The sequence below is a fragment of the Carex rostrata genome, chromosome 32, assembly GCF_964058835.1.
Source record: "Carex rostrata chromosome 32, lpCarRost1.2, whole genome shotgun sequence".
Taxonomy (NCBI): Eukaryota; Viridiplantae; Streptophyta; class Magnoliopsida; order Poales; family Cyperaceae; genus Carex; species Carex rostrata.
In genome coordinates, this window is record NC_135949.1 from 3,176,734 (window position 1) to 3,320,912 (window position 144,179).

Genomic DNA, 144,179 nt, shown 5'->3' on the forward strand with positions numbered 1-144,179 from the left:
AAAATGAGGCATATACAGATTCATTAGTTTTTATAGATGGCAGGGAAATGAAACAGAGAAATAAGGAAATAATTTAATTGGCAAAATAGAAGATAGCTGTAAGGAGAAATAAGGAAACGAATTGCTAAGGATTTATTCAATTTTAATGTGATAAACCATGTAGCAGTCTGTGTGGCGAGCATGTTTTTAACTAAATTTAAATTTCTACACATAAAATAGATATATATAATCAAAAGAAGACAAATTATGTGATTGGAGGGTTGATATTCAATTGGAAAAATCATCTTTCAATCTCGGCCGTTGAAGGATCAGGACAACTACGTGCATAATATAAGAATGGAGATATAAAAAAAGAGATATATATATATATATATATCAAATGATTAAAATATATGGGTTCAAATATAAATTTTGAGTTTTTCGATTTTATTTCCAATAGACTAGATATAGCAATAAATCAACAAAAATATTCAAAAATCGTCTGGAAAACAATATGAATTTATTAAAGAAATCAAGTGAAAATATTTTCACTTGGACTGTACCAGCTGTGAGCAGGAGAAATTGTGCTCTTTAAATACTTGCTTAAAAATTAAAAAGTCAGCAATGAGTTGGCTACAAAGCAATATTCAATGCTTCCACTGTATCATGGATCCGTATCCTCCCAGGTACCTGACTCAACACAATTGAAATGGACGGTCCAGAAATAGTTTCAGCCGGTGCGTGTTTAATTGGGATGGCGTTTGGGGGCAATATTATTTGTGCTTTGTGATTCGTGCCAAGTTTAAAATTTCAATTTCAGACCGTCCGATTCAATTGTACTCGGTCAGGTAACCCGAGGGGATGTGAATTCCTGTATCATATCATATCTGCTACTTTTTTGCTGGTAGTATATCTTATATTTAAATAATAATAATACAAAAAGATCACACATTCAAGTCAAAGTCACAAACTCAACACTATCAGTCTATCATTATCATACATATTTCATTCATACCTCTTCCCTTTGCCAATACTTCTCTTGTTACATCTCAAGGCCTGCTCTGTACAAATTAACATGGCAAAGGAAGGAGAGCGCATTGAAAGGCGCAGCCATGTGCTGCTGCTGCCATACCCAAGCCAAGGAATTGATGTGATTGAACAATGATCGAGTAGAAGTCAAATCTGCAAAGCCTCACAACCAAATTATTACAAGGAATTCTAAATTGCTTGACATACAATTTAATTCATGTGTTTTGCTTCACAAAAACAATGTCATGTATAATTTCAGGAAGCACAGTACATGGAGTCAAATTGGCGCGGTAAAACAATTGGGCCAACCGTACCGTCTTCGTACCTCGATAACCACCTCCCGTCTGACACATCTTATGGTTTCCACCTCTACACGCCAACCACAACCCCTTGCATTGCATGGCTCAACTCAAAACCCCTTGCATTACACGGGTCAAACTGGAGAGTGGCGGGTTGGTTAAGAGAGAAGAGATTGTAATTAAGGTGCATAAGTGAGGTGATGGAAGGAGAGAGATGTGAGGAGTATAGGAGAAATGCAAAGAAATGGAGAGAGAAGGCTCAAGAGGCAATGAGAGAAGATGGAAGCTCCTATAGAAATATTGTGGAATTTGCGGCTAAGTACAGGGCCAACTGATACTACATTACATGTGCACAGTACAGACTGGAATTTACTGGTACCGAGTCATGCCTCGATCATTTACTCTCATTCCTCACCTATTTATGTTATTGCTTTCATGTTTGTATCTTGTTCATATTTGGTGTTTAATCAGCTTTTCAATGTGTGTGAAGAGAATGGCCAAGGACAAACAAGCATTTCTCAATATATAAAGCATATATTTCATCAAAAAAAGTGTTGCCTATTTTGTGATTGTGGCTAGACTGATTTAAAGTTGTTCAATTAAGGTTACCGTCAATAACACTATCAGGAGTATTTTATGAGAATAATCACAAAAAACATGTATTCAACCAAGAAAACCTAACCTCCTTTTCAAAATATTTTGTAAAATGTTCTTCGCTGCCAGTGACAGAAGCAAATATGTAATTTACAAATCCAATATGCTCTCTAATCAAGGGAAATTTAATTCATTAATTCTACCTAGTCAAAGAGGAAGGAAATGTAGGAGGGGTATAATCGAAAATATAAATTTTAATGTGGGCGAGCTAAGTGCAAGGACAAACAAAAAAAGTATTGAAATAGTTATGGGTAAACATAATTGTATTGAAGTCTTGAGGGTACACAAGAAATTGATCCATTTTCAAAATATTAATTAGCTAAAAAAAGAGGTTGCACATATATCACTTAATTAGATAAAAAAAAGAGGGCATTTGAACCCTCCTCCACAAAGAATAGGAATAAATTTTGCTGGCTAGCAAACGAAGATTATTTTACTATTTTATCAGTGTAATATAAAAAAAATATAATTATTGTGAAAATATGTTCTTTCCTATAATATGATGGAATATTATAGCACAAAAACATGTATTCTTTTTTTATATTCAATATAACACAATTACATGTATTTTAAGGGTCTAATTCACAAAAAAATATTTGACTACTGAAATAGTTGAATGAAACATATCTCATATTCTAAAGAAAATTTATCTCAAATCGATATATGCATGTGTAATGAAATATACACCTTTAAAATATAGATATATATACTGCGCTACTTAAATACTACTACAAGTTATATAATTTCAAGGGCTTTGTGAAGAAGTGCATACCTTTAAGCATTTAAAACTTTATTGCAACTATTTTGCTATTAAAGCTGCATTATTATTATGCTGCGGATGAATAATCAACTAAATATCAACTTCAACACGAATAGTTGTTGAAATGTAGCCACAAACTGATCCCCGTTGATGTAGGAGTGCAGAAACTACATGGGACCCACTAGTCCTCGCTCCTCAATTTTTAGTTTCCTATGACACTATCGTACAAGATCTATGTAGTCATTAACTTTTTGACCCGGTTTCTCTCTACATTTCACCCGCAACATATTTCTTTTGTAAAGATTAAATCACAGAAGATCTGTGCTCCAAAATCACAATGAGTAAATTTAGAAAGCATGTTGATGGACTGGGCTCAAGAGATCGTGTAGCAGGTATACATTAATACGGTATTTTTATTTATAAATAATATAAAAATTAATACAGGGTAATGGATTAATTGTATAGAAAATTTGCTTTAACAGAAGGAACAAAAAATACCTCATACTACAAAAAATTTTCCCCAAGGGAAGATGCTGGGCTCACAATGATTTTGTCACCCAATAGAAACTTAATGTTGTAGCAATATTTTCTTAGAATATTTGGCGAACAAATTTTAATTTGAAATAATTTAATAATTTTTATTTGAAAGAAAGCTAGATAGACATGTCGTAAAAGATGAAAAAAATGGTTTTATGTGGAATCAAATGTTTTATTGGAAATTTTTTTTGAAATAATTTTATTTGAAAATGTTTTTATATGGAAACAAATGTAATTTGGTAAAGCACCAGCTATTTCAATATATAACACTAATATATATATATATATATATATTTTTTTGAAATAATTTTATTTGAAAATGTTTTTATATGGAAACAAATGTAATTTGGTAAAGCACCAGCTATTTCAATATATAACACTAATATATATATATTTTTATAGCTGAAGGTAAATGTCGTCAACAGATATATTGATAAAAGTATCTAACACTAATATAGGGCACATCTTGGAAAAAATTGGAAAAAATCATAACCAAAACAGACAATCTCATTTGATTAGCATTAATTGTTAGTCTGAAAGATATTTGAGGAGACTCCTTACCATATGTAGGATTACATTATTTTCCTTTTCTTTTCCAATTTGATTGTTGTGATTGGCCTATATATGTTGCCAGTGTAACCTTATTCTAAATTGTGTAATATCTTTCGTGGCAAGGGTTGTTATGCAAAAATGTAGAAATGGTACAGCCAAAAGTACAAACATGAGAAGTCATTATGACTGAGATCGACAATGCTATAGATAAAATGCGAAAATTTTGGAGTGCGATAACAAAAACAGGACCAAAGATTGTTTTCCTTCTGGATCGGCTTAGTTGGTTTTGTTCTTTCAAAAGGTTTGTTTTAATTAATACTGCCAATTACCCTACACAACACAAATATATTGGCTAAAGAAAAAAAAAATAGTAAAGATAAGAATAACGACAAAAAAATAGGTAATACACAAATTGACTATTGGCTTGCTTAATCGTTCTTTAAGAGGTGAATATTTGAAGAAAAAATTAAGTATAGAAAAAAAAACAATGAAAATGAATCCCCATGAGAAAAGGAAATTCGATTCTTTTTGTGTATTACAAAACATATAATAAATAAAATATAGTAAATTTATTTCTATCGAGAGTCTTCGAGAGGGCTCCTAAATGTTCCTTATTGTGGGCCAAACGAAGACATCTATTTGCTACAAAAAGAGTTAGACAAGACCTTAATTTTGGGGAAATTTTACAAAATGCCCATTCTTTAAAAAAGATCAAATAAAATAACCCTTACAAATTTTTTTGACAAAATGCCCTTGTGGGACTAAACTAACCTTTCCTTCCTCTCCCCCTCTCTCTCCATGTTACTCTCTCTCCACGTTGATTACTTTGTCTTTTAATTTGGAAACTTTTTTTTTTTGGAAAGTGTCAAATAAATAAGACTCCATTATTGTTATTTTCTTTTTTCATACCACATTAAATTCCCTAGATATCATGCATTTTTAATAACTTCAAATATTTGCGTTTGACTTACTGATCATAAGTTATGTTTCATTTTATTTTTATGTTTTGTTTGGATTTTAATTTATTTCAATCTCTGTCTTCTCTTGATTCGATGATCCGTCGTAATTTAAACTATTTCAAATATCATCAAATATCTCATGTACAGATTTATAAAATTTTATATATTTAATGTAAAATTTATTATGTCAAATATTTTTAACATCCTAATTTTTTTTAACATCATTGTACTAGAGTATTAATTTATTCTATAAAATATTTTGGATTAACATGTGTGATGAATCTTTATAATATAGACATTCTACATATAGTTTATTCAGTACAAAAAACATAACATATGAATATAAATATACATTCTACATATAATTTATTAAGTAAAAAAAAATGAGAATGTGGCTTATACAACTATAAAAAATATATCACATCACATACTAAGAACAATTAAGTGAGATACTCATGTTTAAAAAAAGTACTAATCATGTACATTTTTCTTAAAGAAATTAAGAAAAAAAATAAAATTAGTCATTTTAATAAACATACAACATCAAAAGTCTAACAAAATATGCTAAGATTTATAGTTCAACTTCTATCTCCTCTCATCAACATTATCATCAGAATCAGAGCATTCTTCCTCTTCAGAATATTCGCTTGCATCACTGGACCATTCGAATGACAATGCATCAGCCATGATCTGTGCAAAAAAATATTAAAACAGTGCATTATCATTTCACATATTCATTATAATTTTGGTAATTAAACTTATACATATAATTTTCTCTCCATTACCACGAATTTAAGTTTTTGATATTTTGGCTCCTTATACACAGAGTTATACATTAAAGAGATTCACAAAATATAGATTTGAGTATATTGAATATTAACTATTAATTTAATCAAGTACTTATTACTATAGAATTTATCCATTTAATTGGACCTGGAGCAGCATGCAGCAATAAACTGCCACACAATAGAAGTAAGCTCTCAGCAAATTAACATTTGAATTTCATGCATATATACTATTTTCTGCCATACTAAATAGTTAGGAATACAGTTTATTTATTTCATTTATCATTAATTTTTTTTTAACCCTAAAATTAAGAATAACTATATGTTAAGAACAGGTACGCACAACAGATGGCATGTGAAACAGTAAAATAAAAAATAGTTGAGGCTTATTTCAGTGTCTCTTTTCTTAAATTATGTTAAATAATATATTTGCAATTAAGAAACTAAAAAATCATCCAAAAGTCAAGTTAAAATTATCTACTTAATCAAACTCAACTAAATAATTCTGATTAAAATAAAATACAAGTTTAATTCAAAAAGCCTCTTATCAGCAGTTCACAACAAATAAGGCATACAAAATATATAACCGGCTTCTTCTGAATTGTTGCGGTGAACTTTAGCCAATTGAAAAAAAAAATCAACATTTTCTATTAAAAAAGAGGACTTATGCCATGTGATGCACACATATAATGCTCTGATCTAAGCCTAAGTAGAAGTTATTCAACAAATTGGTTTTATCGGCTCTTTTTCATAACTTGAACCCAAATACAGGCCTATGACATATAATAATTTCCAAAATATATTTTTAATGTTTATAATATTCATTCAGCAATATATTCTCACTAGACTCATATGTGATAGGTATAACAATGTTTAAGAAGAGGAAAACAAATATAACAACGGTTGGGCTAAATCAGAGAGGAACTGGAACAGAGGCAAATCAGGGGGGGGTGAAAAGCAAGTGCGGAGGAGAACAATGCGGCGGTGTGAAGGAAAGACAGTGGCCTAGTGCGGAGGAGAGAGGAGGAGAGTCAAGCTGTGTAGAGAAGAGCGTGATGAGAAAAGGAGATGAAGAGTTTGAAAAAACAAACAGAGCATTGAGGAGGCGAACAGACGAAAAGGAATTTTTTTTTTTTATTCTACGGAGAGGCAATTTGGAAATAGTGAAGGTAACTAGAAGAAAGAGAAAAAGTTTACATTAGTGGGTACCAGAAGGGCATTTTGACAAACAATTTAAGAGGAGGACATTTTGTTTGATCTTTTTTAAAGGGAGGGCAGTTCATAAAATTTCCCCTTAATTTTGTAGCAGCAACAAGGAGTTGCCTACGGTGCTACGCATAGCATAGAGGACCTCCGTGCAACGGCTCAATATTTGAGTTTCCAAAATCCTAACGGTCGATTCGAACTGTTCAACATGTTCTCCATATGAATATCTACTTGCAAACCAAATTTTTTATTTTTTAGAATATTTTTACTATTTTTTTTATAGGTAGAAAATCACTTGATCTGAAAATTCAGTACCATTCAGATCAAGTAATATAAATATGAAATGTTTATTTGTCGAAACAGGTAATTTTGCAGCTTGATTAGTCAACAAATCCTACCATGGCTTATGGTTAAATAAAAGAAAAAAAGTTCTATGGTCTAAAATCTAAATATTAAAATAATAATTATTATAATAATAGGAAAATTTATGAACCTGATTTGATTTATGTAGATCCCCAATTTCAATATCAGTACCACCGCAGTGAAGAACACGGACATAAGTGATGAATGGCTCCGTCAGGGCAGTCTCAATTGATGGAATCAATCCATCTGGCAGAACACAAAGCAATTTACAGTTTTTGATTTCCAACCTTGAAAGTGTTGAAATACTCTGTCGGCCGATATGTGGCTTTCCATGAGAGGAATCACCAATTGGCTCAGTAGATTCCACCAACTGTAGTCCATCCATTGTTATTGATTTCAGGACTTTACACCGGGAAATTTTCAATGCATCCAACATATGATTCCCTAGTCCAGTAATCAACTCAAGGCAGCGACAATGAGAAATCTCCAATTTCTCAAGCTGGGAGGACAGCTGCTCTAGCTGTAGAACTCGGAAACCATGACAATTACGAACGACGAGGTGCTTGAGAGTGTGAAGATTGTTGAATGGAAGAGATTGAATCTCGTCACAGTCATCTAACAAGATTTCCAACCCTGTAAGTGTTGAAATGCTCTGTCGGCCGATATGTGGCTTTCCATGAGAGGAATCACCAATTGGCTCAGTAGGTTCCACCAACTGTAGTCCATCCATTGTTATTGATTTCAGGACTGCACACCAGGAAATTTTTAGTGTAGCCAACATATCCAGATTCCCTAGTCCAGTAATCAACTCAAGGCAGCAACAACCACAAATCTTCAATTTCTCAAGTTGGGAGGACAACTGCTCTAGCTGTAGAACTCGCAAACCATGACAATTACGAACGATGAGGTGCTTGAGAGTGTGAAGATTGTTGAATGGAAGAGATTGAATCTTGTCACAGCTATATAACAAGATTTTCAACCTTGTAAGTGTTGAAATGCTATGTCGGCCGATATGTGGCTTTCCATGAGAGGAATCACCAATTGGCTCAGTAGATTCCACCAACTGTAGTCCATCCATTGTTATTGATTTTAGGATTTCACACCAGTAAATTTTCAGTGTAGCCAACATATCCAGATTCCCTAGTCCAGTAATCAACTCAAGGCAGCGACAACTAGAAATCTCCAATTTCTCAAGCTGGGAGGACAGCTGCTCTAGCTGTAGAACTCGGAAACCATCACAATAACGAACGATGAGGTAATTGAGAGTGTGAAGATTGTTTAATGGAAGAGATTGAATCTTGTGACACTTATCTAGCAATATTTTCAACCTTGTAAGTGTTGAAATGCTCTGTCGGCCGATATGTGGCTTTCCATGAGAGGAATCACCAATTGGCTCAGTAGATTCCACCAACTGTAGTCCATCCATTGTTATTGATTTCAGGACTTCACATTCGGAAATTTTTAGTGTAGCCAACATATCCAGATTCCCTAGTCCAGTAATCAACTCAAGGCAGCAACAACCATAAATCTTCAATTTCTCAAGCTGGGAGGACAGCTGCTCTAGCTGTAGAACTCGGAAACCATCACAATTACAAACAACGAGGTGCTTGAGAGTGTGAAGATTGTTGAATGGAAGAGATTGAATCTTGTCACAGCTATCTAATAAGATTTCTTGAATTGATTGCAAGGAACATGGATCACACATCCATCCCGGCACTGTGGCAGAAGAATACAATCCTACTCCAAGTTTTTTGAGCTTAGGATGTGGCTGGAGGGATTCTAACCAAGAAAAATCGGCAACATGGACACTTATTTCTGGTTCGAGCATTATTTTGAGCATTGATTTCGCAGGGTCAACCCACCAACCCTTGTAATCATGAGGATCACAGTTTATATGCAAAGCTTCAAGTTTGCACTTATTGCTCATGTTAGCACGCTGGACATCTTTTAAATTACTCACTCCATAAATAGTGAGATTTCCTTCAAGGTCCGTCATATCCTTTAACCAAGCTATATTTCTAACTTCCACACATGCTTTCATTGTCTTTATTGCTGGAAAATTAACAACCCCATGCGGGAGATAATTTATTGGATTATCTGCTTCAATAATTAATCTCCGTAAGTTACCAAGTGAACCAATACTTCCAGGTAGATATTTAAGGTTGCAATCAACAATTAAAGTCTGTAGATTGTAAAGGAGGCCAATGGATAATGGCAATGTTTTAAGATATGGAGACTTAATATCAAGATGGGCTAGAAGTTTCAACTCGGAAATGGAATCAGAAATTCTTGTCAAAAAATCCCCTTTCAATTCCAATACCCTGAGTGCTTTAAATTTTGTGAGGTTACAATACTCGCACTCTAGATCTCCATAGCATCCTCTCATATCAATAGAAAGAGTTCTTAAACCCATCAGATTTTGTAGGAGAACTTGATTTACATTTCCAGAGAAACCACCTACATATAAATGACATGCTTCTTGCGGAACGTTTTTCTTTTGAATATCAAGTGGTTGATTGATCTCCACCGAATAATGTTCATTCTCAGAATTAAGTCGAGCAAGATCATGGATTATATCGTGCAACTTACAACGTTCTAGAGCTCCAATTGAAAAATCATCAACAAAGGACCTCTGTTTTAACTCCTCATAATATTCAACACCAATTTCTGTGATTCTTCTTTTGCCCTTGGACTCAATGTAACCATGAGAGATCCATAACTCTATCAAATGCATCTTTTCTAATATGTAATCTTTTGGGTACATAGAGCAAAACAAAAAACACGGCTTAAGGTGGGGAGGTAAATGATCATAGCTGATCTGAAGTGCTGGGTATATATCATTTGATGAATTTGATTCCCAAAGATCACTTTCTAAAATCTCTATCCACCTTTCTTCATCTGTTTCATACCTAAGAAGGCTTGCAATCGACTTCACTGCCAATGGCAACCCACCACACTTCCTCATAATATCCTTTCCCATATTTACCAAGTGTGGTGGCATAGTGTCACTTGTACCATTAAATGCATAATGCTGAAACAACTGCCAGCATGAATCTTCAGGCAAGTTAGTAGGACTAAAATAGGTCGTTGTTTGCATGACCTTTGCAACTTTTTTATTTCTTGTTGTAATGAGAATACTTACAACCTTTGCTTCTTTAAAAGGAACCCAGAACAACTCCCAAAGGCTTTGATTCTCGTTCCACAGGTCATCTAAAACAAGGAGTATTCTTTTTCCCTTAACAGTTTCTGCAAGCTTCTCCTGTAATGAACTCAACTCACTCAAACCGCAATTTTTTTTGGTGACTGATTCAATTATTAAGTTAGTGAGTCTTCTAACATCAAATTCTTCAGAGACACATACCCACCCAAATAAATCAAAGCACGGGGTTACCCTCTCATCTTTGTAGACCAGTTGGGCAATGGTGGTTTTTCCGAGACCACCTTTTCCAATAATTGAAATGACCGAAAAGGGCTTTTCTTTTTCAGATAGTAACAAATTGATTACCTCCTCTATTTCAGCATCTCTCCCAAAAATGCTTGCCTCATCTACCATGTGACCCGTTGGGGGTCGTAAAAGTTTATTGTTCGGATACCTCGCCCCATCACTCTCCCTTAATTGAAGAGCCTCACGATCCTTTGCTATTTCATCAAATCGACTTCTTATTTCGTTAAGCCGATCAACCATGCCATCAGGAATTTGAACAATGTACTCAATGTCCTGTCCAAAATGAAATGTATATATTATACAAGTATGCCAAAATTCAAAATTTGTTAACTTAAAAATTATAATTAGATTGGAAATGTATTATATTATGTGACCACTCCGATGTTAGATTGGAAAAGCTGATAATATAATAAGTGGCCATACATTTTGGTGGATACCAATCTAGCTGAAAAATAAATAAAAAATTGAAGCATCCTCTGTTAAGTTTTAGTACCACACAAGAAGAAAAATAACACTTGCACAAGTAAGATAATTTTTAATATCTATATGCACGAGGTAGTAACCTCCATCTTCTTTGTCTTGTGAGAACCTGAAGGTTCAGAAGCCTTTCTTGCCTCTAGTTGGACACGGGTGACCTCATACCGGTACTCGCTGAGCACATCCTCGGCATCATAAGCAACCTTCTTCAGCTCCTTGAGCCATAGCTTTACAGAACGGTCTCTGATCTCCCTCTCCTCAGCATCGTACAGTGTGGCCTTGATCCGCTCCAGAGTTCGCATCAGCCTCTTCAGATCCTTCTCAAAAGCTCGAGCACGCCCCCTTTTGGAGTTATTAGAATTTGAGGAAGAGGAAGAAGGAGCCTGCACAGAGGCTCTAATTGAGGGGAGCAAATTGGTGGCTAGAGAGAGCACAGAGGTTATCAAATTCCCTGCCATCTTGCTCTGTAGATTTCTTTGAAGAGGTTATTAGGAAAGAACCTTAGATCTGAGTGATGAATGTGAGAAATGTGTGTAGAGTAAAGAGCACCAGAGTGTTGAGATCTAAAGAGAAGTGGTGTGGAGGAGACTTGGTACAGTAGTCAATGTTTCTTTTTTATTTAACGAGAGTGGGAAACTGGGAATGAATATTTTAGGTGGAGTGGGGTCACTAATTAATACCTTTACGAAAGCTCCCTTCTTTTTCTTTGAGAAAAGCTATGTTAGTTGTGATAAAGGAATTTCCGAGTCGGTTCGATGGACATAGCGTTTTTTTCATTTTTTTGGACCCGTGTCAGTCTCTTCGCTCCTTCTTACTAATTTCCGAGTAGGTCGTGACATCTTAAGCGTATTTCATTTCAATTGTACAAGATTTGAAAATTCAATCAAGATAATTCGGTATTATCGCTTATTAGTCGCGACCAGAGAAATAATTGACAGCGAACCAAGGGGAAGCCTGGAAGAGTTAATCGCCTTCTGTTAGAATTAAAATTGGTTATATACATTCAATTGGATGAGGTTTTTAATTGGAGAGGTCATGTGGCCTTTGGCTTAATTATTTATTTTATTATTATTTTTTAATCTAATAGGTGTACAATGTGTTAAAACTCGAAAGAAAAATGGAACTAAAAAATAGAAATAATATTTTTCGTTTGAGCCCTTAAGTTCACAAGTATTATAAATAGATATAAAAAAGAGATATATATCAAATGATTGAAACAAATGGGTTCAAATAGAAATTTTGAGTTTTTCGTTTATTAAAGAAACCAAGTGAAACATATCTTTACTTGACTGTACCACGGAAATTTTTATTAATACCCTAAAAAAAAAGGTGGTGAATGTGAGAATGTGTAGAGTTCTGAGGAGAAGTGTGGATAAGACTTTGTAGAGTTCTGAGGAGAAGTGGCATGGAGAAGACTTTGTACAGTAGTCAATGTTTATTTTTTATTTAACAACAGTGGGAATTAATATTTTAGGTGGAGTGGGGTCACTAATTAATACCTTCATGAAAGCTCTCTTTTTTTTTCTTTGAGAAAAGCTCCGTGTAGTTGTGATAGGTGTTCAATAAGTACCTTTTATGTCTAAAATATTATATGAAACCTGCTTCTTTTGCTGATTATACTTCTTTTCCTGCTGAACAAAATAGGTTGAGGATTTGGAATGGTATTGTTTGGCATTTTTCTACTAATTTTGGTATAGAGTAGATTTTTGGTTTAACTGTTTTGGTTTAGAGCTGGTTTTACATTTTTGTTCATAGTAATGCTTTGATGATACGAGATACTTTTCTTGAGTGTAATTTATTTTTGTTCACAGTGATGCTTTGATGATATGAGATACTTTTCTTGAGATACTATTGTAATGTAATAAAGAGTGAATTTGATCAGTGGTAAAACTTTATTTACAATTTGAGTATAGTTCATGCTTATCCAGATTTGATTTTTTTTTAAATAATGTCTACTATTTATATGCAGTTATATTATCTGTGCATGGGAAATCTCATATCATATGCTTTGTTACAAGCAAGTTTAAATATGGATATAAATAAATATAGACGCAATTCATTTATATAATGATACAAACCACAATTTGGTACAAGCAAATATCAATCAACATTTATGTTCAAAAAATTAAATCATATGTTTTTTCTCTCGCAAAAAGTGTCTACTTTGTTGTAGTGATTTTATGTTCTAATCCTAAATCATATACTCTGGTCATAACTAAACAAGTTGGCATTTAATGGTGGCTTCTTATCAACAAAATGGTAGTTGGCATTTAATGGTGGCTTCTTGTCAGTTCTTGCTTATGTAGCAGAAATCTCCTCATTTTTCTTTATAGGAACGTCATTGCAAATTTAACAACAAAACCAAATTAGGGATATCTCAGGTGACTTTCCTCAAATCTTACAAATTTTGTTCAAACTCCAACTAACATTTCTCAAATTAATTAGAGAAAGATCCAGATGCATAGAACCTTTATCATCCAATTGATAATACATTATACATATTCTAAGAGAAATGAAATTGTTTATTGGTAACTAAAATACACTAATAATTTCATGAACTTTATGGAAAATCTTTTCAAATAAGGGAGATTAATGACTAATGAGCAAAGAGATAAATTCTTTTAGCTGCTACAAAAGAAAAATACAAATTTTCGTTCTCATTATTTTTGTATTTTGGGCGAATTAAAATAGGACTTGGAAGTAGCATTTCCTGCCAGCTTGATTCTGTATGCCATATTTGTTTTTAACGCCTCATCATTTAAACCTACAGTTTAAATTAAGCATCCAATAATTAAAAAGTTAGAAAAAGGGCTGACTGGCCTATATATGACTAACAATTAATTGTAAAGTTTGACAGAAAGTTTCCTGCAAGACCTAATTAACCATAATGACAACAAATCCTTTCATCCCAACTAACATGCTCCATAAAACATTTAGTTCTCGTACCAACTAATAGCACTGAGCTGAGCTGCTGCTTTCTGCATTATTGTTCCAGTAGGAGATTTATTGGTGCTCTTTTCAACTCAAATTAATATTAATCCTCATAGCATGCTAAAGTTGTTAGATGCTGCAATTAGGAGCAAATATGACTTGGAGAAACTTGAAACTAAATGTCCTTTATTATTTATTTTTTTGGAAAAAAAAGTGGCGTATTACACCTCTCCGGTTCCCTTTTCCATCAAAGAAATATTTTTACATTGATTTTTCAAAGCCGTAACTGGTCATGTGCTACTGGCCAGCTATAAGCTAATGTGGTGTTTTTTTAAGCCTAAATATATATTCTGGTACTGTAATACACTATACCAGAAACATACTGGTACAATCCCAGAAACTTGGCCCAACTATTTCAGTAGGTCAATGATATTCACTTCAAGCTTGGATAAAATCAACCAGAAGATATCGTTTGACATTGTTCAATGGGAAATAGTAATTCATGATTAATATTATACGGATTGATCATACGAACACCTATTTCTAGCTGAGATAGAGAGCTGCCACCTATTCTCTTTCCTCTCTTAATGGCAAAAAAGAAAAAGAAAATGGCAAATATATGAAAAAAATTTAACTAAAGAGTTGAGGAAAATGAACTGACTGTTGAACATTGTACTGCTGATGCAGAGTCACAGATGAAAGACACAACAACTGATGGCTGCTTTTATTGATCCCGATAAAGTTCCTGCTGAGAATAAAAAAGTGAGTATTTAGATCAGATTTACAATGAACTAAGAAAATAATATAGACAATAAGATAAATGCAGATGAAGATAGATACATTAAAATGCAAGAACACGATATTGATTGAGAAATTAGGATATAATAGGGGTTTTAAGATTTCAATTTTTTTTTACAAGAGATAGATAAGAATCAATAAAGGGAAATATAGCAGTGGAACTACTTTGTTAACAAATCAAAACAAAATGTATAAGCAACCATATAATTTTAATGAAAAAAAGGAAAAATGCAGTAATAGATGTTAAAAATCTCACCGAGATAATAGAGGGGCGTAGAGGCCAACGACAGCGTAGTAGTAGTTCCTATTATTTAAAATCATTTCAATCATTAAAACTGAATTCAGAATCATCTTTATATTCAAATAAATTAAAAACACATATTCAACTCCCATTCCTATCATAGCATCAAAATCAGTTTCACTTTCCACCCCAGCTTACCAGAATAAATAATTAACATTTTTTTTTAAGGTTGTCGACAATTGTCAACAACAAATATATTAAAAGGTAAAAGGTAAGTATTTACAAGTGACCTAATTAACACAAAAGTAATCTATTAAAACTGAATTATTTATTCTATTAAGCAGGGGGTGAAAGTGAAACCAATTTTTAATATGTCTCGAAATTATTTTTTTTATTTAAAATCATTTCAATCATTAAAACTGAATTCATAATCATCTTTATATTCAAATAAAATAAAAACACATGTTCAACTCCCATTCCTACCCGAGCATCAAAATCAGTTTTACTTTCACCCCTACCAGAATAAATAATTAGCAACCTTTTATATTCACATATTGCAAAGAATATTCTTTATGCTGTTCCTTTTAGAATCCTCCTTTTTTGGATAAAACAAGGAAACCCAACGAACTTCAAATTTGTACTTTTGTGGATCTATCAACATCTTCCTTTAAAGTCAATGTGAAGCAATTATTGAGAAATATTGAAACAATATTTATTCGGATCGTGTCAAATATTGTTCTTAAGTGTATTTTATTTCAATTGTACAAGATTTGAAAATTCAGTTAAGATAATTCGGAATTATATATTGCTTATTATTCGTGACCATAGAAATAATTGACAATATCTCCACAACATTAAGCAGTTTATTAATTGGGGAATTAATTAAAATAATTTAATGGGGAGTGAGAGTAGCGAATTAAGGGGAAGAGGTCATGCGGCTTATGGCTTAATTATTTATTTTATTATTATTTTTAAATCTAATAGATGGGAATATGCTAGCATGTTATGAATAGCATAGAGCCCCTCCATGCAACGGCTCGGATTTCGAGTTTTCAAAATCCTAACGGTCGATCCAAACCGTTCATCTTATTTTCCATATTAATATGTGTTTGGATACCAAATTTTACATTTTTTGGAATTTTTTTACTATTTCTTTAGATTTATTGAAAATCCCTGTTTTCAGCAAATCTGGACCATAAAAAAACAGCGATTTTTAATAAATCTAAAAAAATAGTAAACAAATTCCAAAAAATGTAAAATTTGGTCCCCAAACACATATTAATATGGAGAACAAGATGAACGATTCGGATCGACTGTTAGAATTTTGAAAACTCAAAATCTGAGCCGTTGCATGGAGGGGCTCTATGCTATGCATAGCATGCTAGCATATTCCCTAATAGATGTACTATTATGTGTTAAAACTTGAAAGGAAAAAGGAACTGAAAAATAGAAATAATAATTTTCGTTTGAGCCCTCAAGTTCACAAGTATTATAAATAGATATAAAAAAGAGATATATATGAAATGATTAAAACAAATGGGTTCAAATAGAAATTTTGAGTTTTTCATTTATTAAAGAAATCAAGTGAAAAATATCTTTACTTGACTATACCAGCTGTGAGGAGGAGAAATTGTGCTCTTTAAATAATTGCTTAAAAATTGAGAAGTCTTGGCTGCAAAGCAATATTGAATGCTGCCCGCCTGCCCCTATAGGTTCCTGTGATTCTCAAGAATGCTACTTTTTTGTTGGCAGTATATCTTATATTTAAATAATAATAATACAACAAGATTATACATTCAAGTCAAAGTCAAAAACTCAACACTATCCCTATCAGAGGCCTACTCAGAATTTTTATCATGATACAAAAAAAAAATCGAATTGAATTTAAATAACTTATCAGATTTAAACACATTAACTAATTACGTACTCTATAAAAAATAATGCTCTAACTTATATTTTTCAATGCTCTGACTTGTAATTCTAATTATCAATCATAATTCAAAAAATTTATTTTGATTTTAATACTAAATTTAATCCGAATTACAAATTAAACATTCAGAGAGGGTAAAAAAGTTTCCAGGAAAAGTAAAGTCAATCAATATCAATAGATCACCCCCCGACTGCCCCAACTGTTCTACTTTGGATCCGCCCCAACTAATCACTATCATATATATATCATACCTCGTCTCCTTGACAATACTTCTCTTGTTACATCTCAAGGTCTGCTCTATACAAATTAACATGGCAAAGGAAGGAGAAAGCATTGAAAGGCGCAGCCATGTGCTGCTGCTGCCATACCCAAGCCAAGGCCACATCCATCCTATGCTTGATTTTGGCAAGCGCCTCGCATTTCACGGCCTCCAACCAACTCTCGCCACCACCCGCTACATTCTCTCCTCCACCAATCCCGACCCCGGTCCTGTTCGTATCGCTCCGATCTCTGACGGATTCGACCGTGGTGGTTACTATGAGGTTTTATAATTTCTGAGAATATATTACTGATCAAGTCAATTAGTTAATTTGTTCTCTTGGATTTTCTAGTTGTGTGTATTACAAGGAACATATGATATAATCAATACTGAATAAGTCATGCCCTGCTAAGGCTAATTAACTATTTCTACTTTTCTAGTGCTTTTGTTTTTACTGTTTGTTTTTTATTATTTTTTATCTTTTTTTCTTAACCAGAATCTGCACTTGCTGCCATTATTTTTCTTTTGGTTGTATAAGATTTTACTTCCCTGAATTGTATGCCACTAGCAAATTCATTTTTATAGGGTCTTTTCTGAAAAAAAAACATATTGTAACTAATTTTTTGAAATTCATGAACTGTTTGCAGCTAGTTGTTGCAAAATTATTTCACAGGTGCTTTTTGCAAAGATTTTCTTCTTTTATTTTCCTGCTACCATATTGTATTACAGCTTTGAGATATAAATTAGCTCCAAATCAATATGATAATAATTTAAGTCAACAAAAATTAACAAGAAGATATGAATATCACAGATCAACTCTGTCACGGATTACTTGGCCCGGCTCGAGATCACTGGCTCAGAGACACTAGACAACTTACTCCGGTCTGAGTCGACCGAGGGTCGGCCGGTCAGGGTTTTAGTGTATGATGCATTCCTTCCTTGGGCAGGTGAAGTGGCAAGGCGGCACGGAGTATCATCTGCCGCATTCTTCACACAACCATGTGCCGTGAACGTGGTGTATGGACACACATGGGAGGATCAGGTCAAGGTGCCGGTCAAGACGAGCCCGTTTGTGGTGCCCGGATTGCCCGTTCTTGAACCCGAGGATTTGCCATCATTTATGCTCGGGGCCGGGCCGTACCCGGCTTATTTGGAGATGGTTGTGGCACAATTCAAGTGGCTAAATAAGGCAGATGATGTGCTTGTTAACTCTTTCTATGAACTTGAACCTGAGGTTTGCCTACTTCATAAAATATACTATTTCCCCTTTATTTTAGGGAAAACAACATTTTTTTACATTTGTTTCCATTGAGGAAAAAGTGGGTAATTAAGTAAAAAAAAAAGATGTATCAATAACTACCAGTGTTTTAAATAGCTAGCTATAGTGGCGCTATAGCTACACTATAGCTTTTCCGGACTATAAACACTAAGCTATGAGATAAAATTGCGCTAACTCAGCTACGACCGCTATAGCTATAATAGCTGACCGCTATTACCGCTATATGAGACCCGCTATAGCTACATGGATTTTTTTTTACAATTTATATGGACTTCTATACTTCTATTCTTATTTCTAATGCTACATGGTCTTCTACGATAAGTATATTAAACCAAACTATATGCTTCTATTTTTATTTGTGATTTATTATATCATTATATATCGAGAAATATTCAAATACTAATTCTTCATTTTGATTGCTCTTTGCATAGTAATCATTTGTAAAATTATTATCGTTCATTTCAATTGAAAGCTAATTTTGATTATTATTATAATATATAAAATGTTTAAATATGTATATTGACTTCATTTATCTTAAAAAATTAATTGCTCTTTGTCTGTTATAATATATAATACTATGAAGTATAAACTATTAAATAATGTTACTTTTTATATTTTTTTTTCTTCTTATTTGCGTAATTGATAAAAAGTATAGACTTAGATTAGTTGTCATTTAGTTGTTACATCAATTCTCTAATATTGATTATGTTAATAATTAGTAGAAATATATAATATAAAGTTTGAAAAGGGAAAATCGCTATGTATGATAGCTTCCGCTATAGCTACGCTATTCGCAATAACTTTTTTTTTTGGTCTCCCCGTTATGCCGCTATAATCGCTATTTAAAATCTTGATAACTACTCTTGGTATTTGGCAACTTGTCTTTAGCTCCTAAATATATATATCCGCATTACTTATATGATGACAGTAGTGTTGACGGCTTCATTATAAAGATCTTTCAAAAGTCAACAAACACTACAATAAAGTAGACACTTTTTGCGAGGGAAAAAGCGCATTTATGACTGTCGTCAGTCGCAAAAAAAAACTGAACAATGAGAGTAGTTCGTCGCAAAAAGTCATTTTTTTATCCTCGCGAAAAGTGTCTCATTCTTGTTGTGAAAACCAAAAGTTATTCAAAGAAAAATAAAATAAAACCATAATAGTACAAGGACTACTATCATCAATTGTTATAAGATTGAGTAGAAGTCAAATCTGCAAAGCCTCAATCAATTTTATTAGAAAGAATTCTAAATTGCTTGACATACAATTTAATTGCTTCATTTTATTTTACTTAACAAAAGCAAGGTTGCGCGTGTGTGTGTGTATTCAGGAAGCAAAGTACATGGAGTCTAAATGGCGCGGTAAAACAATCGGGCCAACCGTACCGTCTTCGTACCTCGACAACCACCTCCTATCTGACACATCGTATGGTTTCCACCTCTACACGCCAACCACAACCCCTTGCATTGCATGGCTCGACTCAAAACCACCGCAATCGGTTGTGTATACCTCCTTCGGCAGCATGTCCTGCCTAGACCCGGCCCAGATGGAGGAACTGGCATATGGACTCCACGACTGTGGCAAGCCGTTTTTGTGGGTCGTCAGATCAGTAGAAGCCGACAAAATACCCGAAAATTTTGCTGAGAAAGTGAAAGATAGAGGGGTTATAGTCTCTTGGAGCCCGCAACTAGAGGTGTTGGCGCATCAAGCAGTGGGGTGCTTCTTTTCACATTGCGGTTGGAATTCAACTGTAGAGGCACTCGTGCTAGGCGTGCCAATGGTGGGGATGCCTCTGTGGACAGATCAACCGATGAATGCGAAATATGTTGAAGGGGTTTGGGAGGTTGGAAAACGGGTTAAACCGGAGAGTGGCGGGTTGGTGAAGAGAGAAGAGATTGTAAGGTGCTTAAGTGAGGTCATGGAAGGAGAGAGGTGTGAGGAGTATAGGAGGAATGCAAAGAAATGGAGAGAGAAGGCTCAAGAGGCAATGAGAGAAGACGGAAGCTCTTATAAAAATATTGTTGAATTTGTGGCTAAGTACAGGGCCAACTGATACTACATTACATGGGAACATTATAGACTGGAATTTACTGGTATCGAGCCATGCCTCGATCATTTACTCTCATTCCTCACCTATTTATGTTATTGTTTTCATGTTTGTATCTTGTTCATATTTGGTGTTGAATCAGCTTTTCAATGTCCGTGAAGAAAATGGCCAAGGACAAACAAGCATTTCTCAATATATAAAGCATATATTTCATAAAAAAAAGTGTTTCCTATTTTGTGATTGTGGCTAGACTGATTTAAAATTGTTCAATTAAGGTTACCGTCAGTAACACTATCAGGAGTATTTTATGAGAATAATCACAAAAAACATGTATTCAACCAGGAATACCTAACCTCCTTTTCAAAATATTTTGTAAAATTAATGTTCTTCGCTGCCAGTGACAGAAGCAAATATATAAATTACAAATCCAATTCCCTAAACAAGGGAAATTTAATTTATTAATTCTACCACGTAAAAGAAGGCAAAACAAAGTTGGGATAGGCATCAAACTTGGTACATAGAGAATGCACGGCATCAGGTCTGGCCGTTTCACCGAAAGAACCAAGACCCAATTCGTCAGCATGTATGCCTCCAGTGATAAATGCTGATTGAATGTTTGCTCTATTTGATCCTTTTATGTCATGGTGCAGAGAATCACCTACTGTTATGCATTCCTTCGGGTCAATACCCGTTAACCCTATTGCTGATTCATATATCACCTAAAATGAAACAAAAGATATGTATGAGAACCCAAAATGAAACACGGGTAGAACATGAGTATAATACCTTATCAGGCTTTCCCATCCATCTCACTTCTCCGCCCAGTTTCTCATACTTAGCCCCTAGAGTACCTGACCAATGCCAATCACCTTATTTGTTAGTACGAGTGAGGCTACGGTACTATGCATAGTGCACACCAGCCTGTACTATGGCTCCATATCTCCATTTTCAAAGTCCAAACAGTTGATCCGAACCGCTCAGCATGACCTCTATATGAAAATGAACTTGAGGACCAAATTTTACATTTTTCAGAAACTTTTTTTACAACTTTTTTAGATAGCTAGGAAATCACTTGATCTAAAGATTCTAGAATTCATATGCCTAAGGTAATAGAAATTTCGATTTTAGATTCAGACCGTCCGATCTGCTTTATTTAAGGGGCCCGTGCATTCCACCTTGGGCCAGATTGACCCGGATTCTGATTAGACGGTCCAGATCTAAACTCAAATATTCTGCTACCTCAGAGGATTCGGACTCAAGATTCTTGACCATTAAAATTTAATGATTTTCTACCTATCTAAAAAAATAGTATAAAAAATCTAAAAAAAATATAAATTTAATCACCAGGTACATTTTCATATGGAGATCATGTTGAGCAGTTTCGATCAACCGTTTGAAATCAAAAAACAGATATATGGAGCAATAGTACGGATTGTTGTGCGCTATGCATAGTACTGTTGCCTCACCTTGGTTAGTATTATACTATTTTATATGTCATAGCCAAAAGAAATAATAGAATAATAGTAAAGTACCAGGCATCACACGCAAGTTACGTGCTTCGACCGTGACATAATCTGGATTAGCAACAACCATAGGTATCGGTTTTGTTCTTTTTGCACATAGTTCTAAAATCTGCTCAAGACCCTCCAAATCCATAGGTTCTGAACCACCAGATGGTAAACCTAGTGCTTCAGTGCCATGCGCCAGTATAAACTCAGCATCATCCACTCTACTCACCACCTCTAAACCTAATCCCTATGAATAATTAACACATGAAAGCATTTGCAAAAATTCACATTATTACATATGTTAAGCTAAAATAGGAAGATTATCTTCCTATAGAATACAACCAACTTAGTTTACCTCAAGAGATATTGCCCCTCGATCATTCCATGTCATGTGGATGCATCTTCTTCCCAGAGAAGAAAACCAGGGATCATCTCTCCTAATTTTTTTTAATGTTATAATTATACAGTAAGAACTAGATCTAACAAATGGTAAATTTTCTTGCTGAACTGTATGAAATAAGATATTATTATACCTCGAAAGAAATTGGTGGGTTAGTTCTCCACTGGTAATAGCACCAAGGAATAAAGACGGGTCAAACCCGAGAGATTTAAGCTTATCATCTGTAACAACTGCTCTTCTTGATGAATTGCTTATAATTACCATTTTAGCCCCTGTTGCTGCTAGCTTCTCTACTACCAAGTCAATATCAGCAAGCGAAATTATCAGATAAATGTTTGGGGCAAAATTCATAAAATATTAAGTTAGCTCTCTCAGGATGTGTGAGAAAAATTCAGCAAGTGAAGTTACTACATCATGAGGTAGGAAAAACCATTACTGTCTAAATTAAAAATTCAAGATATTAGATTGTATATTTTTTACTAAAAACTGAAAAGCGAAAACCGAAATGTCAAGTTAACCCTTCTTAACTTTTTGGAACAATTTACCCCTTTATCAGTCTATATCGAAACTTCTATTTGCATAACTCATTGCTGTTTATGTAGGGTATTTCAGAAATTACTTGGAAAGAAAAAACATAATGAGCTAAATTAACATACATGTAGAAATGGCACCAGGATATGGTTTCTTCCCATCATGAAGTACCCCATATTGATCTAAGAACCATGCCTGTCATGAGAGGCAATAAAATAGATCAGAAATTTAAAGGGGGGAATTAGAATTGAATTAGTTTCAGTCAAGGTTTATGGTTACCTTGTTGCCACATACATTCAAATTTTGCATAATTTTTACAGTGTGCCTCGAAACCCTTCTTTCTATGCTACTGCCGCATATATGATTAAAACGATTGCCTGATAAAAGAATCTGAAGGTCTAAAATTTTCACCGATTTCGGCAATTCGGTTTCACAAAAATCTCTCTTTTCTATCCTCCCTAAATTCTCCCAAATCACCAAAATTAACCCAATTTCTCTCAATATATCATAACAGTCTGCGAATTAAATCAATTATAATGTCAAAGAGACCTTAAATCGTCCGGATTCAGCAAGAGTACGGATCCCATCCAAGCAATTGAAAGCACGAGAAGCCTCTCCACTATCAGTTGAAGTGGTTTCCCGCGAAACGGAGCATTGGCTGGAGCTGGAGCTGGACATGGTCTTGCTCGTGACAGAGAGGAGAGATGGCTGGAAACGAGTATATAGACCTCTAGTGCTTGAAATGGAGAGAAATCTACTGGGCGTTATCGGAGAGGCGCAGTAGAAGCGTGCAATGTTAATTTTTGATCGGAGAGTAGGAGAAGGAAAGGACAAGTGAGAGAAGGAGAGCGCTTTCATTTTTTTATTATGTTTTCTACCTTTTTTTCTCTTGGCGAGGAGACGCTGAGCAATGGTGCCTAGAAGGCGGAGTTTAGGTCCCTGAGGTAACTCAAATTTTGAGTTTGGATAGGGACCGTCTGATCAGAATTTAGATCAATCCCGGCCGAGTTGGAATGCACGGGTCCTATAGTATCGGGCCAAGAACATATTGAACGGTCCGGATTTAAACTCAAAAATTGAGTTACCTTAGGTAAAATTAATAGTTACAAGCATAGTGATAAATGAATTATTTGGATTCGGTTCGGCGAGGTCAAAAGTTTGTAATTCGGATATAATTCGGAAATGGTTCAGAATTATTCGGACCAGAGATCTCAATCCCGCAAGATAGCAAAAAATAAAAAATAAAATAAAAACAAAATGTTATGGAAAAAATTCGAGAGAAATTCGCGAATAATTCACAAATTTCACGAATTATTCAGATTTAATTCGGTTAAAGTTCGATCAACCAAATAATTCGACATTCAGTTTATCATCTCAAAAAAAAAAAAATTATTCATATTTAATTTACGAATCTTGTGACTATAGCTACAAGGCCAAAACCAAACAAAGGTATAACATGGTTTTTTAACATATTGATTACTATTTTATTGATTCAATGCAATAAAAATAATATTAACATTTAACCTTAACAATATGAATGATCGATTTATATAAAGTTACAAAAAAACAGTCAACTTTTCCTGCCAATTTTCCCATGTCGAGTAACATTTAATTGCCTTTACAAATATGGGGACAAAGAACCGACTTTTACTAAAAAATAAAAAGAGTGAGTCTATGTTACATTGCAATCCGCGAATCAATTTATATTTATATTTTTAAAGTCTAAATAATCGATGTAAAATGTAGTCATTTCAATATGTGCAAGTAATAAAATTCTTAACTTACTAGTATGAAAATACCCTCCTTATTTAATTATCTATTTGTATTATTACTACTATTATTACTGAAATAAGGGTTTTAATTATCTATTTGCATCTCTCTTCCAAACATTTCAATTTCTTTAATCAAGATTAATACTGAAATAAGGGTTTTTCTTTCATTCTATTAAAGTACAACATAGAAAACTGTAGCCATTAGAAAAGGATTTTTTTTTTAAAACAAGTAGAATCAAATTTAATATTTTTAACGAAACAAGTACCATTAATTTAGATTTTACAAAAAAATGACTCCACCATCATATGGATCGATGGAGGCACAAAGATGTTGCTCCACTGATCTGCTGGATCAGTGGAGCCATTTTATGACCTATATATACAATCTGACCATTAATTACCACAAAAATCAATAGTAAATAGCTTCACTGATCGGTGGAGTTGTTTTTTGTAAAAACAAAATCAATGGTGCTTGTTCTGTTAAAATATTTAAAATTGGTTCTATTAAAAAATAAAATATCTTAGAAAGTTTGTAATTGTATATTCTTTTTTCTAGTTTGTATAGTTTTAATATCATATAAATATTTTTTTTCTGTCAATTATAGAAAGCTAATTTACATTTTGCATAAAAGATGTACGATGCATTCTTTTATAATTATTCAGATTCCCACAACCTAAGACTACATGTTCTGATTATTTCAAAATTAAAAAAATTATATTTTATTTTGTTTTGATATTCAACCTGATTGTATCTGACATCTCAACATTTTGAGTATCTGTTGTTATCCATTTGCATCATCTAACCGATGTTAAGCCATTTAGTTCCAAACAAGATTAAAAAAAAAAAAAAAAACTATCACTTAAAATGGATTTTTTTTTTAAATAGAATTGCTTTTTAAAAAATTTAACAGAACAATCACTATACATGGAGAAGCTATAAAACAAGACTCGACCGATCCTAGGATCAATTAAAAAGATTAAAATCAGTTCTATTTTAAAAAAAAAATCTTAAAATGTGTACATACAAGTTATGTTAAATATAACACAAGTACAATTTTATTTACAATTCGACTCAAAATTATTCGATGCACCATTTTTTTTAAGACTTGAAAGATGACCTCTACTCCACTTCTTTTCTTGCTCCTTTCGTTGGCTTACTTCGATTTTCTTGATACTGTCGTATAAAGACTTGCGATTTTTCGGGGTGTAGCATCTTCGTCTACCTCCTAAAAAGAAAATTTGATTTGCATAGTTAAGTAAAGAGAACAGTAAACCAGATATTCTTTAGAATAAATTTCTTTTTATCTTATGGAAGTTCCATCTAGTTAAGTACAGATTTAATATAATACTTCTTGCACTATGAAAACTGACATTCAACACATTACTTGGTTAAAGCAAATTTGTTCTGGAATTATCTGGTACAGAAATCCTTGATGTGGACCAACTCGGTTAAAGCAAATTTGTTCTGGTATTATCTGGTACAGAAATCCTTGATGTGGACCAACTCGGTTAAAGCAAATTTGTTCTGGTATTATTTGGTACAGAAATCCTTGATGTGGACCAACTCGATTAAAGCAAATTTGTTCTGGTATTATCTGGTACAGAAATCCTTGATGTGGACCAACTCAGTTAAAGCAAATTTGTTCTGGTATTATCTAGTACAGAAATCCTTGATGTGGACCAAACAGTGCAAGATAATACTAAAAAGTTACCAGTATCACCTCTAATAGTTCCCAAACCTCATCCTTCAAGAAAATTGGAACTCAAAATCGCCACCATCATAACCTAGTATAAGAAATGTGTGGAAAAAAAAATATATTAGTAACATAAGATGAAACAAATTGATCAAAAATTTCAGAATAGGAAGTGGTGGCATTTACTTTTGTGCCAGACAGTTTCAGAAAAGATTGTGGAAATATTTCCACAGAAAATATTCAGAGAAAGAGCTACATTACCTAGTACGTCTTCTCAGAATGGTAGCACTTCTGAATAAAACCATCGTAGTACCTATAGCAGAGAACATCATTCAGCTCATTAACAACAAACTTAACCAAACCCAACAAATACTTGCAACCCCAAAGAGAAAAATGAATAGCTTCATAATTTGAAACTTACGATTTGTCAATAGGCCACCATACTTTGATTCTCTTACTGACAATCTGCTCAGGATGCCAGTTCCCTTTTGATCCAGTTGCATGGCCCACATGTGCTGCCTGTTTAGGAAGTGATTTCACAATCAGTTTTTCAGAAACCATATACTATTTAGCCCACAATTACTTGATAGCTGTTAGCTACCTGTTTTATTACTGGAACGAGAATTACATGATGCACGACAAGATTAAGAGACTTCTTACATATATTTAGATATCTTCAATTATGATTTTATTTGAAATTGTAGGCTCCACTTATACAGGTCTGAGACTGACAGTACCCACCAAAATGCCCTGATGGACTATTGGGGTCGAATCCGAGACTGACACTCTTAAAGAATACATACTTTTAAAAATATGAGCCGGCTCGCGAGCTCCAAGTGTTTACATGAGTTGAGCCGAGCCGAGCTTTTTCTTTCAAAATCTAGCCGAGTTAGAGCTGAATCATTTTGCTTCTCTCATTGAGCCGAGTCGAGTTTGAGCCGAACCTTAATTATTAGCAGCCCTATTCTTATACTTGACAGTGTATAATTGTTTGTTTTCTTCTTTGAAAATGATCGTCTTCATAGGTTTTCTTCCTTGAAAAGGCTCAAAACAAAAATATTGCAATCATTTTTTCCCAAGGAAAGATGTTGGACTCACAATGATTTTGTCACCCAATAGAAACCTAAGGTTGTAGCAATATTTTCTTAGAATATTTGGCGAACAAATTTTAATTTGAAATAATTCCATAATCTTTATTTGAAAGAAAGCTAGACAGACATCTCGTAAAAGATGGAAAAAATGGTTTTATGTGAAATCAAATGTTTTTATTGGAAAAAAAATGAAATAATTTTATTTGAAAATGTTTTTATATGGAAACAAATGTAATTTGGTAAAGCATCAGCCATTGATAAAAGTATATATATTGTTGTGATTGGCCTATATATGTTGCCACTGTAGGATAGGCAACCTTGGTCTAAATTGTGTAATATCTTTCGTGGCAGGGATTGTTCTGCAAAAATGTAGAAATGGTACAGCCAAAACAACAAACTTGAGAAGTCATTATGACTGAGATTGACAATACTATAGATAAGATGTGAAAATTTTGGAGTGCGATAACAAAAACGGGACCAAAGATTTGTTTTCCACTCAAAAGGATCGGCTTAGTAGGTTTTGTTCCTTCAAAAGGTTCGTTTTAATTAATACTGCCAATTACCATACACAACACAAATCTATTGGCTATCAAAAAAAAAAAAATAGTAGAGATAAGGATAACGACAAAAAATTGACTGTTGGCTTGCTTAATCGTTCTTTAAGAGGTGAATATTTGAAGAAAAAAATAAGTATAAAAAAAAAATCAATGAAAATGAATCCCCACGAGAAAAGTATATATTATTTCTGTGTATTACAAAACATGTAATAAATCAAATAGTAAATTTATTTTTATCGAGGGTTTTCGAGGGGACTCCTAAATGTTCCTTGTGGGCCAAAGAAAGACATCATCGAATAGAACGCTGCTAAAAAAGCTGGACAAGAGCTTAATTTTGTAGCAGCAACAAACAAGTAATATAAATATGGAGTAGAACTAGGGTGTTCTTAAGCTCACCAAAGTGTTTGGTGAGCTTGACTTCAAAACCCGTCAAATCGGTTTCAAATGACGAATCTGAACTGTTGGAACCCGTCTATTTTACGTGTGATGCGTCTACATGTGAAATTTTTAAACTTTCGAATTAGTTTAGTATAAAGTCAAGCGGTCAAAACATGTTCAAAAAATGAATGCACTAAAATTAATTTATTAACCTTCTAATTTTGACCAATTGACTTTATACTAAACTAATTCGAAAGTTAAAAAAATTCACATGTAGACGCATCACACGTAAAATAGACGGGTTCCAACGGTTCGGATTCGTCATTTGAAACCGATTTGACGGGTTTTGGAGTCAAGCTCACCAAACACTTTGGTGAGCTTAAGAACACCCTAGTTCTACTCATAAATATGAAGTGTTTATTTGTCGAAACAGGTAATTTTGTAGCTTGATTAGTCAACAAATCCTACCAATGCTTATGGTTACATAAAAGCAAAAAAGTTCAATGGTCTAAAATCTTAATATTAAAATAATAATAATAACTATTATAATAGGAAAATTTATGAACCTGATATGATTTATGGGGAATTTCACTGTTAGTCGAAACCGCAGTGAAGAACACGGACATAAGTGATGAATGGCTCTGTCAGTGCGCAGTCTCAATTGATGGAATCAATCCATCTGGCAGAACACAAAGCAATTTACAGTATTTGAGTTCAGTGGTCTAAAATCTTAATATTAAAATAATAATAATAACTATTATAATAGGAAAATTTATGAACCTGATATGATTTATGGGGAATTTCACTGTTAGTCGAAACCGCAGTGAAGAACACGGACATAAGTGATGAATGGCTCTGTCAATGCGCAGTCTCAATTGATGGAATCAATCCATCTGGCAGAACACAAAGCAATTTACAGTATTTGATTACCAACCTTGTAAGTGTTGAAATGCTCTGTCGGCCAATACGTGGCTTTCCATGAGAGGAATCTCCAATTGGCTCAGTAGATTCCACCAACTGTAGTCCATCCATTGTTATTGATTTCAGGACTTCACACCTGGAAATTTCCAGTGTAGCCAACATATCCAGATTCCCTAGTCCAGTTATCAACTCAAGGCAGGGACAACCAGAAATCTCCAATTTCTCAAGCTGGGACGACAGCTGCTCTAGCTGTAGAACTCTGAAACCATAACAATTACTAACAATGAGGCGCTTGAGAGTGTGAAGATTGTTGAATGGAAGAGATTGAATCTTGTCACAGTTATTTAACAAGATTTCCAACCTTGTATGTGTTGAAATGCTCTGTCGGCCAATACGTGGCTTTCCATGAGAGGAATCACCAATTGACTCAGTAGATTCCACCAACTGTAGTCCATCCATTGTTATTGATTTCAGGACTTCACACCTGGAAATTTCCAGTGTAGCCGAAATATCCATATTCCCTAGTCCAGTAATCAACTCAAGGCAGAAACAACCTTCTATCTTTAATTTCTCAAGCTGGGAGGATAGCTGCTCTAGCTGTAGAACTCGGAAACCATGACAATCACGAATGACGAGGTGCTTGAGAGTGTGAAGATTGTTGAATGGAAGAGATTGAATCTTGTCACAGTTATATAACAAGATTTCCAACCTTGTAAGTGTTGAAATGCTCTGTCGGCCAATACGTGGCTTTCCATGAGAGGAATCACCAATTGACTCAGTAGATTCCACCAACTGTAGTCCATCCATTGTTATTGATTTCAGGACTTCACACCTTGAAATTTCCAGTGTAGCCGACATATCCAGATTACCTAATCCGGTAATCAACTCAAGGCAGTAACAACCAGAAATCTCCAATTTCTCAAGCTGGGAGGACAGCTGCTCTAGTTGTAGAACTCGGAAACCATCACAATATTCAATGACGAGGTGCTTGAGAGTGTGAAGATTGTTGAATGGAAGAGATTGAATCTTGTGACATTTATATAACAAGATTTCTTGAATTGATTGCAAGGAACATGGATCACACATCCATACCGGCACTGTGGCAGAAGAATATGATCCTACTCCAAGTTTTTTGAGGTTAGGATGTGGCTGGAGGGATTCTAACCAAGAAAAATTGGCATCAGGGACACTTATTCCTGATTCGAGGGCTATTCTCAGCATTGATTTCGCAGGGTCAACCCACCCATTCTCATAATTAGGATGACAGTTTATATAAAAAGCTTCAACTTTGCACTTATTTCTCATGTTAGCATGCTGGGCATCTTTTAAATTACTCACTCCTTTAATAGTGAGATTTCCTTCAAGGTCCGTCATATCCTTTAACCAAGCTACATTTGTAACTTTCAACCATGCTTTCATTGTCTTTATTGCTGGAAAATTAACAAGCGCATGCGGGAGATAATTTAATGAAAAAACTGCTTCAATAATTAATCTCCGTAAGTTACTAAGTGAACCAATACTTTCAGGTAGATATTCAAGGAAATTGCAATCAAGAATTAAAGTCTGTAGGTTGTAAAGGAGGCCAATGGATAATGGCAATGTTTTAAGATCTGGACACTTAATATCAAGATGAGCTAGATGTTTCAACTCGGTAATAGAATCAGGAATTTCAAGAATTCTTGTCAAATCATTCCCTTTCAATTCCAATACCCTGAGTGCTTCAAATTTTGTGAAGTTACATATTTGAAAATCTCTCACACATGCTTCATAACATTCCAACATGCTTGAATTTAGATCCAGTGCCTCAGTATTGTTTATACAACACTCGTGCTCTAAATCTCCATAGCATTCTCTCATATCGATAGAAAGAGTTCTTAAACCCATCAGATTTTGTTGGAGAACTGGATTTAAATATCCAAGGAAACCACCTACATATAAATGACATGCTTCTTGCGGAACGTTTTCCTTTTGAATATCAAGTGGTTGATTGATCTCCATCGAATAATGTTCATTCTCAGAATTAAGTCGAGCAAGATCATGGATTATATCGTGCAACTTACAGCGTTCTTGAAATCGAGTTGAAAAATCATCAACAAAGGACCTCTGTTTTAACTCCTCGTAATATTCAACACCAATTTCTGTGATTCTTCTTTTGCCCTTGGGCTCAATGTAGCCATGAGAAATCCATAACTCTATCAAATGCATCTTTTCTAATAAGTAATCTTTTGGGTACATTGAGCACAATAAAAAACACGGCTTAAGGTGGGCAGGTAGATGAGAATAACTGATCTGAAGTGCTGGGAATATATCATTTGATGGATAGGACTCCCAAAGATCATTTTCTAGAATCTCTATCCACCTTTCTTCATCTGTTTCATGCCTAAGAAGGCTTGCAATAGACTTCACGGCCAATGGCAACCCACCACACTTCCTCATAATATCCTTTCCCATATTTACCAAGTGTGGTGGCATAGTGTCACTTGTACCACAAAATGCATAATGCTGAAACAACTGCCAGCACGAATCTTCAGGCATGTTAGTTGGCGTAAAATAGGTCGTTTGCATGACATCTGCAACCTTTTTATTTCTAGTTGTCACTAGAATTCTGACCAGCTTTGCTTCTTTGAAAGGAACCCTTAACGAGTCCCAAAGACTTTGATTCTCGTTCCACACGTCATCTAAAACAAGCACTATTGTTTTTCCCTTCACAGATTCTGCAAGCTTCTCTTGTAATGAACTCAACTCACTCAAACCGTAATTGATTTTGGTGACTGATTCAATGATTGCTTTAGTGAGTCTCCCAACATCAAATTCTTCAGAGACACATACCCACCCAAATAAATCAAAGCACCGAGTTACCCTCTCATCTTTGTAGACTAGTTGGGCAATGGTGGTTTTTCCGAGACCACCTTTTCCAATAATTGAAATGACCGAAAAGGGCTTTTCTTTTTCAAATAGTAACAAATTGATTACCTCCTCTATTTCAGCATCTCTCCCAAAAATGCTTGCCTCATCTACCATGTGACCCGTTGGGGGTCGTAAAAGTTTATTGTTCGGACGCCTCGCCCCATCACTCTCCCTTAATTGCAGAGCCTCACGATCCTTTGCTATTTCATCAAATCGACTTCTTATTTTGTTGAGCCGATCAACCATGTCATCAGGAATTGGAACAATGTACTGTCCAAAAAGAAATGTATTATTTAAGTATGCCAAATTTAATAATTTGTTAACTTAAAAATGATAAATAGATTGGAAATGTATTATATTATGTGACCACTCTGATGTTAGATTGGAAAAGCTGATAATATAACAAGTGACCATACATTCCGGTGGATACCTGTAACACCGTGAAAAAAAAATAATAATAAATAATAAAATTTTTAAATGCAAATTGAATTAAAAGCCTAATTGTTAAATTAAATTGTATATATATATGTATATTCTTCTTTTAGTAATATCAAACAAGTGGAGGGTCTATTTTGAAAAATGTCCAAAATGCATGTAAACAATTCAATCCCCTCTCTCCCTTCGTTGCTCCCTTGTGTGTTTGCTGCCAAAAGAAAGAGAAGGAGAGATCATCTCTTCTCTCTCAAAAATCCACCAAGAAACCTTGAGAAATTGAAGAAAAGAATGGAAATTGTTGAGAATCTCTCCTTCTAGTGGCCATCTAGCTTCCCCATTGGTACTCCCTTTCTCTCCTCTCTCATCAAAAATCTGAATTTTATCTCCATTGCTAGGGTTTTGCTCAAATCTGAAATGTTTGTATAAATGATGAGTAATCTATCTCCATTATGCTTCTAGGTTGTTAATTTAGTGATTCTCTTCTCAATTCTATCTTAATCTTGATTTTCTATCTAGGGTTTGGTTCAAATCCGAAAATTAGATAAATATTTTGATTTGTCTAGTCTAATCCAACAAACAAAGGTGTTGATTGGTAAGTTCTTCTCTCACTCTCTTAAAATCTGAAATTATTTTGATTATGATTGATTTAGGGTTTGTGTAGTTGGAAAAATTGATAAATCTGAATTTTATGTGACATTGTCGATTTATGCAATGTTCTTGACTTCATGAAGTTAATTAGTGTTGTTGTGCTTGATTCAAACCGGCCCTCGCAAATTTTATAGTTACTACTAAGGCTTGAGTGTTTTGATCAGTTGAAACTCTCGTGTTAAATTAAGTTTGCCTATTGAAATTTAAAATGGATTGAATCAGTTTTGATGACCTCTTCTCTCAACCTACGTATGTCATTGATTAATTAAATTTCCTTTGCTTGAATGACTTGTCAACAATTGCTTGATTTTCCTTCTAAAATTCTGAATTAGTCATGATTACCCTTGAAGGGTTGATTAACCTATTTATACAACTTTGAATAACCAAAATTACCCTCCTCTCTATGCTGGTATTGATTTCCAGTTTAATAGTATTCCGTTTCAGCATTTTCTGGTATACTGGTATGCTATTCTGAGTTGCCCAAGGTCATTTCTGTAATTTTTCAGCATTCTGCATAGTTTTGCGTTATTCTGCAACATTTCAGGGTCTGTTCTCTAAATTTCCAGTATTCTGAACAGCTCTAGGTCAATTCTGGTAAATGACAGGGTTTGTAGTGTAAAAATTCGGATCTGACAAGGTTTAGGGACTGATTGGTGACAGAAAATAAAATTGTTTAGAAAACAGTCCCTGGCTAGGGACCTCTTTGTAACAGGATGTAAAAAGTTGTAGGATAAGTCTTGTCTAATGGGAATTTCATAGAAATACTAGTTGCAAAATGTATTAAACTTAAGTAATGTTTTCAAAATAAATTTGAATAGAAGAAATTATTATTTTGAAGTTAATTTAATAATTTGTGAGCACAGATAGCTACTCAAGAATAAATAAATAGGAGACCAAGTTGGTATAAGTTGATCTCTTTTCTTTGTTCCCTCTTTTGTGCATGTTGTTGTTCAATTGGAATTCTAAAAGGTGAACTTTGCATATTCTATGATGTCCAACGTATTGAATCAAAATAGCAAGTGTTGATGAACAAACTTGATTTACCATTAAATTCGTGACTGCACAGTGGGCAGATTTTTAGGCTGATTAAGGAGCTAATTTGAATGGGCAATTCTAAATCATTCTGGACAAATGAAGAGTCTATTTGATGCGTCTCGGAGTCTAGTTTCTAGCAGTTCAAGTTTCAAGTTGTTTGGAGTTTCCTATAAAAAGTTATTGCAATTTTAGTAACCAAGTGTCAGAATTTAGGGCTGCTGTCTATAATTCTGTTTTCATTTATTTTGTGTTCTTGTTTACTCTTTCTCAAATAGCGCTCTCTATTTTTAACACCAAGAAGGTGGATACAAAGTTATATGGATTATGTTAAGGAAAGTATATAGAAAATAATATCACTCAAGTAAGCATATCAATCGTCGAACAAATATTGAATTAAGTATATATGTTAATATAGGTGTAGGCTTGGTTGAGCAAGATTTTGCGGGATCTTTCGAGACGTCCGAACCATAAGTGCGAGATACGCTCTTCATAATCAGGTGCGGGGGTTCACGGGATCTGTTTTGATTTGTATTTCTTTGAACTAAATAACTGTGCATATATATATATATATATCTATTGGATTTCTAATTGAACCATTGTGCATACTAACATGTTGAATCTCTGCTTGAAAGCATTATTCGCCGCATTGCATAAGGAAAAGTAATAGTATAATTGGATTGATATGATTGTGATGATCTAGCATGTTGGTATGGTTTTATCGATTTCTGTTCTATCGTTTCTGATAATTGAATGGAACCACAGTACTTAATTGAATTGAATTGAATGAATGAATTGTAATTGCAAAGTCTAGAGTCGACGCTAGACTTTGATTCAGGACCCATATGCGCATACGGAGAATGACCCTAATTGACCCAGTACCGGTTGGGTGAGGGAATTGAATTGTGATTGTAGGAGTAGTGAAACTGTGGTAAATTGAATGTTTATTTGGTCACTCTTTGATAAGAGTGATGATCCGTTGCATAATCACGAGATATGCGACCATAAATCGGAATTGATGAATTGATATGAATGTACGACTATAAACCAGAGAATAGAATGGTTAAGCCCGATACGATAGATAGTTGATATCTATCATTTATAACCGGACTTGGTAAGTTATCAGTTAAGCCCAGAAAATTCTGAGAATTTATCGATTGCTTTTGAATGTGATATGAGTTGGATTTCATTTGATTCTATTCTTGGTGCATGTGCATTCATTATTATTGCATAATTGAATTGATACTCAAATGCGGTGTGTGTTTAGTTCTGGTAATGAATTTCTTACAAATCCAGTAGCCCTAATTAAATTCCGCACTGAGGAAACGGATGACAAGTTTTCTCACCCCCCCCATCCCCCTCGGGGAATTTTATTTGATTGAATGTGTTTCAGGTAAACGCGAGTAAAAGGGACTCGAGCTCGACAAGTGAGGCATAATCCGGATAGATTTAGGGTATGCCAACTCAATGTGTCCATTTTGGTGTTTGATTAAACCATCGCATGGTATTTTGTTGTATAGCCTCTTATCAGACCATGTCATGTTGATTGTAACCCTAAATACGACATAAATATACATACTTTATGTTAATATAGATTATTATGTTTTAAATGTGCTTGAAATGGTATTGGAAATGGGTATTATATGTTTGTGAGTATATGTCGAAAATATATAAATCATATTTGTATAAATATGATTTTTGACTACTTAAATGGTAAGTTAGATTGGTTGTAAACCGTTATTATGTTAGGTTTACATCGTACTTGCCTTGTGAGTATATAGGAGACTATATATTCATGGCGGGACTGCACGACCCCATGTTTCGGGGTGTGACAATACCAATCTAGCTAAAAAATAAATAAAATATTCAAGCATCCTCTATTAAGTTTTAGTACCACACAAGAAGAAAAATAACACTTGCACAAGTAAGATAATTTTTAATATCTATATGCACGAGGTACTAACCTCCATCTTCTTTCTCTTGTGAGAACCTGAACCTTCAGAAGCCTTTCTTGCCTCTAGTTGGACATGGGTGACCTCATACCGGTACTTGCCGAGCACATCCTCGGCATCATAAGCGACCTTCTTCAGCTCCTTGAGCCATAGCTTTACAGAACGGTCTCTGATCTCCCTCTCCTCAGCATCGTACAGTGTGGCCTTGATCCGCTCCAGAGTTCGCATCAGCCTCTCCAGATCCTCCCCAAAAGCTCGAGCACGCCTGCTTTTGGAGTTATTAGAAGAAGCCTGCGCAGAGGCTCTAATTGAGGGGAGCAAATTGGTGGCTAGAGAGAGAACAGAGGTTATCAAACATCCTGCCATTTTGCTCTGTAGATTTCTTTGAAAGAACCTTAGAGCTGAGTGGTGAATGTGAGAAATGTGTGTAGAGTAAAGAGCACCAGAGTGTTGAGATCTGAGGAGAAGTGGTGTGGAGAAGACTTTGTACATTAGTTAATGTTTATTTTTTATTTAATACCAGAGTGTTGAGATCTGAGTAGAAATGAATATTTTAGGTGGAAAAACTCCGTGTCAGTCTCTTCGCTCCTTCTTACTAATTGCCCGTCTTTAATCTTCTTGTCTTTAGTTCCAACGACCATTCACAATTCAACCTCATCTCTTACTGATCACGACCCGGGTCGTGACATCTTAATTCGGTATTATCGCTTATTAGTCGCGACCACAGAAATAATTGATAGCGAACCAAGGGGAAGTTAATCGCCTTCTGTTAGAATTAAAATTGGTTATATACATTCAATCGGATGAGGTTTTTAATTGAAGAGGTCATGCGGCCTTTGGCTTAATTATTTATTTTATTATTATTTTTTAATCTAATAGGTGTACTATTACGTGTTGAAACTTGAAAGAAAAAAGGAACTGAAAAATAGAAATAATAATTTTCGTTTGAGCCCTGAAGTTCAAAAGTATTATAAATAGATATAAAAAAGGAGATATATACATCTAGAGGAGGGTTCAAATGCCTCCATTTTTTGTGCCTCCATCACGCCTTCATTTTCGAAAACTTTAATAACTCAAAAATTAAATCTTAAAATTCAAAATAAAACTATTGGATATGAACTATATCATTTTATCTATGCACCTGTAAAAATTTATGGCATTTCAACTTTGTTTTGATTGTCATCTTGAGCTTGTAAAAATGTATACAAATGTGGATAATTTCTAGACGTTGATTTTTCAACTTATTGATTCATATAAAAGCAAAATCAAAATGTGATATTTTTTTATGGGCACATAGAAAAAATAATATAGATTGTATCTAATGGTTTTATTTTGAATTTTAAGATTTAAATTTTGAGTTATTAAAGTTTTTAAAAATGGAGGCATTTGAACCCTCCTCATATATCTAATGATTAAAATAATGGGTTGAAATAGAAATTTTGAGTTTTTCGATTTTATTTCCAACTGATTAGATATAGCAATAAATCAACAAAAATATTCAGAAATCGTCGGCAACACAATATGAATTTATTAAAGAAATCAAGTGAAAATATCTTTACTTGGACTGTACCAGCTGTGAGGAGGAGGAAGTGTGTTCTTTAAATAATTGCTTAAAAATTGAAAAGTCAGCAATGAATGCTGCCCCTGTATCATATCATATCTGTTACTTTTTTCTGGTAGTATATCTTATATTTAAATAATAATAATACAACAAGATCATACATTGAAGTCAAAGTCATAAAGTCAACACTATCAGTCTATCACTATCATACATGGATCTAAATCTGCTGTTATTCTCCTGCATGAACCTATTTTATGCTTTTTCAAATCCAGTCATCAAATTATTTTAAGTTGCATGCACAGAAAAGTTTTGAAAAATGTTGATTTGAGATCTGTTTCCGAAAAAAAAATTAAATGGCTAGATTCGGAAAAACAGGTATAGCACGATTACTGTTCACGAAAAGAGAATAGCAGCAGATTTGAATCCATCATACATATATCATACCTCTTTCCCTTGCCAATACTTCTCTTGTTACATCTCAAGGCCTGCTCTGTACAAATTAACATGGCAGAGGAAGGAGAAGGCGTTGAAAGGTGCAGCCATGTGCTGCTGCTGCCTCACATTTGACGGCCTCCAACCAACTCTCACCACCACCAGCTACATTCTCTCCTCCACCAATCCTGACCCCGGTCCTGTTCGTATCGCCCCGATCTCTGACGGATTTGACCGTGGTGGTTACTATGAGGTTTTATAATTTCTGAGAATATATTACTGAACAATTCAATTATTTAATTTGTTCTCTTGGATTTTCTAGTTTTTGTGTTTTACAAGGAACATATGATATAATCAATACCGAATAAGTCATGCTCTGCAAAGTCTTTTGTTTTTACTGTTTGTTTTTTATTATTTGTATCTTTTTTTCTTAACCAGAATCTGCACTTACTGTCATTATTTTTCTTTTGGTTGTATAAGATTTTACTTCCCTGAATTGTATGCAACTAGCAAATTCATTTTTATAGGGTCTTTTCTAAAAAAAACATATTGTAACTACTTGTTTGAAATTCATGAACTGCAGTTTGCAACTAGCTGTTGCAAAATTGTTTCAGAGGTGCTTTTTGCAACGATTCTCTTCTTTTCTTTTCCTGCAACCATATTGTATTACAGCTTTGAGATATAAATTAGCTCCAAATCAATATGATAATTAATTTAATCCAAGAAAAATTAACAAGAAGATATTGATATCACAGATAAACTCTGTCACAGATTACTTGGCCCGGCTTGAGATCACCGGCTCAGAGACACTAGACAACCTACTACGGTCTGAGTCGACCGAGGGTCGGCCGGTCAGGGTTTTAGTGTATGATGCATTCCTTCCTTGGGCAGGTGAAGTGGCAAGGCGGCATAGAGTATCCTCTGCCGCATTCTTCACACAACCATGTGCCGTGAACGTGGTGTATGGACACACATGGGAGGATCAGGTCAAGGTGCCGGTCAAGACGAGCCCGTTAGTGGTGCCCGGATTGCCCGTTCTTGAACCCGAGGATTTGCCGTCATTTATGCTTGGGGCCGGGCCGTACCCGGCTTATTTGGAGATGGTTGTGGCACAATTCAAGTGGCTAAATAAGGCAGATGATGTGCTTGTTAACTCTTTCTATGAACTTGAACCTGAGGTTTGCCTACTTCATAAAAAAAAAATACTATATTTTTCTCCTTTTTTCGGTAATTAAGTAAAAAATATTGTTTTTTTGGCAACTTATCTTTAGCTCCTAAATCTATAAACAAAAAATATCCACATTAGTTATGATATTAGGTACTTGTATGATGACAGTAGTGCTGACGGTTTCATGATAAGGATCTTTCAAAAGTCAACAAAACCAAAAGTTATTCAAAGAAAAATAAAATAAAACCATAATAGTACAAGGACTATACTATCAATTGATGTGATTGAACAATGATCGAGTAGAAGTCAAATCTGCAGAGTCTCAATCAAATTATTACAAGGAATTCTAAATTGCTTGACTTATTACTTAATTGCTTCATCTGTTTTACTTCACAAAAGAAATGTTATGTATATATATTCAGGAGGCAAAGTACATGGAGTCTAAATGGCGCGGTAAAACAATCGGGCCAACCGTACCGTCTTCGTACCTCGACAACCAACTCCCGTCTGACACATCGTATGGTTTCCACCTCTACACGCCAACCACAACCCCTTGCATTGCATGGCTCGACTCAAAACCACCGCAATCGGTTGTGTATACCTCCTTTGGCAGCATGGCCTGCAGATGGAGGAACTGGCATATGGACTCCACGACTGTGGCAAGCCGTTTTTGTGGGTCGTCAGGTCAGTAGAAGCCTACAAAATACCCGAAAATTTTTCTGAGAAAGTGAAAGACAGAGGGGTTATAGTCTCTTGGAGCCCGCAACTAGAGGTGTTGGCGCATCAAGCAGTGGGGTGCTTCTTTTCACATTGCGGTTGGAATTCAACTGTAGAGGCACTCGTGCTAGGTGTGCCAATGGTGGGGATGCCTCAGTGGACAGATCAACCGATGAATGCAAAATATGTTGAAGGGGTTTGGGAGGTTGGAAAACGGGTTAAACCAGAGAGCGGCGGGTTGGTGAAGAGAGAAGAGATTGTAAGGTGCATAAGTGAGGTGATGGAAGGAGAGAGGTGTGAGGAGTACAGGAGGAAAGCAAAGAAATGGAGAGAGAAGGCTCAAGAGGCAATGAGAGAAGACGGAAGCTCGTATAAAAATATTGTTGAATTTGTGGCTAAGTACAGGGCCAACTGATACTACATTACATGTGCACATTATAGACAGGAGTTTACTGGTATCGAGCCATGCCTCGATCATTTACTCTCATTCCTCACCTATTTATGTTATTGTTTTCATGTTTGTATCTTGTTCATATTTGGTGTTGAATCAGCTTTTCAATGTCTGTGAAGAAAATGGCCAAGGACAAACAAGCATTTCTCAATATATAAAGCATATATTTCATCAAAAAAAGTGTTGCCTATTTTGTGATTGTGGCTAGACTGATTTAAAATTGTTCAATTAAGGTTACCGTCAGTAACACTATCAGGAGTATTTTATGAGAATAATCACAAAAAACATGTATTCAACCAGGAATACCTAACCTCCTTTTCAAAATATTTTGTAAAATTAATGTTCTTCGCTGCCCAGTGACAGAAGCAAATATATAAATTACAAATCCAATTCCCTAAACAAGGGAAATTTAATTTATTAATTCTACCACGTAAAAGAAGGCAAAAAAAAGTTGGGATAGGCATCAAACTTGGTACATAGAGAATGCACGGCATCAGGTCTGGCCGTTTCACCGAAAGAACCAAGACCCAATTCGTCAGCATGTATGCCTCCAGTGATAAATGCTGATTGAATGTTTGCTCTATTTGATCCTTTTATGTCATGGTGCAGAGAATCACCTACTGTTATGCATTCCTTCGGGTCAATACCCGTTAACCCTATTGCTGATTCATATATCACCTAAAATGAAACAAAAGATATGTATGAGAACCCAAACTGAAACACGGGTAGAACACAAGTATAATACCTCATCAGGCTTTCCCATCCATCTCACATCTCCGCCCAGTTTCTCGTACTTAGCCCCTAGAGTACCTGACCAATGCCAATCACCTTATTTGTTAGTACGAGTGAGGCTACGATATTATGCATAGCGCACACCAGTCTGTACTATGGCTCCATATCTCCATTTTCAAAGTCCAAACGGTCGATCCGAACTGCTCAGCATGACCTCTATATGAAAATGAACTTGAGGACCAAATTTTACATTTTTAAGAAACTTTTTTTACAATTTTTTTTAGATAGCTAGGAAATCACTTGATCTAAAGATTCTAGAATTTATATGCATGAGGTAATAGAAATTTTGATTTTAGATTCAGACCGTCCGATCCGCTTTATTAAAGGGGCCCGTGCATTCCACCTTGGGCCAGATTGACCCGGATTCTGATTAGAGATCTAAACTCAAATATTATGCTACCTCAGAGGATTCGGACTCAAGATTCTTGACCATTAAAATTTAGTGATTTTCTACCTATCTAAAAAAATAGTATAAAAAATCTAAAAAAAATCTAAATTTAATAACCAGGTACATTTTCATATGGAGATCGTGTTGAGCAGTTTCGATCGACCGTTTGAAATAAAAAAACAGATATATGCACGCATATGACATATCACTTGAACTACAAACAAAAGAAATAAGCTTCTAATTTTTTTAATTAGTATCAAATACTCTATGTATCAATAAATTTTGTTCAAATCTAATAAAAATAATAAAGCATAGCTATGTACAAAATTATGTAGGTAAAACAAAGAATAAGAATAAATTTTGCTGGCTAGCAAATGAAGATTATTTTACTATTTTATAAGTGTAATATAAAAAAAATTGTAATTATTGTGAAAATATGTTCTTTCCTATAATATGATGGAATATCATAGCACAAAAATATGTATTACTTTTTTCTATTCAATATAACACAATTACATGTAATAGTTGAATGAAACATATCTCATACTCTAAAGAAAATGTATCTCAAATCGGTATATGCATGTCTAATGAAATATACACCTTTAAAATATAGATATACTAATGAATGCGCTACTTAAATACTAGAAGTTATATAATTTCAAGGACTTTGTGAAGAAGTGCATACCTTTTAGCATTTAAAATTTTATTGCAAGCTGCATTATTATTATGCTGCGGATGAGTAATCAACTAAATATCAACTTCAACGCGAATAGTTGTAGAAATGCAGCCACAAACTGATCCCAGTTGCTGTAGGAGTGCAGAAACTACATGGGACCCACTAGTTCTCGCTTCTCAATTTTTAGTTTCCCATGACGGTATCGTACAAGATTTATGTAGTGATGAACTTTTTGACCCGGTTTCTCTCTACATTTCACCCGCAACATATTTCTTGTGTAAAGATTAAATCACAGAAGATCTTTGCTCCAAAATCACAATGAGTAAATTCAGAAAGCGTGTTGATGGACTGGGTTCAAGAGTTTATATAGCAGGTATACATAAATAGAGTACTTTTATTTATAAATAATATAAAAATTAATACAGGGTAATGGATTAATTGTATAGAAAATTTGCTTTAACAGAAGGAACCAAAAATACCTCAAACTACAAATATATATATATTCCCTAACTAAAAAAGCCGAAAATAATTTCCAGTCGTTTAGAAGAACCGATAAAATTTTAGGTTTTGACTACATAATTAAAATCTCATTGTCCTGTCTATATTAAGTTGTAGTGTTCATTAATTGGTGTATATAAGGTCAGTTTAGTCCCTTTTTTTGCAAATTTAAAATGTTTGTTTTCAATTGACAGAAAGCTCCCATGCATTCAAATGTGAAAGGATTTGTCACTTGGGTTTATCGAAAATCCCATATAGGTAAAGCCCAAATGAATGATTTAACTTTGTCAACTTTGTATTCTTAAACTTGACAGTGTATAATTTTTTGTTTTCTTCATTGAAAATGATCGTCTTCATAGGTTTTCTTCCTTGAAAAGGCTCATGTTAATATTAATTGACAATTATAAAGCACAAAACAAAAGTATTGCAATCATTTTTCCCCAAGGGAAGATGTTGGACTCACAATGATTTTGTCACCCAATAGAAACCGAAGATTGTAGCAATATTTTCTTAAAATATTTGGCGAACAAATTTTAAGTTGAAATAATTTCATAATCTTTATTTGAAAGAAAGCTAGACAGACATCTAGTAAAATATGAAAAAAATTGTTTTATGTGGAATCAAATGTTTTCATTGGAAAAAAAAAATGAAATAATTTTATTTGAAAATGTTTTTATATGGAAGTAAATGTAATTTGGTAAAGCATCAGCTATTTCAATATATAACACTAATATATATATATATATATTTTTTATAGCTGAAGGTAAATGTCGTCAACCGATATATTGATAAAAGTATCTAACACTAATATAGGGCACATCTTGGAAAAGATGGAAAAAATCATAGCCAAAACAGACAATCTCATTTGATTAGCACTAATTGTTAGTGTCAAAGATATTATTTTCCTTTTATTTTCCAATTTGATTGTTGCGATTGGCCTATATATGTTGCCACTGTAGGATAGGAAACCTTGTTCTAAATTGTGTAATATATTTTATTTCAGGGGTTGTTCTGCAATAATGCAGAAATGGTACAGCCAAAACTACAAACTTGAGAAGTCATTATGACTGAGATCGACAATGCTATAGATAAGATGCGAAAATTTTGCAGTGTGATAACAAAAAGGGGGACCAAAGATTTGTTTTCCACTCAAAAGGATCGGCTTAGTAGGTTTTTGTTCCTTCAAAAGGTCCGTTTTAATTAATACTTCCAATTACCATGCACAACACAGATATATTGGCTAATGAAAAAGAAAATAGTAGAGATAAGGATAACTACAAAAAATTGACTGTTGACTTGCTTAATCGTTTTTTAAGAGGTGAATATTTGAAGAAAAAAATATGTTAATTTTTCATATACCCTCATCAAAAACTTCTTAAATTTCTTATCTACCTCGTACTCTTTGTTATATTTAATATATCCCTTGACTCTCTTTACTTTTTTTCTATTTACCCATATATATAAAAATCAATAGTTAAGTCTTGTCAAAAAAAATATTTTCCCATTATACCCTTCTCTTTTATCTTGATCCTTTGACAAACTAAAAAATTGGTACAGCAACAAAGAGAAAAGAAAGGTTGAATTGTTGTGCGACCTCTCCAGTGCAATGGACACATAATAAGCGTCATAAATATTAGCGGATGAAATACGAGATTTCAAGTGCAATGTGAGAAAAATACATTTTTGTTGGTATCTGCGAGAAAGGCAACAAAGGCAATGAGAAAGCAGAGTAGTTACTCTGCTTGCCTGGATAAGTGGTAATTGTTATTTTCAAAGCCAGATTTCAAAAAATTAAAGAAGTCTATTTGGATCTGAGAATAAAGCAAGCGTTTGGGTTTGATACGGATCCATAATCGTACACATAGTAGGAATTATCGGTATCGGGATCAGGATCGGTCCCGGCCGATACCGATATAGGATCAGGGTATCGGATTGGTATCGGCTCAGGATCAGGGTTTTTATTTTATTTTTTCTTTATGATTTGCTACGTGAGGATCGGCTCAGGATCGGATCGGGGTACGCCGATACCGATATGTATCGGCCGATCCGTATCAGTATCGGCCGATATTTTCTACTATGATCGTACATCCACTTCTGTGAAGCGTACAAAGTTCCAACTGTAGAGTGTCGCACAACAGTTTGGCATATCTCTTCTATGTTGTTTTAATGATGTAAAAAAAGAAGGGCGCTAAGGAGAGAGGAGTATATTATTAAGCTTGGAGCTAATTAAGAACCCATTTGAGTTTTCATCTAATTTTCCAGACCAAGTAAAAACATTTTACATATTGCTTCCTGGTGCATCGTCTGGTGCTGACCAGATAATGAGCTTAGTTTACATTCATTGAGAAGTGAGCTATTGGTAACAATCTAATCAAATATTCATCCAATAAACTTTTTTATTTTTGTTCTTTTAATGATATATGTATAAAGATGAAGGCAAAATCACGTGCACGTGCATGCAGAGACACACACACACAAGTTCTCCGGTACGTGTTTGATGAAATGCCTATGAGAAATATGAATGTGTATTACTCCTTGGTTGAACTGGTACATTTCTAGCACATTCTTTTGCATAGTTTAGTTTATTCAATTAACTTGATGTTGAAACAATAAGAGAATTAGTTTACTCATCTAATAGCTTGTGTCAGTAAATCTATTACTTAGAAATTCAACAGAGAACATTTTGGACCATCACACTTACACAAGTAACAGTGGCTAACTTGAGGTGGAAATAAAAATCCATATTACCAGACGGTAGAACAACTCAAACCTTTCTTCTCTCATGGTGTGGAACTGGTAAGCCACTTTGGCATCACACCCAACACCTGATAGATACTAGTTACTCACGAAGAATGTAACTCAGTAAAAAAAATGAAAAATGCAAGCACACGACACCGACACTAACCAAGATAAATTCATCATGAACTTTACCTTCTCAAATCCTGAAGCTGACCGCCAACATGATTCAGTGAGCATTTTTAAGCTTGTCAGTATAAAAGAGATGAAATAAAAGAGAAGGATATAATAGGAAAATAAAAATTATGACAAGGTTTAACTATAGATTTTTAGCTATATGGGTAAATGGAAAAATGTCAAGATAGTTGAGGGATATACTAAATATTATAAAGATTGTAGGGGTAAATAAGAAACTGAAGAAGTCTTTAAGGATAAATAGAAAATTAACCCAAAAAAAAAATAAGTATAGAAAAAAAATCAATTAAAATGAATCCCCATGAGAAAAGGAAATTCTTTCTGTGTATTACAAAACATGTAATAAATCAAATAGTAAATTTATTTCTATCGAGGGTCTTCGAGGGGACTCCTAAATGTTCCTTGTGGGCCAAAGGAAGACATCATCGAATAGAACGCTGCAAAAAAAGTTGGACAAGAGCTTAATTTTGTAGCAGCAACAAACAACTGAACAAGTAATATAAATATGAAATGTTTATTTGTCTAAACAGGTAATTTTGCAGCTTGATTAGTCAACAAAAATCCTACCAATGCTTATGGTTACATAAAAGCAAAAAAGTTCAGTGGTCTTAATTCTAAATATTAAAATAATAATAATTATAATAATAGGAAAATTTATGAACCTGATTTGATTTATATTGTAGATTCCCAATTTCAATGTCAGTGCAACCGCAGTGATGAACACGAACATAAGTGATGAATGGATCTGTCAGGGCAGCCTCAATTGATGGAATCAATCCATTTGGTAGAACACAAAGCAATTTACAGTTTTCGATTTCCAACTTTGTAAGTGTTGAAATGCTATGTCGGCCGATATGTGGCTTTTCATGAGAGGAATCACCAATTGGCTCAGTAGATTCCACCAAATGTAGTCCATCCATTGTTATTGATTTCAGGACATTACACCTGGAAATTTTCAGTGTCGCCAACTTATCCAGATTCCCTAGTCCAGTAATCAACTCAAGGAAGCGACAACCAGAAATCTCCAATTTCTCAAGCTGTGAGGACAGCTGCTCTAGCTGTAGAACTTGGAAACCATGACAATAACGAACGATGAGGTGCTTGAGAGTGTGAAGATTGTTGAATGGAAGAGATTGAATCTTGTCACATTCATCTAACAAGATTTTTTTAATTGATTGCAAGGAACATGGATCACACATCCATCTCGGCACTGTGGCAGAAGAATAACATCCTACTGCAAGTTTTTTGAGGTTAGGATGTGGCTGGAGGGATTCTAACCAAGAAAAATCAGCATTTATTTCTGGTCCGAGGATTATTTCCAGGTTTGATTTCGCAGGGTCAAGACACCAACCGATGAAATCAGGATCACAGTTTATATTAAAAGCTTCAAGTTTGCACTTATTTCTCATGTTAGCACGCTGGGCATCTTTTAAATTACTCACTCCACAAATAGTGAGATTTCCTTCAAGGTCCGTCATATCGTTTAACCAAGCTACATTTGTAACTGTCAACAATGCTTGCATTGTCTTTATTGCTGGAAAATTAACAAGCCCATGCGGGAGATAATCCAAAAAACGACCGTCTTCCATAATTAATCTCCGCAAGTTACTAAGTGAACCAATACTTTCAGGTAGATATTCAAGGGAATTGCAATCAAGAATTAAAGTCTGTAGATTGTAAAGGAGGCCAATAGATAATGGCAATGTTTTAAGATATCGACACTTAATATCAAGATGAACTAGATGTTTCAACTCGGAAATGGAATCAACAATTCTTGTCAAATTAAACCCTTTCAATTCCAATACCCTGAGTGCTTCAAATTTTGTGAGGTTACATATTTGAAAATCTCCCAAACATTTTTTATAACATTCCGACAAGCTTGAATTTAGGTCCATTGCCTCGGTATTGTTTATACAATACTCGTGCTCTAAATCTCCATTGCATTTTCTCATTTTGATAGAAAGAGTTCTTAAACCCACCAGATTTTGTTGGAGAACTTGATTTACATATCCAGAGAAACCACCTACATATAAATGACATGCTTCTTGAGGAACGTTTTCCTTTTGAATATCAAGTGGTTGATTGATCTCTACCGAATAATGTTCATTCTCAGAATTAAGTCGAGCAAGATCATGGATTATATCGTGCAACTTGGACTCCTCACAAAATTGATCAACAAAGGACCTCTGTTTTAACTCCTCATAATATTCAACACCAATTTCTGTGATTCTTCTTTTGCCCTTGGACTCAATGTAGCCATGAGAGATCCATAATTCTATCAAATCCATCTTTTGTAATATGTAATCTTTTGGGTACATAGAGAAAAACAAAAAACACGGCTTAAGGTGGGGAGGTAAATGATCATAGCTGATCTGAAGTGCTGGGAATATATCATTCGATGAATTTAATTCCCAAATATCACTTTCTAAAATCTCTCTCCAATCCTCTTCATTTGTTTCATGCCTAAGGAGACTTGCAATCAACTTCACAGCCAATGGCAACCCGTCGCACTTTCTCAATATCTCCCTTCCCATTTTTCTCTTCAAGAAGAGTGTTTGCCCAGTGTAATTTGTACCACTAAATGCATAATGCTGAAACAACTGCCAGCATGAATCTTCAGGCAAGTTAGTAGGACTAAAATAGGTCGTTGTTTGCATGACCTTTGCAACCTTTTTATTTCTTGTTGTAACAAGAATACTAACAACCTTTGCTTCTTTAAAAGGAACCCGGAACAACTCCCGAAGACTTTGATTCTCGTTCCACAGGTCATCTAAAACAAGGAGTATTCTTTTTCCCTTCACAGTTTCTGCAAGCTTCCCTTGTAATGAAAACTCACTCAAATTGTAATTGATTTTGGGGACTGATTCAATGGTTGCTTTAGTGAGTCTCCCAACATCAAATTCTTCAGAGACACATACCCACCCACATAAATCAAAGCACCGGGTTACCCTCTCATCTTTGTAGACCAGTTGGGCAATGGTGGTTTTTCCGAGACCACCTTTTCCAATAATCGAAATGACCGAAAAGGGCTTTTCTTTTTCAGATAGTAACAAATTGATTACCTCCTCTATTTCGGCATCTCTCCCAAAAATGCTTGCCTCATCTACCATGTGACCCGTTGGGGGTCGTAAAAGTTTATTGTTCAGACGCCTCGCCCCATCACTCTCCCTTAATTGGAGAGCCTCACGATCCTTCGCAATTTCATCAAATCGACTTCTTATTTTGTTAAGCCGATCAACCATGTCATCCGGAATTTGAACAATGTACTCAATGTACTGTCCAAAAAGAAATGTATATATTATAAAGTATGCCAAATTTCATTATTTGTTAACTTAAAAATGATAATTAGATTGGAACTATATTATATTATATTATGTGATCACTCTGATGTTAGATTGGAAAGGCTGATAATATAACAAGTGACCATACATTCCGGTGAATACTAATCTAGCTAAAAAATAAATAAAAAATTCAAGCATCCTCTATTAAGTTTTAGTACCACACGAGAAGAAAAATAACATTTGCACAAGTAAGATAATTTTTAATATCTATATGCACGAGGTACTAACCTCCATCTTCTTACTCTTGTGAGAATCTGAGACTTCAGAAGCCTTTCTTGCCTCTAGTTGGACACGGGTGACCTCATATCGGTACTCGCTGAGCACATCCTCGGCATCATAAGCGACCTTCTTCAGCTCCTTAAGCCATAGCTTTACAGAACGGTCTCTGATCTCCCTCTCCTCAGCATCGTACAGTGTAGTCTTGATCCGCTCCAGAGTTTGCATCAACCTCTCCAGATCCTCCTCAAAAGCTCGAGCACGCCCCCTTTCGGAGTTATTAGAATTTGAGGAAGAGGAAGAAGGAGCCTGCACAGAGGCTCTAATTGAGGGGAGCATATTGGTGGCTAGAGAGAGCAGAGAGGTTATCAAATTCCCTGCCATTTTGCTCTGTAGATTTCTTTGAAGAGGCTATTAGGAAAGAACCTTAGATCTGAGTGGTGAATGTGAGAAATGTGTGCAGAGTAAAGAGCACCAGAGAGGGTTGAGATCTGAGGAGAAGTGGTGTGGAGAAGACGTTGCACAGTAGTCGATGTTTCTTTTTTATTTAGCGAGAGTGGGAAACTGGGAATGAATATTTTAAGGAAGGATTGCAGAGTAGGTAACCAAATGACATAAAATAAAAGGACAAGGGAAACTGGGAATGAATATTTTAAGGAAGGATTGCAGAGTGGGAAACTGGGAATGAATATTTTTACAACAAGAATTGGACAACACTCTATATGATTTAGGATTAGAACTTAAATATTGTGGACTGTAAATATATTTTTGTCATGCACACATAAATGTAATTGATGTTGGTTGTACCAAATTGCGGTTGGTACAACTGTACCAATATATTTTATTTCTATTTATTTATATTCAAATTCAAACTTTATTGTACCATTGTATATCAATCAATAATGTTCATGGTTGGTAGACTAATATTTTGAGAAGACAATTTGCAAGTTCAATTTTGTGTGTTTCTATTCAATTTATAGAAATAACAAATTATCTGATATGTAATTTTCCATGCACACACAGCTGCACAAACAATACATATTATTACAAAAACAATTTGAATCATGATAAGCAGGATATTCACAAATTGAGAAGTGAAGTAATCAAAAGATTAAAAAAAAATAACACTAATCAAATCCACACTCTTTATTACATTACAAAATTTATTACTGAATTACATATTATAAAGAAAAATCCCCAAATTACCCTAATAAAAAGTATCCCTCACCAATTGACAAATATTTTGCAACATTTAATAGCATAAACTTGATAAAATTCTAAATCCATCATGAATAAATATCGCCTTAAATGAAACATATCCAAACAACCATAAGCTCTAAATTACAACCTACCCAAACCTACAAAACTAAACCTAATTGTTATACATATAGATACATTAGAATTTTATATAAAAAAAAAAAAGCTCCATCAATAACACAGCTAAGATGAAGTCCAATACATCCCTTGCTCATTTCATTATTCTGTTCTCATATTATTTGCTCAGCTTTGCTTGCGTATGAGATCAATCAACTTGAAATTGATGTCATCACTTCTGCCTTAAAGCCCTTAACATTGTACCAACAATCAATAAAAAATATATATAAACCTCATACGAACAAAATCAATCCTGAAATAAACAAGAAAGGATATTTTGTAAAATCTTTGACTGCAATTTAGAAATTAGCTAGCCCTGATAAAATAAATAGTATTTGTCAAAACACTTCTACCAGTTTTTGTTTCAATCCCTATATCAGTTTTCATAACCCTTATGTCATCTTACAGTTCTTTTTTCTTGGAGTTGAGCCCATTTTTTTTAAAGGGGATTGAACAATTTCTTAGCCGGTTTAAGTGTTGTACTAAAAACCAAACAAGTTGGGTGTCCAATCCGTCAACTGCTACAATTAAAAAATGAAACTTCGGATTTGATCTCAGCCCTCCAATTACATAATTTGGCTTCTTTTGATTAAATGCATATGTTTTATGTATAGAAGTCTAAATTTAGTTAAAAACATACTCATTACATGTGCTGCCACATGATACGTTACAATTAAAATTGAACAAATTCTGAAATTTAGCGATATATTTATCCGTTTTCTTATTTCTTTGTTTCCATATATCTCTTCTTCAATTGAGAAGACTACACATTCCATTTTCTTATTTCTTTGTTTCCTTACTTCTTCTTCGTTTCTATACAGATCACAATGGAAATCATTTTTTTTTTCTTATTTCTCTTTCGTTGTTTCTATACATATTGGTGTCGGCAATTTAGAATATATTTTCAATATATAATATATCAATGTATGTGTGTGTATATATTCTAAATTGGAAACAAAGAAGGAGAATAATATAAATTGGAAACAAAAAAGAATATAAATTGGAACGTGTGTGTGAATATATATTTCTCTTATAATATGTGTGTGTGTGTATATATCATATACATACACACGATAACACTTTTTATTTATATTTTTTGATATCATATTATATGTCGATATTGAATTGTTTGTATGATATTTGATATTAGATTCAAATCGAGCTATTATTTGATATCATTGGTACTTAAAAATAAAGAATCATCACATCATCAAATTGTTTTAAAATTTCACGATTAAAGTTAATTAAAAATACAGAATCATATAATTTTTTTATTAACATGTGTCTTGATTTTTAGTAATTATTATTTTTTATTGATATATTTGTTTCTTATAATATGTCTCCGTTGCAACGCACGGGTATGATACTTGTATATATATATAGAGAGAGAGAGATGAGCTACGATGAGTTGCGAAGTAAAGCAACTATTTTACTTCACACTCATATTTTGCGATTTAAAAATTCAAACAACCGATCCGAACCGCTCAACATGATCTCCATATTGAAATGTCCTTGGAGACCAAATTTTATATTTTTTTGAAATTGTTTTATTATTTATTAAGCAATTTTGAAAATCGCTGATCCGATGGTCCAGAAATTTTTACTGTTTTTTACTGTTTACAACAAAACAGCAGTTTTCAAAATTGCTTAATAAATAGTAAAAAAATTTCAAAAAATGTAAAATTTGGTCTCCAAGCACATTTCAATATGGAGATCACATCTAACGGTTCGGATTGGTCGTTTGAACTTTCAAAATGAAAATACGGCGTAAAGTAGAAACGCGTTTTACTTCGTAACTCACCGTAGCTCATCTCTCTCTCTCTCTCTCTATATATATATATAGGAGTTGGCTACGGTACTATGCATAGCATAGAGGGCCTCCGTACAATGGCTTAATATTTGAGTTCAATATGATCTCCATATGAGTATGTACTTGCGAACCAAATTTACTTTTTTTTAGAATTTTTTTACTATTTTTTTAGAATTTTTTTACTATTTTTTTAGAATTTTTTTACTATTTTTTTAGATAGGTAAAAAATCACTTAATCTGAATGATACATAATAATCAAGTAATTTGTGCCATGTCAATGCCATCTACGTTGGTTTGCATGCAGTAACAAGGAGAGAGGTCAACCAGTCCCAATTGACCTTAATTATATTATCTTTAAGTAATTATGTTGGTTGAAATAAATAATTGTGATGACCTCTGTGAATGATTATCTTCAACACACAGAATTTTGAAATAATATAGATTTGTTTAAACTAATTATTTAATAGGGCCCTACCCCCTCTTTACTCGATTTATGATTTAGAAACATATATAATATAACTATACTACGTACAATTCCTTAAATTGTAAAATATTATTTTCTAGCTAGATCCAATTTTTTCCCAATTAAGTTGACCTCATATCTACTAATTTACTGATCAACTGAGCCATGACATATAATTTAGGAAATAAATGAACGTAGATCAATTCTTTTGTTGGAGAGAGACCAACGACTTGAGTCAACTAATCCAACAAAAGAAATTAAATCTCTATGTTAAGCTTAAAAACATCCAAATAAACTTGTTGATATATTGACAAAAGAACAATTTTACTGAAAATCTCGCACAGAAATTAAATTCTATATTATTTCAAAATTCTGTGTATTGATAAAAAGTTTGTTTACGCTGGTCATTAAGTTTTGTTAATGAGACATGTATTTGTAATGTCATAACAAGATGAGAAAAATATTATTTCTTACTATAATAATTGAATGTCCGAATTATACATCTTTCTTAAGTTATTTTTACTTTTTAATAATAAATAACTATTCATGACTAACATGTTAATTTTATCATAATGTCTAAATTAGATATCCGAATTATATATGTAGCAGTTTAATTTCCGATTTATTAATATAAGTTTAATATCCGACTCATATATCCTCATCCAAAAAATAAAAACAAATATGAATATGATATTACCACTATCCAATCTGACCGTATCTGATCCGGATGGACCCCCATTGTTTCTAAGAATTAAACCACCTAAATACATATGGAGCCTTGAATTAAAGCCAATTCAATGTATGGCATTTAAATTTTTTTTTGTATTGGACTGGTACAAATAGGTACGTAATTTGAAATGATTGATCTTACTGCAAATTTTGAAATGGTCTAGCCTTGGTCTTAAGTGGACAGGTACAACGTGGTACAGATATAATAAGTGAATCTTCTTAATTTAAGCTTTGTGATATAATAATAAGGGAATCTTCTTAATTTAAGCTTTGTCCTCACGCTCATAATTATAAAATATTTTTATCTAGATACTTTCGGCTTTGAGATGTAAGCGTCGTTAGTGGATTTAATTACTTGATTAATCTCAACATTTTTACATAGAATCTCGAAATTAGTATTCAAAGGAAAAAACGTCATGTAATTTTAGTTACGTATGATATAATTGAAAATTTTATTTTTAAAAATAAGTAATTATGTAACGCCACATTAAATCTAAATACTATATTAAGGTACGATTAAAATAATTTAAATTTCTTTCTTCTTTCCTTAATCAAACCGCTTAATTAAATAAGAACACAAAATAGACACCTTGAATAGAATTTGTGTAGTCTGAAATTCATCAGAGATTAGAATATATACCATATAATTTCCAATTATAGGTCATCTAAATATGCAAAGCTCCAAATTAAAATAATGATTTCGGCTGCTCAAAAACTGAAATTGTCGATTCTTAGAATTGAATGATATCTCTGTAAAAATAACTACTTGAAATTAACCGCCTTTAATTGACAACCCTATAACGCCAGATAATTTGAGATGTAATGAAATTGAAAATTTTATTTTATATGAATAAAATTGATTAAAAGACAACAACAAAATCAATTAAAAATATTCTGTTCAATTATTTGTTATCGATTTCCTTTTCAAAAATTCAGTATGTTTGAAAACATTCAATAAGAGTTCCTGTTAAATGACAGCAGTTCATATATTATTTTCCTCAAAATAAACTAACTAGAAATTTTATAATTATAACCACCTCTCTTAACCGCTTTCAATCAAGCGTCGCTCCCATGGCAGGCTATCTATTGTTCTGCCTATATATTAAGTTGTAGTATTTTGAGTTAAAAACGGTTGGCGTCCAAGAAATCACATGTTCATTAATTGGTATTATATAAGGTCAGTTTAGTCAATTTTTTGCAAATTTAAAATGTTTGTTTTTAATTGACAGAAAGCTCCCATGCATTCAAATGTCAAAGGATTTGTCACTTGGGTTTATCAAAAATCCCATATAGCTAGGTAAAGCCCAAAACAATGATTTAACTTTGTTAATTTTGTGTTCTTATACTTGACAGTGTATAATTTTTTGTTTTCTTCATTGAAAATGATTGTCTTCATAGGTTTTCTTCCTTGAAAAGGCTCATGTTAATATTAATTGACAATTGTAAAGCACAAAACAAAAATATTGCAATTATTTTTCCCCAAGGGAAAGATGTTGGACTCACAATGATTTTGTCACCCAATAGAAACCTAAGGTTGTAGCAATATTTTCTTAGAATATTTGGCGAACAAATTTTAATTTGAAATAATTTGATAATCTTTATTTGAAAGAAAACTAGACAGACATCTCGTAAAAGATGAAAAAAAATGGTTTTATGTGGAATCAAATGTTTTTTATTGGAAAAATAAATTGAAATAATTGTTAGTACTAATTAGGGGTGCACAAAAAATTCGAGATTCGTGATTTGATTTGAGTTCGATTCGAAAAAGTTTGAAAAAAATTCGATTTCGAAATCAGTTCGATTCGAAATTAATTCATTTTCGAATTTGAACCTGCCCTGGTTCAATTCGATATAGTTCGCGAATTTTGAAGATTCGATATAGTATTACTAATTGTTAGTCTGAAAGATATTTGAGGAGACTCCTTACCATATGTAGGATTATATTATTTTCCTTTTCTTTTCCAATTTGATTGTTGTGATTGGCCTATATATGTTGCCAGTGTAACCTTGTTCTAAATTGTGTAATATCTTTCATGGCAGGGGTTATTCTGCAAAAATGTAGAAATGGTACAGCCAAAACAACAAACTTGAGAAGTCATTATGACTGAGATTGACAATGCTATAAATAAGATGCGAAAATTTTGGAGTGCGATAACAAAAACGGGACCAAAGATTGTTTTCCTTTTGGATCGGCTTAGTTGGTTTTGTTCTTTCAAAAGGTTTGTTTTAATTAATACTGCCAATTACCCTACACAACACAAATATATTGGCTAAAGAAAAAAAAATAGTAAAGATAAGAATAACGACAAAAAAATGGGTAATACACAAATTGACTATTGGCTTGCTTAATCGTTCTTTAAGAGGTGAATATTTGAAGAAAAAATTAAGTATAGAAAAAAAAAATACAATGAAAATGAATCCCCATGAGAAAAGGAAATTCGATTATTTTTGTGTATTACAAAATATATAATAAATCAAATATAGTAAATTTATTTCTATCGAGAGTCTTCGAGGGGGCTCCTAAATGTTCCTTGTGGGCCAAACGAAGACATCTATTTGCTACAAAAAGAGTTAGACAAGAGCTTAATTTTGGAGAAATTTTACAAAATGCCCATCCTTTAAAAAATATCAAATAAAATACCCCTTACAAATTTTTTTCACAAAATGCCCTTGTGGGACTAAACTAACCTTTCCTTCCTCTCCCCCTCCCCCTCTCTCTCCATGTTACTCTCTCTCCACGTTGATTACTTTGTCTTTTAATTTGGAGACTTTTTTTTTTTGGAAAGTGTCAAATAAATAAGACTCCATTATTGTTATTTTCTTTTTTCATACCACATTAAATTCCCTAGATATCATGCATTTTTAATAACTTCAAATATTTGCGTTTAACTTACTGATCATAAGTTATGTTTCATTTTATTTTTATGTTTTGTTTGGATTTTAATTTATTTCAATCTCTGTCTTCTCTTGATTCGATGATCCGTCGTAATTTAAACTATTTCAAATATCATCAAATATCTCATGTACAGATTTATAAAATTTTATATATTTAATGTAAAATTTATTATGTAAAATATTTTTAACATCCTATTTTTTTTTAACATCATGGTACTAGAGTATTAATTTATTCTATAAAATATTTTGGATTAACATGTGTGATGAATCTTTATAATATAGACATTCTACATATAGTTTATTAAGTACAAAAAACATAACATATGAATATATTAAATATACATTCTACATATAATTTATTAAGTAAAAAAAAATGAGAATGTGGCTTATACAATAAAAAAAATATCACATCACATACTAAGAACAATTAAGTGAGATACTCATGTTTAAAATAAGTACTAAAGAAAAAAAATAAAATTAGTCACTTTAATAAACACACAACATCAAAAGTCTAACAAAATATGCTAAGATTTATAGTTCAACTTCTATCGCCTCTCATCAACATTATCATCAGAATCAGAGCATTCTTCCTCTTCAGAATATTCGCATGCATCACTGGACCATTCGAATGACAATGCATCAGCCATGATCTGTGCAAAAAAAATATTAAAACAGTGTATTATCATTTCACATATTCATTATAATTTTGGTAATTAAACTTATACATATAATTTTCTCTCCATTACCACGAATTTAAGTTTTTGATATTTTGGCTCCTTATACACAGAGTTATACATTAAAGAGATTCATAAAATATAGATTTGAGTATATTGAATATTAACTATTAATTTAATCAAGTACTTATTACTGAGTTAGGCTAATATGACACTAGTGTTATATCAAACTAAATAACACCACATCTTAAACCCTTAGATCTGCTTTAAGATTCGTAATATCCGCTTTGACTGTTCAAGCACTTCATTTTGTACGAATCTTAAAGCAGATCTAAGGATTTAAGATGTGGTGTTATTTAGTTTGATATAACACTAGTGTCATATTAGCCTAACTCCTTATTACTATAGAATTTATCCATTTAATTGGACCTGGAGCAGCATGCAGCAATAAACTGCCACACAATAGAAGTAAGCTCTCAGCAAATTAACATTTGAATTTCATGCATATATACTATTTTCTGCCATACTAAATAGTTAGGAATACAGTTTATTTATTTCATTTATCATTAATTTTTTTTTTAACCCTAAAATTAAGAATAACTATATGTTAAGAACAGGTACGCACAACAGATGGCATGTGAAACAATAAAATAAAAAATAGTTGAGGCTTATTTCAGTGTCTCTTTTCTTAAATTATGTTAAATAATATATTTGCAATTAAGAAACTAAAAAATCATCCAAAAGTCAAGTTAAAATTATCTACTTAATCAAACTCAACTAAATAATTTTGATTAAAAAAAAATACGAGTTTAATTCAAAAAGCCTTTTATCAGCAGTTCACAACAAATAAGGCATACAAAATATATAACCGGCTTCTTCTGAATTGTTGCGGTGAACTTTAGCCAATTGAAAAAAAAAATTCAACATTTTCTATTAAAAAAGAGGACTTATGCCATGTGATGCACACATATAATGCTCTGATCTAAGCCTAAGTAGAAGTTATTCAACAAATTGGTTTTATCGGCTCTTTTTCATAACTTGAACCCAAATACAGGCTTATGATATATAATAATTTCCAAAATATATTTTTAATGTTTATAATATTCATTCAGCAATATATTCTCACTAGACTCATATGTGATAGGTATAACAATGTTTAAGAAGAGGAAAACAAATATAACAACGGTTGGGCTAAATCAGAGAGGCACTGGAACAGAGGCAAATCAGGGGGGGCGAAAAGCAAGTGCGGAGGAGAACAATGCGCCGGTGTGAAGGAAAGACAGTGGCCTAGTGCGGAGGAGAGAGAAGGAGAGGCAAGCTGTGCAGAGAAGAGCGTGATGAGAAAGGGAGACGAAGAGTTTGAAAAAACAAACAGAGCATTGAGGAGGCGAACAGACGTAAAGGATTTTTTTTTTTGATTCTAGGAAGAGGCAGTTTGGAAATAGTGAAGGTAACTAGAAAGGAAAAAGTTTACATTAGTGGGTACCAGAAGGGCATTTTGACAAACAATTTAAGAGGAGGGCATTTTGTTTGATCTTTTTTAAAGGGAGGGCAGTTCATAAAATTTCCTCTTAATTTTGTAGCAGCAACAAGGAGTTGTCTATGGTGCTACGCGTAGCATAGAGGGCCTCCGTGCAAAAGCTCAATATTTGAGTTTTTAAAATTCTAACCGTCGATTCGAACCGTTCAACATGTTCTCTATATGAATATGTACTTGCAAACCAAATTATTTATTTTTTTAGAATATTTTTACTTTTTTTTTATAGGTAGAAAATCACTTGATCTGAAAATTCAATACCATTCAGATCAAGTGATTTTCTACCTATCAAAAAAATAGTAAAAAAAAATCTAAAAAATGGAATATTTGGTTTGCAAGTACATACTCTTATGGATATCATGTTAAACGGTTCGGTCGACTGTTAGGATATTGAAAACACAAATATTGAGCCGTTGCACGGAGGCCCTCTATGCTACGTGTAGCATATTACCATTTTCCCAGCAACAAACAAGTAATATAAATATGAAATGTTTATTTGTCGAAACAAGTAATTTTGCAGCTTGATTAGTCAACAAATCCTACCATGGCTTATGGTTAAATAAAAGCAAAAAAGTTATGTGGTCTAAAATCTAAATATTAAAATAATAATTATTTGATTTATGTAGATCCCCAATATCAATGTCAGTGCAACCGCAGCCAAAAACACGGACATAAGTGATGAATGGCTCTGTCAGGGCCGTCTCAATTGATGGAATCAATCCATCTGGCAGAACACAAAGCAATTCACAGAATATGATTTCCAACCTTGTAAGTGTTGAAATGCTCTGTTGGCCGATACGTGGCTTTCCATGAGAGGAATCACCAATTGGCTCAGTGGATTCCACCAACTGTAGTCCATCCATTGTTATTGATTTCAGGACTTCACACCTGCAAATTTTCAGTGTAGCCAACATATCCAGATTCCCTAGTCCAGTAATCAACTCAAGCCAGCAACAACCAGAAATCTCCAATTTCTCAAGCTGGGAGGACAGCTGCTCTAGCTGTAGAACTCGGAAACCACGACAATCACGAACAACAAGGTGCTTGAGGGTGTGAAGATTGTTGAATGGAAGAGATTGAATCTCGTCACAGTCATATAACAAGATTCCTTGAATTGATTGCAAGGAACATGGATCACACATCCATCCCGGCACTGTGGCAGAAGAATAAAATCCTACTCCAAGTTTTTTGAGGTTAGGATGTGGCCGGAGGGATTCTAACCAAGAAAAATCGGCATCATGGACACTTATTTCTGGTTTGAGGGTTATTTTCAGCATTGATTTCGCAGGGTCAACCCACCCATCCTCATAATCAGGATGACAGTTTATATAAAAACCTTCAAGTTTGCACTTATTTCTCATGTTAGCACGCTGGGCATCTTTTAAATTACTCACTCCTTTAATAGTGAGATTTCCTTCAAGGTCTGTCATATCCTTTAACCAAGCTACATTAGTAACTTCCACCTCTGCTTTCATTGTCTTTATTGCTGGAAAATTAACAAGCCCATGCGGGAGATAATTTATTGGTTCTTTAATAATTAATCTCCCTAAGTTACTAAGTGAACCAATACTTTCAGGTAGATAATCAAGGATCGAGCAATCAAGAATTAAAGTCTGTAGGTTGTAAAGGAGGCCAATGGATAATGGCAATGTTTCAAGATTGGAAGACTTAATATCAAGATGAGTTAGATGTTTCAACTCGGAAATGAAATTAGGAATTCTGGTCAAAGTCCCTTTCAATTCCAATACCCTTAGTGCTTCAAATTTTGTGAGGTTACATATTTGAAAATATAGATAGTATCCTCTCATATCGATAGAAAGGGTTCTTAAACCCATCAGATTTTCTTGAAGAAATTGATTTACATATCCACAGAAACCACCTACATATAAATGACATGCTTCTTGCGGAACGTTTTCCTTTTGAATATCAAGTGGTTGATTGATCTGCACCGAATAATGTTCATTCTCAGAAATAAGTCGAGCAAGATCATGGATTATATCGTGCAACTTACAATGTTCTTCAGATCCCCTTGAAAAATAATCAACAAAATCATCAACAAAGGACCTCTGTTTTAACTCCTCATAATATTCAACACCAATTTCTGTGATGCTTCTTTTGCCCTTGGACTCAATGTAACCATGAGAGATCCATAACTCTATCAAATGCATCTTTTCTAATATGTAATCTTTTGGGTACATAGAGCAAAACAAAAAACATGGCTTAAGATGGGGAGGTAAATGATCATAGCTGATCTGAAGTGCTGGGAATATATCATTCAATGAATTTGATTCCCAAAGATCACTTTCTAAAATCTCTCTCCAATCCTCTTCATTTGTTTCATGCCTAAGGACGCTTGCAATCGACTTCACGGCCAATGGCAACCCACCACACTTCCTCATAATATCCTTTCCCATATTTACCAAGTGTGGTGGCATAGTGTAATTTGTACCACTAAATGCATAATGCTGAAACAACTGCCAGCATGAATCTTCAAGCAAGTTAGTAGGACTAAAATAGGTCGTTGTTTGCATGACCTTTGCAACCTTTTTATTTCTTGTGGTAATGAGAATACTAATAACCTTTGCTTCTTTAAAAGGAACCCGGAACAACTCCCAAAGACTTTGATTCTCGTTCCACAGGTCATCTAAAACAAGGAGTATTCTTTTTCCCTTCACAATTTCTGCAAGCTTCCCTTGTAATGAATTCAACTCACTCAAATTGTAATTGATTTTGGAGACTGATTCAATGGTCGCTTTAGTGAGTCTCCCAACATCAAATTCTTCAGAGACACATACCCACCCACATAAATCAAAGCACCGAGTTACCCTCTCATCTATGTAGACCAGTTGGGCAATGGTGGTTTTTCCGAGACCACCTTTTCCAATAATTGAAATGACCGAAAAGGGCTTTTCTTTTTTAAATAGTAACAAATTGATTACCTCCTCTATTTCATGATCTCTCCCAAAAATGCTTGCCTCATCTACCATGTGACCCGTTGGGAGTCGTAAAAGTTTATTGTTCAGACGCCTCGCCCCATCACTCTCCCTTAATTGAAGAGCCTCACGATCCTTTGCTATTTCATCAAATCGACTTCTTATTTTGTTAAGCCGATCAACCATGCCATCAGGAATTGGAACAATGTACTGTCCAAAAAGAAATGTATTATTTAATTATGCCAAATTTAATAATTTGTTAACTTAAAATGATAAATAGATTGGAAATGTACTATCTCATGTGATCACTCTGCTGTTAGATTGGAATGCTGTTAGATTGGAAAAGCTGATAATATAACAAGTGACCATACATTCCGATGAATACCAATCTAGCTAAAAAATAAATAAAAAATTCAAGCATCCTCTATTAAGGTTTAGTACCACACAAGAAGAAAAATAACACTTGCACAAGTAAGATAATTTTAAATATCTATATGCACGAGGTACTAACCTCCATCTTCTTTGTCTTGTGAGAACCTGAAACTTCAGAAGCCTTTCTTGCCTCTAGTTTGACACGGGTGACCTCATACCGGTACTCGCTGAGCACATCCTCGGCATCATAAGCGACCTTCTTCAGCTCCTTGAGCCATAGCTTTACAGAACGGTCTCTAATCTCCCTCTCCTCAGCATCGTACAGTGTGGCCTTGACCCGCTCCAGAGTTCGCATCAGCCTCTCCAGATCCTCCTCAAAAGCTCGAGCACGCCCCCTTTCGAAGTTATTAGAATTTGAGAAAGAGGAAGAAGGAGCCTGCACAGAGGCTCTAATTGAGGGGAGCAAATTGGTGGCTAGAGAGAGCAGAGAGGTTATCAAATTCCCTGCCATTTTGCTATGTAGATTTCTTTGAAGAGGCTATTAGGAAAGAACCTTAGATCTGAGTGGTGAATGTGAGAAATGTGTGTAGAGTAATGAGCACCAGAATTTTGAGTTCTGATAAGAAGTGGTGTGGAGAAGACTTTGACCATAGAAAATTCATCCTAACCAAGGGGAAGAGGTATTAGTCACGACCATAGAAATTTGGTATTATTGCTTATTAGTCGTGACCACAGAAAATTCATCCTAACCAAGGGGAAGAGGTATTAAAGGAATTTCCGAGTAGGTTCGATGGCCCCTGGGTCAGTCTCTTCGCTCCTTCTTACTAATTGCCCGTCTTTAATCTTCTTCTCTTTAGTTTTCACGACCATTCCCAATTCAACCTCATCTCTTACTGATGGCGACCCAGGTTGTGACTTCTTAAGCATATTTCATTTCAATTGTACAAGATTTGAAAATTCAATCAAGATAATTCGGTACTATCGCTTATTAGTCACGACCATAGAAATAATTGACAGCGAACCAAGGGGAATGAATCGCGTTCTGTTAGAATTAAAATTGGTTATATACATTCAATCCGATGAGGTTTTTAATAGAAGAGGTCATGCAGCCTTTGGCTTAATTATTTATTTTTATTATTATTTTTTAATCTAATAGGTGTACTATTGTGTGTTAAAACTTGAAAGAAAAATGGAACTGAAAAACAGAAAAAATAATTTTCGTTTGAGCCCTCAAGTTCACAAGTATTATTAGAAAATTGGATGCGTCCCTAGCAAATTCACAAGTTTACAAGGAACATATGATATAATCAATACTCTGGGCTTTTGTTTTGACTGTTTGTTTTTTATTGTTTGTATCTTTTTTTCTTAACCAGAATCTGCACTTGTCATTATTTTTCTTTTGGTTGTACGTATAAGATTTTACTTCCCTGGATTAGTGAATTGTATGCAACTAGCAAATTCATTTTATAGGGTCTTTTCTGAAAAAAAAACATATTGTAACTAATTGTTTGAAATTCATGAACTGCAGTTTGCAACTAGTTGTTGCAAAATTGTACCATAGGTGCTTTTTGCAAAGATTCTCTTCTTTTCTTTTCCTGCTACCATATTGTATTACAGCTTTGAGATATAAATTAGCTCCAAATCAATATGATAATTAATTTAATTCAAGAAAAATTAACAAGAAGACATGAATATCACAGATCAACTGGATCTGTCATGGATTACTTGGCCCGGCTCGAGATCATCGGCTCAGAGACACTAGACAACCTACTCCGATCTGAGTCAACCGAGGGTCGGCCGATCAGGGTTTTAGTGTGTGATGCATTCCTTCATTGGGCAGGTGAAGTGGCAAGGCGGCACGGAGTATCCTCTGCTGCATTCTTCACACAACCATGTGCTGTGAACGTGGTGTATGGACACACATGAGAGGATCAGGTCAAGGTGCCGGTCAAGACAAGCCCTTTCGTGGTGCCCGGATTGCCCGTTCTTGAACCCAAGGATTTGCTGTATTTATGCTCGGGGCCGGGCCGGGCCGTAACCGGCTTATTTGGAGATGGTTGTGGCACAATTCAAGTGGCTAAATAAGGCAGATGATGTGCTTGTTAACTCTTTCTATGAACTTGAACCTGAGGTTTGTCTACTTCATAAAAAAATAAAAAATACTATATTTTTCTCCTTTTTATGGAATTTTTTTTTTTTTTTGCTATCTGATCCCTGTTGTAGAAATATCAACTTCAACGCGAATAGTTGTAGAAATATCAACTATTCGCAATTGACAACCAAACTCAAACCCATTTCCGTTCTCACTTAACAACCGAACAGGCCTTAGACTGTAAATATTGTAAACTAAAAAAATTTGTTTCATCAAACATATATGTACGGTTTTCGTGTAGATTTTTCAAGTCACTAATTATACTCAACTCAAATTCAAATTGAGCTCACTGACTCATTAAAGAGCTCAACTCAAAGTCCATGGGCTGGCCCGACTCATTTAGTAGGCCTACGTGGGACCCACTAATTCTCGCTCAATGTTTAGTTTCCTATGATGGTATCGTACAAGATCTATGTAGTGATGGACTTTTTGACCCGGTTTCTCTCTACATTTCACCCACAGCATATTTCTTTTGTAAATATTAAATCACAGAAGATCTTTGCTCCATAAATCCCAATGAGTAAATTCAGAAAGCGTGTTGATGGACTGGGCTCAAGAGATTATATAGCAGGTATACATGAATACAGTGTTTTTATTTATAAATAATATAAAAAATAATACAGGGTAATGGATTAATTGTATAGAAAATTTGCTTTAACAGAAGGAACCAAAAATACCTCATACTACAAAAATATATATATTCCATGCATTCAAATGTCATTTCTTTATTGGTGTTATATAAGGTCAGTTTAGTCATTTTTTTGCAAATTTAAAATGTTTGCTTTTAATTGACAGAAAGCTCCCATGCATTCAAATGTCAAGGATTTGTCACTTGGGTTTATCAAAAATCCCATATAGGTAAAGCCCAAATGAACGATTTAACTTTGTTAATTTTGTGTTCTTATACTTGACAGTGTATAATTTTTTGTTTTCTTCATTGAAATGATCGTCTTCATAGGTTTTCTTCCTTGAAAAGGCTCATGTTAATATTAATTGACAATTGTAAAGCACAAAACAAAAGTATTGCAATCATTTTTCCCCAAGGGAAGATGTTGGACTCACAATGATTTTGTCACCCAATAGAAACCTAAGGTTGTAGCAATATTTTCTTAGAATATTTGGCAAACAAATTTTAATTTGAAATAATTTCATAATCTTTATTTGAAAGAAAGCTACACAGACATCTCGTAAAAGATGAAAAAAAAATGGTTTTATGTGGAATCAAATGTTTTTTATTGGAAAAAAAAATTGAAATAATTTTATTTGAAAATGTTTTTATATGGAAATAAATGTAATTTGGTAAAGCACCAGCTATTTCAACATATAACACTAATATATATTTTTTTTTATAGCTGACAACAAATTCCGTCAACAGATATATTGATAAAAGTATATAACACTAATATAGAGAACATCTTGGAAAAAATGAAAAAAAATCATTGCCAAAACAGACAATCTCATTTAATTAGCACTAATTGTTAGTCTAAAAGATATTTGAGGAGAGACCTTACCATATGTGGGATTTTTCCTTTTATTTTCCAATTTGATTGTTGTGATTGGCCTATATATGTTGCCACTGTAGGATAGGCAACCTTGTTCTAAATTGTGTAATATCTTTTGTGGCAGGAGTTGTTCTTCAAAAATGTAGAAATGGTACAGCCAAAACTACAAACTTGAGAAGTCATTTTGACTGAGATCGACAATGCTATAGATAAGATGTGAAAATTTTGAAGTGCGATAACAAAAACGGGACCAAATATTTGTTTTCCACTCAAATGGATCGGCTTAGTAGGTTTTGTTCCTTCAAAAGGTTCGTTTTAACTAATAGTTCCAATTACCATACACAACACAAATATATTGGCTAAAGAAAAAAAAAATAGTAGAGATAAGGATAACGACAAAAAATTGGGTAATACAAAAATTGACTATTGGCTTGCTTAATTGTTTTTTATAATTTCTTATTTACCCTTGTACTCTTTGTTATATTTAATATATCCCTTGACTCTTTTTACTTTTTTTTTTTCTATTTACCCATATATATAAAAATCAATAGTTAAGTCTTGTCAAAAAAATTATTTTCCCATTATACCCTTCTCTTTTATCTTGATCCTTTGACAAACTTAAAAAATGGTACAGCAACAAAGAGAAAAGAAAGGTTGAATTGTTGTGCGACCTCTCCAGTGCAATGGACACATAATAAGCGTCATAAAGATTAGCGGATGAAATACGAGATTTCAAGTGCAATGTGAGAAAAATACATTTTTTTGTTGGTATCTGTGAGAAAGGCAACAAAGGCAATGAGAAAGCAGAGTAGTTACTCTGCTTGCCTGGATAAGTGGTAATTGTTATTTTCAAAGCCAGATTTCAAAAAATTAAAGAAGTCTATTTGGATCTGAGAATAAAGCAAGCGTTTGGGTTTGATACGGATCCATAATCGTACACATAGTAGGAATTATCGGTATCGGGATCAGGATCGGTCCCGGCCGATACCGATATAGGATCAGGGTATCGGATTGGTATCGGCTCAGGATTAGCTCAGGATCAGGGTTTTTATTTTCTTTTTCTTTATGATTTGCTACGTGAGGATCGGCTCAGGATCGGATCGGGGTACGCCGATACCGATATGTATCGGCCGATCCGTATCAGTATCGGCCGATATTTTCTACTATGATCGTACATCCACTTCTGTGAAGCGTACAAAGTTCCAACTGTAGAGTGTCGCACAACAGTTTGGCATATCTCTTCTATGTTGTTTTAATGATGTAAAAAAAGAAGGGCGCTAAGGAGAGAGGAGTATATTATTAAGCTTGGAGCTAATTAAGAACCCATTTGAGTTTTCATCTAATTTTCCAAACCAGGTAAAAACATTTTACATATTGCTTCCTGATGCATCGTCTGGTGCCGACCAGATAATGAGCTTAGTTTACATTCATTGATCAGAAGTGAGCTATTGGTACCAATCTAATCAAAGATCCATCCAATAAACTTTTTATTTTTGTTCTTTTAATGATATATGTATAAAGATGAAGGCATAATCACGTGCACGTGCATGCAGAGACACACACACACACAAGTTCTCCGGTACGTGTTTGATGAAATGCCTATGAGAAATATGAATGTGTACTACTCCTTGGTTGAACTGGTACATTTCTAGCACATTCTTTTGCATAGTTTAGTTTATTCAATTAACTTGATGTTGAAACAATAAGAGAATTAGTTTACTCATCTAATAGCTAGTGTCAGTAAATCTATTACTTAGAAATTCAACAGAGAACATTTTGGACCATCACACTTACACAAGTAACAGTGGCTAACTTGAGGTGGAAATAAAAATCCATATTACCAGATGGTAGAACAACTCAAACCTTTCTTCTCTCATGGTGTGGAACTGGTAAGCCACTTTGGCATCACACCCAACACCTGACAGATACTAGTTACTCACAAAGAATGTAACTCAGTAAAAAAATGAAAAATGCAAGCACACGACACCGACACTAACCAAGATAATTCATCATGAACTTTACCTTCTCAAATCCTGAAGCTGACCGCCAACATGATTCAGTGAGCATTTTTAAGCTTGCCAATATAAAAAAGATGAAATAAAAGAGAAGGGTATAATAGGAAAATAAAAATTATGACAAGGTTTAACTATAGTTTTTTAGCTATATGGGTAATAGAAAAATGTAAAGATAGTTGAGGGATATACTAAATATTATAAAGACTAAAGAGTGTAGAGGTAAATAAGAAACTGAAGAAGTCTTTAAGTGTAAATAGAAAATTAACCCCAAAAAAATAAGTATAGAAAAAAAAATCAATGAAAATGAATCCCCATGAGAAAAGGAAATTATTTCTATGTATTACAAAACATGTAATAAATCAAATAGTAAATTTATTTCTATGGAGGGTCTTTGAGGGGACTCCTAAATGTTCCTTGTGGGCCAAAGGAAGACATCATCGAATAGAACGCTGCAAAAAAAGTTGGACAAGAGCTTAATTAATTTTGTAGCAGCAACAAACAAGTAATATAAATATGAAATGTTTATTTGTGGAAACTGGTAATTTTGCAACTTGATTAGTCAACAAATCCTACCAAGGCTTATGGTTACATAAAAGCAAAAATGTTCAGTGGTCTAAAATCTAAATATTAAAATAATAATAATTATAATAATAGTAAAATTTATGAACCTGATTTGCTTTATGGTAGCTATGTAGATCCCCAATTTTAATGTCAGTGCAACCGCAGCGAAGAACACAGACATAAGTGATGAATGGCTCTGTCAGGGCAGTCTCAATTGATGGAATCAATCCATCTGGCAGAACACAAAGCAATTTACAATCTTCGATTTCCAACCTTGTAAGTGTTGAAATGCTCTGTCGGCCGATATGTGGCTTTCCATGAGAGGAATCACCAATTGGCTCAGTAGATTCCACCAACTGTAGTCCATCCATTGTTATTGATTTCAGGACTTTACACTCGTAAATTTTGAGTGTAGCCAACATATCCAGATTCCCCAGTCCAGTAATCAACTCAAGGCAGCGACAACCAGAAATCTTCAATTTCTCAAGCTGGGAGGACAGCTGCTCTAGCTGTAGAACTCGGAAACCATGACAATCACGAATGATGAGGTGCTTGAGAGTGTGAAGACTGTTGAATGGAAGAGATTGAATCTTGTGACATTCATCTAACAAGATTTTTTTAATTGATTGCAAGGAACATGGATCACACATCCATCTCGGCACTGTGGCAGAAGAATAACATCCTACTGCAAGTTTTTTGAGGTTAGGATGTGGCTGGAGGGATTCTAACCAAGAAAAATCAGCATTTATTTCTGGTCCGAGGATTATTTCCAGGTTTGATTTCGTAGGGTCAAGACACCAACCGATGAAATCAGGATCACAGTTTATATTAAAAGCTTCAAGTTTGCACTTATTTCTCATGTTAGCACGCTGGGCATCTTTTAAATTACTCACTCCACAAATAGTGAGATTTCCTTCAAGGTCCGTCATATCGTTTAACCAAGCTACATTTGTAACTGTCAACAATGCTTGCATTGTCTTTATTGCTGGAAAATTAACAAGCCCATGCGGGAGATAATCCAAAAAACGACCGTCTTCCATAATTAATCTCCGCAAGTTAATAAGTGAACCAATACTTTCAGGTAGATATTCAAGGGAATAGCAATCGAGAATTAAAGTCTGTAGATTGTAAAGGAGGCCAATAGATAATGGCAATGTTTTAAGATATCGACACTTAATATCAAGATGAACTAGATGTTTCAACTCGGAAATGGAATCAAGAATTCTTGTCAAATTAAACCCTTTCAATTCCAATACCCTGAGTGCTTCAAATTTTGTGAGGTTACATATTTGAAAATCTATGAAACATTCTTCATAACATTCTGACAACCTTGAATTTAGGTCCATTGCCTCGGTATTGTTTATACAATACTCGTGCTCTAAATCTCCGTTGCATTTTCTCATTTTGATAGAAAGAGTTCTTAAACCCACCAGATTTTGTTGGAGAACTTCATTTACATATCCAGAGAAACCACCTACATATAAATGACATGCTTCTTGCGGAACGTTTTCCTTTTGAATATCAAGTGGTTGATTGATCTCTACCGAATAATGTTCATTCTCAGAATTAAGTCGAGCAAGATCATGGATTATATCGTGCAACTTGGACTCCTCACAATATTTATCAACAAAGGACCTCTGTTTTAACTCCTCATAATATTCAACACCAATTTCTGTGATTCTTCTTTTGCCCTTGGACTCAATGTAGCCATGAGAGATCCATAATTCTATCAAATCCATCTTTTGTAATATGTAATCTTTTGGGTACATAGAGAAAAACAAAAAACACGGCTTAAGGTGGGGAGGTAAATGATCATAGCTGATCTGAAGTGCTGGGAATATATCATTCGATGAATTTAATTCCCAAATATCACTTTCTAAAATCTCTCTCCAATCCTCTTCATTTGTTTCATGCCTAAGGAGACTTGCAATCAACTTCACAGCCAATGGCAACCCGTCGCACTTTCTCAATATCTCCCTTCCCATTTTTCTCTTCAAGAAGAGTGTTTGCCCAGTGTAATTTGTACCACCAAATGCATAATGCTGAAACAACTGCCAGCATGAATCTTCAGGCAAGTTAGTAGGACTAAAATAGGTCGTTGTTTGTATGACCTTTGCAACCTTTTTATTTCTTGTTGTAACAAGAATACTAACAACCTTTGCTTCTTTAAAAGGAACCAGGAACAACTCCCAAAGACTTTGATTCTCGTTCCACAGGTCATCTAAAACAAGGAGTATTCTTTTTCCCTTCACAGTTTCTGCAAGCTTCCCTTGTAATGAAAACTCACTCAAATTGTAATTGATTTTGGGGACTGATTCAATGGTTGCTTTAGTGAGTCTCCCAACATCAAATTCTTCAGAGACACATACCCACCCACATAAATCAAAGCACCGGGTTACCCTCTCATCTTTGTAGACCAGTTGGGCAATGGTGGTTTTTCCGAGACCACCTTTTCCAATAATCGAAATGACCGAAAAGGGCTTTTCTTTTTCAGATAGTAACAAATTGATTACCTCCTCTATTTCGGCATCTCTCCCAAAAATGCTTGCCTCATCTACCATGTGACCCGTTGGGGGTCGTAAAAGTTTATTGTTCAGACGCCTCGCCCCATCACTCTCCCTTAATTGGAGAGCCTCATGATCCTTCGCAATTTCATCAAATCGACTTCTTATTTTGTTAAGCCGATCAACCATGTCATCCGGAATTTGAACAATGTACTCAATGTACTGTCCAGAAAGAAATGTATATATTATAAAGTATGCCAAATTTCATTATTTGTTAACTTAAAAATGATAATTAGATTGGAACTGTATTATATTATGTGATCACTCTGATGTTAGATTGGAAAAGCTGATAATATAACAAGTGACCATACATTCCGGTGAATACCAATCTAGCTAAAAAATAAATAAATAATTCAAGCATCCTCTATTAACTTTTAGAAGAAAAATAACATTTGCACAAGCAAGATAATTTTTAATATCTATATGCACGAGGTACTAACCTCCATTTTCTTCTTCTTGTGAGAACCTGAGACTTCAGAAGCCTTTCTTGCCTCTAGTTGGATACGGGTGACCTCATACCGGTACTCGCTGAGCACATCCTCGGCATCATAAGCGACCTTCTTCAGCTCCTTGAGCCATAGCTTTACAGAACGGTCTCTGATCTCCCTCTCCTCAGCATCGTACAGTGTGGTCTTGATCCGCTCCAGAGTTCGCATCAGCCTCTCCAGATCCTCCTCAAAAGCTCGAGCACGCCCCCTTTCAGAGTTATTAGAATTTGAGGAAGAGGAAGAAGGAGCCTGCACAGAGGCTCTAATTGAGGGGAGCATATTGGTGGCTAGAGAGAGCAGAGAGGTTATCAAATTCCCTGCCATTTTGCTCTGTAGATTTCTTTGAAGAGGCTATTAGGAAAGAACCTTAGATCTGAGTGGTGAATGTGAGAATGTGTAGAGTTCCGAGGAGAAGTGGTGTGGAGAAGACTTTCAATGTTTATTTTTTATTTAACGAGAGTGGAAATGAATATTTTAGGTGGAGTGGGGCCACTAATTAATGGGAAGGGAGTAGTTCGGATAGACAGGAAGGCATAAAAGGCTACCAGAGGAAGGATCAAAGTGAGACCTGCTCTGCCTTTCCATTTTCATTGATAGACGCTTCAGGATCGACCCAGGATAGATGCCAGCAAGAAATGTGAACTACCTCTGTTTGTCTTAGTTACAACAAGAATTGGACAACACTCTATATGATTTAGGATTAGAACTTAAATATTGTGGATTGTAAATATATTTTTATCATGCACACATAAATGTAATTGATGTTGGTTGTACCAAATTGCGGTTGGTACAACTGTATCAATAGATTTTATTTCTATTTATTTAAATATTCAAATTCAAACTTTATTGTACCATGGTATATCAATCAATAATGTTCATGGTTGGTAGACTAATATTTTGAGAAGACAATTTGCAAGTTCAATTGAGTGTGTTTCTATTCAATTTATAGAAATAACAAATTATCTGTAATTTTCCATGCACACACAGCTGCACAAACAATACATATTATCACAAAAGCAATTTGAATCATGATAAGCAGGATATTCACAAATTGAGAAGTGAAGTAATCAAAAGATAAAAAAATAAAATAACACTAATCAAATCGATCCACACTCTTTATTACATTACAAAATTTATTACTGAATTACATATTATAAAGAAAAATCCCCAAATTACCCTAATAAAAAGTATCCCTCACCAATTGACAAATATTTTGCAATATTTAATAGCATAAACTTGATAAAATTCTAAATCCATCATGAATAAATATCTCCTTAAATGAAACATATCCAAACAACCATAAGCTCTAAATTACAACCTACCCAAACCTACAAAACTAAACCTAATTGTTATACATATAGATACATTAGAATTTTATATATATATAAAAAAAAAGCTCCATCAATAACACAGCTAAGATGAAGTCCAATACATCCCTTGCTCATTTCATTATTCTGTTCTCATATTATTTGCTCAGCTTTGCTTGCGTATGAGATCAATCGATCAACTTGAAATTGATGTCACACTTCTGCCTTAAAGCCCTTAACATTGTACCAACAATCAATAAAAAAAATATATAAACCTCATATGAACAAAACCAATCCTGAAATAAACAAGAAAGGATATTTTGTAAAATCTTTGACTGCAATTTATAAATTTAGAAGGATATTTCTTCATTGAAAATGATCGTCTTCATAGGTTTTCTTCCTTGAAAAGGCTCATGTTAATATTAATTGACAATTGTAAAGCACAAAACAAAAATATTGCACTCATTTTAATTTTCCCCAAGGGAAAGATGTTGGACTCACAATGATTTTGTCACCCAATAGAAACCTAAGGTTGTACCAATATTTTCTTAGAATATTTGGTGAACAAATTTTAATTTGAAATAATTTCATAATCTTTATTTGAAAGAAAGCTAGACAGACATGTCATAAAAGATGGAAAAAATGGTTTTATGTGGAATGAAATGTTTTTATTGGAAAAAAAATTTAAATAATTTTATTTGAAAATGTTTTTATATAGAAACAAAGCACCAGCTATTTCAATATATAACACTAATATATATTATTTTTATAGCTGACAGCAAATTCCGTCAACAGATATATTGATAAAAGTATATATAACACTAATATGGGACACATCTTGGAAAAGATGGAAAAAATCATATATAGCCAAAACATACAATCTCATTTTGATTAGCACTAATTGTTAGTCTGAAAGATATTTGAGGAGACTCTTACCATATGTAGGATTAGATTATGTTCCTTTTCTTTTCCAATTGATTGTTGTGATTGTCCTATATATGTTGCCATTGTAGGAGAGGCAACCTTGTTCTAAATTATGTAATATCTTTCGTGGCAGGGATTGTTCTGCAAAAATGTAGAAATGGTACAGCCAAAACTACAAACTTGAGAAGTTATTATGACTGAGATCAACAATGCTATAAATAAGATGCAAAAATTTTGAAGTGCGATAACAAAAACGGGACCAAAGATTTGTTTTCCACTCAAAAGGATCGGCTTAGTAGGTTTTGTTTTCCACTCAATGAAAATGAATCCCCATGAGAAAAGGAAATTCTTTCTGTGTATTACAAAACATATAATAAATCAAATAGTAAATTTATTTCTATCGAGGGTCTTCGATAGGGGTGTTTATCGGTTTGGTTCGGTTGAAACTGAACCGAACTAGACAAACCAAAGTTATAATTCAGTTTCAAAAATAGAACCGAACCGAACTGATTTAGCATTGCAACCGAACCGAACCGAACCAAAGTTTTATTTCTATTTGTTCGGTTCAAACCGAAATATATTAATTTTTTTTAAAATAATTAATTTATAATAAACCGAAGTATAGTAAGAAATTAATAAACCGGGGTATTAAGAAATAAATTGGAATATTAAGAAACAAACCGAAGTATTTAAAGCAATTGATTAAGAAATAAATCAGAGCGGTCCAAATCAAATTCATAATATATAAAAGTTCGGTCGGTTCGGTTATTTCAGTTTTGACCTTATATAACACCAAGTTCAGCATCTCTCCCAATTAGTGAACATGTCGCAGCTTAAATTTCAACATCGGTCGCACCAGATCTCCATCGCGCCATGTTGCAGCTTCTCCGAATTTGACAAGCAAATATCTAATTCTAAATCATATACTCTTGTCATAACTAAACACACAATGGTAGTTGGCATTTCATGGTTGCTTCTTGTCAGTTCTTGCTTATGTAGCAGAAATCTAACCTTAAAGTCACAGCAAAGGAGATTCTCACAGGTGTTGGAGAAGTGGCTGAAGGAGGCGTCCACGAAATCACACACGGAGATATTGTGGGGTAAACCCTAATATAATGCAAAGAGCATGAGGTATCAATACATATCACTTTCTTAATTAAATTGTTAAATTTATCATTTTTCCTATTTCATTTATTCCTTGCATTTGGGATATTCCCTCAATTTCAATCACGCTCGACAGATGCTAGAGCATTGTGAATACGAATTAGTGAAACTCAAAAGATGTATGAATAATTGAACTCAAAAACTTGTATCAGAAAATAAATATTAGCACTAAGCACTAATTGACAGCTTTAACACAAAGTATCATGCGGATGTGAACACAGATAAATGAAACGGGCTCTGTTGCTTCCTCATTGGATGCTGAAAAACTAAATTAATAATTCTCAATTGAGGGATGGTCATGGGCTATTAACAACTGCTCTATTAAGAACACTATGTTTTGGGTTTTGTGAGAAACTCACAACTGCTCTATTAAAGTAATTTTAGTTTGTGATAGCAAGTGATCGATGTATAAGTTCTACCAAAACATCCTTCTGAAAGATAAAACATTATAATAAAAACAAATGTGTATATTAGAAAAAGGAAAGATTGCAGAGTAGGTAACCGAATGACATAAAATAAAAGGACAAGGGTCCTCTCTTCATGAATCAAGAGGGAATATATAAAGTGCTTCTCAGAGGACAGGACAAAACTAAATTAATAATTCTCAATTCAGGGATGGGCATGGGTTATTAACAACGGCTCTATTAAGAACTCTAGGTTTTGGGTTTGGTAAGAAACCCACTTCCCAATCCAAAAAAAAAAAATTGTCTCTTCTTCTAATAAAACATTCTAATAAAAACAAATGTGTATATTATAAAAAGGACAGATTGCAGAGGGGTCCGGATCCGTAACCCAATTTTTGGGTTTCGGATCGAGATCATCCGATTCAAATTCGTCGCTCGAGATTGCTTCGCGATTCGAATTCATCTCTCGGAATGTGTCCTGATCCAAAACCTATCTACTTTGCCTTTACTACCAAATACCAACAATTTGTTTTGTATTCCTATCCTGCACAGATTGTAACTCTGTGAATGCCACATAAAATATGTTATTCTACAATAATTTAAAAAAGACTTGAGATTTTGATGTCAAGCTACTCTGTTAGTGCATTCAATCTCTATTCGTCTCTTCTATTCCTCATTGGATGAGCATGGGCTATTAACAACTATGTTTTTGATTTTGTGATTAACCCACTTCCCAATCCAATTTTTTTTTTTCTCTTCTTCTATAAAATTTCAACAAAAACGTCCTTTCGGAAGATAAAAAATTCTAATAAAAACAAATGTGTATATTATAAAAGGGATGGATTGCAGAGTAGGTATCACACACTACTACAAAAAAAATATCAGTACTTGATGGTGTATAGGTTCCAAAACTTAACCTGAGTAGCACAAGCAAACATGACCAGAAACATTACAGTACAGGCTGATTTTTTGTACCAGTACTGATATTCATATGGGTACCAGATAAGACCGGTAAAATTACTTGACCAGTACAACAACTAGCCAGCATGATATTTCATGGAAGTACTGGCAGATAGAGCCAAAATGTTTAATATATGGTGTCAGGTGATCAATTTTGATAATGAAATTAGAAATATTTCGATTTGAGAAACTTGATGATTCGTTTTAGCAGTATTGTTCTCATACCTTCTCCTGACCAGCTAAGAAGTCATATTATGCAAAAATAATCTCCTTTTGACTCTCATGGGCCATGTTTCTCAGGAACTATGTTGTGCGATATCTCCTAGAATCAAAAAAATTCCTTGGCACTCACGAAATTAGCAAACCGGTTTGAAGGGAAGTATTAACAGTTGACTAATACCTGATCCTCCAGTGAAGCACAGTAATAAGAAGAGTACAACAATGTCTAATTTTGTACATATGGCAGGAGGTGGCAACTTCTCAAGCGATACCCACTTCAGTGCCTCCTCGTCATTCTCCGGCGTGAAAATGTTGTTGTCACGCTGCCTCGTTGCCATGCTACCTTGCCTGCTCAGGCTTCCTATTCTCTACAACTTTGCAAAAAAAATTTCTATCTATTTCTATTATTTATTTCTGTTTACGGAGGTTTTGTTTTGTTTTCCATCTCATCTAAGTTTAAGTTTTACTTTGTCTCTGTTTAGTTTTGTTTTGTATTTCTTAATTGCTCACCATTAACTCTCTTCTTGCAATAGGATTCCATAACCCGCCTATTTCATTGATGAAACAAATGAAATATAATAGTTTTTATAAAGAATTGTCTGGTGGCAAGAAGGCTGGTTTTTATATAAGAAACAAAGGCTGCTAGCTATTGGTTCAGAGAGTCGTTGCACTTCAAATTGATGGTTATTTATTATTAATTTCTTAATTAGTTCCAAAATTATTTTATAACTATTTTGTATTTTAATTTTCTTTCTAGACATCCATAGTTAAATAAATAAATCCAACCCCGGGATGAAAACCTCAGCTAGTCTGAGCAAATTTGTATGTAAAAGTAATTACGAATTTGCTAATTGATATCATAGAAGAGATTTGAGTTTTTAAAATTTCTAAGACATAACAAATAAATTCATCAATATATTTTAATAGTTGGATGAAATATTAATTATCATCAAATTTAATTGTATGACTGAAATTTATTCATTTTTTATTTATAATTGTTCGTCAATTAATTAAATGAGATTAATTATAGTTGGATGAAATTAATTACTTTATTGTATAATTATTTATTGACCTTAAAAAAAGTTCAACGTTCAGTCTTATTAATAATATTTTGTCTCAATTAAAAATTAAGTTATTTCTTCAATACATAATTTATTTCAAGAAAGTCCGAGAACTAAACCTTGTTATTTTTAATTTGACAATGTACATCAGAAAACGATCAAGCGCGAACATTAAAGATAAGTTTGATTTACTACAATCAAGCACGAACATTAAAGATAAGTTTGATTTACTACAAGCTTAGAATCTTAAATGACATATTCAAATCATTAAAACCGGTCTACTTTGTAATAACCGATCTTAATGTACTAATTTGGATCAATTGTTACATATAACCGATCCTAATTCAAAATTTTACTAGCGGCTGTTTGACTAATTCAGATTAATTTTGCATTTGTATTGCCTGGATCAGGATCGTCTCTAGGTCCGATCCTAATATGAGTAAATAACCAATCTAGATTAGTGTTTTTTCACTAGTGACATCATTGACCTTATCGTCCAACTTGTTGACTGGCACCCTCGGCTCATCCTTGTCAGATCGTATGGCCATCTTCGGTGGGTCTTCTGTGGCAGAACCCGGTGCAGTATGATAGGTGGTGGCGGTTAAAGACCCCTTGGGTTGTGCTCCTTGTGCACCTGACATTGATCTTTTTTTTTGTAACGTGCAAAACTGATACTGATGGAAAAATAGAAATAGCAAGTACTGAAACCTCAACTGTTGAAGAAGCTACTAGCTAAGGGATAATTGGGGGCAATCCAACACGTGGGAGAGTTGACTGACACGTGTCTGTCAGACTTAAGGATGAAGAAACGCGTGTGATTATAATTGTAATTGTAATAGCAAAGCACTCTGTTTGGGCCCTGACGCTTCATCTTGGGCCTATAATAAAAAATGTATTTTGTTTCAATTTTAAAAATTGAAGGCCGACAGAAAAATTTGTGATGATCGTTCCACTTGGTCTAATAAAAAATTATCAAAGAAAACAGTCAATTATATCTATTCAGACAATAGTTAAAATAATATAATTTGTATTATTTAGAAGAAAATATTATTTGATAAAACAGCGAGTTGGAATAATATAACATTATACCCTACTGTGATATAATAACAGTAGTAGTAATGTAATTAATTGGTATCATTGTGCTCTATTAATTTCAAAAAAGACGGACAAGAGTATACATTTTCAGAGCAAAGCTAGGGTGTGATGTGCGCTCACCAAGAGAATTTGGTAAGTACAACTCTAAAGTATATCGGATAAACTTCAAATTTCGAATCCAAACCGTTCAAATCCATCTACTTCATGAGTGATGCACATGTAGATGCAAAATTATAAAAGTTTTGAGTTTATTTGCTACCAGATCTATCAGTCAAAGAAATGAATATTTTATAAGTTGATTTATAATTTTTTTTATATATTCAATTTTTATCATTTATTTGACCGCTTGACCTTGTTGCAAATAAATTCGAAACTTTCAAAATTTTGCATATGTATGCATCATTCATGAAGTACATGAATTTGAACGATTTAGATTCGAAATTTGAAATCCATTCAATATACTTTTAAAGTTGTACTCGTCAAACTCTTTTGATGAGCACATCTCATCCTAGCTTTGCTCCACATTTCCACATCCCATCCTAGCTTTGCTCCACATTTCCGCTCCGTTTCTCTCGAACAATTTAGACCATAAATCGGAAATGCATCAAAAATCGAGTCTAAAACGAGACTTTTTTGTTTGGATCCGTCTATTTGTCATTTTTGTTCGAAATTGACCAAAATCTTATAACATTCTTTTAGGTAAACACTAAGAAATCCGTTAATTTGTGAAAAAGCCCAATTTCTGATGTTGATTCAGAAAAGCCCAATTTCTGATGTTCAATTCAGGAAAGCCCAATTGAAGTGATTGATCAAAGGCCTGATCAGCCTGTGTCCTGTCACTGTCATTCAGACAAGTTCACAAATCAAATGCTCTTTTCCTCTTCGCTAATCATATTCACAAGTTCACATATCCATTTTCTCTAGCCGGTCGGTTACAGCGCAAATTCACAAATTCATAAATAATGCTCCTTTTTTAGCGGATCTTTTTTTTTTTTGAAGGTCAGGGGCAAGATGCCCTCCGACATTTGTTGTATTAAAATAAGATAAAGTGTAATATTTACAAGGTCACCTCAGCTCATCATATTACATATTACATAGTCCACATAGCTACCTATTTGGACTAAGATGCTGCTAATAATATACAAAATCTTCTCACAAAATATCACCCCCTCTAGAAAGGGAGGAGAAAGCTTAACTTGTCAATAGTTATATTTAGTGCACCTCTTTTCTACTATATAATCGAGACACACACGTTGCCTTCTTCCTAACTTATTACATTGCATACATAGATAACAAGAGGAAACTTTGTGGTATAGCCAATACCGGCAACACTGAGATTAGGTTTTCCATCATCTGCTCCGGCACCAAAGACGGGCCCACCCAAGCCAGCCGCATCCTTGACCTTATCCTCCAACTTGTTGACCGGCACCCCCGGCTCGTCCTTGTCAGACCTTATGGCCATTCTCGGTGGATCTTCTGTGGCAACACCCGGCGCATTATGGTGGTGGTGAAAGACCCCTTGGGTTGTGCTCCTTGTGCACCTGACATTAATCGATCTTTTTTTTCTTTTTTTTCTTTTAATTGCAAAACTGATATTGATGGAAAAATAGAAATAGCAAGTACTGAACTAGAGTGAGACATGGTTTGTAAAGTCGAAGATTAAAATGGGTTGAAATAGAAACAAATGGGTTGAAATAGAAATTTTGAGTTTTTCGATTTTATTTCCAACAGACTAGCAATAAAATCAACAAAAAAAAAAAAAATCAGAAATCGTCTGCAACACAATATGAATTTATTAAAGAAATCAAGTGAAACTAGGGGTGTAAACGGATACGAATAATCTGCTCCATATTCGCTCCGTATCCGGAGATTATCTGTATTCGGATTAAACGGATACGGATAATTTCATGAAGATGAATATTTGAATCTGTATCCACAATTATCCGGATCCGAATTAAATTACTCCCAATCAGCTTTAACTTTACTGCTCCGGATAAAAGTTGTTACATATTATCTCATATTCATTTTAGTCTTGATTGTGGTATAAATGATAATACAATATGATTTTCAATTTAATCTCTTTTTTGCTAGTGATGGTGCTATAATAACACAATTTTCTTTTCTTTTTATCTCCATTTCTTTATTATTCATTCTTCATTCTTTTCCATTCAAGACTTTAGTCCGTGAATATAGTATGATTTTAGTCTCTGCTAAATTAGTTTTAGTCATTATTTCAAGACAACAACAAGTCACTTTTTTTGTATCTTAAAGTGCATGACTTGGTTATCCGACAATTATTCGTTTCGTTTGTGTTGTGTTTGTGTTGGGTGCAATATGTGTATGTTCCTTTATATACTTAATTTATCAAGATTAAACAATGCACATATTTATATAATTTTGATGATGACTTCTGTTCATTTATATATGCGCCTGTGTGAATGAGAAAGATATATATCAGCATAAGAAAGAAATTAGACTGTATTAAACAAATTATACATAGTCATATGTTTGTTTTTCTTTTATTATTTCTAATGCAACACTTGAACCAATTAAAATTAACATTAATAATTCATGATTAATTCGGTTTGTCCGGTCAAAAGTTAGGTGTGGAACTCCGATAAAACAAACTTTTACTATTCATAAGTCATAACTATTACTTTTGTTGTTGTCTTAATTTTTATTTTGTTCTATTTATATTTTTTTTTCCAAATTAACCTCTAATTTTAGATATTTCAATAACATATCTAAATTAAATAATATGATTATTTTAAAATATGTCTCGAAATTATTTTTTATTTAAAATTATTTTACTTATCTTGCGGTGGTTCGAGTCTCAGTTCAGTGAGAGTACAATTGAACTAGTGGTGGTTCGAGTCCCCCTAGTGAGACGCCAATAGCTAGGGTGATTCGAGTCCCCCTGGTGAGGCAAACAAGATATAGCGGTGGTTCGAGTCCTCATCTAGTGGCACGACCAAGATCTAGTAGAGGTTGAGTCTCCCTGGTGAGACAGTTAAAAACTGAAAAGATAAATAAAGAAGTGTGTGTGTGTGTTTTAAATATGCATTAGTAAGATAGCATGTGAGGATATAATTTTAATATCTTGTTTGTGTTAATAAGTGAATTTGATAAACTCCGGGACTGGAACTAAATCCCGTAGTGAGAGACTATTCAATCTCTCACCCATTCTACTTTTACGTGTGTTCCAGAAAATGATGAGGCCGGAAATGAGGACGAATAGAAGGGATGTGGATCGGAAGGCCAACAAGCGGAGGTAATGAAGAAGAGACGCCTAAGCAAAGATCATGAGTAAGAGCAAGCGGAATTATCCATGTTTTGATTAAATGTCATTTATGGTCATTTTTAATTTTGTATGTTTATTTTCAGTAAATTTGATACACTTGAACAGGCATGGTTGTTGTCGTATTTTCAACCATATCTATCGTGATCATTGTTGTAAGTCTTTTATATTGCAAAATTACTGTGATATTTATGGATGTTATTGATAATGTATGTGATATGCATACGTCTTACGTGTAAATAATACGTGGCGGGTTGTCTCGGGGTGTAATATTTAATATATACAAATGATGCTGAGGTGTGTTTTTTCTGAACTTATTAATGATGTATATGAATTTATATTAACTATATATTGCTTTTGAGGGTGATACTTGTTGCTAGCATAATCAGATGGTTGGTGCATGGTATTCAAATGCAGTAGGATTTAATTTGAAGAATTTTTTTTATTATACCGGGATTGTGTGGAAATCTCACAAAGAATCAAGTAACAAAATACGAGTCAAAGAGGAAGGAAATGTAGGAGGGCTATAATCGAAAATATAAATTTTAATGTGTGCTAAGTGCAAGGACAAACAAAAAAATATTGAAAGAGTTAAGGGTAAATATAATGTATTGAAGTTTTGAGGGTACACAAGAAATTGACCCATTTTCAAAATATTACTTAGCTAAAAAAAAGGATGCACACATATCACTTATATCTTTTGTATTCTCTGCATGCTTTGATCATATTGAACAACTGATAAAAAAAAATTCGAAATGAAGAACTACAAATAAAAGAAATAAACTTCTAATTTTTTTAATTAGTATCAAATACTCTATGTATCAATAAATTTTGTTCAAATCTAATAAAAATAATAAAGCATAGCTATGTACAAAATTATGTAGGTAAAACAAAGAATAGGAATAAATTTTGCTGGCTAGCAAACGGAGATTATTTTACTATTTTATCAGTGTAATATAAAAAAAATGTAATTATTGTGAAAATATGTTCTTTCCTATAATATGATGGAATATCATAGCACAAAAATATTTATTATTTTTTATATTCAATATATATAACACAATTACATGTATTTTAAGGGCCTAATTAATTCACAAAAAAATTTGACTACTGTAATAGTTGAATGAAACATATCTCCTATTCTAAAGAAAATTTATCCTGCCTATATTAATTGAAATCTCATGGCAGGCTATCTATTGTCCTGCCTATATTAATTGAAATCTCATGGAATCATATGTTCATTAATTGGTGTTATATAAGGTCAGTTTAGTCATTTTTTTGCAAATTTAAAATGTTTGTTTTTAATTGACAGAAAGCTCCCATGCATTCAATTGTCAAAGGATTTGTCACTTGGGTTATCGAAAATCCAATATAGGTAAAGCCCAAATGAACAATTTAACTTTGTTAATTTTGTGTTCTTATACTTGACAGTGTATAATTTTTTGTTTTCTTCATTGAAAATGATCGTCTTCATATGTTTTCTTCCTTGAAAAGGCTCATGTTAATATTAATTGACAATTGTAAAGCACAAAACAAAAATATTGCAATCATTTTTCCCCAAGGGAAGATGTTGGACTCACAATGATTTTGTCACCCAATAGAAACCTAAGGTTGTAGCTAGCAATATTTTCTTAGAATATTTGGCGAACAAATTTTAATTTGAAAGAAAGTTAGACAGACATCTCGTAAAAGATGGAAAAAATGCTTTTATGTGGAATCAAATGTTTTTATTGGAAAAAAAATTGAAATAATTTTATTTGAAAATGTTTTTATATGGAAACAAATGTAATTTGGTAAAGCACCAGCTATTTCAATATATAACACTAATATAGGACACATCTTGGAAAAGATAATAACCAAAACAAACAATCTCATTTGATTAGCACTAATTGTTAGTCTGAAAGATATTTGAGGAGACTCTCACCATATGTAGGATTAGATTATTTTCCTTTTCTTTTCCAATTTGATTGTTGTGATTGGCCTATAGATGTTGCCACTGTAGGATAGGCAACCATGTTCTAAATTGTGTAATATCTTTCGTGGCAGGGGTTGTTCTACAAAAATGTAGAAATGGTGCAGCCAAAACTACAAACTTGAGAAGTTGCTATAGATAAGATGTGAAAATTGTGGAGTGCGATAACAAAAACTGGACCAAAGATTTGTTTTCCACTCAAAAAGGACTGGCTTAGTAGGTTTTGTTCCTTCAAAAGGTTCGTTTTAATTAATACTGTTAATTACCATACACTACACAAATATATTGGCTAAAGAAAAGAAAAATAGTAGAGATAAGGATAACGACAAAAAATTGGGTAATACAAAAATTGACTTAATCATTCTTTAATAGGCGAATATTTGAAGAAAAAGTAAGTAGAGAAAAAAAAATCAATGAAAATGAATCCCCATGAGAAAAGGAAATTATTTGTGTATTACAAAACATATAATAAATAAAATAGTAAATTTATTTCTATCAAGGGTCTTCGAGGAGACTCCTAAATGTTTCTTGTGGGGCAAAGCAAGACATCATCGAATAGATCGCTGCAAAAAAAGTTGGACAAGAGCTTAATTTTGTAGCAGCAACAAACAAGTAATATAAATATGAAATGTTTATTTGTCGAAACAGGTAATTTTGTAGCTTGATTAGTCAACAAATCCTACCAATGCCTATGGTTACATAAAAGCAAAAAAGTTCAGTGGCCTAAAATCTAAATATTAAAATAATAATTATTATAATAATAGGAAAATTTATGAACCTGATTTGATTTATGTAGATCCCCAATTTCAATGTCAGTGCAACCGCAGTGAAGAACACGGACATAAGGAATGAATGGCTCTGTCACCCGCAATTTTAATGTCAGGGTAGTCTCAATTGGAATCAATCCATCTGGCAGAACACAGAGCAATTTACAGTGTTCGATTTCCAACCTTGCAAGTGTTAAAATGCTATGTCGGCCGATATGTGGCTTTCCATGAGAGGAATCACCAATTGGCTCAGTGGATTCCACCAACTGTAGTCCATCCATTGTTATTGATTTCAGGACTGTACACCAGGAAATTTTCAGTGTAGCCAACTTATCCAGATTCCCTAGTCCAGTAATCAACTCAAGGCAGTAACAATCAGAAATCATCAATTTCTCAAGTTGGGAGGACAGCTGCTCCAGCTGTAGAACTCGGAAACCGCGACAAGCACGAATGACGAGGTGCTTGAGAGTGTGAAGATTGTTGAATAGAAGAGATGCAATCTGGTCACATTTATCTAACAAGATTTTCAACCTTGTAAGTGTTGAAATGCTCTGTCGGCCGATATGTGGCTTTCCATGAGAGGAATCACTAATTGGCTCAGTAGATTCCACCAATTGTAGTCCATCCATTGTTATTGATTTCAGGACTTCACACCGGGAAATTTTTAGTATAGCCAACATATCTAGATTCCCTAGTCCAGTAATCAAATCAAGGCAGCGACAACCAGAAATCTTCAATTTCTCAAGCTGGGAGGACAACTGCTCTAGCTGTAGAACTCGGAAACCATGACAATCACGAATGACGAGGTGCTTGAGAGTGTGAAGATTGTTGAATGGAAGAGATTGAACCTTGTCACATTTATCTAACAAGATTTTCAACCTTGTAAGTGTTGAAATGCTCTGTCGGCCGATATGTGGCTTTCCATGAGAGGAATCACCAATTGGCTCAGTAGATTCCACCAATTGTAGTCCATCCATTATTATTGATTTTAGGACTTCACACTGGGAAATTTTTAATGTAGCCAACATATCCAGATTCCCTAGTCCAGTAATCAACTCAAGGCAACGACAACCAGAAATCTTCAATTTTTCAAGATGGGAGGACAGCTGCTCTAGCTGTAGAAATTGGAAACCATGACAATCACGAATGACAAGGTACTTGAGAGTGTGAAGATTGTTGAATGGAAGAGATTGAATCTTGTCACAGTTATCTAACAAGATTTCTTGAATTGATTGCAAGGAACATGGATCACATATCCATCCTGGCACTGTGGCAGAAGAATAAAATCCTACTCCAAGTTTTCTGAGGTTAGGATGTGGCTGGAGGGATTCTAACCAAGAAAAATCGGCATCATGGAAACCTATTTCTGGTATGAGCATTATTCCCAGCATTGATTTCAGAGGGTCAACCCAATCAGGATTACAGTTTATATAAAAAGCTTCAAGTTTGCACTTATTTCTCATGTTAGCACGCTGGACATCTTTTAAATTACTCACTCCATAAATAGTGAGATTTCCTTCAAGGTCCGTCATATCCTTTAACCAAGCTACATTTATAACGTTCACCCATGTTTTCATTGTCTTTATTGCTGGAAAATTAACAAGCCCACGCGGGAGATAATCCAATGAATTATATTGTTCAATAATTAAAGTTTGTAGATTGTAAAGGAGGCCAATGGATAATGGCAATGTTTCAAGATATGGACAGTTAATATCAAGATGAGCTAGATGTCTCAACTCGGAAATGGAATTAGGAATTCTTCTCAAATAATCCCCTTTCAATTCCAATACCCTGAGTGCTTCAAATTTTGTGAGGTTACATATTTGAAAATATATGGAACATTTTTTAGTACTTTCCGACAACCTTGAATTTAGATCCATTTCCTTGGTATTGTTTATACAATACTCGTGCTCTAAATCTCCATAGCATCCTCTTACATAGATAGAAAGGGTTCTTAAACCCACCAGATATTGTTGGAGAACTTGATTTACATATCCAGAGAAACCACCTACATATAAATGACATGCTTCTTGCGGAACGTTTTGCTTTTGAATATCAAGTGGTTGATTGATCTCCACCGAATAATGTTCATTCTCAGAATTAAGTCGAGCAAGATCATGGATTATATCATGCAACTTACAACGTTCTTCAGATCCACGTGAAAAATCATCAACAAAGGACCTCTGTTTTAACTCCTCATAATATTCAACACCAATATATGTGATTCTTCTTTTGCCCTTGGACTCAATGTAGCCATGAGAGATCCATAACTCTATCAAATGCATCTTTTCTAATATGTAATCTTTTGGGTACATTGAGCACAATAAAAAACACGGCTTAAGGTGGGCAGGTAGATGAGCATAACTAATCTGAAGTGCTGGGAATATATCATTTGATGGATTGGACTCCCAAAGATCATTTTCTAGAATCTCTATCCACCTTTCTTCATCTGTTTCATGCCTAAGGAGGCTTGCAATCGACTTCACGGCCAATGGCAACCCACCACACTTCCTCATAATATCCTTTCCCATATTTACCAAGTGTGGTGGCATAGTGTCACTTGTACCACAAAATGCATAATGCTGAAACAACTGCCAGCACGAATCTTCAGGCATGCTAGTTGGACTAAAACAGGTCGTTGTTTGCATGACATCTGCAACCTTTTTATTTCTTGTTGTCACGAGAATTCTAACCAGCTTTGCTTCTTTAAAGGGAACCTGGAACAACTCCCAAAGACTTTGATTCTCGTTCCACACGTCATCTAAAACAAGCAGTATTGTTTTTCCCTTCACAGAATTTGCAAGCTCCTCTTGTAATGAACTGCACTCACTCAAACCGTTCTTGGCTTTGGAATCGTTCTCGTCTTTGGAATCGTTCTTGTCTTTGGGGACTGATTCAATGATTGCTTTAGTGAGTCTCACAACATCAAATTCTTCAGAGACACATACCCACCCAAATAAATTAAAGCACTGGGTTACCCTCATCTCTTTGTAGACTAGTTGGGCAATGGTGGTTTTTCCGAGGCCACCTTTTCCAATAATTGAAATGACCAAAAATTGCTTTTCTTTTTCAGATAGTAACAAATTGATTACCTCCTCTATTTCATCATCTCTCCCAAAAATGCCTGCCTCATCTACCATGTGACCCGTTGGGGGTTGTAAAATTTTATTGTTCAGACGTCTCACCCCGTCACTCTCCCTTAAATGAAGAGCCTCACGATCATTCGCAATTTCGTCAAATCGACTTCTTATTTTTTTAAGCCGATCAATCATGCCATCAGGAATTTGCACAATGTGCTGTCCAAAAAGAAATGTATATATTATATAAGTATGCTAAAATTCATAATTTGTTAACTTAAAAATGATAATTAGATGAGAAATTTATTATATTATGTGACCACTCTGATGTTAGATTGGAAAAGCTGATAATATAACAAGTGACCATACATTCCAGTGGATTAATAGGGGTGAAAACGGAGCGGGTTCAGAGCGGATAATGCTGATACTATATCTGCATCCGTCAGATAATGAGCAGATACGAATATGAATACAGATAATAAACGGATATCAAAATTCAAAACCAAATCCGTCTTAAACGGATACGGATACGGAGCGGATAATTTACGAATACGGATTCGAATACGGATATGAAACAAATAATTGTCGGATAATTGAATTATTTAAACTTTAAGATACAAATATTAATTAACAAAATTCAAATATGAAAATGAATGAACAACTTAAGTTAGTTTATTTAAATTTGTAATTAAAATTTATGGAAATATCAAATTAAAATAAAAAATATAATTGAATGCCGGCTGGATTTAAAATGGAGACAATTATTAACAGAAATTTATATAAAAATATATATATATATTCAAAGCGAAATATTCAAAGCGAAGCTAGATGGCTAACTGCCTTTATAATAATATATATATATATGGCAGCAGCAGCCTTTTCCTCTAAAATTAAATAAACGAGTCAAAGACGTCAAGCTAGTCAAAGCCTTGCTCGAAGTACGAGCCTCATAAAGCAGCGAAATAGATGCGCTGGCTAGGTCTGTTGTCCGGATGCTTCAGATATAGCTTTAGTTCCACAATCATAACGGAAAATAAATATGGTTAATATATAAGCCTTGTCCGATTTGTAATCGTTATGCACTAAGATATCGGAGATAGAATGGGTTGGAAAATTTGATTCGGATACATGCAGTTATCCGATCCGTTTAAGCACCTCTATCTGTATCTAGGGGTAGCAACAAATCTTGTGGACCGCTCATGACTTGCAATTTAACTTGTTTGTTAATAACTCATTCGTTAATGGACTCAATTCAAAATTAACAAGTTTGAGCTGGGATCTATCTCACTGGCAAGCCAGGTCGGTTCAAATATGAATTTGTGAAATGATATAAATTTACGCGAATTTAGTATATATAAATTTATTTTGAAAACTATGTTGGTATGAAATTAAAGATTTAGTATTTTAGTACGTATGAATTTAATTATAAACTTAATTTATGGTAGTTAACTTTTTATTACATTATCTAATACATCTGGACTTTCAGTCCACGAGCTTTTGCAAGCTGGCTCGGCTTGTTTATTGTCAAAAAACGAGGCACGAGCCACTTTTTCAGCTTGAATTCGAATGTTGGTTCGCTCATGACTCGCTCGTTATTAAAATGAGCGAGCTATGAGCTTGGTCTAGCTCGGACCGAGCCAGCTCATTGCCAGCGCTATCCGTATCCGGATACTATTTCTCTCATCAAAGAATTATCCAGATCCTTATCCAGTCGACTCCATTTTCACCCATAGGTGGATACCAATCTAGCTAAAAAATAAATAAAAAATTGAAGCATCCTCTATTAAGTTTTAGTACCACACAAGAAGAATAATAACACTTGCACAAGTAAGATAATTTTTAATATCTATATGCATGAGGTACTAACCTCCATCTTCTCTGTCTTGTGAGAACCTGGAGCTTCAAAAGCCTTTCTTGCCTCTAGTTGGACACGGGTGACCTCATACCGGTACTCGCTGAGCACATCCTCGGCATTATAAGCGACCTTCTTCAGCTCCTTGAGCCATAGCTTTACAGAACGGTCTCTGATCTCCCTCTCCTCAGCATCGTACAGTGTGGCCTTGATCCGCTCCAGAGTTCGCATCAGCCTCTCCAGATCCTCCTCAAAAGCTCGAGCACGTCCCCTTTCGGAGTTATTAGAATTTGAGGAAGAGGAAGAAGGAGCCAGCACAGAGGCTCTAATTGAGGGGAGCAAATTGGTGGCTAGAGAGAGCACAGAGGTTATCAAATACCCTGCCATTTTGCTCTGTAGATTTCTTTGAAGAGGCTATTAGGAAAGAACCTTAGATCTGAGTGGTGAATGTGAGAAATGTGTGTAGAGTAAAGAGCACCAGAATTTTGAGTTCTGAGAAGAAGTGGTGTGGAGAAAACTTTGACCATAGAAAATTCATCCTAACCAAGGGGAAGAGGTATTAGTCGCCACCATAGAAATTTGGTATTATCGCTTATTAGTCGCGACCATAGAAAATTCATCCTAACCAAGATAATTCGGTATTATCACTTGTTAGTGGAGACCATAGAAATAATTGACAGCGAACCAAGGGGAAGCCTGGAAGAGTTAATTGCCTTCTGTTAGAATTAAAATTGGTTATTTACTTTCAATCAGATGAGGTTTTTAATTGAAGAGGTCATGCGGTCTTTGGCTTAATTATTTATTCTTATTATTATTTTTAAATCTAATAGGTGTACTATTATGTGTTGAAACTTTAAATAAAAAAGGAACTGAAAAACAGAAATAATAATTTTCGTTTGAGCCTCAAGTTCACAAGTATTATAAATAGATATATAAAAAAAGAGATATATATCTAATGATTAAAACAATGGGTTGAAATATAAATTTTGAGTTTTTCGATTTTATTTCCAACAGACTAGATATAGCAATATATCAACAAAATATTCAGAAATCGTCTGCAACACAATATGAATTTATTGAAGAAATCAAGTGAAACTTATCTTTACTTGATTGTACCAGCTGTGAGGAGGAGAAATTGTGCTCTTCAAATAATTGCTTAAAAATTGAAAAGTCAGCAATGAGTTGGCTACAAAGCAATATTCAATGAAAAGTCAGCAATGAATTCTAAATTGCTTGACTTATTATTGAATTGCTTCATCTGTTTTGCTTCACAAAAACAATGTCATGTATAATTTCAAGAAGCACAGTACATGGAGTCAAAATGGCGCGGTAAAACAATAGGGCCAACTGTACCGTCTTCGTACCTCTACAACCACCTCCCGTCTGACACATCGTATGGTTTCCACCTCTACACACCAACCATAACCCCTTGCATTGCATGGCTCGACTCAAAACCACCGCAATCGGTTGTGTATACCTCCTTTGGTAGCATGGCCTGCCTAGACCCGGCCCAGATGGAGGAACTGGCATATGGACTCCACGACTGTGGAAAGCCGTTTTTGTGGGTCGTCAGGTCAGTAGAAGCCGACAAAATACCCGAAAATTTTGCTGAGAAAGTGAAAGATAGAGGGGTTATAGTCTCTTGGAGCCCGCAACTAGAGGTGTTGGCGCATCAAGCAGTGGGGTGCTTCTTTTCACATTGCGGTTGGAATTCAACTGTAGAGGCACTCGTGCTAGGCGTGCCAATGGTGGGGATGCCTCTGTGGACAGATCAACCGATGAATGCGAAATATGTTGAAGGGGTTTGGGAGGTTGGAAAACGGGTTAAACCGAAGAGTGGCGGGTTGGTGAAGAGAGAAGAGATTGTAAGGTGCTTAAGTGAGGTCATGGAAGGAGAGAGGTGTGAGGAGTATAGGAGGAATGCAAAGAAATAGAGAGCGAAGGCTCAAGAGGCAATGAGAGAAGACGGAAGCTCTTATAAAAATATTGTTGAATTTGCGGCTAAGTACAGGGCCAACTGATACTACATTACATGTGCACATTATAGACTGGAATTTACTGGTATCGAGCCATGCCTCGATCATTTACTCTCATTCCTCACCTATTTATGTTATTGTTTTCATGTTTGTATCTTGTTCATATTTGGTGTTGAATCACCTTTTCAATGTCTGTGAAGAAAATGGCCAAGGACAAACAAGCATTTCTCAATATATAAAGCATATATTTCATCAAAAAAAGTGTTGCCTATTTTGTGATTGTGGCTAGACTGATTTAAAATTGTTCAATTAAGGTTACCGTCAGTAACACTATCAGGAGTATTTTATGAGAATAATCACAAAAAACATGTATTCAACCAGGAATACCTAACCTCCTTTTCAAAATATTTTGTAAAATTAATGTTCTTCGCTGCCAGTGACAAGCAAATATATAAAATTATAAATCCAATATGCTCTCTACTCAAAGGAAATTTAATTCATTAATTATACCATGTAAAAGAAGGCAAAACAAAGTTGGGATAGTCATCAAACTTGGTACATAGAGAATGCACGGCATCAGGTCTGGCCGTTTCACCAAAAGAACCAAGACCCAATTCATCAGCATGTATGCCTCCAGTGATAAATGCTGATTGAATGTTTGCTCTATTTGATCCTTTTATGTCATGGTGCAGAGAATCACCTACTGTTATGCATTCCTTCGGGTCAATACCTGTTAACCCTATTGCTGATTCATATATCACCTAAAATGAAACAAAAGATATGTATGAGAACCCAAACTGAAACACGGGTAGAACACAAGTATAATACCTCATCAGGCTTTCCCATCCATCTCACATCTCCGCCCAGTTTCTCGTACTTAGCCCCTGGAGTACCTGACCAATGCCAATCACCTTATTTGTTAGTACGAGTGAGGCTACGATATTATGCATAGCGCACACCAGTCTGTACTATGGCTCCATATCTCCATTTTCAAAGTCCAAACGGTCGATCCGAACTGCTCAGCATGACCTCTATATGAAAATGAACTTGAGGACCAAATTTTACATTTTTAAGAAACTTTTTTTACAATTTTTTTTAGATAGCTAGGAAATCACTTGATCTAAAGATTCTAGAATTTATATGCATGAGGTAATAGAAATTTTGATTTTAGATTCAGACCGTCCGATCCGCTTTATTAAAGGGGCCCGTGCATTCCACCTTGGGCCAGATTGACCCGGATTCTGATTAGAGATCTAAACTCAAATATTATGCTACCTCAGAGGATTCGGACTCAAGATTCTTGACCATTAAAATTTAGTGATTTTCTACCTATCTAAAAAAATAGTATAAAAAATCTAAAAAAAATCTAAATTTAATAACCAGGTATATTTTCATATGGAGATCGTGTTGAGCAGTTTCGATCGACCGTTTGAAATCAAAAAACAGATATATGCACGCATATGACATATCACTTGAACTACAAACAAAAGAAATAAGCTTCTAATTTTTTTAATTAGTATCAAATACTCTATGTATCAATAAATTTTGTTCAAATCTAATAAAAATAATAAAGCATAGCTATGTACAAAATTATGTAGGTAAAACAAAGAATAAGAATAAATTTTGCTGGCTAGCAAATGAAGATTATTTTACTATTTTATAAGTGTAATATAAAAAAAATTGTAATTATTGTGAAAATATGTTCTTTCCTATAATATGATGGAATATCATAGCACAAAAATATGTATTACTTTTTTCTATTCAATATAACACAATTACATGTAATAGTTGAATGAAACATATCTCATACTCTAAAGAAAATGTATCTCAAATCGGTATATGCATGTCTAATGAAATATACACCTTTAAAATATAGATATACTAATGAATGCGCTACTTAAATACTAGAAGTTATATAATTTCAAGGGCTTTGTGAAGAAGTGCATACCTTTTAGCATTTAAAATTTTATTGCAAGCTGCATTATTATTATGCTGCGGATGAGTAATCAACTAAATATCAACTTCAACGCGAATAGTTGTAGAAATGCAGCCACAAACTGATCCCAGTTGCTGTAGGAGTGCAGAAACTACATGGGACCCACTAGTTCTCGCTTCTCAATTTTTAGTTTCCCATGACGGTATCGTACAAGATTTATGTAGTGATGAACTTTTTGACCCGGTTTCTCTCTACATTTCACCCGCAACATATTTCTTGTGTAAAGATTAAATCACAGAAGATCTTTGCTCCAAAATCACAATGAGTAAATTCAGACAGCGTGTTGATGGACTGGGCTCAAGAGATTATATAGTAGGAATACATAAATACAGTATTTTTATTTATAAATAATATGAAAATTAATACAGGGTAATGGATTAATTGTATAGAAAATTTGCTTTAACAGGAGGAGCCAAGAATACCCGATTTTTTTTAAAATATCCATTAAAAAAATTAATTTAATAAAAATAACCAGATCTGAACTGAAATTTTAAAAATACCCAAATCGCGGATTTTTTCCGCGACCCAGAATTTTTATTCCGGGCCGCGGAAAAAATTCGCGCCCCGAAATTTTTTTATTTTTTATTTTTTATTTTTTATTCCGAGCGCTGATATTTTCCGCGGCCCGGATTTTAAAATTTTTTTTTTTTTTTTTATAGAGTTTGGAGAAAAAAAAATATTGTTTTTTTGGCCCAACTTTGCACCTCTGGTTAACATATCAGAACACCTTCAAAAATAATGAAAATTTACCGACATGCATTCTTAACTTCATAGAATAAGACTGTAAAGTTTCATACAAAATCTCAAAACAGATCGTGAGATATCAGTTCTCAAAAATTGCCCGAACTGCTGAAGGAGTGCTTCTGAGCCCAACTTTGCACCTCCGATTAACATAGCAAAACACCTACAAAAATCATGAAAATTTACCTACATGCATTTTTGACTTCATAAAACAAGACTGTGAAGTTTCATACAAAATCTCAAAACAGATCGTGAGATATCGGCTCTCAAAAATTGCCCGAACTGCTGAGGGAGTGCTTCTGAGCCCAAATAACATACCAAAACACCTTCCAAAATCATGAAAATTTACCGACATGCATTCTTGACTTCATAAAACAAGACTGTGAAGTTTCATACAAAATCTCAAAACAGATCGTGAGATATCGGCTCTCAAAAATTGCCCGAACTGCTGAAGGAGTGCTTCTGAGCCCAAGTTTGCACCTCTGATTAACATACCAAAACACATTCAAAAATCATGAAAATTTACCTACATGCATTCTTGAATTCATAAAATAACACTATGAAGTTTCGTACAAAAGCTCAAAACAGATCGTGAGATATCGGCTCTCAAAAATTGCCCGAACTACTGAATGAGTGCTTCTGAGCCCAACTTTGCATCTCTGGTTAACATGTCAAAAAACCTTCAAAAATCATGACAATTTACCGACATGCATTCTTGGCCATTATTTGCATTATTTGAGATTCGAATCTAAAAAGTTCACGAATCAATTTCGAACAAACTATATATATCCAGTTTGAGTTTGAGTTTGAATAAGATTGAAAACAAATTGTTTTGGTATGTTAATTAGAGGTGCAAAGTTGGGCTCAGAAGCACTCCTTCAGCAGTTCGGTCAAATTTTGAGAGTCGATATCTCACGATCTATTTTGATATTTTGTATAAAACTGCACAATCTTGTTTTATGAAGTCAAAAATACATGTCGGTAAATTTTCATGATTTTTGAAGGTGTTTTGGTATGTTAATCAGAGGTGCAAAGTTGGGCTCAGAAGCACTCCTTCAGCAGTTCGGGCAATTTTTGAGAGCCGATATCTCACGATCTGTTTTGAGATTTTGTATGAAACTTCACAGTCTTGTTTTATGAAGTCAAAAATGCATGTCGGTAAATTTTTATGATTTTTGAAGGTGTTTTGCTATGTTAATCATAGGTGCAAAGTTGGGCTCAGAGCACTCCTTCAGCAGTTCGGGCAATTTTTGAGAACCGATATCTCACGATCTGTTTTGAGATTTTGTATGAAACTTTACAGTCTTATTCTATGAAGTTAAGAATGCATGTCGGTAAAATTTCATGATTTTTGAAGGTGTTCTGATGTCTTAACCAGAGGTGCAAAGTTGGGCCAAAAAAACAATATTTTTTTTTCTCCAAACTCTAAAAAAAAAATATATATATTTAATAATCCGGGCCGAGGAAAATATCCGCGCTCGGAATAAAAAATAATTTTTTTTTTTTTCGGGCCCCGAATTTTTTCTGCTGCCCGGAATAAAAATTATGATTCGCGGAAAAAATCCGCGATTTGGGTATTTTTAAAATTTCAGTTGAGATCTGGTTATTTTTATTAAATTCATTTTTTTAATGGGTATTTTTAAAAAATCGGCAAAAATACCTCATACTACAAAAAATATATATATTCCCTAACTAAAAGAACCGAAAATAATTTACAGTTCGTATAGAAGAACCGATAAATTTTAGGTTTTGTCTACATAATTAAAATATCATGGCAAGCTATCTATTGTCCTGCCTATATTAAGTTGTAGTGTTTTGAGTTAAAAACTGTTGGCGTCCATCCAAGGAATCACAAAACTTTGTTAATTTTGTGTTCTTATACTTGACAGTGTATACTTTTTTGTTTTCTTCATTGAAAATGGTCATCTTCATAGGTTTTCTTCCTTGAAAAGGCTCATGTTAATATTAATTGACAATTGTAAAGCACAAAACAAAAATATTGCAATCATTTTTCCCCAAGGGAAGATGTTGGACTCACAATGATTTTGTCACCCAATAGAAACGTTGTAGCAATATTTTCTTAGAATATTTGGCGAACAAATTTTAATTTGAAATAATTTCATAATCTTTATTTGAAAGAAAGCTAGACAGACATTTCGTAAAAGATGGAAAAAATGGTTTTATGTGGAATCAAATGTTTTTATTGGAAAAAAAATTGAAATAATTTTATTTGAAAATATTTTTATATGGAAACAAATGTAATTTGGTAAAGAACCAGCTATTTCAATATATAACACTAATATATATATTTTTCTTTATAGTTTACGGCAAATGCTATCAACAGAAATATTGATAGTCTGAAAGATATTTGAATACAAAAAAATAGTTGAGATAAGGATAACGACAAAAAATTGAGTAATGCAAAAATTGACTGTTGGCTTGTTTAATCGTTCTTTAAGAGGTGATTTGAAGAAAAAAAAATATGTATAGAAAAAAAAATCAATGAAAATGAATTCCCATTAGAAAAGGAAATTATTTCTGTGTATTACAAAACATATAATAAATCAAATAGTAAATTTATTTCTATCGAGGGTCTTCGAGGGGACTCCTAAATTTTCCTTGTGGTAGAACACTGCAAAAAAAGTTGGACAAGAGCTTAATTTTGTAGCAACAACAAACAAGTAATATAAATATAAAATGTTTATTTGTCGAAACCAGTAATTTTGCAGCTTGATTAGTCAACAAATCCTACCAAGGCTTATGGTTACATAAAAGCAAAAAAGTTTAGTGGTCTAAAATTTAAATATTAAAATAATAAAAATTATAATAATAGAAAAATTTATGAACCTGATTTGATTTATTGTAGATCCCCAATTTCAATGTCAGTGCAACCGCAGTGAAGAACACGGACATAAGTGATGAATGGCTCTGTCAGGGTAGTCTAAATTGATGGAATCAATCCATCTGGCAAAACACAAAGCAATTTACAGTCTTTGATTTCCAACCTTGTAAGTGTTGAAATGTTCTGTCGGCCGATATGTGGCTTTCCATGAGAGGAATCACCAATTGGCTCAGTAGATTCCACCAACTGTTGTCCATCCATTGTTATTGATTTCAGGACTTTACACCTGGAAATTTTCAGTGTCGCCAACTTATCCAGATTCCCTAGTCCAGTAATCAACTCAAGGCAGCGACAATCAGAAATGTTCAATATGTCAAGCTGGGAGGACAGCTGCTCTAGCTGTAGAACTCGGAAACCATCACATTTACGAACGACGAGGTGCTTGAGAGTGTGAAGATTGTTGAATGGAAGAGATTGAATCTTGTCACAGTTATATAACAAGATTTCCAACCTTGTAAGTGTTGAAATGCTCTGTCGGCTGAAATGTGGCTTTCCATGAGAGGAATCACCAATTGGCTCAGTAGATTCCACCAACTTTAGTCTATCCATTGTTATTGATTTCAGAACTTTACACCAGAAAATTTTCAGTGTTGCCAACATATCCAGATTCCCTAGTCCAGTAATCAACTCAAGGCAGTCACAACCAGAAATCTCCAATTTCTCAAGCTGGGAGGACAGCTGCTCTAGCTGTAGAACTCGGAAACCATGACAACGACTAACAACGAGGTGCTTGAGAGTGTGAAGATTGTTGAATGGAAGAGATTTAATCTTGTCACAGTTATATAACGAGATTTTTTGAATTGATTGCAAGGAACATGGATCACACATCCATCCCGGCACTGTGGCAGAAGAATAAGATCCTACTACAAGTTTTTTGAGGTTAGGATGTGGCTGGAGGGATTCTAACCAAGAAAAATTGGCATCATGGACACTTATTCCTGGTTTGAGGGTTATTTTCAGCATTGATTTCGCAGGGTCAACCCAATCACCCTTGGAATATGGATTACAGTTTATATGCAAAGCTTCAAGTTTGCACTTATTTCTCATGTTAGCATGCTGGGCATCTTTTAAATTACTCACTCCATAAATAATGAGATTTCCTTCAAGGTCCGTCATATCCTTTAACCAAGCTACATTTGTAACTTTCACCATTGCTTTCATTGTCTTTATGGCTGGAAAATTAACAAGCCCATGCGGGAGATAATTTATTGGATTTTTTGCTTTAATAATTAATCTCCGTAAGTTACTAAGTGAACCAATACTTTCAGGTAGATATTCAAGGTTATAGCAATCAAGAATTAAAGTCTGTAGGTTGTAAAGGAGGCCAATGGATAATGGCAATGTTTTAAGATTGGAAGACTTAATATCAAGATAGGCTAAATGTTTCAACTCGGAAATGGAATCAGGAATTCTTGTCAAATTATTCTCTTGCAATTCCAATACCCTGAGTGCTTTAAATTTTGTGAGGTTACATATTTGAAAATTTCTGGAGTATCTCGTATAGATAGAAAGGGTCCTTAAACCCATCAGATTTTGTTGGAGAACTTGATTTCCAGATAAACCACTTACATATAAATGACGTGCTTCTTCCGGAACGTTTTCCTTTTGTATATCAAGTGGTTGATTGATCTCCACCGAATAATGTTCATTCTCAGAATTAAGTCGAGCAAGATCATGGATTATATCGTGCAACTTACAACGTTCTTCAGATCCACTTGAAAAATCATCAACAAAGGACCTCTGTTTTAACTCCTCATAATATTCAACACCAATTTCTGTGATTCTTCTTTTGCCCTTGGACTCAATGTAGCCATGAGAGATCCATAACTCTATCAAATCCATCTTTTCTAATAAGTAATCTTTTGGATACATTGAGCAAAATAAAAAACAGGGCTTAAGGTGGGCAGGTAGATGAGCATAACTGATCTGAATTGCTGAGAATACATCATTTGATGGATAGGACTCCCAAAGATCATTCTCTAAAATCTCTATCCACCTTTCTTCATCTGTTTGATACCTAAGGAGGCTTGCAATCGACTTCACGGCCAATGGCAGCCCACCACACTTCCTCATAATATCCTTTCCCATATTTACCAAGTGCGGTGGCATAGTGTCACTTGTACCAAGAAATGCAAAATGTCGAAACAACTGCCAGCACGAATCTTCAGGCATATTAGTTGGCCTAAAACAGGTCGTTGTTTGCATGACATCTGCAACCTTTTGATTTCTAGTTGTCACGAGAATTCTGACCAGCTTTGCTTCTTTAAAAGGAACCCTTATCGAGTCCCAAAGACTTTGATTCTCGTTCCACACGTCATCTAAAACAAGCACTATTGTTTTTCCCTTCACAGTTTGTGCAAGCTTCTCTTGTAATGAACTCAACTCACTCAAACCGCAAATTTTTTTGGTGACTGATTCAATGATTGCGTTAGTGAGTCTCCTAACATCAAATTCTTCAGAGACACATACCCACCCAAATAAATCAAAGCACCGGGTTACCCTCTCATCTTTGTAGACTAGTTGGGCAATGGTGGTTTTTCCGAGACCACCTTTTCCAATAATTGAAATGACCGAAAAGGGCTTTTCTTTTTTTGATAGTAAGAAATCGATGACCTCCTTTATTTCAGCATCTCTCCCAAAAATGCTTGCCTCATCTACCATGTGACCCGTTGGGGGTCGTGAAAGTTTATTGTTCGAACGCCTTGGCCCATCACTCTTCTTTAATTTAAGAGCCTCACGATCCTTTGCTATTTCATCAAATCGACTTCTTATTTTTTTAAGCCGATCAACCATGCCATTAGGAATTTGCACAATGTACTGTCCAAAAAGAAATGTATATATTATATAAGTACGCCAAAATTCATAATTTGTTAACTTAAAAATGATAATTAGATAGGAAATTTATTATATTATGTCACCACTCTGATGTTAGATTGGAAAAGCTGATAATATAACAAGTGACCATACATTCCGGTGGATTAATAGGGATGAAAACGGAGCGGGTTCAGAGCGGATAATGCTGATACCATATCTGCATCCGTCGGATAATGATCGGATACGAATACGGATACAGATAATAAACTGATATCAAAATTCAAAACCAAATCTGTCTTAAACGGATACGGAGCAGATAATTTACGAATACGGATTTGAATACGGATATGAAACAAATAATTGACGGATAATTGAATTATTTAAACTTTAAGATACAAATATTAATTAACAAAATTCAAATATGAAAATGAATGAATAACTTAAGTTAGTTTATTTAAATTTGTAATTAAAATTTATGGAAATATCAAATTAAAATCAAAGATATAATTGAATGCCGGCTGGATTTAAAATGGAGACAATTATTAACAGAAATTTATATAAAAAATATATATATATATTCAAAGCGAAGCTAGATGGCTAACTGCCTTTATAATTATATACGGCAGCAACAGCCTTTTCGTCTAAAATTAAATAAATGAGTCAAAGACTTCAAGCTAGTCAAAACCTTGCTCGAAGTACGAGCCTCATAAAGCAGCGAAATAGATGCGCTGGCTAGGTCTGTTGTCCGGATGCTTCAGATATAGCTTTAGTCCCACAATCATAACGGAAAATAAATATGGTTAATATGTAAGCTTTTTCCGATTTCTAAGCGTCGCGTAGTAAGATATCGGAGATAGAATGGGTTGGAAAATTTGATTCAGATACGGATATCCGGTTCGTTTAAGCATTCTCTATCTCTGTCTAGGGTAGCAAGAAAGTTCGTGGACCGCACCTCTATCTGTATCTAGGGTAGGGGTGGTTCGTTTAAGCATCCTCTATCCCCTATCTAGGGGTAGCAAGAAAGTTCGTGGATCGCACCTCTATCCCTAGGGGTGGTAAGAAAACTCGTGGACTGTTTATGACTTTGCATTTTAATTCATTTGTTTATAACTCATTTGTTAATGGACCAAGCTAGCTCATTGTTTCTAGCTCGCTCACAAGTTAGCAAAGCCAACTCAGTCCAAATATGAATTTATGTGAATTTAGTACGCATGAATTATTTTGAAAACTATGTTGGTACAAATTTGGAGATTTAGTATTTTTAGTACGTATGAATTTAATTACAAACTTTAATTTATGGTAGTTAACTTTATATTACATTATTTACATTTGGACTTTTGGTTCACGAGCTTTTGCCAGCTGGCTCGGCTCAGCTTGTTATCAAAACAAATGAGCCACGAGCCACTTTTTCAGCTTGAATCCGAATGTTGGCTCGCTCATGACTCGCTCATTGTTAAAATTAGCGAGCTATGAGCTTGGTCTAGCTTGGACCGAGCCAGCTCATTGCCAGCCCTATCCGTATCCGGATACTTCTAGCTTGGACCGAGCCAACTTATTGCCAGCTCTATCCGTATCCGGATACTATTTCTCTTATCAAAGAATTATCCGGATCCGTATCCGGTCGACCCTGTTTTCACCCAGCTAAAAAATATATAAAAAATTGAAGCATCCTCTATTAAGTTTTAGTACCACACAACAAGAATAATAACACTAGCACGAGTAAGATAATTTTTAATATCTATATGCACGAGGTACTAACCTCCATCTTCTTTCTCTTGTGAGAACCCGAAGCTTCAGAAGCCTTTCTTGCCTCTAGTTTGACATGGATGATCTCATACCGGTACTCGCCGAGCAAATCCTCGGCATCATAAGCGACCTTCTTCAGCTCCTTGAGCCATAGCTTTACAGAACTGTCTCTGATCTCCCTCTCCTCAGCATCGTACAGTGTGGGCTTTATCCGCTTCAGAGTTCGCATCAGCCTCTTCAGATCCTTCAAAGCTCGAGCACGCCCCCTTTTGGAGTTATTAGAATTTGAGGAAGAGGAAGAAGGAGCCTGCACAGAGACTCTAATTGAGTGGAGCAAATTGGTGGCTAGAGAGAGCACAGAGGTTATCAAACACCCTGCCATTTTGCTTTGTAGATTTCTTTGAAGAGACTATTTTGAAAGAACCTTAGATCTGAGTGGTGAATGTGAGAAATGTGTGTAGAGTAATGAGCACCAGAATTTTGAGTTCTGAGAAGAAGTGGTGTGGAGAAGACTTTGACCATAGAAAATTCATCCTAACCAAGGGGAAGAGGTATTAGTCACGACCATAGAAATTTGGTATTATCGCTTATTAGTCGCGACCATAGAAAATTCATCCTAACCAAGGGGAAGCCTGGAAGAGTTAATCGCCTTCTAGAAGAGGTATTAAATGAATTTCTGAGTAGGTTCAATGGCCCCTGGAAGAGTCAGTCTCTTCGCTCCTTCTTACTAATTGCCCGTCTTTAATCTTCTTCTCTTTAGTTTCCACGACCATTCCCAATTCAACCTCATCTCTTTACTGATGGCGACCCAGGTCGAGACTTCTTAAGCGTATTTCATTTCAATTGTACAAGATTTGAATATTCAATCAAGATAATTCGGTACTATCGCTTATTAGTCAAGACCATAGAAATAATTGACAGCGAACCAAGGGGAATGAATCGCGTTCTGGTAGAATTAAAATTGGTTAGATACATTCAATCGGATGAGGTTTTTAATTGAAGAGGTCATGCGGCCTTTGGCTTAATTATTTATTTTATTATTATTTTTTAATCTAATAGGTGTACTATTATGTGTTAAAACTTGAAAGAAAAATGGAACTGAAAAACAGAAAAAATAATTTTCGTTTGACCCCTCAAGTTCACAAGTATTATTCGAAAAATGGATGCGTCCCTAGCAAATTCATTTTTATAGGGACTTTTCTAAAAATACACATTGTAACTAATTGTTTGAAATTCATGAACTGCAGTTTGTAACTAGTTGTTGCAAAATTGTACCATATATAGGTGCTTTTTGCAAAGATTCTCTTCTTTTCTTTTCCTGCTACCATATTGTATTACAGCTTTGACATATAAATTAGCTCCAAATCAATATGATAATTAATTTAATTCAAGAAAAATTAACAAGGAGATATGAATATCACAGATCAACTCTGTCACGGATTACTTGGCCCGGCTCAAGATCACTGGCTCAGAGACACTAGACAACCTACTCCGGTCTGAGTCGACCGAGGGTCGGCCGGTCAAGGTTTTAGTGTATGATGCATTCCTTCCTTGGGCAGGTGAAGTGGCAAGGCGGCACAGAGTATCCTCTGCTGCATTCTTCACACAACCATGTGCCGTGAACGTGGTGTATGGACACACATGGGAGGATCAGGTCAAGGTGCCGGTCAAGACGAGCCCTTATGTAGTGCCCGGATTGCCCGTTCTTGAACCCCAGGATTTTCCGTATTTATGCTCGGGGCCGGGCCGTACCTGGCTTATTTGGAGATGGTTGTGGCACTATTCAAGTGACTAAATAAGGCAGATGATTTGCTTGTTAACTCTTTCTATGAACTTGAACCTGAGGTTTGCCTACTTCATAAAAAAAAAAAAAAAAAATACTTCTATTTTTCTCCTTATTTTGGAAAAAAAAAAAAAAAAAAATTTGCTACCTAGAAGCATGAGGACAAAGTCAGTAATTAAGTAAAAGATATTATTTTTTGGCAACTTGTCTTTAGCTCCTAAATCTATAAAAAAAAAATATCCACATTAATTATGATATTAGGTACTTATATGATGACAGTAGTGCTGACGGTTTCATGATAAGGATCTTTCAAAAGTCAACAAAACCAAAAGTTATTCAAAGAAAAATAAAATAAAACCATAATAGTACAAGGACTATAATACTATCAATTGATGATAAGGATCTTTCATGTTTGTATCTTGTTCATATTTGGTATTGAATCAGCTTTTCAATGTCTGTGAAGAAAATGACCAAGGACAAACAAGCATTTCTCAATATATAAAGCATATATTTCATAAAAAAGAAGTGTTGCCTATTTTGTGATTGTGGCTAGACTGATTTAAAATTGTTCAATTAAGGTTACCGTCAAAAACATGTATTCAGGTGTATTTTATGACAATAATCACAAAAACATGTATTTAAACACGAATACCTAACCTCATTTTCAAAATATTTTGTAAAATGTTCTTCGCTGCCAGTGACAAGCAAATATATAAAATTATAAATCCAATATGCTCTCTACTCAAAGGAAATTTAATTCATTAATTATACCATGTAAAAGAAGGCAAAACAAAGTTGGGATAGTCATCAAACTTGGTACATAGAGAATGCACGGCATCAGGTCTGGCCGTTTCACCAAAAGAACCAAGACCCAATTCATCAGCATGTATGCCTCCAGTGATAAATGCTGATTGAATGTTTGCTCTATTTGATCCTTTTATGTCATGGTGCAGAGAATCACCTACTGTTATGCATTCCTTCGGGTCAATACCTGTTAACCCTATTGCTGATTCATATATCACCTAAAATGAAACAAAAGATATGTATGAGAACCCAAAATGAAACACGGGTAGAACACAAGTATAATACCTTATGAGGCTTTCCCATCCATCTCACTTCTCCGCCCAGTTTCTCATACTTAGCCCCTAGAGTACCTGACCAATGCCAATCACCTTATTTGTTAGTACGAGTGAAGCTACGGTACAATGCATAGTGCACACCAGCCTGTACTATGGCTCCATATCTCCATTTTCAAAGTCCAAACGGTCGATCCGAACAGCTCAGCATGACCTCCATATGAAAATGAACTTGAAGACCAAATTTTAAATTTTTCAGAATTTTTTTTTACTATTTTTTTAGACAGCTAGGAAATTACTTGATCTAAAGATTCTAGAATTCATATCCCTGAGGTAATAGAAATTTTGAGTTTAGATTCGGACCGTCCAATCTGCTTTATTAAAGGGGCCCGTGCATTCCATCCCGGGCCGGATTGACCCGGATTCTAATCAGACGGTCCAGATCTAAACTCAAATATTTTGTTACCTCAGAGGATTCGTACTCAAGATTCTAGACAATTAAAATTTAGTGATTTTCTACCTATCTAAAAAAAGTATAAAAAATATAAAAAAATATAAATTTAATCACCAAATACATTTTAATATGGAGATCATGTTGAGCGGTTTTGATCAACCATTTAAAATCTGAAAACAGATATATGGAGCAATGGTATGTAAGGTTGTGCGCTATGCATAGTACCGTAGCCTCACTCTGATTAGTATTATACTATATTATATGGCATAGCCAAAAGAAATAATAGAATAACAGTAAAGCACCAGGCATCACACGCAAGTTACGTGCTTCGACCGTGACATAATCTGGATTAGCAACCAACATAGGTATCGGTTTTTGTCTCTTTGCACATAGTTCTAAAATCTGCTCAAGACCCTCCAAATCCATAGGTTCTGAACCACCAGATGGTAAACCTAGTGCTTCAGTGCCATGCGCCAGGATAAACTCAGCACATCTAAACCTAAACCCTATGAATAATTAACACATGAAAGCATTTGCAAAAGTTCACATTATTACATATGTTAAGCTAACATAGGAAGATTAATATAGAATACAACCAATTTAGACTACCTCAAGAGATATTGCCCCTCGATCATTCCATGTCATGTGGATGCATCTTCTTCCCATAGCAGCAAACCAGGAATCATCTCTCCTAATTTATTCTTATTATTATAATTAAACATTAAGAGCTAGATCTAACGAAAGGTAAATTTTCGTACTGACCTATATGAAATAATATATTATTATACCTCAAAAGAAATTGATGGGTTAGTTCTCCACTGGTAATAGCACCAAGGAATAGAGACGGGTCGAACCCGAGAGATTTAAGCTTATCATCTATAACAACTGCTCTTCTAGATGAATTGCTTATAATTACCATTTTAGCCCCTCTTGCTGCTAGCTTCTCTACTACCAAGTCAATATCAGCAAGCGAAATTATCAGATAAATGTTTGGGGCAAAATTCCTAAAATATTAAGTTAGCTCTCTCAGGATGTGAGAAAAATTCAGCAAGTAAAGTTACTACATCATGAGGTAGGAAAAACCATTACTGTCTAAATTAAAAATTCAAGATATTACATTGTATGTTTTTTACTAAACACTGAAAAGCAAAAACTGAAATGTCAAAGTTAACCCTTCTTAATCTTTTTGGAACAATTTACCCCTTTATCAGTCTATATCAAAAGTTTTCACCGATTTAGGCAATTTGATTTCACAAAAATCTCTCTTTCCTATCCTCCCTAAATTCTCCCAGATCACTAAAATTAACCCAATTTCTCTCAATATATCATAACAGTGCACGAATTAAATCAATTATAATGTCAAAGAGACCTTAAATCGTCCAGATTCAGCAAGAATACAGATCCCATCCAAGCAATTGAAAGCACAAGAAGCCTTCCCACTATCAGTTGAAGTGGTTTCAGCCAAGGTTTATGGTTAACTTGTTGCCAAATAAATTCAAAATTTGCATAAATTTTACAATGTGCCTCCAAAGTCCAAACCCTTCTTTCTCTGCCACTGTTACCGCATATATGATTAAAACGAATGCCTGATAAAAGAATCTCAAGGTCTAAAGTTTTCACCGATTTCGGCAATTCGGTTTCACAAAAATCTCTCTTTATCTCCAAAATTAACCCAATTTCTCTCAATATATCATAACAGCCCGCAAATTAAATCAATTATAATGTCAAAGAGACCTTAAATCGTCCGGATTCAGCAAGAGTACGGATCCCATCCAAGCAATTGAAAGCACGAGAAGCCTCTCCACTTTCAGTTGAAGTGGTTTCCTGCGAAAAGGAGCATTGGCTGGAGCTGGAGCTGGACATGGTCTTGCTCGTGACAGAGAGGAGTGATGGCTGGAAACGAGTATATAGACCTCTAGTGCTTGAAATGGAGAGAAATCTACTGGGCGTTATCGGAGAGGCGCAGTAGAAGCGTGCAATGTTAATTTTTGATCGGAGAGTAGGAGAAGGAAAGGACAAGTGAGAGAAGGAGAGCGCTTTCATTTTTTTATTATGTTTTCTACCTTTTTTTCTCTTGGCGAGGAGACGCTGAGCAATGGTGCCTAGAAGGCGGAGTTTAGGTCCCTGAGGTAACTCAAATTTTGAGTTTGGATAGGGACCGTCTGATCAGAATTTAGATCAATCCCGGCCGAGTTGGAATGCACGGGTCCTATAGTATCGGGCCAAGAACATATTGAACGGTCCGGATTTAAACTCAAAAATTGAGTTACCTTAGGTAAAATTAATAGTTACAAGCATAGTGACAAATGAATTATTTGGATTCGGTTCGGCGAGGTCAAAAATTTGTAATTCGGGTATAATTCGGGAATGGTTCAGAATTATTCGGACCAGAGGTCTTAATCCCGCAAGATAGCAAAAAATAAAAAATAAAATAAAAACAAAATGTTATGGAAAAAATTCGAGAGAAATTCGCAAATTTCACGAATTATTCAGATTTAATTCGGTTAAAGTTCGATCAACCAAATAATTCGACATTCAGTTCGTCATGTAAAAAAAAAATTATTCATATTTAATTTACGAATCTTGTGACTATACCTACAAGGCCAGAACCAAACGAAGGTATAACATGGTTTTTTAACATATTGATTATTATTTTATTGATTCAATGCAATAAAAATAGTATTAACATTTAACCTTAACAATATGAATGATCGATTTATATAAGGTTACAAAAAAACAGTCAACTTTTCCTGCCAATTTTCCCATGTCGAGTAACATTTAATTGCCTTTACAAATATGGGGACAAAGAACCGACTTTTACTAAAAAATAAAAAGAGTGAGTCTATGTTACATTGCAATCCGCGAATCAATTTATATTTATATTTTTAAAGTCTAAATAATCGATGTGAAATGTAGTCATTTCAATATGTGCAAGTAATAAAATTCTTAACTTACTAGTATGAAAATACCCTCCTTATTTAATTATCTATTTGTATTATTACTACTATTATTATTTATTGTTGTTGTTGTATTGTGGTTGGTGTTTTGCATCTCTCTTCCAAACATTTCAATTTCTTTAATCAAGATTAATACTGAAATAAGGGTTTTTCTTTCATTCTATTAAAGTACAACATAGAAAACTGTAGCCATTAGAAAAGGATTTTTTTTTTAAAACAACTAGAATCAAATTTAATATTTTTAACGAAACAAGTACCATTAATTTAGATTTTACAAAAAAATGACTCCACCATCATATGGAGCGATGGAGGCACAAAGATGTTGCTCCACTGATCTGCTGGATCAGTGGAGCCATTTTATGACCTATATATACAATTTGACCATTAATTACCACAAAAATCAATAGTAAATAGCTTCACTGATCGGTGGAGTTGTTTTTTGTAAAAACAAAATCAATGGTGCTTGTTCTGTTAAAATATTTAAAATTGGTTCTATTAAAAAATAAAATATCTTAGAAAAGTTTGTAATTGTATATTCTTTTTTCTAGTTTGTATAGTTTTAATATCATATAAATATTTTTTTTCTGTCAATTATAGAAAGCTAATTTACATTTTGCATAAAAGATGTACGATGCATTCTTTTATAATTATTCAGATTCCCACAACCTAAGACTACATGTTCTGATTATTTCAAAATTAAAAAATTTATATTTTATTTTGTTTTGATATTCAACCTGATTGTATCTGACATCTCAACATTTTGAGTATCTGTTGTTATCCATTTGCATCATCTAACCGATGTTAAGCCATTTAGTTCCAAACAAGATTAAAAAAAAAAAAAAAAACCTATCACTTAAAATGGATTTTTTTTTAAATAGAATTGTTTTTAAAATATTTAACAGAACAATCACTATACGTGGGGAAGCTATAAAACAAGACTCCACCGATCCTAAGATCGATTAAAAAGATTAAAATCAGTTCTATTTAAAAAAATATTCTTAAAATGTGTACATACAAGTACAATTTTATTTACAATTCGACTCAAAATTATTTGATGCACCATTTTTTTTAAGACTTGAAAGATGACCTCTACTCCACTTATTTTCTTGCTCCTTTCGTTGGCTTACTTCGATTTTCTTGATACTGTCGTATAAAGACTTGCGATTTTTCAAGGTGTAGCATCTTCGTCTACCTCCTAAAAAGAAAATTTGATTTGCATAGTTAAGTAAAGAGAACAGTAAACATGATATTCTTTAGAATAAATTTCTTTTATCTTATAGAAGTTCCATCTAGTTAAGTACACATTTAATATAATACTTCTTGCACTATGAAAACTGACATTCAACACATTACTCGGTTAAAGCAAATTTGTTCTGGAATTATCTGGTACAGAAATCCTTGATGTGGACCAACTCGGTTAAAGCAAATTTGTTCTGGTATTATCTGGAACAGAAATCCTTGACGTGGACCAACGGTTAAAGCAAATTTGTTCTGGTATTATCTGGTACAGAAATCATTGATGTGGACCAATTGGGTTAAAGCAAATTTGTTCTGGTATTATATGGTACAGAAATCCTTAATGTGGACCAACGGTTAAAGCAAATTTGTTCTGATATTATCTGGTACAGAACCGCCTGGAGCGGGAACCCTGTTCCCGTGGGGGATTAAAGTTCTGGAAGAGGGCGGTGCACTAGAAGGCTGTAGGTAGTAGGGGAGAGAAAAGAAGGTAATGAAATGGATAAGAAAGAAGTTTTAGAACTAGGCCCCCTCTGGCAGGGCTTTGAGTGAATGAACTCGCGTTCAGGCTCGCTCCTTCGCCCTTTTCCAAGAGGGGGATAGAAATGAGGATATCCAGTCCTAAGGTGTAAGGCAATTCTAAGGTCTTTTGTAAGCCTTTCCTTGGATTCAATGGGGAGAGAACATAGGGAAGATCGATAAGTAACTTTCTCCTCCGGTGTATGAGTGCGCCTTTTTTTTACTCTTTTTTGAAGCTATTGGGACTTTCCGTGGATTTCTTATTGGGAGTTTTTTCTTACTCCTATGCCTAATAGCTTGATTTATCCCGGCAAGAGGGACTGTGGGGTTATGCTCGCTGTCATTCGATCCTTGAAAAAAAAACATCCCGTACATGATCATCTTTTTCTGCCTGAAATCCTTAATGTGGACCAACTAGGTTAAAGCAAATTTGTTCAGATATTATCTGGTACAGAAATCCTTGATGTGGACCAAACACTGCAAGATAATAGTACTAAAAAGCCACCAATATCACCTCTAATAGTTCCCAAACCTCATCCTTCTAGAAAATTGGAACTCAAAATCGCTATCATCGTAACCTAGTGTAAGAAATATGCAGAAAAAAAAAATACTTTAGTAAGACAAGAAAAAGCAAATTGACCAAAAATTATCAGAATAGGAAGTGGTGGCATTTACTTTTGTGCCAGACAGTTTCAGAAAATATTTGTGGAAATATTTCCACAGAAAATATTCAGAGAAAGAGCTACATTACCGAGTACGTCTTCTCAGAATGGTAGCACTTCTGAATAAAACCATTGTAGTACCTATAGCAGAGAACATCATTGAACTCATTAACAACAAACTTAACCAAACCCAACAAATACTTGCAACCCCAAAAAGAAAAATGAATAGCTTTATAATTTGAAACTTACGATTTGTCAATAGGCCACCATACTTTGATTCTTCTACTGACAATCTGCTCAGGACGCCAGTTCCCTGTTGATCCAGTTGCATGGCCCACATGTGCTGCCTGTTTAGGAAGTGATTTCACAGTCAGTTTTTCAGAAATTATATACTATTTACCAAAAGACCAATGAAGTGGAAAAACAAATAGGCACTCATGTACCAGTATAATGCCTAATGCCTAATCCGGTTTAAGTGCATTTCCATTCAAACTGGTGACGCCCGTGCATGGTTCGTATATATGATAATGTAAAGGCTAAAAAAAAATGATTTTATATTGTAAAATCTAGCTTGATGATTATGGAAATTTTCATACATAAATGTTGATATTGTGAAAGAAAACATTCAATCTAAAATTAATTTTATGCAATATCGTTTACTCAAACCATAAATGAATTGGATTGCGCTTAGCATTTATGCTAATTTATTTATGTTGAGACGTTACTTAAAAAGTGTAGAGAACTAAATGAAAGCCCCAAGAAATATATCGACCAAGCAACCTCTGTAAAAATGGATTAATTCGATTAAAACAACATCCATAGGTGGGTCAAAGGCCAAATCAAATCCCAGAAAATTTACAATATTACTACCTCAAAAAGAGTCCAAAATCGAAAAGGGACAATCATTATAGCCAGATCAGTCCGTTATTTGGAGATCAATCACGAAAAGAAATATTGGCAATTTTATCTGCTAACTCTGGCATAAAATTGTCTTTTTTTTAAATACAAAGAAATAAGAGGATATTATTTCTTACCTCTGGCTGGCATATGCAGTCTTCATATTTTCCTAGGCCACTCATGCTGAGATTTGAGATTTGTTTCTCCCGCAACGAAATATGATTCTTGAAACCAGAACACATGAAGAAAGAACACATAGAAAATTAAGTTAAAATTGAAATTTTAGATAAATTTAGTATTAACACCGATGCTTTACTTATAGGTGACTGGACCTCGGGCTTATTGCCAGGCAGTAGTACACCAAAATGGTAACGGGTATGACGTCTCTGTTTATAACAGAATCCGGAAAGCTCCAGCCTAGATTTCATCCGTATGATCAATTTTTAGTTTCCTATGACGGTATCGTACAAGATCTATGTAGTGATTAACTTTTTGACCCGCGGTTTCTCTGTACATTTCACCCGCAACATATTTCTTTTGTAAAGATTAAATCACAGAAGATCTTTGCTCCAAAATCATAATGAGTAAATTCTGAAAGCGTGTTGATGGACTGGGCTCAAGAGATTATATATATAGCAGGTATACATAAATACAGTATTTTTATTTATAAATTAATATTAAAATTAATACAGGGTAATGGATTAATTGTATAGAAAATTTGCTTTAACAGAAGGAACCCAAAATACCTCATACTACAAAAATATATATATATACGAGGAGGGATCAAGTTACAACATTTTTTGAGTTACAACAAGTTACAACAAGCATTATTTATATTTTCAAAGTCCAAATCGTCGATCCAAACCATTAGATGTGATCTTTACAATAAAATGTGCTTGGAGACCAAATTTTACATTTTTCGGAATTTTTTTACTATTTATTAAGGTGGGTACAAAAACTAGTCAAATTCATATCATTGAATTTTGTACCCATCTTAATAAATAGTAAAAAAAAATCTAAAAAATGTAAAATTTGGTCTCTAAGCACATTTTATTGTAGAGATCACATCTAACGGTTTGGATCGACGATTTGGACTTTGAAAATGTAAATAATGCTTGTTGTAACTTGTTGTAACTTAAAAAATGTTGTAACTTGATCCCTCCTCTATATATATATATATATGAGTTAGGCTGGGGTGCTATGGATAGCATAGAGGCCTCTATGCTACGGCTCAATATTCGAGTTTTCAAAATTCAAACGGTCGATCCGAACCGTTCATCTTATTCTCCATATTAATATCTGCTTGGAGACCAAATTTTACATTTTTTTGAATTTTTTTACTATTTATTAAGTATTTTACAAAATTGTTGATCCAACGGTGGCTGCACAAAACAGTAAAACCGTTGGATTAGCGATTTTCAAAGTGGCTTAATAAATAGTAAAAAAATTCAGAAAATTATAAAATTTGATCTCCAAGCAGATATTAATATGGAGAATAAGATGAACGGTTCGGATCGACCGTTTGGATTTTGAAAACTCGAATATTGAGCCGTAGCACGGGAGGCCACTATGCTATCCATAGCACCCCAGCCTAACTCTATATATATATATTCCATAACTAAAAGAACCGAAAATATTTACATTTTGTTTAGAAGAACCGATAAAATTTTAGGTTTTGTCTACATAATTAAAATCTCATGGCAGGCTATCTATTGTCCTGCCGAGATTTTTATTTTTACCCAAAAAAAAATATATTTTATTATAAATAACCACGGTTATTTTGTAATATTTTCTTAAAATATACATTTTCTATGCTAACTGTGGTTATTTATAATAAAATATATATTTTTTTGGGTAAAAATAAAAATCTCGGATTGTCCTGCCTATATTAATTGAAATCTCATATAGGTAAAGCCCAAATGATTTTGTCACCCAAGTAGCAATATTTTCTTAGAATATTTGGAGAACAAATTTTAATTTGAAAGAATTTCGTAATCTTTATTTGAAAGAAAGCTAGACAGACATCTCATAAAAGATGGAAAAAAAATGGTTTTAAGTGGAATCAAATATTTTTATTGGAAAAAAAATGAAATAATTTTATTTGAAAATGTTTTTATATGGAAACAAATGTAATTTGGTAAAGCACCAGCTATTTCAATATATAACACTAATATATATATATATATTTATATTTATATTTTATAGCTGACGGCAAATGCCGTCAACAGATATATTGATAAAAGTATATAACACTAATATACGCTACATCTTGGAAAAAATCATAGAAACAGACAATCTCATTTGATTAGCACTAATTGTTACTAAAAGATATTTGAGGAGCCTCCTTACCATATGTAGGATTAGATTATTTTCCTTTTCTTTTCCAATTTGATTGTTGTGATTGGCCTATATATCACTGTTATCAAAACCGGACCGGACCGGCCGGTTCGACCGGAATAAACCAGAACCGGACAGGTTTACGGTTTGGTTCGCTATTTGGACCGGATATGCAATAGAACCGGATATATTTAATTAAACCGGTTGGTTTTATATAAAAAACCGGAGTAAAAGTAAAAAAAACCGGTTTTATATTAGTTTTTTGTCCATTGTTGTCATGTGACTATTTTCAATTTTGAATGGAAAGAAAACAACTTTTGAAGAGAAAATGGAACAACTTTTTAAGAGAAAAAGTTGAATATAATGTGTATTATTCTGTGGCTAACTTTGTGTAGTCATTTATATTTTGTAATATACTTTTGTAAACAATTATGTGTTTAAGAATAATTCAACATTTGTTGCAATATTATTTTTTTTATAAACTAAATATTAATTCTAATATGGATCATTAGGGGTTCACTTGATCACAAAAACTAAATAATTTCTATGTAGTTATTCAATTTATTTATGAAGTATAAAATATAAAATTTCTTCGATGAAAAAAAGATTTCATAATATTTTATTTAATTATTTTACTAATTCTAACAATAAGTTCTATATTTGAGCTAGATATATTATTTTCTAATAAAAAATAATTATTTCTAATATATAAATTTACTTTTATAGTACATTGTTAATATGTATATTGGAAATTTTATTACATAAAACATAATTATTTATAATAATAATTATATCTTATAAATAAATATGTAAGTATTTAAAAAATCAGCAGTCAAACCGGTTGAACCATCGGTCTGACCAGTGAACCATTAAACCGGAGCTTTACCGGGTTGATGTCCGGTCCGGTTCTGATAACATTGCTATATATGTTGCCTCCGTAGGATAGGCAACTTGTTCTAAATTGTGTAATATCTTTCGTGGTAGGGGTTGTTTTGTAAAAATGTAGAAATGGTACAGCCAAAACTACAAACTTGAGAAGTCATTATGACTGAGATCGACAATGCTATTAATAAGATGCGGAAATTTTGGAGTGCGATCACAAAAACGGGACCAAATATTTGTTTTCCACTCAAAAGGATTGGCTTATTAGTAGGTTTTGTTCCTTCAAAAGATTCATTTTAATTAATACTGCCAATTACCATACATAACACAGATATATTGGCTAAAGAAAAAAAATAGTTGAGATAAGGATAACGACAAAATATTGGGTAATACAAAAATTGACTGTTGGCTTGCTTAATCATTCTTTAAGATCGAGGTGAATATTTGAAGAAAAAATGAAGTATAGAAAAAAAAAATCAATGAAAATGAATCCCCATGAAAAAAGGAAATTATTTGTGTATTACCTATCGAGGGGGACTCCTAAATGTTCCTTGTGGGCCAAAGCCCCAAGGAAGACATCATCGAATAGAAAGCTGCAAAAAAAGTTGGACAAGAGCTTAATTTTGTAGCAGCAACAAACAAGTAATATAAATATGAAATGTTTATTTGTCAAAACAAGTAATTTTACAGCTTGATTAATCAACAAATCTTACCAAGGCTTATGGTTACATAAAAGCAAAAAAGTTTAGTGGTCTAAAATCTAAATATTAAAATAATAATAATTACAATAGTAAGAAAATTTATGAACCTGATTTGATTTATTATCCCCAATTTCAATGTTAGTGCAACCACAGGAAGAAACATGGACATAAGGGATGCATGGCTCTGTCAGGGCAGTCTCAACTGATGGAATCAATCCATCTGGCAGAACAAAAAGCAATTTACAGTGATGAATTTCCAACCTTGTAAGTGTTGAAATGCTCTGTTGGCCGATATGTGGCTTTCCATGAGACGAATCACCAATTGGCTCAGTAGATTCCACCAACTGTAGTCCATCCATTGTTATTGATTTCAGGACTTCACACCAGGAAGTTTTCAGTGTAACCAACATATCCAGATTCCCTAATCCAGTAATCAACTCAAGGTAGGGACAATGAGAAATCTCCAATTTCTCAAGCTGGGAGGACAGCTGCTCTAGCTGTAGAACTCGGAAACCATGACAATTATGAACGATGAGGTGCTTGAGAGTGTGAAGATTGTTGAATGGAAGTGATTGAATCTTGTCACAGCTATCTAACAAGATTTCTTGAATTGATTGCAAGGAACATGGATCACACATCCATCCTGGCATTGTGGCAGAAGAATAAGATTCCACTCCAAGTTTTTTGAGGTTAGGATGTGGCTGGAGGGATTCTAACCAAGAAAAATCGGCATCATGGACACTTATTTCTGGATTGAGGAATATTCCCAGCATTGATTTCACAGGGTCAACCCACCTACACTTGGAATTAGGATCACAGTTTATATGCAAAGCTTCAAGTTTGCACTTATTTCTCATGTTAGCACGCTGGGCATCTTTTAAACTACTCACTCCACAAATAGTGAGATTTCCTTCAAGGTCCGTCATATCCTTTAACCAAGCTACATTTCTAACTTTCAACCATGCTTTCATTGTCTTTATTGCTGAAAAATTAACAAGCCCATGCGGGAAATAATTTATTGGAAAACATGATTCAATAATTAATCTCCGTAAATTACAAAGTGAACCAATACCTTCAGGTAGATATTTAAGGTCACGGCAATCAAGAATAAAAGCCTGTAGATTGTAAAGGAGGACAATGGATAATGGCAATGTTTTGAGATTGAAAGACTTAATACCAAGATAGGCTAGATGTTTCAACTCGGAAATGGAATCAGGAATTCTTGTCAAATAATCCCCTTTCAATTCCAATACCCTGAGTGCTTTAAATTCTGTGAGGTTACATATTTGAAAATTTCTGGAGTGTCTCGTATTGATAGAAAGGGTTCTTAAACCCATCAGATTTTGTTGGAGAACTTGATTAACATATCCAGAGAAACCACCTACATATAAATGACATGCTTCTTGCGGAACGTTTTCCTTTTGAATATCAAGTGGTTGATTGATCTCCACCGAATAATGTTCATTCTCAGAATTAAGTCGAGCAAGATCATGGATTATATCATGCAACTTACAACTTTCTTTAAATCCCCTTGAAAAATAATCAACAAAGGACCTCTGTTTTAACTCCTCGTAATATTCAACACCAATTTCTATGATTCTTCTTTTGCCCTTGGGCTCAATGTAGCCATGAGAGATCCATAACTCTATCAAATGCATCTTTTCTAATAAGTAATCTTTTGGGTACATTGAGCACAATAAAAAACACGGCTTAAGGTGGGCAGGTAGATGAGCATAACTGATCTGAAGTGCTGAGAATACATCATTTGATGGATAGGACTCCCAAAGATCATTTTCTAGAATCTCTATCCACTTTTCTTCATCTGTTTCCTGCATAAGGAGGCTTGCAATCGACTTCACGGCCAATGGCAACCCACCACACTTCCTCATAATATCCTTTCCCATATTTACCAAGTGTGGTGGCATAGTATCACTTGTACCACAAAATGCATAATGTTGAAACAACTGCCAGCACGAATCTTCAGGCATGTTAGTTGGCCTAAAACAGGTCGTTGTTTGCATGACATCTGCAACCTTTTTATTTCTAGTTGTCACGAGAATTCTGACCAGCTTTGCTTCTTTAAAAGGAACCCTCAACGAGTCCCAAAGACTTTGATTCTCGTTCCACACATCATCTAAAACAAGCACTATTGTTTTTCCCTTCACAATTTGTGCAAACTTCTCTTGTAATGAACTCAACTCACTCAAACCGTAATTTATTTCGGTGACTGATTCAATGATTGCTTTAGTGAGTCTCCCAACATCAAATTCTTCAGAGACACATACCCACCCACATAAATCAAAGCACCGGGTTACCCTCATCTCTTTGTAGACCAGTTTGGCAATGGTGGTTTTTCCGAGACCACCTTTTCCAATAATTGAAATGACCGAAAAGGGCTTTTCTTTTTCAGATAGTAAGAAATCGATGACCTCCTTTATTTCAGCATCTCTCCCAAAAATGCTTGCCTCATCTACCATGTGACCCGTTGGGGGTCGTAAAAGTTTATTGTTCGGACGCCTTGGCCCATCACTCTTCTTTAATTTAAGAGCCTTACGATCCTTTGCTATTTCATCAAATCGACTTCTTATTTTTTTAAGCCGATCAACCATGCCATTAGGAATTTGCACAATGTACTGTCCACAAAGAAATGTATATATTATATAAGTATGCCAAAATTCATAATTTGTTAACTTAAAAATGATAATTAGATTGGAAATTTATTATATTATGTCACCACTCTGGTTAGATTGGAAAAGCTGATAATATAACAAGTGACCATACATTCCGGTGGATTAATAGGGGTGAAAACGGAGTGGGTTCAAAGCGGATAATGCTGATACCATATCTGCATCCGTCGGATAATGAGCGGCTACGAATACGGATACAGATAATAAACGGATATCAAAATTCAAAACCAAATCTGTCTTAAACAGATACGGAGTAGATAATTTACGAATACGAATTTGAATATGGATATGAAACAAATAATTGACGGATAATTGAATTATTTAAACTTTAAGATACAAATATTAATTAACAAAATTCAAATATGAAAATGAATGAATAACTTAAGTTAGTTTATTTAAATTTGTAATTAAAATTTATGGAAATATCAAATTAAAATCAAAGATATAATTGAATGCCGGCTGGATTTAAAATGGAGACAATTATTAACAGAAATTTATATAAAAAATATATATATATTCAAAGCGAAGCTAGATGGCTAACTGCCTTTAAAATTATATATGGCAGCAACAGCCTTTTCGTCTAAAATTAAATAAATGAGTCAAAGACTTCAAGCTAGTCAAAGCCTTGCTCGAAGTACGAGCCTCATAAAGCAGAGAAATAGATGCGCTGGCTACGTCTGTTGTCCGGATGCTTCAGATATAGCTTTAGTCCCACAATCATAACGGAAAATAAATATGGTTAATATGTAAGCTTTTTCCAATTTCTAAGCGTCGCGTAGTAAGATATCGGAGATAGAATGGGTTGGAAAATTTGATTCAGATACGGATATCCGATTCTGTCTAGGGTAGCAAGAAAGTTCGTGGACCGCACCTCTCTATCTGTATCTAGGGGTAGGGGTGCTTCGTTTAAGCATCCTCTATCCCTAGTTCGTGGACTGCACCTCTATCCCTAGGGGTGGTAAGAAACCGTTTATGACTTTGCATTTTAATTCATTTGTTTATAACTCGTTCGTTAATGGATCGAGCTAGCTCATTGTTACTAGGGCGCTCAGAAGTTAGCAAAGCCAATTCGGTCCAAATATGAATTTATGCAAATTTAGTATGCATGAATTATTTTGAAAACTATGTTGGTACAAATTTGGAGATTTAGTATTTTAGTACATATGAATTTAATTACAAACTTTAATTTATGGTAGTTAACTTTATATTACATTATTTACATTTGGACTTTTGGTTCACGAGCTTTTGCCAGCTGGCTCGGCTCAGCTTGTTATCAAAACAAATGAGCCACGAGCCACTTTTTCAGCTTGAATCCGAATGTTGGCTCGCTCATGACTCGCTCATTGTTAAAATTAGCGAGCTATGAGCTTGGTCTACCTTGGACCAAGCCAGCTCATTGTCAACCCTATCCGTATCCGGATACTTCTAGCTTGGACCGAGCCAACTTATTGCCAGCCCTATCTGTATCCGGATACTATTTCTCTTATCAAAGAATTATCCGGATCCGTATCTGGTCGACCCTATTTTCACCGAGCTAAAAAATATATAAAAAATTGAAGCAACCTCTATTAAGTTTTAGTACCACACAACAAGAATAATAACACTAGCACGAGTAAGATAATGCACGAGGTACTAACCTCCATCTTCTTTGTCTTGTGAGAACCTGAAGCTTCAGAAGCCTTTCTTGCCTCTAGTTGGACACGGGTGACCTCATACCGGTACTCGCTGAGCACATCCTCGGCATCATAAGCAACCTTCTTCAGCTCCTTGAGCCATAGCTTTACAGAACGGTCTCTGATCTCCCTCTCCTCAGCATCGTACAGTGTGGCCTTGATCCACTCCAGAGTTCGCATCAGCCTCTTCAGATCCTCCTCAAAATCTCGAGCACGCCCCCTTTTGGAGTTATTATAATTTGAGGAAGAGGAAGAAGGAGCCTGCACAGAGGCTCTAATTGAGGGGAGCAAATTGGTGGCTAGAGAGAGCACAGAGGTTATCAAACACCCAGCCATTTTGCTCTGTAGATTTCTTTGAAGAGACTATTAGGAAAGAACCTTAGATCTGAGTGGTGAATGTGAGAAATGTGTGTAGAGTAAAGAGCACCAGAATTTTGAGTTCTGAGAAGAAGTGGTGTGGAGAAGACTTTGACCATAGAAAATTCATCCTAACCAAGGGGAAGAGGTATTAGTCACGACCATAGAAATTTGGTATTATCGCTTATTAGTCGCGACCATAGAAAATTCATCCTAACCAAGGGGAAGCCTGGAAGAGTTAATCGCCTTCTAGAAGAGGTATTAAATGAATTTCTGAGTAGGTTCAATGGCCCCGGGAAGAGTCAGTCTCTTCGCTCCTTCTTACTAATTGCCCGTCTTTAATCTTCTTCTCTTTAGTTTCCACGACCATTCCCAATTCAACCTCATCTCTTTACTGATGGCGACCCAGGTCGAGACTTCTTAAGCGTATTTCATTTCAATTGTACAAGATTTGAATATTCAATCAAGATAATTCGGTACTATCGCTTATTAGTCAAGACCATAGAAATAATTGACAACGAACCAAGGGGAATGAATCGCGTTCTGTTAGAATTAAAATTGGTTAGATACATTCAATCGGATGAGGTTTTTAATTGAAGAGGTCATGCGGCCTTTGGCTTAATTATTTATTTTATTATTATTTTTAATCTAATAGGTGTACTATTATGTGTTAAAACTTGAAAGAAAAATGGAACTGAAAAACAGAAAAAATAATTTTCGTTTGACCCCTCAAGTTCACAAGTATTATTAGAAAAATGGATGCGTCCCTAGCAAATTCATTTTTATAGGGACTTTTCTAAAAAAACACATTGTAACCAATTGTTTGAAATTCATGAACTGCAGTTTGTAACTAGTTGTTGCAAAATTAATTGTAACATAGGTGTTTTTTTTTGCAAAGATTCTCTTCTTTTCTTTTCCTGCTACCATATTGTATTACAACTTTGAGATATAAATTAGCTCCAAATCAATATGATAATTAATTTAATTCAAGAAAAATTAACAAGAACATATGAAAATTAACAAGAAGATATGAATATCACAGATCAACTCTGTCATGGATTACTTGGCCCGGCTCGAGATCACCGACTTAGAGACACTAGACAACCTAATCCGGTCTGAGTCGACCGAGGGTCGGCCGGTCAGGGTTTTAGTGTATGATGTGTTCCTTCCTTGGGCAGGTGAAGTGGCAAGGCGGCACGGAGTATCCTCTGCTGCATTCTTCGCACAACCATGTGCCGTGAATGTGGTGTATGGACACACAAGGGAGGATCAGGTCAAGGTGCCGGTCAAGATGAGCCCTTTTGTGGTGCCCGGATTGCCCGTTCTTGAACCCAAGGACTTGCCGTATTTATGCTCGGGGCCGGGCTGTACCCGGCTTATTTGGAGATGGTTGTGGCACAATTGAAGTGGCTAAATAAGGCAGATGGTGTGCTTGTTAACTCTTTCTACGAACTTGAACCTGAGGTTTGCCTACTTCATAAAAAATAAAAAATTCTATTTTTCTCCTTTTTTTGGAATTTTTTTTTTTTTGGCTACCTAGAAGCATGAGGACAAAGTCGGTAATTAAGTAAAATTTTTTTTTTTTTTTGGCAACTAGTCTTTAGCTCCTAAATCAACAAACAAAAAATATCCACAGTAGTGCTGACGGTTTCATGATAAGGATATTTCAAAAGTCAACAAAACCAAAAGTTATTCAAAGAAAAATACAATAAAACCATAATAGTACAAGGACTATCTATACCACTATCAATTGATGATAAGGATCTTTCATGTTTGTATCTCGTTCATATTTGGTGTTGAATCACCTTTTGTCTGTGAAGAAAATGGCCAAGGACAAACAAGCATTTCTCAATATATAAAGCATATATTTCATCAAAAAAAAGTGTTGCCTATTTTGTGATCAGACGGTCTAGATCTAAACTCAAATATTTTGTTACCTCAGAGGATTCGGACTCAAGATTCTAGACAATTAAAATTTAGTGATTTTCTACCTATCTAAAAAAATAGTATAAAAAATCTAAAAAAATATATAAATTTAATAACCAGATACATTTTCATATGGAGATCGTGTTGAGCAGTTTCGATCGACCGTTTGAAATAAAAAAACAGATATATGCATGCATATGACATATCACTTGAACTACAAACAAAAGAAATAAACTTCTAATTTTTTAATTAGTATCAAATACTCTATGTATCAATAAATTTTGTTCAAATCTAATAAAAATAATAAAGCATAGCTATGTACAAAATTATGTAGGTAAAACAAAGAATAAGAATAAATTTTGCTGGCTAGCAAATGAAGATTATTTTACTATTTTATAAGTGTAATATAAAAAAAATTGTAATTATTGTGAAAATATGTTCTTTCCTATAATATGATGGAATATCATAGCACAAAAATATGTATTACTTTTTTCTATTCAATATAACACAATTACATGTAATAGTTGAATGAAACATATCTCATACTCTAAAGAAAATGTATCTCAAATCGGTATATGCATGTCTAATGAAATATACACCTTTAAAATATAGATATACTAATGAATGCGCTACTTAAATACTAGAAGTTATATAATTTCAAGGGCTTTGTGAAGAAGTGCATACCTTTTAGCATTTAAAATTTTATTGCAAGCTGCATTATTATTATGCTGCGGATGAGTAATCAACTAAATATCAACTTCAACGCGAATAGTTGTAGAAATGCAGCCACAAACTGATCCCAGTTGCTGTAGGAGTGCAGAAACTACATGGGACCCACTAGTTCTCGCTTCTCAATTTTTAGTTTCCCATGACGGTATCGTACAAGATTTATGTAGTGATGAACTTTTTGACCCGGTTTCTCTCTACATTTCACCCGCAACATATTTCTTGTGTAAAGATTAAATCACAGAAGATCTTTGCTCCAAAATCACAATGAGTAAATTCAGACAGCGTGTTGATGGACTGGGCTCAAGAGATTATATAGTAGGAATACATAAATACAGTATTTTTATTTATAAATAATATGAAAATTAATACAGGGTAATGGATTAATTGTATAGAAAATTTGCTTTAACAGGAGGAGCCAAGAATACCCGATTTTTTTTAAAATATCCATTAAAAAAATTAATTTAATAAAAATAACCAGATCTGAACTGAAATTTTAAAAATACCCAAATCGCGGATTTTTTCCGCGACCCAGAATTTTTATTCCGGGCCGCGGAAAAAATTCGCGCCCCGAAATTTTTTTATTTTTTATTTTTTATTTTTTATTCCGAGCGCTGATATTTTCCGCGGCCCGGATTTTAAAATTTTTTTTTTTTTTTTTATAGAGTTTGGAGAAAAAAAAATATTGTTTTTTTGGCCCAACTTTGCACCTCTGGTTAACATATCAGAACACCTTCAAAAATAATGAAAATTTACCGACATGCATTCTTAACTTCATAGAATAAGACTGTAAAGTTTCATACAAAATCTCAAAACAGATCGTGAGATATCAGTTCTCAAAAATTGCCCGAACTGCTGAAGGAGTGCTTCTGAGCCCAACTTTGCACCTCCGATTAACATAGCAAAACACCTACAAAAATCATGAAAATTTACCTACATGCATTTTTGACTTCATAAAACAAGACTGTGAAGTTTCATACAAAATCTCAAAACAGATCGTGAGATATCGGCTCTCAAAAATTGCCCGAACTGCTGAGGGAGTGCTTCTGAGCCCAAATAACATACCAAAACACCTTCCAAAATCATGAAAATTTACCGACATGCATTCTTGACTTCATAAAACAAGACTGTGAAGTTTCATACAAAATCTCAAAACAGATCGTGAGATATCGGCTCTCAAAAATTGCCCGAACTGCTGAAGGAGTGCTTCTGAGCCCAAGTTTGCACCTCTGATTAACATACCAAAACACATTCAAAAATCATGAAAATTTACCTACATGCATTCTTGAATTCATAAAATAACACTATGAAGTTTCGTACAAAAGCTCAAAACAGATCGTGAGATATCGGCTCTCAAAAATTGCCCGAACTACTGAATGAGTGCTTCTGAGCCCAACTTTGCATCTCTGGTTAACATGTCAAAAAACCTTCAAAAATCATGACAATTTACCGACATGCATTCTTGGCCATTATTTGCATTATTTGAGATTCGAATCTAAAAAGTTCACGAATCAATTTCGAACAAACTATATATATCCAGTTTGAGTTTGAGTTTGAATAAGATTGAAAACAAATTGTTTTGGTATGTTAATTAGAGGTGCAAAGTTGGGCTCAGAAGCACTCCTTCAGCAGTTCGGTCAAATTTTGAGAGTCGATATCTCACGATCTATTTTGATATTTTGTATAAAACTGCACAATCTTGTTTTATGAAGTCAAAAATACATGTCGGTAAATTTTCATGATTTTTGAAGGTGTTTTGGTATGTTAATCAGAGGTGCAAAGTTGGGCTCAGAAGCACTCCTTCAGCAGTTCGGGCAATTTTTGAGAGCCGATATCTCACGATCTGTTTTGAGATTTTGTATGAAACTTCACAGTCTTGTTTTATGAAGTCAAAAATGCATGTCGGTAAATTTTTATGATTTTTGAAGGTGTTTTGCTATGTTAATCATAGGTGCAAAGTTGGGCTCAGAGCACTCCTTCAGCAGTTCGGGCAATTTTTGAGAACCGATATCTCACGATCTGTTTTGAGATTTTGTATGAAACTTTACAGTCTTATTCTATGAAGTTAAGAATGCATGTCGGTAAAATTTCATGATTTTTGAAGGTGTTCTGATGTCTTAACCAGAGGTGCAAAGTTGGGCCAAAAAAACAATATTTTTTTTTCTCCAAACTCTAAAAAAAAAATATATATATTTAATAATCCGGGCCGAGGAAAATATCCGCGCTCGGAATAAAAAATAAATTTTTTTTTTTTCGGGCCCCGAATTTTTTCCGCTGCCCGGAATAAAAATTATGATTCGCGGAAAAAATCCGCGATTTGGGTATTTTTAAAATTTCAGTTGAGATCTGGTTATTTTTATTAAATTCATTTTTTTAATGGGTATTTTTAAAAAATCGGCAAAAATACCTCATACTACAAAAAATATATATATTCCCTAACTAAAAGAACCGAAAATAATTTACAGTTCGTATAGAAGAACCGATAAATTTTAGGTTTTGTCTACATAATTAAAATATCATGGCAAGCTATCTATTGTCCTGCCTATATTAAGTTGTAGTGTTTTGAGTTAAAAACTGTTGGCGTCCATCCAAGGAATCACAAAACTTTGTTAATTTTGTGTTCTTATACTTGACAGTGTATACTTTTTTGTTTTCTTCATTGAAAATGGTCATCTTCATAGGTTTTCTTCCTTGAAAAGGCTCATGTTAATATTAATTGACAATTGTAAAGCACAAAACAAAAATATTGCAATCATTTTTCCCCAAGGGAAGATGTTGGACTCACAATGATTTTGTCACCCAATAGAAACGTTGTAGCAATATTTTCTTAGAATATTTGGCGAACAAATTTTAATTTGAAATAATTTCATAATCTTTATTTGAAAGAAAGCTAGACAGACATTTCGTAAAAGATGGAAAAAATGGTTTTATGTGGAATCAAATGTTTTTATTGGAAAAAAAATTGAAATAATTTTATTTGAAAATATTTTTATATGGAAACAAATGTAATTTGGTAAAGAACCAGCTATTTCAATATATAACACTAATATATATATTTTTCTTTATAGTTTACGGCAAATGCTATCAACAGAAATATTGATAGTCTGAAAGATATTTGAATACAAAAAAATAGTTGAGATAAGGATAACGACAAAAAATTGAGTAATGCAAAAATTGACTGTTGGCTTGTTTAATCGTTCTTTAAGAGGTGATTTGAAGAAAAAAAAATATGTATAGAAAAAAAAATCAATGAAAATGAATTCCCATTAGAAAAGGAAATTATTTCTGTGTATTACAAAACATATAATAAATCAAATAGTAAATTTATTTCTATCGAGGGTCTTCGAGGGGACTCCTAAATTTTCCTTGTGGTAGAACACTGCAAAAAAAGTTGGACAAGAGCTTAATTTTGTAGCAACAACAAACAAGTAATATAAATATAAAATGTTTATTTGTCGAAACCAGTAATTTTGCAGCTTGATTAGTCAACAAATCCTACCAAGGCTTATGGTTACATAAAAGCAAAAAAGTTTAGTGGTCTAAAATTTAAATATTAAAATAATAAAAATTATAATAATAGAAAAATTTATGAACCTGATTTGATTTATTGTAGATCCCCAATTTCAATGTCAGTGCAACCGCAGTGAAGAACACGGACATAAGTGATGAATGGCTCTGTCAGGGTAGTCTAAATTGATGGAATCAATCCATCTGGCAAAACACAAAGCAATTTACAGTCTTTGATTTCCAACCTTGTAAGTGTTGAAATGTTCTGTCGGCCGATATGTGGCTTTCCATGAGAGGAATCACCAATTGGCTCAGTAGATTCCACCAACTGTTGTCCATCCATTGTTATTGATTTCAGGACTTTACACCTGGAAATTTTCAGTGTCGCCAACTTATCCAGATTCCCTAGTCCAGTAATCAACTCAAGGCAGCGACAATCAGAAATGTTCAATATGTCAAGCTGGGAGGACAGCTGCTCTAGCTGTAGAACTCGGAAACCATCACATTTACGAACGACGAGGTGCTTGAGAGTGTGAAGATTGTTGAATGGAAGAGATTGAATCTTGTCACAGTTATATAACAAGATTTCCAACCTTGTAAGTGTTGAAATGCTCTGTCGGCTGAAATGTGGCTTTCCATGAGAGGAATCACCAATTGGCTCAGTAGATTCCACCAACTTTAGTCTATCCATTGTTATTGATTTCAGAACTTTACACCAGAAAATTTTCAGTGTTGCCAACATATCCAGATTCCCTAGTCCAGTAATCAACTCAAGGCAGTCACAACCAGAAATCTCCAATTTCTCAAGCTGGGAGGACAGCTGCTCTAGCTGTAGAACTCGGAAACCATGACAACGACTAACAACGAGGTGCTTGAGAGTGTGAAGATTGTTGAATGGAAGAGATTTAATCTTGTCACAGTTATATAACGAGATTTTTTGAATTGATTGCAAGGAACATGGATCACACATCCATCCCGGCACTGTGGCAGAAGAATAAGATCCTACTACAAGTTTTTTGAGGTTAGGATGTGGCTGGAGGGATTCTAACCAAGAAAAATTGGCATCATGGACACTTATTCCTGGTTTGAGGGTTATTTTCAGCATTGATTTCGCAGGGTCAACCCAATCACCCTTGGAATATGGATTACAGTTTATATGCAAAGCTTCAAGTTTGCACTTATTTCTCATGTTAGCATGCTGGGCATCTTTTAAATTACTCACTCCATAAATAATGAGATTTCCTTCAAGGTCCGTCATATCCTTTAACCAAGCTACATTTGTAACTTTCACCATTGCTTTCATTGTCTTTATGGCTGGAAAATTAACAAGCCCATGCGGGAGATAATTTATTGGATTTTTTGCTTTAATAATTAATCTCCGTAAGTTACTAAGTGAACCAATACTTTCAGGTAGATATTCAAGGTTATAGCAATCAAGAATTAAAGTCTGTAGGTTGTAAAGGAGGCCAATGGATAATGGCAATGTTTTAAGATTGGAAGACTTAATATCAAGATAGGCTAAATGTTTCAACTCGGAAATGGAATCAGGAATTCTTGTCAAATTATTCTCTTGCAATTCCAATACCCTGAGTGCTTTAAATTTTGTGAGGTTACATATTTGAAAATTTCTGGAGTATCTCGTATAGATAGAAAGGGTCCTTAAACCCATCAGATTTTGTTGGAGAACTTGATTTCCAGATAAACCACTTACATATAAATGACGTGCTTCTTCCGGAACGTTTTCCTTTTGTATATCAAGTGGTTGATTGATCTCCACCGAATAATGTTCATTCTCAGAATTAAGTCGAGCAAGATCATGGATTATATCGTGCAACTTACAACGTTCTTCAGATCCACTTGAAAAATCATCAACAAAGGACCTCTGTTTTAACTCCTCATAATATTCAACACCAATTTCTGTGATTCTTCTTTTGCCCTTGGACTCAATGTAGCCATGAGAGATCCATAACTCTATCAAATCCATCTTTTCTAATAAGTAATCTTTTGGATACATTGAGCAAAATAAAAAACAGGGCTTAAGGTGGGCAGGTAGATGAGCATAACTGATCTGAATTGCTGAGAATACATCATTTGATGGATAGGACTCCCAAAGATCATTCTCTAAAATCTCTATCCACCTTTCTTCATCTGTTTGATACCTAAGGAGGCTTGCAATCGACTTCACGGCCAATGGCAGCCCACCACACTTCCTCATAATATCCTTTCCCATATTTACCAAGTGCGGTGGCATAGTGTCACTTGTACCAAGAAATGCAAAATGTCGAAACAACTGCCAGCACGAATCTTCAGGCATATTAGTTGGCCTAAAACAGGTCGTTGTTTGCATGACATCTGCAACCTTTTGATTTCTAGTTGTCACGAGAATTCTGACCAGCTTTGCTTCTTTAAAAGGAACCCTTATCGAGTCCCAAAGACTTTGATTCTCGTTCCACACGTCATCTAAAACAAGCACTATTGTTTTTCCCTTCACAGTTTGTGCAAGCTTCTCTTGTAATGAACTCAACTCACTCAAACCGCAAATTTTTTTGGTGACTGATTCAATGATTGCGTTAGTGAGTCTCCTAACATCAAATTCTTCAGAGACACATACCCACCCAAATAAATCAAAGCACCGGGTTACCCTCTCATCTTTGTAGACTAGTTGGGCAATGGTGGTTTTTCCGAGACCACCTTTTCCAATAATTGAAATGACCGAAAAGGGCTTTTCTTTTTTTGATAGTAAGAAATCGATGACCTCCTTTATTTCAGCATCTCTCCCAAAAATGCTTGCCTCATCTACCATGTGACCCGTTGGGGGTCGTGAAAGTTTATTGTTCGAACGCCTTGGCCCATCACTCTTCTTTAATTTAAGAGCCTCACGATCCTTTGCTATTTCATCAAATCGACTTCTTATTTTTTTAAGCCGATCAACCATGCCATTAGGAATTTGCACAATGTACTGTCCAAAAAGAAATGTATATATTATATAAGTACGCCAAAATTCATAATTTGTTAACTTAAAAATGATAATTAGATAGGAAATTTATTATATTATGTCACCACTCTGATGTTTGATTGGAAAAGCTGATAATATAACAAGTGACCATACATTCCGGTGGATTAATAGGGATGAAAACGGAGCGGGTTCAGAGCGGATAATGCTGATACCATATCTGCATCCGTCGGATAATGATCGGATACGAATACGGATACAGATAATAAACTGATATCAAAATTCAAAACCAAATCTGTCTTAAACGGATACGGAGCAGATAATTTACGAATACGGATTTGAATACGGATATGAAACAAATAATTGACGGATAATTGAATTATTTAAACTTTAAGATACAAATATTAATTAACAAAATTCAAATATGAAAATGAATGAATAACTTAAGTTAGTTTATTTAAATTTGTAATTAAAATTTATGGAAATATCAAATTAAAATCAAAGATATAATTGAATGCCGGCTGGATTTAAAATGGAGACAATTATTAACAGAAATTTATATAAAAAATATATATATATATTCAAAGCGAAGCTAGATGGCTAACTGCCTTTATAATTATATACGGCAGCAACAGCCTTTTCGTCTAAAATTAAATAAATGAGTCAAAGACTTCAAGCTAGTCAAAACCTTGCTCGAAGTACGAGCCTCATAAAGCAGCGAAATAGATGCGCTGGCTAGGTCTGTTGTCCGGATGCTTCAGATATAGCTTTAGTCCCACAATCATAACGGAAAATAAATATGGTTAATATGTAAGCTTTTTCCGATTTCTAAGCGTCGCGTAGTAAGATATCGGAGATAGAATGGGTTGGAAAATTTGATTCAGATACGGATATCCGGTTCGTTTAAGCATTCTCTATCTCTGTCTAGGGTAGCAAGAAAGTTCGTGGACCGCACCTCTATCTGTATCTAGGGTAGGGGTGGTTCGTTTAAGCATCCTCTATCCCCTATCTAGGGGTAGCAAGAAAGTTCGTGGATCGCACCTCTATCCCTAGGGGTGGTAAGAAAACTCGTGGACTGTTTATGACTTTGCATTTTAATTCATTTGTTTATAACTCATTTGTTAATGGACCAAGCTAGCTCATTGTTTCTAGCTCGCTCACAAGTTAGCAAAGCCAACTCAGTCCAAATATGAATTTATGTGAATTTAGTACGCATGAATTATTTTGAAAACTATGTTGGTACAAATTTGGAGATTTAGTATTTTTAGTACGTATGAATTTAATTACAAACTTTAATTTATGGTAGTTAACTTTATATTACATTATTTACATTTGGACTTTTGGTTCACGAGCTTTTGCCAGCTGGCTCGGCTCAGCTTGTTATCAAAACAAATGAGCCACGAGCCACTTTTTCAGCTTGAATCCGAATGTTGGCTCGCTCATGACTCGCTCATTGTTAAAATTAGCGAGCTATGAGCTTGGTCTAGCTTGGACCGAGCCAGCTCATTGCCAGCCCTATCCGTATCCGGATACTTCTAGCTTGGACCGAGCCAACTTATTGCCAGCTCTATCCGTATCCGGATACTATTTCTCTTATCAAAGAATTATCCGGATCCGTATCCGGTCGACCCTGTTTTCACCCAGCTAAAAAATATATAAAAAATTGAAGCATCCTCTATTAAGTTTTAGTACCACACAACAAGAATAATAACACTAGCACGAGTAAGATAATTTTTAATATCTATATGCACGAGGTACTAACCTCCATCTTCTTTCTCTTGTGAGAACCCGAAGCTTCAGAAGCCTTTCTTGCCTCTAGTTTGACATGGATGATCTCATACCGGTACTCGCCGAGCAAATCCTCGGCATCATAAGCGACCTTCTTCAGCTCCTTGAGCCATAGCTTTACAGAACTGTCTCTGATCTCCCTCTCCTCAGCATCGTACAGTGTGGGCTTTATCCGCTTCAGAGTTCGCATCAGCCTCTTCAGATCCTTCAAAGCTCGAGCACGCCCCCTTTTGGAGTTATTAGAATTTGAGGAAGAGGAAGAAGGAGCCTGCACAGAGACTCTAATTGAGTGGAGCAAATTGGTGGCTAGAGAGAGCACAGAGGTTATCAAACACCCTGCCATTTTGCTTTGTAGATTTCTTTGAAGAGACTATTTTGAAAGAACCTTAGATCTGAGTGGTGAATGTGAGAAATGTGTGTAGAGTAATGAGCACCAGAATTTTGAGTTCTGAGAAGAAGTGGTGTGGAGAAGACTTTGACCATAGAAAATTCATCCTAACCAAGGGGAAGAGGTATTAGTCACGACCATAGAAATTTGGTATTATCGCTTATTAGTCGCGACCATAGAAAATTCATCCTAACCAAGGGGAAGCCTGGAAGAGTTAATCGCCTTCTAGAAGAGGTATTAAATGAATTTCTGAGTAGGTTCAATGGCCCCTGGAAGAGTCAGTCTCTTCGCTCCTTCTTACTAATTGCCCGTCTTTAATCTTCTTCTCTTTAGTTTCCACGACCATTCCCAATTCAACCTCATCTCTTTACTGATGGCGACCCAGGTCGAGACTTCTTAAGCGTATTTCATTTCAATTGTACAAGATTTGAATATTCAATCAAGATAATTCGGTACTATCGCTTATTAGTCAAGACCATAGAAATAATTGACAGCGAACCAAGGGGAATGAATCGCGTTCTGGTAGAATTAAAATTGGTTAGATACATTCAATCGGATGAGGTTTTTAATTGAAGAGGTCATGCGGCCTTTGGCTTAATTATTTATTTTATTATTATTTTTTAATCTAATAGGTGTACTATTATGTGTTAAAACTTGAAAGAAAAATGGAACTGAAAAACAGAAAAAATAATTTTCGTTTGACCCCTCAAGTTCACAAGTATTATTCGAAAAATGGATGCGTCCCTAGCAAATTCATTTTTATAGGGACTTTTCTAAAAATACACATTGTAACTAATTGTTTGAAATTCATGAACTGCAGTTTGTAACTAGTTGTTGCAAAATTGTACCATATATAGGTGCTTTTTGCAAAGATTCTCTTCTTTTCTTTTCCTGCTACCATATTGTATTACAGCTTTGACATATAAATTAGCTCCAAATCAATATGATAATTAATTTAATTCAAGAAAAATTAACAAGGAGATATGAATATCACAGATCAACTCTGTCACGGATTACTTGGCCCGGCTCAAGATCACTGGCTCAGAGACACTAGACAACCTACTCCGGTCTGAGTCGACCGAGGGTCGGCCGGTCAAGGTTTTAGTGTATGATGCATTCCTTCCTTGGGCAGGTGAAGTGGCAAGGCGGCACAGAGTATCCTCTGCTGCATTCTTCACACAACCATGTGCCGTGAACGTGGTGTATGGACACACATGGGAGGATCAGGTCAAGGTGCCGGTCAAGACGAGCCCTTATGTAGTGCCCAGGATTTTCCGTATTTATGCTCGGGGCCGGGCCGTACCCGGCTTATTTGGAGATGGTTGTGGCACTATTCAAGTGACTAAATAAGGCAGATGATTTGCTTGTTAACTCTTTCTATGAACTTGAACCTGAGGTTTGCCTACTTCATAAAAAAAAAAAAAAAAAAAATTTGCTACCTAGAAGCATGAGGACAAAGTCAGTAATTAAGTAAAAGATATTATTTTTTGGCAACTTGTCTTTAGCTCCTAAATCTATAAAAAAAAATATCCACATTAATTATGATATTAGGTACTTATATGATGACAGTAGTGCTGACGGTTTCATGATAAGGATCTTTCAAAAGTCAACAAAACCAAAAGTTATTCAAAGAAAAATAAAATAAAACCATAATAGTACAAGGACTATAATACTATCAATTGATGATAAGGATCTTTCATGTTTGTATCTTGTTCATATTTGGTATTGAATCAGCTTTTCAATGTCTGTGAAGAAAATGACCAAGGACAAACAAGCATTTCTCAATATATAAAGCATATATTTCATAAAAAAGAAGTGTTGCCTATTTTGTGATTGTGGCTAGACTGATTTAAAATTGTTCAATTAAGGTTACCGTCAAAAACATGTATTCAGGTGTATTTTATGACAATAATCACAAAAACATGTATTTAAACACGAATACCTAACCTCATTTTCAAAATATTTTGTAAAATGTTCTTCGCTGCCAGTGACAAGCAAATATATAAAATTATAAATCCAATATGCTCTCTACTCAAAGGAAATTTAATTCATTAATTATACCATGTAAAAGAAGGCAAAACAAAGTTGGGATAGTCATCAAACTTGGTACATAGAGAATGCACGGCATCAGGTCTGGCCGTTTCACCAAAAGAACCAAGACCCAATTCATCAGCATGTATGCCTCCAGTGATAAATGCTGATTGAATGTTTGCTCTATTTGATCCTTTTATGTCATGGTGCAGAGAATCACCTACTGTTATGCATTCCTTCGGGTCAATACCTGTTAACCCTATTGCTGATTCATATATCACCTAAAATGAAACAAAAGATATGTATGAGAACCCAAAATGAAACACGGGTAGAACACAAGTATAATACCTTATGAGGCTTTCCCATCCATCTCACTTCTCCGCCCAGTTTCTCATACTTAGCCCCTAGAGTACCTGACCAATGCCAATCACCTTATTTGTTAGTACGAGTGAAGCTACGGTACAATGCATAGTGCACACCAGCCTGTACTATGGCTCCATATCTTCATTTTCAAAGTCCAAACGGTCGATCCGAACAGCTCAGCATGACCTCCATATGAAAATGAACTTGAAGACCAAATTTTAAATTTTTCAGAATTTTTTTTACTATTTTTTTAGACAGCTAGGAAATTACTTGATCTAAAGATTCTAGAATTCATATCCCTGAGGTAATAGAAATTTTGAGTTTAGATTCGGACCGTCCAATCTGCTTTATTAAAGGGGCCCGTGCATTCCATCCCGGGCCGGATTGACCCGGATTCTAATCAGACGGTCCAGATCTAAACTCAAATATTTTGTTACCTCAGAGGATTCGTACTCAAGATTCTAGACAATTAAAATTTAGTGATTTTCTACCTATCTAAAAAAAGTATAAAAAATATAAAAAAATATAAATTTAATCACCAAATACATTTTAATATGGAGATCATGTTGAGCGGTTTTGATCAACCATTTAAAATCTGAAAACAGATATATGGAGCAATGGTATGTAAGGTTGTGCGCTATGCATAGTACCGTAGCCTCACTCTGATTAGTATTATACTATATTATATGGCATAGCCAAAAGAAATAATAGAATAACAGTAAAGCACCAGGCATCACACGCAAGTTACGTGCTTCGACCGTGACATAATCTGGATTAGCAACCAACATAGGTATCGGTTTTTGTCTCTTTGCACATAGTTCTAAAATCTGCTCAAGACCCTCCAAATCCATAGGTTCTGAACCACCAGATGGTAAACCTAGTGCTTCAGTGCCATGCGCCAGGATAAACTCAGCACATCTAAACCTAAACCCTATGAATAATTAACACATGAAAGCATTTGCAAAAGTTCACATTATTACATATGTTAAGCTAACATAGGAAGATTAATATAGAATACAACCAATTTAGACTACCTCAAGAGATATTGCCCCTCGATCATTCCATGTCATGTGGATGCATCTTCTTCCCATAGCAGCAAACCAGGAATCATCTCTCCTAATTTATTCTTATTATTATAATTAAACATTAAGAGCTAGATCTAACGAAAGGTAAATTTTCGTACTGACCTATATGAAATAATATATTATTATACCTCAAAAGAAATTGATGGGTTAGTTCTCCACTGGTAATAGCACCAAGGAATAGAGACGGGTCGAACCCGAGAGATTTAAGCTTATCATCTATAACAACTGCTCTTCTAGATGAATTGCTTATAATTACCATTTTAGCCCCTCTTGCTGCTAGCTTCTCTACTACCAAGTCAATATCAGCAAGCGAAATTATCAGATAAATGTTTGGGGCAAAATTCCTAAAATATTAAGTTAGCTCTCTCAGGATGTGAGAAAAATTCAGCAAGTAAAGTTACTACATCATGAGGTAGGAAAAACCATTACTGTCTAAATTAAAAATTCAAGATATTACATTGTATGTTTTTTACTAAACACTGAAAAGCAAAAACTGAAATGTCAAAGTTAACCCTTCTTAATCTTTTTGGAACAATTTACCCCTTTATCAGTCTATATCAAAAGTTTTCACCGATTTAGGCAATTTGATTTCACAAAAATCTCTCTTTCCTATCCTCCCTAAATTCTCCCAGATCACTAAAATTAACCCAATTTCTCTCAATATATCATAACAGTGCACGAATTAAATCAATTATAATGTCAAAGAGACCTTAAATCGTCCAGATTCAGCAAGAATACAGATCCCATCCAAGCAATTGAAAGCACAAGAAGCCTTCCCACTATCAGTTGAAGTGGTTTCAGCCAAGGTTTATGGTTAACTTGTTGCCAAATAAATTCAAAATTTGCATAAATTTTACAATGTGCCTCCAAAGTCCAAACCCTTCTTTCTCTGCCACTGTTACCGCATATATGATTAAAACGAATGCCTGATAAAAGAATCTCAAGGTCTAAAGTTTTCACCGATTTCGGCAATTCGGTTTCACAAAAATCTCTCTTTATCTCCAAAATTAACCCAATTTCTCTCAATATATCATAACAGCCCGCAAATTAAATCAATTATAATGTCAAAGAGACCTTAAATCGTCCGGATTCAGCAAGAGTACGGATCCCATCCAAGCAATTGAAAGCACGAGAAGCCTCTCCACTTTCAGTTGAAGTGGTTTCCTGCGAAAAGGAGCATTGGCTGGAGCTGGAGCTGGACATGGTCTTGCTCGTAACAGAGAGGAGTGATGGCTGGAAACGAGTATATAGACCTCTAGTGCTTGAAATGGAGAGAAATCTACTGGGCGTTATCGGAGGGGCGCAGTAGAAGCGTGCAATGTTGATTTTTGATCGGAGAGTGGGAGAAGGAGAGGACAAGTGAGAGGAAGAGCGCTCTCATTTTTTTTATTATGTTTTCTACCTTTTTTTTCTCTTGGCGAGGAGACGCTCAGAGCAACGATGCCTAGAAGGCGGAGTTTAGGATCTGCTGAGGTAACTCAAGTTTTGAGTTTAGATCCGAACCGTCCGATCCGAATAGATCAATCGTCCAAGTTGGAATGCAAAGGTCCTTGAGTATCGTGTCAAACACATATCGAATGGTCCGGATTTAAACTCAAAATTTGAGTTACCTTAGGTAAAATGAATAGTTTCATGGCCAGAACCAAACGAACCGATTTTTTTAAAAATACCCAAAAAAAAAAAAATTTATTAAAAATAACCATTTTTTGAGTGAAATTTTAAAAATGCTCGGGCAGCAGAAAAAATTTGCGCACGAAAAAAAATATATTTTTTTTTAATTTTTTATTCCGAGCGCGGATATTTTCCGCGGCCCGGATATTTTTTTTTTTTTTAAGGGTTTGGAAAATATTGTTTTTTGGGAATTTTTTGTCCAAATTTACATCTCTGCTTAACATATCAAATCACATTCAAATATCATGAAAATTTACCGACATGCATTCTTGACTTCATAGAATAAGACTGTGAAGTTTTATACAAAATCTCAAAACAGATCGTGAGATATTGGCTCTCAAAAATTGCCCGAACTGCTGAAGGAGTACATCTAAGCCCAAAATTGCACCTCTGATAAACATACCAAAAACACCTTCAAAAGTCATGACAATTTACTGACATGCATTATTGACTTCATAGACCAAGACTGAGAAGTTTCATACAAAATCTAAAAACAGATCGTGAGATATCGGCTCTCAAAAATTGCCTGAATTGCTGAATGAGTGCATCTGAGCCCAAATTTGCACCTCTGATTAACATAACAAAACACCTTAAAAAATCATGAAAATTTACCGACATGCATTCTTGACTTCATAGAATAAGACTGTGAAGTTTCATACAAAATCTCAAAACAGATCGTGAGATATCGGCTCTCAAAAATTACCCGAACTGCTGAAAGAGTGCTTCTGAGCCCAAATTTGCACCTCTGATTAACATATCAAAACACCTTCAAAAATCATAAAAATTTACCACATTCATTCTTGACTTCATATAACAAGACTGTGAAGTTTCATACAAAATATCGAAACAGATCGTGAGATATCGGCTCTCAAAAATTGCTCGAACTGTTGAAGGAGTGCACCTGAGCCCAGATTTTCACCTCTGATTAACATATCGAAACACCTTCAAAAGTCATGAAAATTTACTGATATGCATTATTGACTTCATATAACAAGACTGTCAAGTTTAATACAAAATATCGAAACAGATCGTGAGATATCGGCTCTCAAAAATTGCCCGAACTGTTGAAGGAGTGCACCTGAGCCCAGATTTTCACCTCTGATTAACATATCAAAACACCTTCAAAAATTATGAAAATTTACTGACATGCATTCTTGACTTCATAGAATAAGACTGTGGAGTTTCATACAAAATCTCAAAACATATCGTGAGATATTGGCTCTCAAAAATTGCCCGAACTGCTGAATGAGTGCTTCTGAGCCCAAATTCGCACCTCTGATTAACATATCAAAACACCTTCAAAAATCATGAAAATTTACCGACATGCATTCTTAACTTCATAAAACAAGACTGTGAAGTTTCATACAAAATCTCGAAACAGGTTGTGAGATATCGGCTCTCAAAAATTGCCCGAGCTGTTGAAGGAGTGCATCTGAGCCCAAATTTGCACCTCTGATTAACATATCAAAACACCTTCAAAAATTATAAAAATTTACTGACAAGCATTCTTAACTTCATATAATAAGACTGTGAAGTTTCATACAAAATCTCAAAATAGATCGTGAGATATCGGCTCTCAAAAATTGCCCGAACTGCTCAAGGAGTGTTTCTGAGCCCAAATTTGCGCCTCTGATTAACATATTAAAACACCTTCAACAATCATAAAAATTTACCGACATGCATTCTTGACTTCATAGAACAAGATTGTGAAGTTTCATACAAAATTTTAAAACAGATCATGAGATATCGGCTCTCAAAAATTACCCGAACCGCTAAAGGAGTGCTCTCAAAAAATTTGGGCTCGGACACTTCTTCAGAGAGAGTTCAGTTTTGTTATATTTGAGTTTTGATTTGTTATGTTCATTTTTATTATCTCACGATTTGTTTTGAGATTTTGTATGAAACTTTACAGTCTTGTTCTATGAAGTTAAGAATGCATGTCGGTAAATTTTAATGATTTTTGAAGGTGTTTTGATATATTAATCAGAGGTGCAAATTTGGGCTCAGATGCACTCGTTTAGCAGTTCGGGCAATTTTTGAGAGCCGATATCTCACGATCTGTTTTGAGATTTTGTATGAAACTTCACAATCTTATTCTATGAAGTAAATAATGCATGTCGGTAAATTTACATGATTTTTGAAGGTGTTTTGATATGTTAATCAGAGGTGCAAATTTGGGCTCAGAGCACTCATTCAGCAGTTCGGGCAATTTTTGAGAGCCGATATCTCACGATCTGTTTTGAAATTTTGTATGAAACTTCACAGTCTTATTCTATGAAGGCAAGAATGCATGTCAGTAAATTTTTATGATTTTTGAAGATGTTTGATATGTTAACCAGAGGTGCAAATTTGAACAAAAAATTCCAAAAAAATAATATTTTCCAAACTCCAAACTCTAAAAAAAAAATCCGGGCCGCGGAAAATATCCACGCTCGGAATAAAAAATAAAAAAAATAAAAAATTTCAGGGCACAAATTTTTTCCACAGCTCGGAATAAAAATTCCGGTGCGCGAATTTTTTCTGCGGCCCGGAATAAAAGTTCCGGGACGCGAAAAAAATGTGTGGCCTGGGCATTTTTAAAATTTATCTCAAAAACTGGTTATTTTTAATAAATTAATTTTTTTTTGGATATTTTTTAAAAAATCGGCCAAACTAGGGTATAACATGTTCTTTTTAACATATTGTTTACTATTTTACTGATTCAATACAATAAAATTAGTATTAACATTTAACAATAACAATATGAATTAGGGGTGCAAACGGATTGGATACGGATCAGATAGTGGTATCCGTTTTTATTTTCCGGATACATTTACAGATATTAGCCTTTTATAATAGTGAATAACATAATATTTTTTATAATATATATTAAACTATATTGCATATTTCTATTATTCGGATATAGATGATTAAAATTTAAAATCATATTTGTATCTGTATCATCACGGATATTTGTATCAAATTTTCAAATACGGTCGAATAATAATATCCGACCCGTTTGCACCCCTAATATGAATGATCGGTTTATATAAGCTTAAAAAAAATCAACTTTTCCTGCTAATTTTCCCCCGTGGAATAACATTTAATCGCTTTTACAAATCTTGAGGACAAAGAACTGATTAATTAATATTAAAAAAAGAGTGAGACTATGGTACATTGTAATACGTAGATCGGTCCGTGCATTAAATTTATGCCTTTATTTTTTAAATTTAAATAATCAATCAGAACCATAGTCACCTAAACATGTAAAGTAATATTACTCTTTTAACTAATTAGGATACAAATACCCTTCTTATTTAATTATCTAAATGTTATTGTTAGTAGTATTATTATTTGTTGCTGCTGCTGCTGTTGTGGCTCTTTTATCTCTCTTTGAAACATTTCAATTTCTTTATTTAAAATTAGTACTGAAATGAGGGTTTTTCTTTCATTCTATTAAAGTACAACATGGAAATAAATTTCTTTTCGAGTTTGTATAGTTTTAATACCATGAAAATATTGTTGTGTATAATCAATAGATTCTTTTCCTGTTAATTATAGAAAGCTAATTTACATTTTGCATAAAAGATGCACGATGCATTCTTTTATAAATTCAGATTCCCACAACCTAAGACTACATGTTTTGGTTATTTCAAAATTAAAATATATATATATATATATATATATATATATATATATATATATATATATATATATATAGTAAAGCTAGGGTGTGATATGCTCATCAAGAGAGTTTGGTGAGCACAACTCCAAAAGTTTATCGGATCGACTTCAAACGCAAAATCCAAACCGTTGAAATCCATGTGCTTCATGAGTGATGCATGTGCATGCAAAATTTTAAAAGTTTTGAGTTTATTTGCTACACGGTCAAGAGGTTAAAGAAATAATAAAAATTGACTATATAAAACAACTTATAAATTAACTTAATAAAATGTTCATTTCTTTGACCGTTTGACCGTGTAGCAAATGAACTCGAAACTTTCAAAATTTTGCATGCACACGCATCACTCATGAAGCACATGAATTTCAACGGTTTGAATTCGGCATTTGAAGTCGATCCGGTGAACTTTTGGAGTTGTGCTCACCAAACTCTCTTGGTGAGCACATCACACCCTAGCTTTACTAATATATATATATATATAGAGAGAGAGAGAGAGAGAGAGAGGGTAAGGCTAAGGTGCTATGGCTTGCATAGAGGGCTACGGTGCTACAGCTCAATATTCGATTTTTTTTTAATTCAAACAGTCAATCCGAACCGTTTATCTTGTTCTCCATATTAATATGTGTTTGGAGACCAAATTTTACATTTTTTTTGGAAATTCTTTACTATTTTTTTAGATAGGTAGAAAATCAAATATCTGAATGGTGCAGAATTTTTTAGATCAACTGATTTTCTAATTATCTACAAAAATAGTAAAAAAATTTCCATCTAATTTTCTACCTATCCTTTGTAACTCTGTTTGGTGGAAACGACCTACCATCTAATTTTCAGTTGCTCTTATATATGCAAAGAATGTGTGGGATTACATGTCAATTCATTCAGGCATGCAGCTGCATAACTTGGAGACTCGGTTCAACAAACATGGGACAAATCATGGTTACTGCTCAGAGGATCTTCTTTGTAGCAGATTGAGAAAAAAAGTTTGGGCAACATGGTTTATCGCAACAGTCTGGTTTCTTTTGAAGCAAAGGAATGAAGTGGCATTTCGAGGGTGGCGGGTAGGATTAGAGAGGAGTGCAAGCTTTGGTTGAAGTTTTGCAATGGGAGGGGTAGTATGGATACTTGGTGCTTGTATAGTTTGTTTCATTAGCTGTAGCTTTATGCATTAGACTCATCCTATGTTACCCTGACACTTCTAGAAACTCATCGTACCTGTGTCCGACACGTATCCGACACTGACACGCCTCTGACACGGCCACGATACGTATCAGACACGCCAGTTGGCGCGTCTCCTTACGTGGCGTATCCTTAGTCCTTTGATACGGTCTCCGACACGCTCTGACTGGTCTGGATACGGCCTGGACACTGCCCTGACGCGTCTGGATACGCCATAAATACTACACAGTTCGTCGTATGGTCCATCGCTACCCCTGTGCACCGCGCCTGCAGTGGGCCTGCAGTGGACCGCCCGCTAGTTGCTGCTCCCGGTGCACCTAGCATGCTGTGAACCGCACCAAAATGTTTATTTCATCGCTACAAGGAGGATTCGAACCCGGGTTTCAGCTGAAAGCGCCAAAGGACTTGACCACTGCACTACTTCATATTTGGTGATATAATCTAGTAGCGTTTCTATTTAATGTATGTCAAGAACTTTTGATATTTAATTTATATAATACAAGTATTATTAAACTAATAATATAATATAATAGACGTGCCGTATCTTTAATTTTTGAGAATTGCCGTATCGCCATACCCGTGTCGTGTCCGACACGATACCCGTACCCATATCCATACAACATAGGACTCATCTAATAGCGTGGAGAACTCTTGGTAGCCACTACTAAGTCCCTAAAAAAGAATTTCCAGGGTCAATTTGAGTCTAGAATTAAATTAGACTTGATTTAGATCATTTAGGATTTTATTTGGATCAATTTAATTTGGAGTTGATTTGAGGTCATTTTAACTTGATTTGGGTTCAAAAGGACTTGCTTACGAGCTTTAAAAGTCAAGAGGGTCTATTTTGTAAATATTCAGGGGGGCTATATATTGTATTAGATTCAAGGTTTAAATTGGGTTTTATAACTTTTTAGGATCAATTGCGTAAAATTATTGGATATGATGGCTTGTTTATAAGTTTCTGAAGTGGCGAGGGTTGTTTTTTTTATAAAAAAAATAACATAATAGCTAGCTAGGTAGAAGTTTATGCGATATCATAATGAATTAAACATAACTCTTTGTGTGACAAAAATGAATTTCATTTGGAGTATATAAATAAGGAAACCCTAAACTAAAAAAAAAAAAAAATGTGTTCACGCAAGTCTTATCAAATCATGGCTATTCGCATTAACCTAATAGTATATCATGCAAGGAAGGTGTATCAAATGCATGCTATATATTCATGTTAAACTCTGTTGTATCATACAAACGACAAAAAAATACAAAGAAGAATTTCATGTATAGCTGTCAAAATCTTGAAATTATGTATCTTTTCTTTTAAAATTTCTAATATCATATTTATTCTCCTAAATATTAAATATTAAGAACTCCCAAATTTACTAAATTTATTATCGTCTCTATGAAAAATCATTTCAAATTTAATCCTTTATTAAAATAAAAATGTATCATGCATGTGTTAAAAAAAATGTCCGGTCTTCTATTGATAATATCATAGGAATCCAGATTAGCATTTGAAGTCAAAACATGGCGCACAGAAGCATCTGTTTGTTTATTATTCCAAGACGCTAAAAGTTAAAAATAACAAGCAAAAATTAAAAGCTTTTAATATGGGACTTTAATGGATCAAATTTAGGCCTTATAATGTTTTAAATTTGTACTCAGTTCTCGTATGAGCTAACTGGGCTTATTTTGGGCTTAAAGTTTTCTCTCCTGTTTCAATTAATCGGATATTTAAATTATAACTCTTACTAATTCTAATTAACTTGCATTTGCTTATATGATTAATAATAAAAATAAAAATAAAATTGAATCTGGAAACAATGCTAGATGAATATTGGCAAATTAATTTCGTAAATTGAGGTTCATGCATTAGGCTGAGAAGAGGAAGAGATAAATTGGTACAAAATTAATGCTTGTAAGATTGTTATGGTCCCACCTCCACTTTTTTTTTTTTTTTTTGAAAAAGGAAATTAATCAGAAACTAGACTGGATTGAATGTGCATTGTAGTTTGTAGAGTTTGGATTTACCAAAGAAATTAGAGCTCATGGAGTTCAATTGCTAAATGCATGATAAGCTGCATTTCTTTAATTTATTATTGGAATCATCTGGAATCTAAGGATAGAGACATTTAAGGCTTAAATTGGATTTTATAACTTTCTAGGGTCACTTTCTAAAATTAATTTAGGCTTGATTTAGATAATTTAGGATTTTATTTGGGTTAAAAACGTCTTGTTTATGAGCTTTTAAAGTCAAGAGAGTCTTTTTTGTAAATATCCAGGGGCTATTGTTTTAGATTCAAGGTTTAAATTGGGTTTTATAACTTTCCATGGTCAATTGGGTAAAATGTCAAGCTATGAGGGCCTGTTTATAAGTTTTTAAAGTGGCAAGGGGTGTTTTCAAAAATTCTCAAGGGCTTCACACGTGAGTTTAGAGTTTCCTGCGGCCATTTTTATTAAAACCCTAAAAAAAATATTTTTTACAAAATTGCCCCATGTTTCAGGTTTTTTTTTAAAATGCCCCGGCCGCTTGGCCTGGGGGCGGTCCACTCTCCTAGCAAACCGTCCACACTAGGGACCTGACTGCCTCTTTGCTAGGCGGTTCTCTATTTTTTTTTTTTTGGAGATCTTAATATTTTCATTTAAATAATTTTAGTTTTTTTATTTATGGTGTATGCCAAAAAATAAGAAATTTGATATATTTATGAGTGATGTCGTAACTCTTTATAACTCTAATTTGATTTGTTAGTTGGATATCACAAGTCTAAAGATAACAGTAATTAAGGACTTGGTTTTGATTCTTAATAATTTATTT

At 34.3% G+C, this 144,179-nt stretch overlaps 9 protein-coding genes, 2 long non-coding RNA genes and 4 pseudogenes across 18 annotated transcripts; 4 read left to right on the forward strand and 11 right to left on the reverse strand.

Moving 5' to 3' along the window:
- Positions 1-1,939: 1,939 nt before the first annotated feature.
- On the reverse strand, positions 1,940-23,903 carry LOC144548107 (uncharacterized). Of its 2 annotated transcripts, XM_078296805.1 has the most exons (8): positions 23,519-23,903; positions 23,095-23,164; positions 22,572-22,731; positions 22,394-22,475; positions 22,063-22,285; positions 21,317-21,381; positions 20,999-21,249; positions 1,940-2,104 (listed from the first exon to the last, which is right to left on the reverse strand). In XM_078296805.1, the coding sequence occupies exons 1-8, from the start codon at positions 23,825-23,827 to the stop codon at positions 2,101-2,103; spliced, it is 1,164 nt and encodes a 387-aa protein (XP_078152931.1). In that variant the 5' UTR covers positions 23,828-23,903; the 3' UTR covers positions 1,940-2,100. The 2 variants fall into 2 exon arrangements, with proteins under 2 accessions (XP_078152931.1, XP_078152930.1); XM_078296804.1 differs by lacking the exon at positions 1,940-2,104 and having other exon boundaries at positions 20,864-21,249.
- On the reverse strand, positions 13,502-15,184 carry LOC144548086 (uncharacterized). The gene is made up of 3 exons (XR_013509236.1): positions 15,031-15,184; positions 14,638-14,721; positions 13,502-13,809 (listed from the first exon to the last, which is right to left on the reverse strand). It is a non-coding gene; the product is annotated as an uncharacterized LOC144548086 (long non-coding RNA).
- On the forward strand, positions 17,183-20,654 carry LOC144548106 (UDP-glycosyltransferase 79-like). Its single transcript, XM_078296803.1, has 3 exons — positions 17,183-17,487; positions 18,016-18,438; positions 19,814-20,654. Exons 1-3 carry the CDS (start codon positions 17,257-17,259, stop codon positions 20,534-20,536), a joined length of 1,377 nt encoding a protein of 458 aa, XP_078152929.1. The 5' UTR covers positions 17,183-17,256; the 3' UTR covers positions 20,537-20,654.
- A 2,282-nt stretch (positions 23,904-26,185) lies between the features above and the next one.
- Positions 26,186-26,689, forward strand: LOC144548114 (uncharacterized). Its single transcript, XR_013509246.1, has 3 exons — positions 26,186-26,249; positions 26,430-26,540; positions 26,573-26,689. It is a non-coding gene; the product is annotated as an uncharacterized LOC144548114 (long non-coding RNA).
- Positions 26,690-26,696: 7 nt separating this feature from the next.
- LOC144547803 (putative disease resistance protein RGA3) lies at positions 26,697-36,826 on the reverse strand. The gene is made up of 9 exons (XM_078296494.1): positions 36,369-36,826; positions 32,701-32,719; positions 31,539-32,612; positions 30,208-31,448; positions 29,867-30,060; positions 29,519-29,641; positions 27,037-27,109; positions 26,857-26,954; positions 26,697-26,748 (listed from the first exon to the last, which is right to left on the reverse strand). Exons 1-9 carry the CDS (start codon positions 36,720-36,722, stop codon positions 26,697-26,699), a joined length of 3,228 nt encoding a protein of 1,075 aa, XP_078152620.1. The 5' UTR covers positions 36,723-36,826.
- A 1,161-nt stretch (positions 36,827-37,987) lies between these two features.
- On the forward strand, positions 37,988-40,769 carry LOC144547804 (UDP-glycosyltransferase 79-like; annotated as a pseudogene). Its single transcript, XR_013509153.1, has 4 exons — positions 37,988-38,002; positions 38,429-38,602; positions 39,105-39,527; positions 39,940-40,769. The product of XR_013509153.1 is annotated as a UDP-glycosyltransferase 79-like (transcript).
- A 339-nt stretch (positions 40,770-41,108) lies between these two features.
- Positions 41,109-49,911, reverse strand: LOC144547805 (putative disease resistance protein RGA3). The gene is made up of 4 exons (XM_078296495.1): positions 49,540-49,911; positions 46,914-49,245; positions 41,431-41,495; positions 41,109-41,363 (listed from the first exon to the last, which is right to left on the reverse strand). The coding sequence occupies exons 1-4, from the start codon at positions 49,909-49,911 to the stop codon at positions 41,109-41,111; spliced, it is 3,024 nt and encodes a 1,007-aa protein (XP_078152621.1).
- A 7,432-nt stretch (positions 49,912-57,343) lies between these two features.
- LOC144547806 (putative disease resistance protein RGA3) lies at positions 57,344-62,886 on the reverse strand. The gene is made up of 4 exons (XM_078296496.1): positions 62,454-62,886; positions 59,896-62,152; positions 59,681-59,733; positions 57,344-57,448 (listed from the first exon to the last, which is right to left on the reverse strand). Exons 1-4 carry the CDS (start codon positions 62,823-62,825, stop codon positions 57,344-57,346), a joined length of 2,787 nt encoding a protein of 928 aa, XP_078152622.1. The 5' UTR covers positions 62,826-62,886.
- Positions 62,887-63,611: 725 nt separating this feature from the next.
- Positions 63,612-91,835, forward strand: LOC144548108 (UDP-glycosyltransferase 79-like; annotated as a pseudogene). Its single transcript, XR_013509244.1, has 2 exons — positions 63,612-64,449; positions 90,999-91,835. The product of XR_013509244.1 is annotated as a UDP-glycosyltransferase 79-like (transcript).
- On the reverse strand, positions 84,334-90,162 carry LOC144548101 (putative disease resistance protein RGA3). Its single transcript, XM_078296790.1, has 3 exons — positions 89,712-90,162; positions 84,779-88,063; positions 84,334-84,563 (listed from the first exon to the last, which is right to left on the reverse strand). The coding sequence occupies exons 1-3, from the start codon at positions 90,081-90,083 to the stop codon at positions 84,549-84,551; spliced, it is 3,672 nt and encodes a 1,223-aa protein (XP_078152916.1). The 5' UTR covers positions 90,084-90,162; the 3' UTR covers positions 84,334-84,548.
- A 5,073-nt stretch (positions 91,836-96,908) lies between the features above and the next one.
- On the reverse strand, positions 96,909-102,598 carry LOC144548103 (putative disease resistance protein RGA3). The gene is made up of 3 exons (XM_078296798.1): positions 101,885-102,598; positions 97,257-100,128; positions 96,909-97,041 (listed from the first exon to the last, which is right to left on the reverse strand). Exons 1-2 carry the CDS (start codon positions 102,251-102,253, stop codon positions 97,351-97,353), a joined length of 3,147 nt encoding a protein of 1,048 aa, XP_078152924.1. The 5' UTR covers positions 102,254-102,598; the 3' UTR covers positions 96,909-97,041; positions 97,257-97,350.
- Positions 102,599-103,307: 709 nt separating this feature from the next.
- LOC144547807 (uncharacterized) lies at positions 103,308-107,227 on the reverse strand (annotated as a pseudogene). Its single transcript, XR_013509154.1, has 7 exons — positions 106,919-107,227; positions 105,973-106,193; positions 105,794-105,875; positions 105,487-105,690; positions 104,744-104,808; positions 104,426-104,676; positions 103,308-103,722 (listed from the first exon to the last, which is right to left on the reverse strand). The product of XR_013509154.1 is annotated as an uncharacterized LOC144547807 (transcript).
- A 1,873-nt stretch (positions 107,228-109,100) lies between these two features.
- Positions 109,101-120,132, reverse strand: LOC144548105 (putative disease resistance protein RGA3). Of its 3 annotated transcripts, none has more exons than XM_078296801.1 (8): positions 119,700-120,132; positions 115,483-118,008; positions 115,199-115,267; positions 111,593-111,679; positions 110,808-110,905; positions 110,648-110,699; positions 110,411-110,474; positions 109,101-109,336 (listed from the first exon to the last, which is right to left on the reverse strand). In XM_078296801.1, the coding sequence occupies exons 1-3, from the start codon at positions 120,069-120,071 to the stop codon at positions 115,253-115,255; spliced, it is 2,913 nt and encodes a 970-aa protein (XP_078152927.1). In that variant the 5' UTR covers positions 120,072-120,132; the 3' UTR covers positions 109,101-109,336; positions 110,411-110,474; positions 110,648-110,699; positions 110,808-110,905; positions 111,593-111,679; positions 115,199-115,252. The 3 variants fall into 3 exon arrangements, with proteins under 3 accessions (XP_078152927.1, XP_078152928.1, XP_078152926.1); XM_078296802.1 differs by having other exon boundaries at positions 110,402-110,474; XM_078296800.1 differs by having other exon boundaries at positions 109,101-110,474.
- A 5,858-nt stretch (positions 120,133-125,990) lies between these two features.
- Positions 125,991-131,680, reverse strand: LOC144548104 (putative disease resistance protein RGA3). The gene is made up of 3 exons (XM_078296799.1): positions 130,967-131,680; positions 126,339-129,210; positions 125,991-126,123 (listed from the first exon to the last, which is right to left on the reverse strand). Exons 1-2 carry the CDS (start codon positions 131,333-131,335, stop codon positions 126,433-126,435), a joined length of 3,147 nt encoding a protein of 1,048 aa, XP_078152925.1. The 5' UTR covers positions 131,336-131,680; the 3' UTR covers positions 125,991-126,123; positions 126,339-126,432.
- Positions 131,681-132,186: 506 nt separating this feature from the next.
- Positions 132,187-136,062, reverse strand: LOC144547808 (uncharacterized; annotated as a pseudogene). Its single transcript, XR_013509155.1, has 6 exons — positions 135,934-136,062; positions 134,988-135,208; positions 134,809-134,890; positions 134,502-134,705; positions 133,760-133,824; positions 132,187-133,692 (listed from the first exon to the last, which is right to left on the reverse strand). The product of XR_013509155.1 is annotated as an uncharacterized LOC144547808 (transcript).
- Positions 136,063-144,179: the final 8,117 nt, after the last annotated feature.

What these genes read in the sequence shown, in the direction of transcription:
- LOC144548106 (XM_078296803.1), top strand. Translation starts at nt 17,257, where the DNA reads ATGGCAAAGGAAGGAGAAAGCATTGAAAGGCGCAGCCATGTGCTGCTG. An exon ending in ACCGTGGTGGTTACTATGAG is followed by an intron (nt 17,488 to 18,015) that starts GTTTTATAATTT and finishes TGAATATCACAG; the next exon opens with ATCAACTCTGTCACGGATTA. An exon ending in TCTATGAACTTGAACCTGAG is followed by an intron (nt 18,439 to 19,813) that starts GTTTGCCTACTT and finishes GTGTGTATTCAG; the next exon opens with GAAGCAAAGTACATGGAGTC.
- LOC144548107 (XM_078296805.1), bottom strand. Translation starts at nt 23,827, where the DNA reads ATGAAAGCGCTCTCCTTCTCTCACTTGTCCTTTCCTTCTCCTACTCTC. An exon ending in CTGAATCCGGACGATTTAAG is followed by an intron (nt 23,165 to 23,518) that starts GTCTCTTTGACA and finishes CTCTCATGACAG; the next exon opens with GCATGGTTCTTAGATCAATA. An exon ending in GGATGGGAAAGCCTGATAAG is followed by an intron (nt 21,250 to 21,316) that starts GTATTATACTCA and finishes GTTTCATTTTAG; the next exon opens with GTGATATATGAATCAGCAAT.
- LOC144547803 (XM_078296494.1), bottom strand. Translation starts at nt 36,722, where the DNA reads ATGGCAGGATGTTTGATAACCTCTGTTCTCTCTCTAGCCACCAATTTG. An exon ending in GCTACACTGGAAATTTCCAG is followed by an intron (nt 29,642 to 29,866) that starts GTGTGAAGTCCT and finishes TTATGGTTTCAG; the next exon opens with AGTTCTACAGCTAGAGCAGC. An exon ending in TGGTGGCCTATTGACAAATC is followed by an intron (nt 26,749 to 26,856) that starts GTAAGTTTCAAA and finishes TCTCTGCTATAG; the next exon opens with GTACTACGATGGTTTTATTC.
- LOC144547805 (XM_078296495.1), bottom strand. Translation starts at nt 49,911, where the DNA reads ATGGCAGGGAATTTGATAACCTCTCTGCTCTCTCTAGCCACCAATATG. An exon ending in ACAAGAGTAAGAAGATGGAG is followed by an intron (nt 49,246 to 49,539) that starts GTTAGTACCTCG and finishes CTTTTTGGACAG; the next exon opens with TACATTGAGTACATTGTTCA. An exon ending in GGATGGGAAAGCCTGATGAG is followed by an intron (nt 41,364 to 41,430) that starts GTATTATACTTG and finishes GTTTCATTTTAG; the next exon opens with GTGATATATGAATCAGCAAT.
- LOC144547806 (XM_078296496.1), bottom strand. Translation starts at nt 62,825, where the DNA reads ATGGCAGGGAATTTGATAACCTCTCTGCTCTCTCTAGCCACCAATTTG. An exon ending in TACACTGAAAATTTGCAGGT is followed by an intron (nt 59,734 to 59,895) that starts GTGAAGTCCTGA and finishes GTGTTCTGCCAG; the next exon opens with ATGGATTGATTCCATCAATT. An exon ending in CAGAGCCATTCATCACTTAT is followed by an intron (nt 57,449 to 59,680) that starts GTCCGTGTTTTT and finishes TTTTTTGCACAG; the next exon opens with ATCATGGCTGATGCATTGTC.
- LOC144548101 (XM_078296790.1), bottom strand. Translation starts at nt 90,083, where the DNA reads ATGGCAGGGTATTTGATAACCTCTGTGCTCTCTCTAGCCACCAATTTG. An exon ending in ACAAGACAGAGAAGATGGAG is followed by an intron (nt 88,064 to 89,711) that starts GTTAGTACCTCA and finishes CTTTTTGGACAG; the next exon opens with CACATTGTGCAAATTCCTGA.
- LOC144548103 (XM_078296798.1), bottom strand. Translation starts at nt 102,253, where the DNA reads ATGGCAGGGTGTTTGATAACCTCTGTGCTCTCTCTAGCCACCAATTTG. An exon ending in ACAAGAGAAAGAAGATGGAG is followed by an intron (nt 100,129 to 101,884) that starts GTTAGTACCTCG and finishes CTTTTTGGACAG; the next exon opens with TACATTGTGCAAATTCCTAA.
- LOC144548105 (XM_078296801.1), bottom strand. Translation starts at nt 120,071, where the DNA reads ATGGCTGGGTGTTTGATAACCTCTGTGCTCTCTCTAGCCACCAATTTG. An exon ending in ACAAGACAAAGAAGATGGAG is followed by an intron (nt 118,009 to 119,699) that starts GTTAGTACCTCG and finishes CTTTGTGGACAG; the next exon opens with TACATTGTGCAAATTCCTAA.
- LOC144548104 (XM_078296799.1), bottom strand. Translation starts at nt 131,335, where the DNA reads ATGGCAGGGTGTTTGATAACCTCTGTGCTCTCTCTAGCCACCAATTTG. An exon ending in ACAAGAGAAAGAAGATGGAG is followed by an intron (nt 129,211 to 130,966) that starts GTTAGTACCTCG and finishes CTTTTTGGACAG; the next exon opens with TACATTGTGCAAATTCCTAA.